The sequence below is a fragment of the Salmo salar genome, chromosome 11 (genome assembly GCF_965601325.2).
Source record: "Salmo salar chromosome 11, fSalSal1, whole genome shotgun sequence".
Taxonomy (NCBI): domain Eukaryota; kingdom Metazoa; phylum Chordata; class Actinopteri; order Salmoniformes; family Salmonidae; genus Salmo; species Salmo salar.
In genome coordinates, this window is record NC_138301.1 from 34,972,831 (window position 1) to 35,117,009 (window position 144,179).

General features: G+C 42.5%; 4 protein-coding genes, 2 long non-coding RNA genes and 1 other non-coding gene across 14 annotated transcripts; 3 read left to right on the top strand and 4 right to left on the bottom strand.

Annotated features, from left to right (window-relative positions):
* The first annotated feature begins 300 nt into the window (after positions 1–300).
* LOC106562526 (lactadherin) lies at positions 301–25,578 on the top strand. Of its 2 annotated transcripts, none has more exons than XM_014127457.3 (10): positions 301–464; positions 7,239–7,364; positions 8,526–8,657; positions 16,024–16,137; positions 16,321–16,502; positions 17,065–17,220; positions 17,492–17,636; positions 19,713–19,915; positions 21,608–21,763; positions 23,073–25,578. In XM_014127457.3, exons 1-10 carry the CDS (start codon positions 386–388, stop codon positions 23,214–23,216), a joined length of 1,437 nt encoding a protein of 478 aa, XP_013982932.1. In that variant the 5' UTR covers positions 301–385; the 3' UTR covers positions 23,217–25,578. The 2 variants fall into 2 exon arrangements, with proteins under 2 accessions (XP_013982932.1, XP_013982933.1); XM_014127458.3 differs by having other exon boundaries at positions 19,731–19,915.
* A 2,520-nt stretch (positions 25,579–28,098) lies between these two features.
* Positions 28,099–45,898, top strand: LOC106562426 (hyaluronan and proteoglycan link protein 3). Of its 3 annotated transcripts, none has more exons than XM_045689396.2 (8): positions 28,099–28,445; positions 31,954–32,091; positions 32,383–32,605; positions 33,690–33,835; positions 34,234–34,536; positions 39,147–39,425; positions 44,026–44,328; positions 44,677–45,898. In XM_045689396.2, coding segments are annotated over exons 1-8 (1,683 nt in total). In that variant the 5' UTR covers positions 28,099–28,444; the 3' UTR covers positions 44,967–45,898. The 3 variants fall into 3 exon arrangements, with proteins under 3 accessions (XP_045545352.1, XP_045545353.1, XP_045545354.1); XM_045689397.2 differs by having other exon boundaries at positions 28,099–28,441; XM_045689398.2 differs by lacking the exon at positions 28,099–28,445 and adding an exon at positions 29,737–30,174.
* A 4,881-nt stretch (positions 45,899–50,779) lies between these two features.
* LOC106562525 (aggrecan core protein) lies at positions 50,780–85,098 on the bottom strand. Of its 3 annotated transcripts, none has more exons than XM_045689393.2 (20): positions 84,846–85,098; positions 74,724–74,833; positions 74,445–74,536; positions 71,418–71,709; positions 70,875–71,049; positions 69,556–69,683; positions 68,984–69,277; positions 67,893–68,507; positions 67,336–67,510; positions 66,892–67,019; positions 65,358–65,651; positions 63,796–63,894; positions 61,702–63,615; positions 61,349–61,462; positions 59,875–59,988; positions 56,059–56,217; positions 55,833–55,915; positions 54,896–55,040; positions 54,439–54,621; positions 50,780–54,177 (listed from the first exon to the last, which is right to left on the bottom strand). In XM_045689393.2, exons 2-20 carry the CDS (start codon positions 74,824–74,826, stop codon positions 54,092–54,094), a joined length of 5,193 nt encoding a protein of 1,730 aa, XP_045545349.2. In that variant the 5' UTR covers positions 74,827–74,833; positions 84,846–85,098; the 3' UTR covers positions 50,780–54,091. The 3 variants fall into 3 exon arrangements, with proteins under 3 accessions (XP_045545349.2, XP_045545347.2, XP_045545351.2); XM_045689391.2 differs by having other exon boundaries at positions 50,780–54,180; positions 84,846–85,097; XM_045689395.2 differs by lacking the exon at positions 59,875–59,988 and having other exon boundaries at positions 50,780–54,180; positions 84,846–85,096.
* A 24,061-nt stretch (positions 85,099–109,159) lies between these two features.
* Positions 109,160–120,774, bottom strand: LOC106562427 (uncharacterized). 3 transcript variants are annotated; one of them, XM_014127312.3, is made up of 7 exons: positions 120,684–120,740; positions 119,071–119,122; positions 118,290–118,339; positions 115,744–116,043; positions 113,926–113,985; positions 113,560–113,616; positions 109,160–110,865 (listed from the first exon to the last, which is right to left on the bottom strand). In XM_014127312.3, exons 2-7 carry the CDS (start codon positions 119,082–119,084, stop codon positions 110,684–110,686), a joined length of 663 nt encoding a protein of 220 aa, XP_013982787.2. In that variant the 5' UTR covers positions 119,085–119,122; positions 120,684–120,740; the 3' UTR covers positions 109,160–110,683. The 3 variants fall into 3 exon arrangements, 1 of the variants encoding a protein (XP_013982787.2); XR_014379372.1 differs by lacking the exon at positions 119,071–119,122 and having other exon boundaries at positions 120,684–120,774; XR_014379373.1 differs by lacking the exons at positions 118,290–118,339; positions 119,071–119,122 and having other exon boundaries at positions 120,684–120,761.
* LOC123725291 (U2 spliceosomal RNA) lies at positions 112,728–112,909 on the bottom strand. The gene has a single exon (XR_014379508.1). It is a non-coding gene; the product is annotated as a U2 spliceosomal RNA (small nuclear RNA).
* A 398-nt stretch (positions 120,775–121,172) lies between the features above and the next one.
* On the bottom strand, positions 121,173–132,743 carry LOC145859119 (uncharacterized). The gene is made up of 3 exons (XR_014379375.1): positions 132,432–132,743; positions 127,738–128,088; positions 121,173–123,257 (listed from the first exon to the last, which is right to left on the bottom strand). It is a non-coding gene; the product is annotated as an uncharacterized LOC145859119 (long non-coding RNA).
* A 36-nt stretch (positions 132,744–132,779) lies between these two features.
* Positions 132,780–134,619, top strand: LOC145859118 (uncharacterized). The gene is made up of 3 exons (XR_014379374.1): positions 132,780–132,932; positions 133,054–133,401; positions 133,901–134,619. It is a non-coding gene; the product is annotated as an uncharacterized LOC145859118 (long non-coding RNA).
* The last annotated feature ends 9,560 nt before the right edge of the window (positions 134,620–144,179 follow it).

Below are 144,179 nucleotides of genomic sequence, written 5' to 3' on the forward strand. Positions count from 1 at the left end.
TCTGCAGAGAGAAGGGTAAAGGAACCCACTATAAAGGGTAAATTAGTTACTTATAGCGAAAAATGTTTGCCTACCATTGTTCTTATACTATAGCCAGACTTCACCAACATAGTAAGTTCTCTGAGTACATATGTCTATTCCAAAGTGTTTATAAAAAAAATATATAAAGTGAAACACAAATGTTAACACTAATTTTACAGTACAAGGTTTATGGATCTATTCCAGCCATAGATGCGCCCACCCGCGCATTAATCCATGGAATCAGCTAATTTAGAACCCGCCTACTTTCCTTGTCAATCTCAGCCGGGAAACTAGCGGTATCGCTGTACTAGGTTATGCATCTGGTCTACTCTCGGAAAGAGTGGGGAATTCTCGAGAAATCAACATGAAACGTCATGGGTTTTTGTGCCCTTTGACATTTATTTGCGCTTGTGTCCTTATCGCTGCCGTCTGCTCAGTGAAAGGTGAGTCCCGTTTATTTAGTTGGTTAACTCATCCAACCCTATCGCAAGAATCTACTGTTAAAACCTAATCCTTCAAAGGGACAATCCGGAGTTCAAACAATAACAAAGCTGCTGATCCGCTACTTGTTTTGGTACACAGCTGAAAGATGTGGCTTGAGAAATATAACCACTCTCAAATTCACAGATCGACTAACCATCCATGAGGACTGACCATCCATGACATCAAAATGATAGTTTTAACCATGTTTTGACGCTATAGATCTACAGTGTATATTTACATTGACTTTGTTTACAAACATTGGAGTAAAACAAGCTTATATTTTGGGTTCTGATGAAGTTCATGAAGCATTTATAAATGCTATTCTTTAATAATCAATGGCTATATGTCATTCATTTAACAGTCCAAAAATGGATGTAGCAACTCCAGATTGTCCCTTTAACATGCAAGGACCTTATGTGTTACATTCAGAGGTAGACTGGCTCTGACAGACAAAACAGCCAAAGACTCCATCTAAGGTTCTAGAAACATAAAGCCCTCTACTTTTATATCAGATACAAATTATTTCACAAATATAAAATATACACTTACTGTACAGTACACCGTTTCAACCAACAATATTTTTGTGTTACAACAAGTTTCTGGCATCCTTCTTCAGTAACACACATACTGGTTACTCACAGGTGTTCATATTTGTATCATTTACCTGTATTGATTTTATTCAGATGACTATTTTTCACTGTAAAAGAACTAAGCAAAGTATCTGTCTGTAGGACAACACATCATTAATGCCAGATATAACTGCTGATTTTGCCTGTCACTCTCATGTCCAACTCTTGTATTTACTGCTCTGGCCCATACCTCTTGCATCAGACACTTATAATGCAATGTCCCAACTTTTCACCTGTAGGTTTCAGTGAAAAGGTTAAATGTCACAGGAGATGGACATCCAAATGTGGGCTGGATGATCAAATCAAAAGCAAATTAAATTTATTTATATAGCCCGTCTTACATCAGCTGTACAGAAACCCAGCCTAAAACCCCAAACAGCAAGCAATGCAGGTGTAGATGCACAGTGGCTAGGAAAAACTCCCTAGAAAGGCCAAAACCTAAGAAGAAACCTAGAGGCTATGAGGGGTGGCCAGTCCTCTTCTGGCTGTGCCGGGTGGAGATTATAACAGAACATGGCCAAGATGTTCAAATGTTCATAAATGACCAGCATGGTCAAATAATAATAATCACAGTAGTTGTCGAGGGTGCAACAGGTCAGCACCTCAGGAGTAAATGTCAGTTGGCTTTTCATAGCCGATCATTGAGAGTATCTCTACTGCTCCTGCTATCTCTAGAGAGTTGAAAACAGCAGGTCTGGGACAGGTAGCACGTCTGGTGAACAGGTCAGGGTTCCATAGCCGCAGGCAGAACAGTTGAAACTGGAGCAGCAGCACGGCCAGGTGGACTGGGGACAGCAAGGAGTCATCACGCCAGGTAGTCCTGAGGCATGGTCCTAGGGCTCAGGTCCTCCGAGAGAGAGAATTAGAGAGAACATACTTAAATTCACACAGGACACCGGATAAGACAGGAGAAATACTCCAGATATAACAAACTGACCCTAGCCCCCGACACAAACTACTGCAGCATAAATACTGGAGGCTGAGACAGGAGGGGTCAGGAGACACTGTAGCCCCATCCGATGATACCCCCGGACAGGGCAAACGGGCAGGATTTAACCCCACCTACTTTGCCAAAGCACCGCCCCCAAACCACTAGAGGGATATCTTCAGCCACCAACTTACCATCCTGAGACTAGGCCGAGTATAGCCCACAAAGATCTCCACCACGGCACAACCCAAGGGGGGCGCCAACCCAGACAGGAACACCATGTCAGTGACTCAACACACTCAAGTGACGCACTCCTCCTAGGGGCGACATGGAAGAGCACCAGTAAGCCAGTGACTCAGCCCCTGTAATAGGTCTTAGAGGCAGAGAATCCCAGTGGAGAGAGGGGAACCGGCCAGGCAGAGACGGCAAGGGATAAACATAATGGGAGGAAAAAAGTTATTGGCACAATCTTTTTAATCAGGAAACAGTCATTTTCTTGTCATTACTTTTTTTGTGTAGTCAGGTCTGTAAAATGAAGGGATGTCAGTTTCTATGATCCATAATTAGTTTATCATTTAACTCTCATCGTTAATAAAATGTCCCTGCATTGCTTAGCTAAGAATTACATTTCAAGTGTGCTTTCAGTCAAGTGATTTTCTTTCTCACCTACTCAAACACACTTTTCAAGCTCTGCTTTCATTTCATTGTGTAAATCATATTTTAAACATTTATCACATATCACCACTGAAAATATTTTGTCTGTCTAATCTTAGCTAAAAAAATCACTAGAGCTTAGATAGTGAAGATTGCTGCTCTTTGCCTCAGACAATTCCTCGATCCAATCCAGAGGGCTGTACCTCTCTCAAATGGTCTAGGTGAGTGGAGTTGTTCACACCATGGTTCTAGTGATGACAACCCCCATAAACCTAAAAGATCATCAAAGTTGGCGCTTCAAAAGTGTGAAGGGTATTATTTCAGTCCTGTCTGCTACTTTTACAGTCAATATATGTAATTGAATGCCTGACTCAGACATATTGTTGCCATGTGATTTTTGATGATAGACTGTCAAGCCTGTACTTAAATGTTAAGATATGGTTAGCAGCACAGTCTTTTTGTATTGACTACAATCACAACTAGTGATTCTTGTAAGAGGCATGTTGTTTACTCTAAATCATTGTAGGTTGAAAAGGAAGAAGAGGAACAACACTTAATGTCTATTTTGTTTTTGGAGAACAGAAATGTATTTTTGTTACTCAACCCACCCCAATGCACACAGAAGGGTTGGAAGCACAGGGTCAGCCACTGTGCAGCACCCCTGGAGCAGATGGCAGCTAGGATATTCAATTCTCACCAGATTTTTACTGTCGGGCCTGTGATTCTACCCGGCAACCCTCCGCTTGCTGGCCTGTTTCTCTAACTCTTTAGGCTACCTGCCACCCCCTAACAGGATCTGTTCTCTACTAGTCCTAATGTACACACAGTATACTGTATTTCCATAAGATATGCTTCACAGAAAGTGTGCCACAGAAAGTGTATAAGAAGCTGTACCGATGGAATAGGAATCATCCGTATCCTGTTCCCACTAAAGCAGCATTATCTGCCTACAAAGCTGCTATCTACAACCTAAAAGGGTCCCCATAGAACTGTTTAAAGAACCCTTTTTGGTTCCAGGTAGAACCCATTTGGTTCCAGGTGAACCCATTTGAGTTCCATGTAGAACACTTTACACAAAGGATTCTACATGGATCCCAAAAGAGTTCTAGAAAATAAAGGAAAGCCGCACACTCTAAGAGCTCAGATGCAAAAATTTAATAACCAACGTTTCGACAGCGAAGCTGTCTTCATCAGGGTATCATCACAAACACTGCGAGATGAGTCATTTATGTAGTGTCAAGAGACACACAGGTGTTTGTAATCATGGCCAAGTATGGCCTAATATCATTGGTTAACTCAAATATTTAAAAAAAATGGCATACAAAGAACATACAAAAAGACAAACAAATGGATAGCATACAATCATAGCATTTGTAGTCCAAAATGCATCCAACAAACAATTACAATAGCAAAATCACAATAATCACAAGAATGGCTTCAGATCAAAGTCTATGTTGAGACCGAAGGGAGCAAGGGTCTTTAAATTAAAGATCCAGGCAGCCTCTCGTTTTAACAATATATTATCAAGGTCACCCCCTCTCCTCGGGAGGGTGACATGTTCGATGCCAATATAACGCAGAGACGAAATCGAATGGTTTGCTTCCAAAAAGTGGGCCGCAACTGGGTAAGTCAAGTTTTTGCACCTAATGGTGCTACGGTGCTCTGAGATACGTACTTTTAATTCACGCTTTGTTTTACCCACATCATTTTTACCACAAGGACAAGTTATAAGATAAATAACTGCCTTAGTGGAACACGTGATAACACCTTTAATTGGGATCGATTTCCCTGTTTGGGGATGTTTGAAGGATCTACATTTATAAGTGCCATTGCATTGAGCACAGCCATTACACTTGTAATTTCCATCCAGTATGGGCCCAAAAGAGTTCTACCTGGAACCAAAAAGGGTTCTCTTATGGGGACAGACGAATAACCCTTTTTCTAAGAGTGTACAGGTGTATGACTGTAATGAAAGGTCTACCTGTAAGCTTAGGCAACAATGTGCTCAATTATAGCCGCATCACTATACAACAAAACATATGTTTCTTTGCAACATCTCTTGGAATACTTGTAATGCAGAGATTTTCAGATCATCTTTAGAGCATTTAGAGAATCAGTTTCTCTCTGGTGATAGAATGAGCTCTGTATAGTCACTCTTATTTGTGTGCTAGGAATGTTTACCTCAACCACCTGTCCATGTTGTGTGTTCATCGGTTCAGGTGGTATACCTGGCTCAAGCCCCCTGACCCTCGACACACCTAGGTCGCATTCCACTGCTTAGACGTTGTCCGATCTTACAACGCCTGTATAGGTAAGTTACCTATCAGATAACCACATCAATCTGTCAGTCGATGACACAGTCAATGAAGTGGCTGGCACGCAGCAACCATTGGTTGATGCATGCAACGTCTGAGCAGTGGAACGCGACCGTAGTGTTGTGTACAAGCATTTCGCTACATCCGCAATAACATCTGCTAAATATGTGTATGTGACCAATAAAATTTGATTTGATGTGATTTGTAAGTGTTGGTCATTCCTGAAATGAGGAAAATGGAATCCACTTCGAGGTACAGTATATCCCTGGTCTGTTTATAATGTTGGGAATCCTGCATTCTTTTAGTCTGGCAGACAAACACATTCTATTAGTGAAGTAAAGCACAGGGGGAGGTGAGAATGAAATGCACAGTCCATTTAACATGTCAGTGTGTCTGTCTGGACCCAGAGCAATAATCTTTGGCTAGTTCTAATGGCAGACTGTTAACATACTGTAGCTGACCAGCCTGCACGCAAGTTTAGGTTCTGGGTTCCGAGATTAAACTTTCGCTGTGTTTAAATGTGTTTCTTCGTATCCAAGCAGCAGGAAAAGCAGAACATAAGTTATTTTGCACCCACGCACTTCATTGTTATTGCAGGTGTAGCGAAATGCTTGTACACAATACGAGGGTCATGTTCCACTTGAATAGCTGACAATTGGTGAAAGAAGCTGAAACAGGTTGATACCATTGATGATTTATTGTCATGAACCACAAACTCAAAGACAGGTGTCACTTCTGTTCCCCTTTCCATCCCCTCCCTTTCCTGAGTGTAATCAGCAGAGGAATTTTTGGGTTCCAGGTAGAACCCTTTTTGCTTTTTGGGTTCCAGGTAGAACCCTCTGTGCAAAGGGTTCTACATTGAACCCAAAAGGTTTCTACCTGGATCCAAATGGGTTCTACATGGAACCCAAAAGGTTTCGACCTGGAACCAAATGGGTTCTACCTGGAACTAAAAATGGTTCTCCTATGGGGTCAGTCAAAGAACCCTATAAGGTTCTAGATAGCACCTTTTTTTCTAAGAGTATAGGAATCTCCACAAAATCATGAAATGCCTTTAACTTGAAATGCCTCGTACACTTTCAACACAACACTTTCTCTCACCCCTATGTCAGCTCCTCAAAGGAAGTGTTTTAACGCTGGTGTTCAAGCTGTAACGTGTCTGTTGTTGGTTGGTATAAAGCCAGTATGCTCACTACAAAAGGTTGACCGAGGCTGTAAAACCCACTGATGAATAGAACAGCCCAGGTGAATGGTGAGAGGAGTGCACCATGCAGCCCTCTACATTACATAGACCTGGGTATCTAAAACACTTAGTAATTACATTGTACCAAGAGGGTAACTACATCAAGTAATCCTGTAACTATATAATAAGCTACTTAGCAATACTTGACAGGGAGCACACCAACTATTTTTGTCAGGCAGGGAGCTTGTTCATGATTGTCAACTCTAATGACCATTCTCAGCTCACCTCTTCAAACTCCTGTATGTCATTGAACCTACCCACTGTAAAGCAACTATGATTCTGTTTTAGTATGCTGGTATATCATGTCATGTCATGGAGGACTGTAAGGTCACTCTTGGCTTAGTGGAACCATAAAACCACCTTTCTCCCTCTTGATGTTTCTGTCCTCTCCTTCCTGTGCTCTGTGAGTCAGGACTTAGGCCCTCTATGACCTCCCAGCTAACATGGGCCCTCAACATCACCACATCTCCTTTGTGTTCATGGAGGGAAACGACACTCGTTAGAGTGCCAGTGCCTGTATTCACAAAGTGTCTCAAAGTAGGAGTGCTGACCTCGTATCAGGTCCTCCCTGCCCGTGTCATCTTATTCATTATGATCTAAAAGAATATACTGACCCTAGAGCAGCACTCCTACTGTGAGATGCTTTGTGAATACAGGGCCAGGAGTCCAGGGACGTCCCTTATCAAGCCTCCAACTCTTCATGCTGTGATGTAAGATATGTTTGATCACATGTAATGGAGAGGCCATTGGGGTGAGGTGTGACTGCCTTTTGACACAGAGATTGTCAAACTGTTTAAAACATGGCAGGTGCATGGAGGATCCATATCGTGCCTTTATGAGGCCACCCTGTGACACTCCTCTCTCTCACCTCATTTTATTTCCTCCCCCCCCCCCCCCTCTCTTTACCACTGTCTCTTCCCCCTCTCCCCCGTTTCCCTCTCTCTCTCTCGCTCCCCCTCTTCCAGGTGACTACTGTGAAGTGAATCTCTGCCATAACGGAGGGACGTGTGTGACCGGGGTGGGGGAGGACCCATTCATCTGTATCTGTGCTGATGCTTTTACTGGAGACACCTGCCACCTCAATGAGACTGGTAAGGAGGAGTAGAGCTAGCCAAATATGGTCAGGGCAGGTCAATGAGACTGGTAAGGAGGAGTAGCGCTAGCCAAATATGGTCAGGGCAGGTCAATGAGACTGGTAAGGAGGAGTAGAGCTAGCCAAATATGGTCAAGGCAGGTCAATGAGACTGGTAAGGAGGAGTAGAGCTAGCCAAATATGGTCAAGGCAGGTCAATGAGACTGGTAAGGAGGAGTAGAGCTAGCCAAATATGGTCAAGGCAGGTCAATGAGACTGGTAAGGAGGAGTAGAGCTAGCCAAATATGGTCAAAGCAGGTCAATGAGACTGGTAAGGAGGAGTAGAGCTAGCCAAATATGGTCAAGGCAGGTCAATGAGACTGGTAAGGAGGAGTAGAGCTAGCCAAATATGGTCAAGGCAGGTCAATGAGACTGGTAAGGAGGAGTAGAGCTAGCCAAATATGGTCAAGGCAGGTCAATGAGACTGGTAAGGAGGAGTAGAGCTAGCCAAATATGGTCAAGGCAGGTCAATGAGACTGGTAAGGAGGAGTAGAGCTAGCCAAATATGGTCAAGGCAGGTCAATGAGACTGGTAAGGAGGAGTAGAGCTTGCCAAATATGGTCAAGGCAGGTCAATGAGACTGGTAAGGAGGAGTAGAGCTAGCCAAATATGGTCAAGGCAGGTCAATGAGACTGGTAAGGAGGAGTAGAGCTAGCCAAATATGGTCAAGGCAGGTCAATGAGACTGGTAAGGAGGAGTAGAGCTAGCCAAATATGGTCAAGGCAGGTCAATGAGACTGGTAAGGAGGAGTAGAGCTAGCCAAATATGGTCAAGGCAGGTCAATGAGACTGGTAAGGAGGAGTAGAGCTAGCCAAATATGGTCAAGACAGGTCAATGAGACTGGTAAGGAGGAGTAGAGCTAGCCAAATATGGTCAAGGCAGGCGGACGTATTTACAAAGCTTTGAGTTTCAAATGGGACAATTCAATATACTCAGTATACTGAGATTTTGGTCTTGTCACTTCATTTTTAGAAGCAAAGCTAATTTCTTGGACTGGCACCCAGGCGCTGGCTTCCATTTCTGTTCGTTAAACCTGACTGTTTTTCATTAAATGAAAGCATATTCTTGATTTTTTTCCTTGAGTGTGTCCCGTCTTTATAATTGGTCAATCCTACCTTAGGTCCCTGCATTCCCAACCCCTGCAGGAATGATGGGTCGTGTGAGGTCATCACTCCGACCAGACGAGGAGACGTGTTCAGCGAGTACGTGTGTAAATGCCAGCCTGGCTTCGAGGGCGTGCACTGCCAAATCAGTAAGTTCCTTACTTGTGACTGTACCTGTCCTGGCCTAATTCGCCCTGCCGACCCGGGCTTTCCTTCCTTCAAGTAATCCCAGATCTGAATTGGTTGGTTGGATTGGTGAAAGTAATAGGGAAGTAGTTGAACATGGCCAACATGTCTGTGCTACTCAGCGTTTCCCCTAGATTGTTGTCTTAAGATACATTTTTAAATCGAAAACAATGAATGCCAAATTGTTTTAGGTGAGGAGAACCAGAGCTTGGCTTGGGTAGGGTCCACTACCCCAATCCTAACTTCCACCATTCTGGTCAAAACAACAAACTGACAGACTGAATGGTGTGTCATGGCAGGTGGTGTTGAGGTATTATTAACATTAATGGGTGTAAAAGTTGGAAAAGCCTGAGACATTTTCCACTCTGTGAATGAGTGTAAGAAAGCATTGTGGTGAGCTCATGATTCATGAGACTTTCATTCAGCTCATTGGAGAGCTATTAGCTAATGAGGAAATGGCAACCCACCTAAGCCTCTTAGAGTGAAAAAGCGCTTTTCAGCCATTTTGACTAAATGCAGCATGACTGGGTGAATCGTGGATATGAATCTCCTTTCAATCTCCTGCTTGGAAGGCATAAGATGTTCAATGTGATCTCAGCTTTTGAAGAAATTGTGATTTAGCTCTTTAACCTTCAATGGGGGTCCAATCTGGTCCTTACTTTTTAAAATTAATGCTAAATATGTGAGTAGTACAGAAAAGACATGATACGAAATGTCCCTTTGGCTTCACACTATGACGTAACATGACATTAAAGGGGCAATCTGTGTTAAATACATCCATCTTTAGACTTTTAAAATGAATTATACATGCCCATTTCTCATGGGTTTAGATCAACTGTCGTACCCTATTAGAACCCCAAATATAAACTTGTTTTACTCCTTTGTTTGTAAACAATGTAATTGCAGTCGAAAACTGTATAGCCTAAAAACATGGTTAAAACTATCATTTTGAGATCATGTATGGACAGTCCTTGTATCCATAGCTCTGTCCATGAATTAGAAATATGTTGATTTCTCCAACCCCTTCCGTCAGCTGTTAACCAAAACAGCAGCTGGGTGGCTTTGTTATTGTATTGAAACTGCAGATTGCCCCTTTAAAAACAGTGACGTCATTATGATGACATTTACAACATTTATTTGGATAACAAAAACCTAAGAATGAGTGTTCTAAACCCTTCTATGGTGAGGAGAGGTAACTCTGCCTGCAGTGCAGCCCAGGGACACACCCAGGATGTGGTGAAGCGTGGGTTGCTGATGGATGGGCTTGAGAGAGAGAGAGAGAGAGAGAGAGAGAGAGAGAGAGAGAGAGAGAGAGAGAGAGAGAGAGAGAGAGAGAGAGAGAGAGAGAGAGAGAGAGAGAGAGAGAGAGAGAGAGAGAGAGAGAGAGAGAGAGAGAGAGAGAGAGAGAGAGAGAGAGAGAGAGAGAGAGAGAGAGAGAGAGAGAGAGAGAGAGAGAGAGAGAGAGAGAGAGAGAGAGAGAGAGAGAGAGAGAGAGAGAGAGAGAGAGAGAGAGAGAGGAGAGAGAGAGAGAGAGAGAGAGAGAGAGAGAGAGAGAGAGAGAGAGAGGAGAGAGAGAGAGAGAGAGAGAGAGAGAGAGAGAGAATATTCTGAAAGTATTGGATCCTGTTTGAATAGTTTCCATCCTTCCTCAGAGGAATCACTGATCCAACCAAATTGGATACGTAACAGGCAACAGCATAGGTTCCACCACATACCTTTCACCTATCGACACTAAAAACATTCAAGAAATCCATGTACAGTGGGGGGAAAAAGTATTTGATCCCCTGCTGATTTTGTACGTTTGCCCACTTACAAAGAAATGATCAGCCTATAATTTTAATGGTAGGTTTATTTGAACAGTGAGAGACAGAAGAACAACAAAATAATCCAGAAAAACGCATGTCAAAAATGTTATCAAATGATTTGCATTTTAATGAGGGAAATAAGTATTTGACCCCTCTGCAAAACATGACTTAGTACTTGGTGGCAAAACCCTTGTTGGCAATCACAGAGGTCAGACGTTTCTTATAGTTGGCCACCAGGTTTGCACACATCTCAGGAGGGATTTTGTCCCACTCCTCTTTGCAGATCTTCTCCAAGTCATGAAGGTTTCGAGGCTGACGTTTGGCAACTTGAACCTTCAGCTCCCTCCAGATTTTCTATGGGATTAAGGTCTGGAGACTGGCTTGGCCACTCCAGGACCTTAATGTGCTTCTTCTTGAGCCACTCCTTTGTTGCCTTGGCCGTGTGTTTTTGGGTCATTGTCATGCTGGAATACCCATCCACGACCCATTTTCAATGCCATGGCTGAGGGAAGGATGTTCTCACCCAAGATTTGATGGTTCATGGCCCCGTCCATCGTCCCTTTGATGCGGTGAAGTTGTCCTGTCCCCTTAGCAGAAAAACACCCCCAAAGCATAATGTTTCCACCTCCATGTTTGACGGTGGAGATGGTGTTCTTGGGGTCATAGGCAGCATTCCTCCTCCTCCAAACACGGCGAGTTGAGTTGATGCCAAAGAGCTCCATTTTGGTCTCATCTGACCACAACACTTTCACCAGTTGTCCTCTGAATCATTCAGATGTTCATTGGCAAACTTCAGACGGGCATGTATATGTATTCTTGAGCAGGGGGACCTTGCGGGCGCTGCAGGATTTCAGTCCTTCACGGCGTAGTGTGTTACCAATTGTTTTCTTGGTGACTATGGTCCCAGCTGCCTTGAGATCATTGACAAGATCCTCCCATGTAGTTCTGGGCTGATTCCTCACCGTTCTCATGATCATTGCAACCCCACGAGGTGAGATCTTGCATGGAGCCCCAGGCCGAGGGATATAGACAGTTCTTTTGTGTTTCTTCCATTTGCGAATAATCGCACCAACTGTTGTCACCTTCTCACCAAGCTGCTTGGCGATGGTCTTGTAGCCCATTCCAGCCTTGTGTAGGTCTACAATCTTGTCCCTGACATCCTTGAAGAGCTCTTTGGTCTTGGCCATGGTAGAGAGTTTGGAATCTGATTGATTGCTTCTGTGGACAGGTGTCTTTTTTACAGGTAACAAGCTGCAGTTAGGATTACTCCCTTTAAGAGTGTGCTCCTAATCTCAGCTCGTTACCTGTATAAAAGACACCTGGGAGCCAGAAATCTTTCTGATTGAGAGGGGGTCAAATACTTATTTCCCTCATTAAAATGCAAATCAATTTATAACATTTTTGACATGTGTTTTTCTGGATATTTTTGTTGTTATTCTGTCTCTCACTGTTCAAATAAACCTACCATTAAAATTATAGACTGATCCTTTCTTTATCAGTGGGCAAACATACAAAATCAGCAGGGGATTAAATACTTTTTCCCCCCACTGTAGCTTAAATATCCAAATTGGCTGGACTTGAAATGTGGAAATTGTTGAGCTGACATGGAATAGTCTACTAACCTAATCATTTCTGCTCAGTGTGAGTTGAATTTGAAAAACAACTTACCTATTTGTGTTACGAATTAAAACCTTCATATTTGAGTAGTAATGCGTCATATTTCAGCCTCTACTTTTTTGTTTACGACATGATTCCATATGTGTTATTTCATAGTTTTGATGTCTTCACTAATATTCTATAACGTAGAAAATAGTAAAAATAAAGAAAAACCCTTGAATGAGTAGGTGTGTCCAAACTTTTGACTGGTACTGTATGTAATAATGATAAACTAGTCCCTGACAAAAAATTTAATAAAGTCAAATGGAACTTGCAAAGGCAAAAAAATGTACTCACGTTGAGCATAAATCATTGGGTTAATGGGGTATACCATGTCAGCTCAACAATTTCCCAATTTTAAGCCATCTTGGATATTTATGTTCACTTGACTTTTACTATTGTCTACGTTGTAGAATAATAGTGAAGACAGCATAAATATGAAATAACACATCATATATATATATATATATATTATATTATATTATATTTTATTTTATTTTAGGTTCTTCGAAGTAGTCACCCTTTGCCTTGATGACAGCTTTGCACACTCTTGGTATTCTCTCAACCAGCTTCACCTGGAATGCTTTTTCAACAGTCTTGAAGGAGTTCCCATATACAGTACGCTGAGCACATGTTGGCTGCTTTTCCTTCACTCTGCAGTCCAACTAATCCCAAACCATCTCAATTGGGTTGAGGTCGGGTGATTGTGGAGAACAGGTCAACTGATGCAGCACTCCATCACTCTCCTTCTTGGTCAAATAGCCATTCACAGCCAGGAGGTGTGTTTTGGGTCATTATCCTGTTGAAAAACAAATTATAGTCCCACTAAGTGAAAACCAAATGGGATGGTGTATCGCTGTGGAATTGACTTTTTCTAAGTTGCATGTTTTGTGTGTACAGGCTTCTACCAGGTTTTCTGTAATACCCTCCTAGCCAGCCAGGAACTCTCCCTCTGAGGCACCTTTATAGCAATTAGCCATGGTCCACTCTAATCTCAGAAGGCTTTAGCAGAGCAAGGAGAGCGCTGCCAGTCCTGCTCTCTACACAGTAGGCCTAGCTATTGAGAGCCTCAGTGCTAGTTGGGTCAGTAGTTGCCATCTCATTAAAACAAACTGATATTCATGCATGGACTGGTACAAGACTTTTTACATTCCAGATTAGGATCTAGGAGGCTAATGCCACTATAACCCTTGTCCTTTCCATTCATTTCCTTGGTTTGTCCAAGTTTTCCATTGAAAGTCCAGAATCTGATTGAAAAACCAGGCACGCTGATGCGACTACAAAACTGTAGATGATTCATAGCATATTTATAACCTCTAACTGCTAGTCTGACCACCTATTGCAGTGTTATTGCTGTCTGGTTGTCACCACCCACATTTGTTCTTGTGTAGAACGTCATAGATTTTATAGGCCTGTAGGTAGGGTGGATCCCAGTACTGTCTTGTTAGTCCATCGTTTGACATCAACATGGCTGGAATTCTCCTGCTTGGGTAGTGGTTGGATATATTGCTGTTTGTTATGGACCCCATTATTCTAGAATCTTCTGCCCTTCCTTCTAAGAATGGATTAAACCACTCTTGACCTTCTGTCAGTGTCCCTGTCTGTCGTTGACACAGACGTAGACACATACACACATGCAGGCGCACGAACACACACAGTCTAAAGACACACCTACGGCATTTAATCTACCTAATCAAGGTCAGAGATGTTATTTACTGAATAGATTCTCAGAATGACTGGAGGGTGTGTGTGTTTTCTGTGTATGTGTCACCTCCTGACCCTAGTAAGATGTCATTTTCTATAGTAGAGTAGGGCAGGGCGTGACAGGGAGTGTTTTTGGGTTGTTCTATGTTTTCTATTTCTATGTTTAAGTTCTAGATTGTCTATTTATATGTTGGGGTTGTTTGGGGTTGATCTCTAATTGGAGGCAGCTGATCCTCATTGCCTCTGATTAGAGATCATATTTAAGTAGGGTTTTTTTCTCATTATTGTTTGTGGGTTATTGTCTTTTGAGTAGTGTGTTGTTCTCTCTGCGTCACGGTTTGTTGTTTTGTATTTCAGTATATTGCATTCAGTTTCACTTTTAATAAATATGTGGAACTACGAAAACGCTGCATCTTGGTCCGCTCCTTCGAACAGCCGTGACAGTATGTGGATGCACGTGGGTGTGTGTGCTTGTATTTCTCAGTGTGGGGGTGTGTGTGTTGTCACGCCGTTGAGCGGAATGGGTTTTAGAGTTGGGACCAATCCTCTTAGAGTTAACGGGAACAGCAGCTAAACAGAAGATGTAGTGTTAGTGCTGTCTGCCCCGTAGATTACAACCTGGAAGTGGCTCCCAGGGACACTTAGACTGCTATAAACACAGTTTTCAACCACTGTGTTTACTGTTTATGGCCTATTTTTAAATTCCCGGGATGAGTAATTACAATATCAAGATGTTCTATCTCTATGGTTACCTAATGTTTCTGTCCGATGACCCACCAAACCATTTTGGAATTTTCCTGTGACCCACGGGCACTGAATGAACGAACAAAGCAGATTTTTTTGAAGGTCCACACCCTAGAACGAATCAGTAATGACTCACTAACGGGTACCGACCCACCATTTGAGACATACGGTTTTATCAGACAAAAATAATCACTTATACAATTCCCCTGACGTCAATGACTCTGTTGAATCATTTTTGTTGTTGTTGTTCACTAAGAACCAAACAGAAGCAAACAGAGGGACCTACCAATGTTTTCTGTTGCAAAACATTTTGCTATGGTTTGCTATGGTGTGGACTAATGAATACAGCCCAGTTATAAGTCCATGCTATTTATAATACAACTGAGCCCCCTGGTGGGGACTAGAAAGAGCTGCAGCAGTGGACAGACTACCATAGACTTCACCCAGATCACCTCACCCTGCAGGCACAACATAGAACACACCCAAAACCACAACCCTGCCCTTCACCTGTGGTAATTAATGATGCCTGGCCCCAACGTTGCCCCCAGCTGTGCCCCTGTCATCACCCCTGTGTCTTAGAGAACACACATGCAGAGAGGCATTATGGAGGCACGCTGGTGGTATTGTGGTGCTTCAAGGTTCACCCACCTGGCTGATTAGCCTACATGCCAGGTAGTCTTACTACTGGGCTATATCTGACCTACCGTTGGGGTACAAGTGTACTGCATTTAGCCATCAGGGACTGTGTTCTCTCCTGCTCAGGTCCAGGGAGGGTTTTAGATGTCAGATCCAGTGGGCACAACTGGTTCATTCTGATGTATTTTCATTCTTTATGGTCCGGTTGTATAGAGCAAATCTAGTTATATGACCAGATAAGGACAACAATGTTTAGTCTTTCTTGATGTCTTCCTGAAAAAAATCCATCCAGAAAAGCATTATGTGACATAATGAAGTCCCATGTCAGATTCCTATGTTAGGACAAGGTTTATTATGTGACATAATGAAGTCCCTTGTCAGATTCCTATGTTAGGACAAGGTTTATTATGTGACATAATGAAGTCCCTTGTCAGATTCCTATGTTAGGACAAGGTTTATTATGTGACATAATGAAGTCCCTTGTCAGATTCCTATGTTAGGACAAGGTTTATTATGTGACATAATGAAGTCCCTTGTCAGATTCCTATGTTAGGACAAGGTTTATTATGTGACATAATGAAGTCCCTTGTCAGATTCCTATGTTAGGACAAGGTTTATTATGTGACATAATGAAGTCCCTTGTCAGATTCCTATGTTAGGACAAGGTTTATTATGTGACATTATGAAGTCCCATGTCAGATTCCTATGTTAGGACAAGGTTTATTATAATGACATACCCAACTTCTATATAACTGTGTCTTTCTCTTGCGCTTGTCCTGTCTAGATGTGAATGACTGTGAGAAGCAGCCATGTAAGAACGGTGGGATGTGTCGAGATCTGGATGGTGACTACACCTGCCTGTGCCCTTCACCCTACGTTGGAAAGCAATGCCAGCTCCGTAAGTATAGGGCAGGGGAATCACTGCGTAGTAGAGACTGAAACATGTCTATAACTCTGTGTATTACACGTTATGAATTGTCTCTCTTTGTACTTTGTCACAACCAGTATGTTCATATTAGAGATTATAACCTGTTTATGTCTCTATATAAGATGTTATAACATGTGTATGTGTTTGTTCCAGGTTGTATCTCTCTGATGGGGATGGAGGGAGGAGAAATCGTAGAGTCTCAGATCTCGGCCTCCTCTGTACACTATGGCATTATGGGTCTTCAGCGCTGGGGTCCAGAACTGGCCCGGCTCAACAACCAGGGCATGGTCAACGCCTGGACCGCAGCCAACCATGACAAGAACCCCTGGATGGAGGTTAGAGAACCAAGTCAGTTTAGTAAATAATCAGTTGTTGTGGTAATCGTGTTCTCAAATGGTGGGTCATAACCCACTGGTGGACCGTGGCCAGCTCCTCATGGGTCCACACTAAACTTTGGCTTGAAACATGCTTTTCTACTTGATGAAGTCACTCAATCTGGCCTCTCTATGGACATTGTCATGGATAAGAATTGAAACACTTTTTCGATTTGTCTGAACGATGCCACACAGCTCTAGTAAAGTCTAAGCAGGCAGTACACATATAAACAGCCATACACTGTACACTCTCAGAAAAAAAGGTGCCATCTAGAACATAAAAGGGTTATTTGGTTGTCCCCATAGGAGAACCCTTTGAAGAACCCTTTTTGGTTCCAGGAATAACCCTTTTGGGTTCTATGTAGAATCCTTTCTAGCTGGAACAAAAAAGTTGTTCCAATGGGGACAACTGTAGAACCCTTTTGGAACCATTTTTTTCTAAGAGTGTATCATCTAAATCCCAGTGGGGAGGATGATTAGTGGTTTGACCCCTGTCTGACCTCTCTCTGACCTCTGACTCTAGATCAACATGCAAAAGAAGATGCGCCTAACTGGCATCATCACCCAGGGTGCCAGTCGAATGGGCATAGCTGAGTACATTAAGGTCTTTAAAGTGTCTTCCAGCTTTGACGGTAAGACCTACACCCCCTACAGACCAGCGGGACAGAGGAAGGACAAGGTGACTTTACAATATGAGTTTACCATAGTAATATTCATTTATAGTTAGTGACCCAGTGTAAGTTCATTTAAACAGTTGTCCCATTTCCTACAGTCTACAATAACTTATAAAGGGTCAGATAGGTTTCATCCTCTTAATGGTTAAGGTCAGAATTGTGGGAGGTTTAAGCTGTTCCTAGATCTGTTCCTACTGGCGTGTTTTACTTGGAGCTGTACAGTTGCTCCCACATGAATGCCTGTAACAACTTGGTGACCTCACTTCTGTGCCACAGGTGTTTGTGGGTAACATTGATAATGACAGCACCAAGACCAACCTGTTTGACCCTCCCATCGTGGCCCAGTTCATCCGCATCATTCCTGTGGTGTGTCGCAAGGCCTGCACCCTGCGTATGGAGCTGGTGGGCTGTGAGCTCAATGGTAAACAGACACCTCTACCCGGGAAAATAGAGAGGAAAGACGACTAGACTGCATCTCAATAGTTTTAATTGGCTTCCTTTCCTCCTCGTCTCCGTCTGCATCGATCTGGAAACTCAGGACAGGTGATAGAAATATGGTCTGGCTATTTGCTGTCTTGTTTTTTACATCAGATGAGAATAAGGAGATAAAGAGAGGAAGCCACTCCAGACTGTTGAGATGCAGCTGTAAATAAACCCCCATTCAAAACCCCATTCAAAACCCCAGGGACATTCAGAGTTCTCTGCCTGAACCACAAATAGACCTTGAGAAAACTTACAAGCCCACCAAGTAAAAGGCATTAAGTTGGGTACATGCGGTCTCCTTGTGTTGACACTGTGGCTCTTCTGTTCAGCTTGCTGACAGTAAGAGGGGTTTGTTTAGATGGCCTAACACTAGTCTAGATTTAGTTATGGTTAGACCACATATTGTAGGGAATGGTTTGGACAGCATTCAGAGGGAGACCCATGCCGTGCAACAATGGAGATGGAAATCCTGACAAAAGCACCACCCATACACTCACACACACCATGTCCATATGTGTTTCCAGCCCCACCCTATTACTCAGTGTGTATAGAGCTACAGTTCAAATTGACTTGCTGCTAGTAAGGCTATTGGGATTCCCTCACTTTTCCTATTCCCCATTATTTTCCTATTCCCTGCCTCGCCTTTCCTATTTATTTCAATGCCTCCTTTATACAAATGTTTTTTGTTTATTGTCAATATCTGTCTGGTACTTTTCATTCCCTGCTTTGATCTGTCCTTCACTGTTTATGTCATGCTATCTGTCCTTCACTGTTTATGTCATGCTATCTGTCCTTCACTGTTTATGTCATGCTATCTGTCCTTCGCTGTTTATGTCATGCTGTCTGTCCTTTGCTGTTTATGTCATGCTGTCTGTCCTTCACTGTTTATGTCATGCTATCTGTCCTTTGCTGTTTATGTCATGCTATCTGTCCTTCACTGTTTATGTCATGCTGTCTGTCCTTCACTGTTTATGTCATGCTGTCTGTCCTTTGCTGTTTATGTCATGCTGTCTGTCCTTTGCTGTTTATGTCATGCTGTCTGTCCTACACTGTTTATGTCATGCTGTCTGTCCTTCACTGTTTATGTCATGCTGTCTGTCCTTTGCTGTTTATGTCATGCTGTCTGTCCTTTGCTGTTTATGTCATGCTGTCTGTCCTACACTGTTTATGTCATGCTGTCTGTCCTTTGCTGTTTATGTCATGCTGTCTGTCCTTTGCTGTTTATGTCATGCTGTCTGTCCTTCGCTGTTTATGTCATGCTGTCTGTCCTTTGCTGTTTATGTCATGCTGTCTGTCCTACACTGTTTATGTCATGCTGTCTGTCCTTTGCTGTTTATGTCATGCTGTCTGTCCTTTGCTGTTTATGTCATGCTGTCTGTCCTACACTGTTTATGTCATGCTGTCTGTCCTTTGCTGTTTATGTCATGCTGTCTGTCCTTTGCTGTTTATGTCATGCTGTCTGTCCTTCGCTGTTTATGTCATGCTGTCTGTCCTTCACTGTTTATGTCATGCTGTCTGTCCTTTGCTGTTTATGTCATGCTGTCTGTCCTTTGCTGTTTATGTCATGCTGTCTGTCCTTTGCTGTTTATGTCATGCTGTCTGTCCTTTGCTGTTTATGTCATGCTGTCTGTCCTTCGCTGTTTATGTCATGCTGTCTGTCCTTTGCTGTTTATGTCATGCTATCTGTCCTTTGCTGTTTATGTCATGCTATCTGTCCTTCGCTGTTTATGTCATGCTATCTGTCCTTCGCTGTTTATGTCATGCTGTCTTTCCTTCACTGTTTATGTTATGCTGTCAAATCAATCGATCAATCAGTAAGTGGCTAATCTGCATGCCTTGAGCTGCAGTGGTGGATGGTGGAGGGAGAAATTAGGAGGATGGGCTCCTTGTAATGTACCCCACTGAGTGGGTGGGTCTTCACTTGGGTGTGATCATTGGTTTCTCTATTGGTTTTCTGTCTTTCACCTCCACTCCTTTCCTGTCCATCATTGTCTCTCTGCTGTTACGTTTGCAGTATATTCCAACACGACAGGTTGCTCTGAGCCAATGGGCATGAAGTCCCGCCTTGTCTCTGATGGACAGCTCTCGGCGTCCAGTGCCTTCCGCACCTGGGGCATTGATGCCTTCACATGGCACCCACAGTTCGCCCGGCTAGACAAACAGGGCAAGACCAACGCCTGGTCCCCCGCCACAAACAACCGCTCAGAGTGGCTACAGGTGAGACTGACTCCACCAGCCCTAATATAAGGATGAGATCTACTCTTTTAAAGGGGCAATCTGGAACAAACCTCTTGTTTTGGTAAACAGCTGAGGGGTGGGGCCTGGAGAAATTTAACCACACTCAAATTCATAGACAGAGCTATGGATGCAAGGACTGAACATCCATGAGCTCAAAAGCATAGTTTTAACCATGTTTTGAAGTTAGTGTTTGTTTAAAATTACATTGTTTACAAACAATGGAGTAAAACAGTATTTTTGGTTCTGATGGAGTAAAGCAGCTAAACGTCTATTCTTTAAGAACCAATAGCTAGCTATATACACTACCATTCAAAAGTCTGGGGTCACTTAGAAATGGCCTTGTTTTTGAAGGCTACTCCATGCGAGAAATCACCAAGAAACTGAAGATCTGGTACAACGCTGTGTACTTTCTACTCCCTTCACAGAACAGCACAGACTGGCTCTAACCAGAATAGAAAGAGGAGGGGGAGGCCCACAACTGAGCAAGAGCACAAGTACATTAGTGTCTATTTTGAGAAACAGACGCCTCACAAATCCTCAACTGGCAGCTTCATTAAATACTACCCGCAATCTCTTCAGATTACCTCAACAAATTGACAACTACAATGCCAAAGGTCTGCAAGGCTGTAATTGCTGCAAATGGAGGATTCTTTGACAAAAGCAAAGTTTGAAGGACACAATTATTATTTAAATTAAAAATCATTATTTATAACCTTGTCAACATCTTGACTATATTTCCTATTCATTTTGCAACTCATTTCATGTATGTTTTCATGGAAAACAAGGACATTTCTAAATGACCCCAAACCTTTGAACAGTAGTGTAAGTAAAATACATGTACGTACCAATCCCACATGACCATTTTAAACTGTCTTCTTTAACAAAGGATTTCAGGTAGCACTTTATTTTACGCTTTAGAAATGACATGGTAATGACTTGGAAGTTACTTGGTAAAATGGTATTCATACAGTAATAACCTATGAGTTACTTGTTTGTGTCTTTAGGATGGGAACTTTTAGTTACCAGGTAGTTCCCAGTTGTGTTGAATTAGTTGTAGTACGTGGCAGAGTGTACAGATTGTTACCACATCATTTCTTAGTAAATACCATCTAAATATCAATGGAAACAGTGCTTAGAGGAAGGGTCACTTTCTCTTCCTAATATGATTTGTAACACAAGTAATGGATCATTTTTATCATCCCTGTGGGATTCTGACATCTGTTCTTGCTTCATACTATTTTATATGATGAAACAGCTATTCAATATTGGGCAGAAATAGTGTGGTAAAACAGACCCCAGGGATAGGAGACTGACATATGTTGACGTAGTATCTTTGTTTATAAACTTCACCCCGCTTCTTATTCTGAAAAGTGAAGACATTCCTGTGAGGGGAGTCTACCTTTTACTAGTTGTAGGTTTTCATGACACTGATGAAGGTCAGATGGACGAAACGTTTTCCTTTTTTCACCTGAAATCAATGTGTGAACTATCCTTCTCTTTTCTACGATGGTTTTTCTACAGTAGACAAGACACGTTTTGTGATTTTATTTGACCTTGGGAAAAGAGCTACTTTGTAAATACCAAAATACAGGGTTCATTGAATTGAAGGTATTATCTCATCATTAATCTGGTCTATATGCTACTGTCTTGTCCTCCATGATCCTGTCCCAGGTGGACCTGGAGAAGACCAAGCATCTGACAGGCATCATCACCCAGGGGGCAAAGGACTTTGGGGTGGTGCAGTTTGTGTCCGCCTTCAAAGTGGCCTACAGCGACGACGGACAGACCTGGAACCTGGTGAAGGATGAGAACACCAACACAGAGAAGGTCTGTGAACCATTGCTCACAACTTATTCTCATTATGACAGTCTCATATATTGGGGCTCCCCAACAAAATAAGTATTTTTCAGCCTCATAGTTCTGATACGCTTAACTAGCTTCCTTTCCTTGTCTCCTCTCCTTCATCGCCACTGATCTATCTGTTAGATGATTAATGTCTACCCAGCCATTTCAATGTTCGTAAAGGAGAGGAAGCCATTTAAAAGCAAAGGGACACAGACATACTAGAATCTTTTTTACCCTGACTATTTGATTTCGACAGTAGGGATAAGGGGTTTTGCAAACCTCTGCACAGTTTGTTGACATGAGTTGGGACCTGACTGTGTTTTCCGTGCCAATTTACGGACCTCCCTCTCCAGACCCCCACCCTGTGTGTGGAGTGTATCCCCTGGTCCTCTGTGTGTATGATCTCTTTACTTCCTGTTTTGTCCCTGGCTGGAACAGTGCTAGTGACGCTTAGCCCTGTAGCCCCCCTCTCTGTGTGGGATAGTGGAATAGGAGAGGCCAATCTTCACCCCCATGGGAGGGCTGCAAGCAAGGGGCTGTTTAAATTTGCATTGCTATGCTGAATAATTCAATGACCTTCAGTGATGTATAAACAACCAATCTTTTCATTTAGTGTAGACCCTTGACATTATATGACGTAGCCAGGGGCTTCCTCAGAGGGACTGGGAGGGGAGTTGTGTTTGGGTCGTAAGGCTGTCATGAATGAGGTCATAGTTCAGACCAATTTACAACCCTTGATGGGAGGGCTCAGACATTTACCTTTGACCTTTACATATTGGTTCATATTAGATCTGTCCTCCCATTCAGTAGTACCATTAAAAATGACTGTTTCAATGAATATGGTGAATATTGAAGTTTATCTGAACAATAACTGTTACACACATGAAGTAATGTCTTAACACAGTTGGGTAGGAGATTGAAAAACTGAAGTGAACCTTGAGAAGGACTCCCGCACACTGTGAATAATGCAAAAAAAGACATTTGATGAGTCCCTTTCAACATGCATATTTAAATATAGACATATTTGTTCAGATGTAGAATTATTCACACCATACAACAGATTTGGTAGTTAACCGTTGACCATTGATGTGTGTGTTCCCTGACAGATATGGTAGTTAACCATTGGTGTGTGTGTGTGTGTGTGTGTGTGTGTGTGTGTGTGTGTGTGTGTGTGTGTGTGTGTGTGTGTGTGTGTGTGTGTGTGTGTGTGTGTGTGTGTGTGTGTGTGTGTGTGTTCCCTGACATATTTGGTAGTTAACCATTGACCATTGATGTGTGTGTTCCCTGACAGATTTTCCAAGGCAACATTGACAACAACATGCATAAGAAGAACCTGTTTGAGCCTCCATTCTACGCCCGCTACCTGCGCGTTGTGCCCTGGGAGTGGCACGAGCGCATCACCCTGCGCATGGAGCTGCTGGGCTGTGACTTCTAGAACTGCATTACCCATAATCCACCAGTGCTCCACTCAGCCCTCCACCCAGTCTCCATACCGTACCTGTCCACACTGGAATCAGTCACACCTTCCTCTGCACCAGGACATAGAAATCTAATGTTTAGAATGTACATTGGGAAAATGTGTCAGGTTCTAACGTTCCAGGATTTTGCATCAATAGAATATGCTCCAGATTAAGTCTGCTCTACAGCTTGTATTTCTACAAATATTTTTCTGATTTTTTTTTTTGTTTTATTCTCCAGCTAAAACTGATCAATTCCAATTGGTTTTCGATCCTTTCCACAGTGACTGTGGCACAGTGTCAATTCTAAATATATGGGCTCTCACATTCTCTTTGTAGAATTAGGGTATGTCTGAAATGACAGCCTATTCCCTATGTAGTGCACAATTGTTGACCTATTGGCAGTACATGTGCTGTGGTCAAAAGTAGCACAGTATAGGGAACATGTTGGACAAACCCTTCCCCCAGCGCTGCCAGTTCCAACACGTTCTAAACACTCACAGTTCTGTGTGATGTCACTTTGCCAGCCGACCTAGCAGCTGTTTGTCCCGCCGTGCTCTCTGACATTATGTATCCAGGGTGAAAGCCTTCTATTTACAGCAGTGGTATTCAGAGTCAGGGTCGCCAAATAAAAATAACATCCTATCCCAGTCGGCGTGGACTTATCCTAGTTGGTGGCGACCTAAAAAAGGAAGAGTAGCCAACAGATTATTGTATGGGACAATTTACATTTTTGAGAAAGATTGGTTCTCTTCATTTTTATAAGAGAGATGAAAAGACAATGAATTGAAGGTTATTTGTTGATGTAAAAATCTAAACTTAGAGATTTGAAGGTTGTGTTTTTAGATTTGGGTTGGGGTCACCAGAAATTCTGCCGAAAAAATGGGGTCCCTGCTGAAAAAGTTTGAATACCACTGATTTAACACAGGAGGTCGGTGCCACCTTAATTGGGGAGGACGGGCTCGTAGTAATGGCTGTCGCAGAATTAATGGAATGGTATCAAACACATGGTTTCTATGTGTTTGATTCCATTCGCTTCATTCCAGCCATTATTATGAGCTGTCTTCCCCTCAGCAGCCTCCACTGTGATTTACAGTAAACAAAAGGCTCTGTCGAGGACCACAAAAAAGCAGCTTGCAGTCCTGATGTGGACCCCAGACCTGGAGTTAAAGACCCCTGGTCTACCATAATACAGATGGGAGTGTATCGAAGGGAGAGTAGACACATCAGCTGGTCGATATGAGCACTTAGTAGTATATTGAAGCAGGGCCTGTGTGCAATATACTTTTGGGGAAATAGCTGGACATAATAAATTAACAAATTTGTTAAATGACAATGGAATTATTGTACTGTATTTTACCTATACTGTATATTAATTAAAGGAAGGACATTGGTTTTTAAAGTGAAACTAAAAGCTGCAAAGGATTGTTCAGTATGATGGTGTACCTTTCACACTTGATCCATGCAAAGGATTGTTCAGTATGATGGTGTACCTTTCACACTTGATCCATGCAAAGGATTGTTCAGTATGATGGTGTACCTTTCACACTTGATCCATGACTTAAGTTTTTTTTCCAATTTAGCAGATTTGTTTATGTTCTAATAATAATCTTGCATTCCAAGTGGGCCTATAACAGTTTTTTTCCATAATTTATTAGCAGAAATGAAATCATACAGACAAGAGACGACTAGAAATGATTGAGTGAGTAGAAATTATTAGACAATATGTTGTGGTTTTTAATTCTTTTTTTAAAGAAATCAATTATGTTGGTCTTCAACAGACATCATTAATTTAAAAAAAGCTGAAAAACATTGTGTTAAACATTTTGATTGAAAATAATGTTCATTACATAAGACATTGCACGGGTAGACATTGATGTCAGTCAACTTAGAAGTATAAAAAGAAGTGTCCCTTTGTAATTTCACCCTTCTGCCTAACTCTCAGTGACAGGCAGATTCTCTCTCTCTCTCTCTCATTTCTCTTTGTCCCTCTACTACTTCCTACTACTTCCCCCCTTCTCATTTTCTCTCCCTCCCACTGTTTCTTCCTCTTCAATTTGTGTCCATGCCGCTGCCAGGACGTTACAGAGCAGAACTTTGTGTTCCCCCTAGTTCTGCAGTGGAGCCCCATTCTCCTGCCTGACCTGTCTGATCATACTGTCAGGACGGGCGTGTCGTGTATAGCAGAACAGAAAAAAGTTGTGGGACCTGAATATTAAGTGACATCATGGGGGCTTGTTTATGGGGCTGTGTGTGTTAGTGCATACAATCTGAATTGCTTTTATAAAATAAACAGATACTCTTAAACTTCATAGTTGCAATAAACGTGTTTACAGCCAACGTCAGTATAAACTACAGTAATTTAGTTGACTCTTTGGGCGTGATGACTGTCCAGAAATAATGTTCTGTTCCCGACTGTACAATAGCAGAATAATTCATAAAACACTGTCATTAAGGCTAGACTAAATCATCTCAACCTTTTTGAATGAAATTCAATGTCCATTTTGGTGTCCCATACATGTTGGGACTAGGAAGTAGTCTGGCCAGTCCAGTGTGAACCACAGAAGACAACCCATGGGTTTGTCCTAAATGGCACCCTAATACCTTTTGACCAGAGACCTATGGGTCCCTGGTCAAAAGTAGTGCACTAAATGGGGAATAGGGTGCTTTTTGGGATACAAGCCATTGATGACCACTCTACCGCTCTGTTGTAACACTGTCCGACCACTGAGGGATTTCCATTGTGGGTCAGACCGGTCAGACCATAGTCCTGTCTGTGTCTCTCCCATCCAAACATTCCCTGGCTGTGTCCCAAATGGCACCCATCTAAATATGGTACCTTTGACCAGGGCACATAGGGCTCTCTATGACCCAATACAGGACTCTCCTGGCTGGGCAATAGACTGGTGTTTATAGTAGTAATCAGACCCTCTTAGCTCCTCATCTCCCTGATATTAACACAGGCTGGTATGTCTAGCCCCTGGCCAAGGCTTTCAACTACACTCTGACTATATGTTAGCACTGTGTGTGTGTGTGGTTTTACTATCCTTCTCACAAAATGTTACATATAAATAAGATGTTTGGTGCAGTATTTCTCAATTGTAAAAATGTGCATGAAAACGAGTCATCTATAATTGAATGACAACAAACACTTAATTGGAGAATCCCTACTGTTGACCAATGACCGACGAAGGGCCGTAGGCTCCGAACATCGTCTTTCCTTGAAAAAAAGCTATGTGCACGAACGGCCCTAAAAACCCTTGCCGAAGAACAAAACGAACAAAAACATCACAAAATGTAATAATATATAGTGCCCTCAAAGTATTAATCAATACAGAAATATCTAATTACATAAGTATTCACAACCCTGAGTCAATATTTTGTAGAAGCACCTTTGGTCCGATTACAGCTTTGAGTCATCTTGGGTATGTCAGTATCAGCTTTGCACATCTGGATTTGGGGATTTTTTCCCATTCCTCCTTGCAGATTTCCTGAAGCTCTGTTAAATTAGATGTGGAGTGGCTATGAACAGCAATCTTCAAGTCTTTCCACAGATTTGGCTGGGCCACTCAAGGACTTTCACATTCTTCTTCTGAAGAAATTCCAGCATTGCTTTGGCTGTATGCTTGGGGTCATTTTCCTATTGGAATGTAAATCTTCACCCCTGGTCTAAGGTCTTTTGCACTCTAAAGCAGGTTCTCATCAAGGATTTGCCTGAATTTTGCTCCATTCATTGTTCCCTTTATCCTTACCAGTCTCCCAGTCCCTGCCGCTGAAACGCTTCCACCACCATGCTTCATGGTAGGGATGATGTTAGACGGGTGATGAGCTGTGCCTGGTTTTCTCCAGACATAACACTTTCCATTCAGGGCAAAAGGTTACATTTTGTCTCATCAGACCACTGAATCTTTTGCTTATGCTCTGTCTTACAGGTGCCTTTTTGCAAACTCCAGGTGTGCTGTCATGTGCATTTTTCTCAGGAGTGGCTTCTGTCTGGCCACTCTCCCATAAAGCCCAGATTGGAGAAGGGCTGTAGAGACTGTTGTCCTTCTGGCAGGTTCTCCCATCTCAGCCAAGGAACTCTGTAGTTCTGTCAGAGTGGTCATTTGGTTCTTGATCACCTCACTGACCAAGGTCCTTCTTGCACGGTTGCTCAGGTTGGTCGGACGCCCAGCTCTAGGCAGAGTCTGGGTAGTTCCATACTTTTTTCAATTTCCCCATGATAGAGACCACTGTGCTCTTGTAAACTTTCAACATTCTAGAAATTGTTTTATACCCTTCCCCAGATATATGCCTCATCACTCATCTCGCAGATCTACGGACAGTTCCTTGGACTTCATGGTATAATTTCTGCTCTGACTGTCAACTGTGGGACCTTATTTAATCATGACCAAACAATTGAATTGGCCACAGGTGGACTCCAATCAAGTTGTAGTGACGTCTCAAGGATAATCAAAGGAAATTGGATGCACCTGAGCTCAATTTGGAGTGTCATAGGGGTGTGAATACTAATGTAAATGAGATATTTCTGTATTTAATTTTCAATAAATTTGCTAACATTTCTATAAACATGTTTTCACTGTCATAATGGGGTATTGTTTGTAGATCGGTGATAAAAATTCAGGCTGTAACACAACAAAATGTGGAATAAGTCATGAATACTTTCTGAAGGCACTGTATGCACAAATAGTTTCCAACTGTTTCAGATGGGGAGCAAGCGGATGCACACACACACACATTTTGAATGGGAATCAACTGTTTGGTCCACACAAGGATTTTAAAACAAGTGTGTGTGTGTGTGTGTGTGTGTGTGTGTGTGTTTGGCAAGAGGAGAGACAGAGAGTGTGTGTGTGCCTGCGTGTGTATGTGTGCCCATGTCTGTGTATGTGCACGAACACGTGTATGTGGACACAGTGCAAGTGCACCGTAAAAGCAAAGGTTGCACACAGAAACAACAGTTGCCAGCTGGAGTGCTCCATGCATCTGGGATGAATAACATCTGCTTTACAGTGTGTTTAGGATAGATGGATCAGAAGAGTGTAACCCTCTCTGTTCTCTCTCTGCAGGCTGCAAACCAACCCTCTACTCCCCCAACAGCTGGCCAAGATGAGCTCATTTGTTATGGTTGGGGTTGTGATAGAAGATAGGGATTCTGTAATGAGAGGGGCCCCATAACTACACAGCAGGCAGAAGTCAACAGAAAGTGAGTAAGTAAAACAAGCTTACATTTTCATTTTGGGTTCTGATGGGGGTGCAATAGTTGAACTAAACTCAGGAGGCATTTCTAAGTTATATTCTTCAGTAGTCAATAGGTACAGTGTTGGGACTGTGACACATTTTTTGTTGTTTTGGCTCTGGACTATGAGGTTAAAATGCAGACTGTCAACTTTAAGGGTATTTTCATCCCTATCAGGTGAACCATTAAAAAAATTACAGCACTTTTTGTACATAGTCCCCCCATTTTAGGAGACCAACATTTACTTTTGTGTGCTAAAGTAGTAAAAAGTTAAGTATTTGGTCTCATATTCATAGCACACAATGACTACATTAAGATTGTGACTTCACAAATTAGTTGGATGCATTTGCTGTGTGTTTTGCTTGTGTTTACGATTATTTTGTGCCTAATAGAAATGAATGGTAAATAATGTATTGTGTCATTTTGTAGTCACTTGTATTGTAAATAAGAATAGAATATGTTTCTAAACACTTTTACATTAATGTGGATGTTACCATGATTACGGATAATCCTGAATGGTGAATAATGATGAGTGAGAAAGTTACAGATGCACAAATATGATATCCCCAAGACTTGCTAATCTCTCATCATTACAATAACAGGCGAGGTTAGCATTTGGGGGGAGGTGGGGGGGTGATATTTGTGCATGCACTAATATTTATTCACAATTCATTCAGGATTATCTGTAATCATTGTAGCATCCACATTAATGTAGAAGTGTTTAGAAACATATTCTATTCTTGTTTACAATGAAAGTGACTCCAAAATGATGCAATATGTTATTTACCATTACTTTCTATTGGACACAAAATAATCGTAAACACAACCAAAACAAACAGCAAATGCGTCCAACAAATTTCTAAAGTCACAAGCTTGATGTAGTCATTACGTGCTAGGAATATGGGACCAAATACTACACTTTTGACAAATGTAATCCACATATACTGTAAATGAATTTGTCAAAATGCTTTTGATCCCCTAAAATGGGGGACTATGTCGAAAACGTGCTGTTATTTATAAACGGTTCACCCGATATGGATGGAAATACCCTCAAATTAAAGCTGACCGTCTGTACTTTAACCTCATAGTCATTGTATCATCGAAAATCCAAAGTTCTGCAGTACATAGCCAAAACAACAAAAAGGTGTCACTGTCCTAATACTTTTGGAGCTCACTCTATATATCATTATTTAAAAGTCAACAAATAAATGTATGTAGCAATCGCAGATTGCCCCTTTAAAGTTTTAGAGACTCTGGGGAAAGTGACTCAATTCATGCAGTGTATTAGAGCATGTCAGTCATTATTTCTGCTGACCTGGCAATTATGCATTGGATCCGTTTATAATGAAAACAAATGGTCAGATGGATCGGCTTTGCTTTGTTTCTAATACATTCACACAACCGAAAATTACTTAAGGTTTTTGTGAAAACTTGTAGATATTTTCATATATTCTTTTGAAGCCAAGTACTTGGATATGGTTTTTGTGTCATCATTGCGGTCAGAATCCATAGTGCCACTATAGCCACAGGCGGGTACCTTTTTTGAGGACGGTCCAAGAACTCCGCATACTTACCATTTTTTTCTGCTTAACATCCATAAGAAGCTGCATCTCTCCCTTTTCTTTTATATAATATTTTGGGGTTTAATAAAACTCGAAGAAGAAAAGTCACGCGGCATTGTACCAGCTAGTTGTAAAACTGTAAGTAAATAATAATCACCACATGAAGAATATCATAAAACAGATGATACATTAACGGTGTCAGGTTGAAAAAGATTATTCTGATTCAGGTTGATAAATTGTATTACTCGTATCGTCGCTACGTAGTTTGATAAGTTGTTTTACTGGAATCGTCCCTATGTGTAAGTAATGTCAGGTGTGCAGAACAGGAGGCAGTATCATATTCCTTACCGACTTTCTGGGAAATTGACTATTACGGTGCATATAGCCTCTATAGGTTTCTATGTTATAATCAAAGACTATTAAGATCCACAAGTCTAATTGAGATGTTGAATCAAAACACATGTATTGTTGCCTATTGAATATTTTGAGTACAGTTTTTTTTGTAACCAAATGTAATTATTTATTTTTTTTAAACACTGTAAAACACAAAACACATTGAAATGTAATAACCTACAAACACAACAACCCCTACCCTCCACCCCATGGCAAACCTCTGAGAAATTAACAGGAAAAAAGACTATAGACATTAAATTGAATTGCCTTTCAGATCTAGTATTCAGGGAAAAGAACTGCAGTCAAATGTTTTAGATGGATTTAATTGTATTATGCATTTAGTTCCCGTATTCACCCTCATTAACTAGACTGTATTTGGGTCAGAAGCACAGACATCTGGAGCAAGAGCACAGACAAATTATTGCTAAATTAAGATGTTGTTTTCACATCAGCTTTTCACTAGGAGCCAAAGTTTACTACGTAGTAAATAAACCAAAACCAAAATGTTAATCTACAACCATTGCAATGCTCATGTGTGTATTCTGATCTTCAATCTGAATATGCTTCCTAAGGCATCCCTTCCCTCATTTTAGAGATACAAGGAATAAACCAGTATATATTGTTAATAGGCAGATTTAATTAAAATAAAAAATTAAAATAATAAAAAATAAATAAAAAAAAAAACATTGCAATGCTCAAACAGTGACATAAACTTCTAATTTTTTCTTAAATCTTTTGTGAGTTGCAGATTTGCCATACAAAACATATGATACTGCCACCTATTGGCAGTATATAGATACGACTACTGTTAATATGCAAGTGGAACGTAACAGTATTAGGGCTAGGGAGATAGGCCAACAGCAGGGGAGAGAGAGGCTAGTGCTAACTGGGATCCTTGAAGTTTAAATGTTAAATGGTTAAGATAAGGTTAGGGTTATCGTTAGGTAAGGTTTATGTTTATGGTTAGGGTAAGGGCTACGTTTAGGGTTAGGGTTTAGGGTAGGGAGATCCCAAGGATCCCGGATAGCACTAGCTGTGGAGAAAGGTCAGGGGGCTGAGATTGGGGTCAGTCAAAGTCAGTGGTTCCCACACCCTTTACAGCTCTTAACATTTTTTTCTTAGACCCACCACATAATCTAAATCAATGTGTCTGAACAGGCCCCAGTCTTTAGCCGCGACCCAGAGGGAATTATCTGTGACCCTCCTCTGGGTCCCGTCTCACCATATGGGAACCACTGGGAAGGGGGTCCAGTCAAGACACCATCCCAACTCTATTTGTGTACCTTCTCCCTGCATTGTGCACCTTCTCCCTGCATTGTGCACTGGTTCGTTCCCACTCAAGGATTTAAAATAATTGAAATGGTGGTTGAATTGGCTGGACAGTAATCAGTCCAGTCCTTTTATATCCATGAGGGGAGTGAACAAGTGCACACTTCGGGGAGAAGGGAGAGTATTATAATTAGGCTAAAGACACTATACTCGTACCCCAGAGCCTTATATTTGCTTGTATCCTCTGTGGTTCAGTGACAAGGATGATGGTGGCTCACCCTCTCCCACTGTTGGCGATATTGCTGCAGCTGCTCCTCTCCTGCTTGCCCGCCCTCGGATACTCCAACAGATTCTTCTACCAAGAAATTCTCAACGGAAACGGCAATGGAGAGAGTAGGAGCATACACTTATGTTTTATGAATGAAGAGTTGAACATGAGTACATGCCTTAGGTAGGGGCAATGCATCCACCTTCCATGTAACATACACATAAATGTTTTGCAACTGAAAACGATAGTGAGCCTTTCTTATTGAACAAGTCCAGGTAGTTCCTCCCTCTTTCAGGCCCTTGGTGCCTAATGAACACGACCCATAAATGGCTTATCAATTCAAACTCTCTGAGGAGGTTGCACAGACCCAAATGAAGTCTGACTAACTGGTGTTTTATGTGTATTTTCCTTTGTAGTCCACTTTAACGGTGTAAAGCTCCATGTGGACTCCTCCCAGCCCTCTCTGTTCGCTTTGCGGGGGAGTAACGCAACCCTATCCTGCCGATACTGGTACGAGCCAGAGTTGAGCTCCCCCAGGAGGGTGCGGGTGAAGTGGTCCTGGCTGCCCGTCATGGGGGGCCATGAGACAGACGTTCTAGTGGCCATCGGGCCCCGCATTCACAGCTTTGGGGATTTCAGGTACTCTAGCTATTCTTGATGCAGTCCCGTTCATTCTAAAACCATTATGATAATTTGTGTATAGTGAGTGTTTTTATTTCTATACTGTAGTTCTTAAGCTCCCGCCTTTGATTTTTATAGTTCATTTTTTTAAATGTTGTATTCCTTTAATTTCTATACTATCATTCTTTCATTGTTATAATTGTGTCACAAATTCCTTATTATGTACCTTGCATTTCTTTTCCTGCATTTTTGTGAATTCAGGGCTTCCTCGCAAAGAGACATCTGTCGAAATGGGACTTCACTGTATAAATAAAGGTTAAATAAAAAAAGGCTTAATTCACACTCGGCAGAGGTGGAAAAAGTACCCAATTGTCATACTTGAGTAAAAGTAAAGCTATCTTAAAACTTTTTCAGGATTGGTGGGTCCCCTGCAGGACGTTTGAGCTAACGTAGGTTAATGTGATTAGCATGAGGTTGTAAATGACTCAAGAAAAAAATGTAAGCCACCCAGTAAAAGTCCAAAAGTATCTGGTCTTAAATATACATAAGTATCAAAAGTCAATGTGAATGCGTTAAATTCAATTCCTTATATTAAGCAAACCAGACTGTCAGATTCTTGATTTAAAGATTTAAAGACAGCCAGGGGCACACTCCAAAACTCAGACACAATTGGCCAACGCAACATGAGTTTAGTCCAGCAGAGCAGACATGGGGGTGATTGTGTGTTAAATTGATAAGTGTGTGAATTGGACACTTTTTGCTGTCCTGCCTGAGCATTTCAATGTAACAAGCACTTTGGGGTGTCAGGAAAAATGTATGGGACTAAAAAGTGTATTTTCTTTAGGAATGAAGTGAAGTTAAAGTTGACAAACATGAATATTCAACTAAAGTGCAGATACCCCAAAAACTACGTAGGTAGTACTTCAAAGTATTTTTATTTTGTTACTTTACACCACTGACACTCTGGGCTGTATAGATGAGGAAAAATGCATTTCACACAACTGTTGTGATACAATGGATAATTTTGAGTTTGCCTGTACAAAAATGTTTATACATCTGTTGAACACATTGATGATAACAAAGTCCTCTATTTATCTCTCAGGGACCGGGTGCATCTTAGACAGGACTCACCAGGAGATGCTTCGCTGGTCATGACTGAACTCCAGCTCAATGACACGGGTCGTTACCGCTGTGAGGTCATCGACGGGCTGGAGGACAAGAGCGCCACTGTCGACCTCGAGCTACGAGGTAGACTATATTATAGTGCCGTATAACAACCTCATTTGTGAGTGCCATCCAGCCCCTCCCATCACTACTGTACTCACACACATTAAAGGTGCAATCTGCAATATTTACAGCTATTATGTGGTCATTTAAAATAATTAAATATTATTAAATATTTGATTCTTAAAAAATATAATGTATGTGCTTAGTACTGTTCATCTGCCTTACCCCATCTTATTGATGTCATGTACTGTCATGCACTACATCTAAAGTTCCCTCTATGGGTTGAAGTGTTACATTGGTCCAGCCCCATCTCTCAGCTTCAACTAAGTTAGGCTAACCAAGTAAGGCTGCTGTTTGGCTGAGAAACTAATGAAGGATTATGCCTTTAAAGTCATTACATATCTCTTGCTCCCCTCCAGGTGTGGTATTTCCCTACCAGCCTCCTCACGGCCGTTACAACCTGACCTACCATGATGCTCAGCAAGTCTGCCAGGAGCAGGACTCCACTCTGGCCACCTTCGAGCAGTTGTTCCAGGCCTGGGAGGAGGGGCTGGACTGGTGCAATGCATGTTGGCTGGCTGACGGGACAGTGCAGTACCCAATCACCAAGCCCCGGAGCCCCTGTGGGGGGCTGGGCCTTGCCCCTGGGGTTAGGAGCTACGGTAGACGCCACCGCCACCTCCACCGATACGACGTCTTCTGTTTCTCCTCCTCCCTCCGAGGTGAGACACACACACACACACACACACACACACACACACACACACACACACACACACACACACACACACACACACACACACACACACACTATACAGGTACACACACTATACAGGTACACACACTATACAGGTACACACCATACATGTACACACTATACAGGTACACACACTATACAGGTACATACACTATACAGGTACACACACTATACAGGTACGCACACTATACAGGTACACACACTATACAGTTACACACCATACATGTACACACTATACAGGTACACACACTATACAGGTACACACACTATACAGGTACACACCATACTAGAGGTCGACCGATTAATTGGAATGGCCGATTAATTTGGGCCGATTTCAAGTTTTCATAACAATCGGAAATCGGTATTTTTGGGACGTTTTTTTAATTACACCTTTATTTAACTAGGCAAGTCAGTTAAGAACACATTCTTATTTTCAATGACGGCCTAGGAACGGTGGGTTTGCTGCCTTGTTCAGGGGCAGAACGACAGATTTTTACCTTGTCAGCTCGGGGATTCAATCTTGCAACCTTACGGTTAACTAGACCAACGCACAAACCACCTGCTTTACATTGCACTCCACGAGGAGCCTGCCTGTTACGCGAATGCAATAAGAAGCCAAGGTAAGTTGCTAGCTAGCATTAAACTTATCTTATAAAAAACAATCAATCAATCATAATCATTAGTTAACTACACATGGTTGATGATATTACTAGTTTATCTAGCCTGTCCTGCGTTGCATATAATCGCTTAGGTACACGTTGCTCCAACGTGTACCTAACCATAAACATCAATGCCTTTCTTAAAATCAATACACAAGTATATATTTTTAAACCTGCATATTTAGTTAATATTGCCTGCTAACATGAATTTCTTTCAACTAGGGAAAATGTGTCACTTCTCTTGTAACAGAGTCAGGGTATATGCAGCAGTTTGGGCCACCTGGCTCGTTGCGAACTGTGAAGACTATTTCTTCCTAACAAAGACAGCTGACTTCGCCAAACGGGGGATGATTTAACAAAAGCACATTTGCGAAAAAAGCACAATCGTTGCACGACTGTACCTAACCATAAACATCAATGCCTTTCTTAAAATCAATACACAGAAGTATATATTTTTAAACCTGCATATTTAGCTAAAAGAAATCCAGGTTAGCAGGCAATATTAACCAGGTGAAGTTGTGTCATTTCTCTTGCGTTCATTGCACGCAGAGTCAGGGTATATGCAACAGTTTGGGCCGCCTGGCTCGTTGCGAACTAATTTGCCAGAATTTTACGTAATAATGACATAACATTGAAGGTTGTTCAATGTAACAGGAATATTTAGACTTAGGGATGCCACCCGTTAGATAAAATACGGAACGGTTCCGTATTTCACTGAAAGGAAAAACGTTTTGTTTTCGAGATGATAGTTTCCGGATTCGACCATATTAATGACCTAAGGCTCGTATTTCTGTGTGTTTATTATATTATTATTAAGTCTATGATTTACATTACATTACATTTAAGTCATTTAGCAGACGCTCTTATCCAGAGCGACTTACAAATTGGTGCATTCACCTTATGATATCCAGTGGAACAACCACTTTACAATAGTGCATCTAAATCTTTTAAGGGGGGGGGGGTTAGAAGGATTACTTTATCCTATCCTAGGTATTCCTTAAAGAGGTGGGGTTTCAGGTGTCTCCGGAAGGTGGTGATTGACTCCGCTGTCCTGGCGTCGTGAGGGAGCTTGTTCCACCATTGGGGTGCCAGAGCATCGAACAGTTTTGACTGGGCTGAGCGGGAACTGTGCTTCCTCAGAGGTAGGGGGGCCAGCAGGCCAGAGGTGGATGAACGCAGTGCCCTTGTTTGGGTGTAGGGCCTGATCAGAGCCTGAAGGTATGGAGGTGCCGTTCCCTTCACAGCTCCGTAGGCAATCACCATGGTCTTGTAGCGGATGCGAGCTTCAACTGGAAGCCAGTGGAGAGAGCAGAGGAGCGGGGTGATGTGAGAGAACTTGGGAAGGTTGAACACCAGACGGGCTGCGGCGTTCTGGATGAGTTGTAGGGGTTTAATGGCACAGGCAGGGAGCCCAGCCAACAGCGAGTTGCAGTAATCCAGACGGGAGATGACAAGTGCCTGGATTAGGACCTGCGCCGCTTCCTGTGTGAGGCAGGGTCGTACTCTGCGAATGTTGTAGAGCATGAACCTACAGGATCGGGTCACCGCCTTGATGTTAGTGGAGAACGACAGGGTGTTGTCCAGGATCACGCCAAGGTTCTTAGCACTCTGGGAGGAGGACACAAGGGAGTTGTCAACCGTGATGGCGAGATCATGGAACTGGCAGTCCTTCCCCGGGAGGAAGAGCAGCTCCGTCTTGCCGAGGTTCAGCTTGAGGTGGTGATCCGTCATCCACACTGATATGTCTGACAGACATGCAGAGATGCGATTCGCCGCCTGGTTATCAGAAGGGGGAAAGGAGAAGATTAATTGTGTGTCGTCTGCATAGCAATGATAGGAGAGACCATGTGAGGATATGACAGAGCCAAGTGACTTGGTGTATAGCGAGAATAGGAGAGGGCCTAGAACAGAGCCCTGGGGGACACCAGTGGTGAGAGCGCATGGTGCGGAGACAGATTCTCGCCACGCCACCTGGTAGGAGCGACCTGTCAGGTAGGACGCAATCCAAGCGTGGGCCGCGCCGGAGATGCCCAACTCAGAGAGGGTGGAGAGGAGGATCTGATGGTTCACAATATCAAAGGCAGCAGATAGGTCTAGAAGGATGAGAGCAGAGGAGAGAGAGTTAGCTTTAGCAGTGCGGAGAGCCTCCGTGACACAGAGAAGAGCAGTCTCAGTTGAATGCCCAGTCTTGAAACCTGACTGATTAGGATCAAGAAGGTCATTCTGAGAGAGATAGCAGGAGAGCTGGCCAAGGACGGCACGTTCAAGAGTTTTGGAGAGAAAAGAAAGAAGGGATACTGGTCTGTAGTTGTTGACATCGGAGGGATCAAGTGTAGGTTTTTTCAGAAGGGGTGCAACTCTCGCTCTCTTGAAGACGGAAGGGACGTAGCCAGCGGTCAAGGATGAGTTGATGAGCGAGGTGAGGTAGGGGAGAAGGTCTCCGGAAATGGTCTGGAGAAGAGAGGAGGGGATAGGGTCAAGTGGGTAGGTTGTTGGGCGGCCGGCCGTCACAAGACGCGAGATTTCATCTGGAGAGAGAGGGGAGAAAGAGGTCAAAGCACAGGGTAAGGCAGTGTGAGCAGGACCAGCGGTGTCGTTTGACTTAGCAAACGAGGATCGGATATCGTCATGATTTGATGGAGCAGTCTGACTGAGCGGTGGTAGGCAGCAGCAGGCTCGTAAGCATTCATTCAAACAGCACCTTCGTGTGTTTTGCCAGCAGCTCTTCGCTGTGCTTCAAGCATTGCGCTGTTTATGACTTCAAGCCTATCAACTCCCAAGATTAGGCTGATGTAACCGATGTGAAATGGCTAGCTAGTTAGCGGGTGCGCGCTAATAGCGTTTCAAACGTCACTCGCTCAGAGACTTGGAGTAGTTTTTCCCCTTGCTCTGCATGGGTAATGCTGCTTCGAGGGTGGCTGTTGTCGATGTGTTCCTGGTTCGAGCCCAGGTAGGAGCGAGGAGAGGGACGGAAGCTATACTGTTACACTGGCAGTACTAAAGTGCCTATAAGAACATCCAATAGTCAAAGGTATATGAAATACAAATCGTATAGAGAGAAATAGTCCTATAATTCCTATAATAACTACAACCTAAAACTTCTTACCTGGAAATATTGAAGACTCATGTTAAAAGGAACCACCAGCTTTCATATGTTCTCATGTTCTGAGCAAGGAACTTAAACGTTAGCTTTCTTACATGGCACATATTGCACTTTTACTTTCTTCTCCAACACTTTGTTTTTGCATTATTTAAACCAAATTAAACATGTTTCATTATTTATTTGAGGCTAAATTGATTTTATTGATGTATTATATTAAGTTAAAATAAGTGTTCATTCAGTATTGTTGTAATTGTCTTTATTACAAATACATAAAAAAAACGGCCGATTAATCGGTAGCGGCTTTTTTGGTCCTCCAATAATCGGCATCGGTATCGGCGTTGAAAAATCATAATCAGTCGACCTCTACACCATACAGGTACACACTATACAGGTACACACCATACAGGTACACACTATACAGGTACAAACACTATACAGGTACACACCATACAGGTACACACACTATACAGGTACACACACCATACAGGTACACACCATACAGGTACACACACTATACAGGTACACACACTATACAGGTACACACACTATACTGGTACACACCATACAGGTACACACACTATGCAGGTACATACACTATACAGGTGCAGATATAGAGATAATTCACCCTACAACTAGAGTCAAGCACAGTCCATCTATTGTGTAACATTATGTTATATGCATTTGAAGAAATCTGCAATTGACTCTTACTGTAACTTTCATTTTGTGGTGAACCTTCATTGAGCTCCTTTAGATGCATAACTTTGAATTGATCACCTTATACACCTCCAGTCTCTGCCATGTCCTCTTCTCCAGGTAAGGTCTACTACCTCCAGCACCCCCAGAAGCTCAACCTCACTGAGGCCCAGCAGGCGTGCCTCAACGACGGGGCCCAGATAGCCAAGGTGGGCCAGCTCTACGCCGCCTGGAAGTTCATGGGCCTGGACCGCTGTGACGCCGGATGGCTTGCTGACGGGAGCCTGCGCTACCCCATCACCAACCCCCGCCGCAACTGTGGCCCCCTGGAACCAGGGGTGCGCAGCTTTGGGTTTGCCCCACCGCACCACAAGCACGGAGTGTACTGCTACAGTGCAGGTACGCGGTAAATCTGATATACGTGATAAAAGTACATACCACCCTTAGGTCATACCATTTACATCTCTCGTAGTAGGTAGGGGAACAAAACGAAATCCACATGAATGAATGTTGACATGCATAGAAATTCAAGATGCTATGGTGAGAGGGCTGTGTTATGATGTAACGTTATGGTATGGTGTGTGAGGGCCTCTACTGTGGTGAAGGCTAGACAAAAAATAATAATACTGGGATATGATGGCCTGGTGGTTGTGTTTCAGGGTTATAGTCCTCGCTAGTCTGTCAGCCTCCCTTGTGATTTAGACAAGCAGGTTAGCACCATGGTGAACAACATGCATGTTCCACACAGGGTTAGCCACTCACTGTAACAAAAGGAACATTTTGTTCAATGACTTCTCCCTGGATTGGGATAGAAGTTTTACCTCATATTCATTATATCTAGGACAATACCAGTCTACATATAGAAATGGAGCGTTTCAATGTTTTGTAGTCAAAAAGATGGAAGAAAGGGTTGTAACCAAATTACTCCCAGTGATGTTGTCTGTCATTTTCAAATAAAAACAAAGACTTTCATACAATGACTTTCCAGTCTTCAAAAATCCTTGTTTTAATTTGAAAATGGCTCCCGGTGACATCACGGGGCGTAATTTTCTCAGAAACTTTTCTTCTACCTTGGGTGCATTCGTAAATTCACTCTGGCTATCAACTCCGATTTCAGAGCACTCTCATCTGAGTGTGCCAGAGCGCAGAATAACTGATGAATTTGTGAACTCTCAACACCTGTTGATTTTGGCCGGTGTCAGTAAACGTCGGCAATAAAGCATAATTAAATTGTTGCCAGCAGCACAGTTACAGTCACCAACACTCTGGATAACATGGTCAGAGGGAAGTGTTCTCTCATTTATGTCTGGAAGTAGCTAGCAAGCTAGCTAACTTTAGCCAGTTAGCTTGGGTGCTTGACTGCTGTTGTGAGGCCAGAACGCTCAGAACAACCCTACTCCTCAGCCAGAGCATCCAGTGTTCGCTCTGAATGCTCCGAGAGCGAAACACTCTGAATTTACGAATGGACAATCTGACAACTCTCTGAATTTACGAACGCCCAGAGCACACTCTGAGCGCTCTCTAGCACTCCAGAGTGAATTGACGAGCGCACCCCTTGTTGACTACAAAACCATTTCACATATGCAGACACTGGTATGGTGCTGGATGTAACAAATATGAGGTTAATCTGTGAAGTGTTCTTGAATTAATCTATGACTGATCCTCTAATGTCACGTATGAATAGTATTCTTAATAATAATAATATTATAATATTAATATGTTTTACCAATAATTCTGGACACACCTAAATCTTGCTGTAGGCTATAATGTGATCCATCACTAAGTATGAATGAATCTGTATTTAAACTCTGACCTCAGCTTCAATTGCAATATTATGCATTTTTTTATTTATACTTCATGTATTGTATTTATCTGCTGTACTCTCTTTGTAAACATATTTGTGTGTGACATAGGAGCTGAACTCAGAATTAATAAGTAATTAATTAATTATCAAGAATAACCAGTTCTGTGATGATTTATTAGCTGTTATTATGTTTATCTCAAAAACCAGGACTTATCTTTTATACTGTATGACCTGTACCTCACTTGGTTGGTTGGTTTGATTATGTAGGTGGTGGGTTTTAATAACATGGTTTTAGATGATGATGGACACGTATACTAACTTATTTTTGTAAAATAAATAGTCAACATTTCGATTCATGTGTTAATGATTTTGCGTACTTTGGAGGCATACTTGGTTTGTTTGTGTTTTAATAACGTTCAGTTCAATTCAAACATTAAATCCTTGCACATGTACAAGGCTTAGCAGTGTTGCTTCCTCGCTCACAACATACTTACCAGTACTTGATCTTGCGCCCTCTGCCTCGCCAACACAGGTGACTACCCTGCTTGACAACGTACTAACCAGTTGCGCCACAAAAAAAAAGATCCAATTCAATGGCACTATTGGCAACATTTCAAGCTGCGGAGTGAGCTAACAGCACGATCTTATCACCGAGCTAACAGCACGATCTTATCTCCGAGCTAACAGCATGATCTTATCACCGAGCTAACAGCACGATCTTATCTCCGAGCTAACAGCACGATCTTATCTCCGAGCTAACAGCACGATCTTATCACCGAGCTAACAGCACGATCTTATCTCCGAGCTAACAGCATGATCTTATCTCCGAGCTAACAGCACGATCTTATCACCGAGCTGACAGCACGATCTTATCTCCGAGCTAACAGCACGATCTTATCTCCGAGCTAACAGCACGATCTTATCTCCGAGCTAACAGCACGATCTTATCACCGAGCTAACAGCACGATCTTATCTCCGAGCTAACAGCACGATCTTATCTCCGAGCTAACAGCACGATCTTATCACCGAGCTAACAGCACGATCTTATCTCCGAGCTAACAGCACGATCTTATCTCCGAGCTAACAGCACGATCTTATCTCCGAGCTAACAGCACGATCTTATCTCCGAGCTAACAGCACGATCTTATCTCCGAGCTAACAGCACGATCTTATCCCCGAGCTAACAACACCATCTTATCACCAAGCTAACAGCACGATCTTATCTCCGTTACACTTACACCAGAGGAAGCTGGTGGGAGGAGCTATAGGAGGACAGGCTCATTGTAATGACTGTAATGGAATGAATGGAACAGAGTCAAACGTCGTTTCCATATGTTTGATGTGTTTTATACAGTTCCATTTATTCCATTCAGCCAATTGCAATGAGACCATCCTCCTATAGCTCCTCCCATCCGCCTCCTCTGACTCACACACAACCCAGCTAACAATTCCTATGTCTGAAACCTTTGTGGAATGTTATGTTTTAATGTTCTAATGTGAAAGTGACCAGTTCTTTGGGAGTTTTGGCAATGTTTCATTTACGTCAATGAGCACATCACAAGATTATAATTAGCATGTTTTGCCATGAAGTTTTTAACATGTTCAGAAAAACGTTAAGGTCGGGATCCAATGCATTTGCGGGTTATAGTTATTGAGGCTTTTAAAGGCAATGTTCCCGCGTTTGCGAAGATCCCATTCATGATAAACACTGTAAATGTTGGCTCAATCGTAAATTGCCTTTAAAAAGTGCAATGCCTATAACCCAGGATGGGATTGAATCCTGGTCTAACACTTTGTGTCCTGCTCTACCTCAGCATCCATCTGTTCAAGCATTGCAACACTGCTATTAACAACTTTAATACATGATTACACTGCTATTAACAACTTTAATACATGATTACACTGCTATTAACAACTTTAATACATGATTACACTGCTATTAACAACTTTAATACATGATTTTATTTATTTATTTCACCAGGTAAAATAGTTGAGAACAAGTTCTCATTTACAACTGCGACCTGGCCAAGATAAAGCAAAGCAGTGTGACACAAACAACAACACAGAGTTACACATGGAATAAACAAGCGTACAGTCAATAACACAATAGAAAAAAAGAAAGTCTATATACAGTGTGTGCAAATGACATGAGGAGGTAAGGCAATAAATAGGCCATAGTAGCGAAGTAATTACAATTTAGCAAATTAACACTGGAGTGATAGATGAGCAGATGGTGATGTGCAAGTAGAAATACTGGTGTGCAAAAGAGCAGAAAAGTAAATAAAAACAATATGGGGATGAGGTAGGTAGATTGGGTGGGCTATTTACAGATGGGCTGTGTACAGCTGCAGCGATCTGTTAGCTGTTCAGATAGCTGATGTTTAAAGTTAGTGAGGGAAATATAAGGTTTGTAACACAGTGTCCAAAGAAGGGCCAGATGTATACAGAATGGTGTCGTCTGCATAGAGGTGGATCAGGGAATCACCCGCAGCAAGAGCGACATTGTTGATATATACATAGAAAAGAGTCGGCCCGAGAATTGAACCCTGTGGTACCCCCATAGAGACTGCCAGAGGTCCGGACAACAGGCCCTCTGATTTGACACATTGAACTTTGTCTGAGAAGTAGTTGGTGAACCAGGCGAGGCAGTCATTTGAGAAACCAAGGCTGTTGAGTCTGCCGATAAGAACACGGTGATTGACAGAGTCGAAAGCCTTGGCCAATTAGTGAGGGAGAGCCTCAAATAACCCCTTAATTTGTATATATCCACTGTGTACATTAATTGCGGCAAAGTTGGTCAACATGTAAGCGCAAGTCTCACAATTTTTATCCCCATAATGCAACACACTTGGAAAGGTGGTGACCAACAATGGTCAACGACTTTATAAAACAGAGTCACTCGTGCACACGTAATTCCTAATGAGCCATGTACAACTGCCTTACCCCATCACAAACCCAAAATATGTTGTTTTACTCCATTGTTTGTAAACATTGTCTTTGTAAACAAACAATGTATCGCTTCAAAACATGGTTAAAACTATCATTTAGATCTCATGGACTGTCTGCCTTTGCACCTGTGGTTACATTGCTCCAGTCCTATCCCTCAGCTTTATTGCAATTCCAGTGGCAGGGCTGTTGTTTGGCTGAAAAATCGAATTACATTACAGTGATTACATATCTCTTGCTCCCCTCCAGTTGTGGTGTTTCCCTACCAGCCTCCTCACGGCCGCTACAGTCTGACCTACCATGATGCTCAGCAAGTCTGCCAGGAGCAGGACTCCACTCTGGCCACCTTCGAGCAGCTGTTCCAGGCCTGGAAGGAGGGTCTGAACTGGTGCAACGCAGGCTGGCTGGCTGACGGGACAGTGCAGTACCCCATCACCAAGCCCCGAAGGCCCTGTGGGGGACTCGGCCTCGCCCCCGGGGTTAGGAGTTACGGTAGTCGCCACCGCCACCTCCACCGCTATGACGTCTTTTGCTCTTCCTCCCCCCTCCGAGGTGAGAGATTTTTTTACTTCTGTACATCCCATAGAGAAAGATCAACACTGTAACTGGATGTGTGTACACTCTTAGGAAAAAAAGGTTCCAAAAGGGTTCTTCGGCTGTCCCAATAGGAGAACCCTTTTAGGTTCCAGGTAGAACCCTTTTGGGTTTCATGTAGAATCCTCTGTGGTAAGGGTTCTACATTGATCCCAAAAGGGTTTTTCAAAGGGTTCTCCTATGGGGACAGCCGAAGAACAATTTTTAGGTTCTAGATAACACCTTTTTTCAAAGAGTGTAACTCTTTGATAAGCTAAGCTTGGATTTGGATGGGTAGACAATACAGTTTCCCTTTCTCTTCTCCAGGTAAGGTCTACTACCTCCAGCACCCCCAGAAGCTCAACCTCACTGAGGCCCAGCAGGCGTGCTTCAACAACGGAGCCCAGATAGCCAAGGTGGGCCAGCTCTACGTCGCCTGGAGGTTTATGGGCCTGAACCGCTGTGATGCCGGATGGCTCGCCGACGGGAGCCTGCGCTACCCCGTCACCAACCCCAGCCGCAACTGTGGCCCCCTGGAACCAGGGGTGCGCAGCTTTGGGTTCCCCCCTCCATACCAGAAGCATGGGGTGTACTGCTACAGTGCAGGTATGCAGTAAATCTCATAGATGTGATAAATGTACATATCTCACATCTCTTCTAGTATGGTAACAGATCACAATCCACAAGTGAATAGGTGTATCTCATGAATATACATTCTATACTTACTATATTGGGGTGTGAAGGTTGTGTTATGGTGTGAAGTTGTGGCATTGTGTGAGGATTTCTAATGTAGCTGGGGCCTGCTAAAACAACTGGGAGAATTATCTGTCTGTACTTAGTGGCTGTACATGTTTACTATGGTCCTCCTTGTGAGCAGCCTCCCTTGTTATTTACACCAGCAGGTTAGCAGCACCATGGTGAACATGCATTTCTCACACAGGATCAAACACTCACTGCATCTAGCCTGTGGTCAATGAGATCAGGAACATTTGTCATAGTCCACCGTTCAAGGACTTGAGATTTCCTTGCTCTGTTTTTTTGGCTGTATTTGACAGGGACAGATATAATCTAGAGATTGAATGAACAGTCAGATGCAATGCACCATCATACCTGAGCTTATTTCCAGTGGTTGTCCTCAGATTATCATTGAAGTACACTAGTTAGTATTAAAACATCTACACAGTTGTTCTGTCATGAGCCAGATCTTTACAGTATGCATATCTATGACTGTTGATAGATGTGTCACAGTGTTATATTGTAATATAATGTATGAATACTATTCTTACATTTTGGACCAATAATGGTCAACAACTTTAGTACATTATGGACCCACCTAAATCTTGCTGTAGCCTATAATGTGATCCCTCACTATGTGTGAATGAACCTGTAGTTAAACCCAGACCTCAGCTTCAACTGTAATATTATGCGTATTGTTAGTTAAACTTCATGTATTGTATGCATTTACACTTCTCTCTTTGTAAACATTTTCCTGTACGACATAGGAGCTGATCTCAGCTGATATTTTTGTTAAATAAATTGTCTACCTTAAGAGGCTTTTGTTTGTGTTTTTAAAACCATTCAATTCAATCCAAAAATGTAATCCTTCACACACAATACGCAAAGCAGAAGACAGAAAGGAATAGTAACATCCGTGTTTGGGAAACAATGTCTAATATTGTAGTATAGAAAACGACTAGAAACAACTTATTTCTTTATATCCCTGCCTTGTTTTCCAACCATATAGACGGATAGAGGACACACTTGCTAGTTTTTGCAAAGCCTGTTTTTGCATGGGCAGCGCCAGGGATTAAAGAGGCAATCTGCAGTTGCTACATTCATTTTTAGACTTTTTAATGAATTATAATTACCCATTGATTCATGAAAAATATAATTTATACAGTAGATTAACTTAGTTTAACTGTCGCACCCCATCAGAACCCAAAATGTAAGATTGTTTTACTCCATTGTTTGTAAACAATGTACATGTAAACAAACGCTTTGCAGCCTCAAAACATAGTTAAAACTATCATTTTGATATAATGGATGGTCAGTCTTTGTAATCCTTAGCTCTGTCCATGAGTTTGCGAGTGGTTACATTTCTCCAGCTCCATCTCTCAGCTGTATACTAAATCAGTGGTGGGGTAAACGCTTTGTTATTGTTCAAACTGCAGATTGCCCCTATAAGGTTTTCACTATTTTATAGAAGTAAACTGCATGGGACTTCCCAAGGGTTAATGAGGGATCACATAATTCCATTTAGGTACGCAGGAAGGAAAAGACAATGAATTATAGTCCTGAGCAAACATTCCAGCACTGCAGATGGAAGTAAATGACCAACCTTGGCTTTATGCCTGTTCACACACTCCAACACAGTAGCTGATGGTATGCACGTTTTCAGTTTATTGATGAAACCACCAATAAACTCATAGAATAAAGTAGAAGAAATACTTTAAAATGGAAGTATTTTCTCTGGCGCCGGGGAGGGCTGCCGTCTTATTGGCTCTTAACCAACCATGCTATTTTGTTTGTTTTTTTGCGTTGTTTGTAACTTGTTTTGGTCATAATGTTGCTGCTACCATCTCTTATGACCAAAAAGAGCTTCTGGACATCAGCACTGGGATTACTCACCTCAAATTGGACGAGGAGTTCTTCTTCAATGAGTCGGACATGAGGGATATACTACAGACACCAGACCAGGCCCAGATCCCCGTGATTCGCTGGAAAAGGAAATGTAGGTTTCGTGGAAAGACATTGGGATGCCTTGTGAGGATCAGGTGACGAGTGGCTAATTTGCCCTTGCCTTCCATTCTGCTAGCTAACGTTCAATCGCTGGAAAATAAATGGGACGAACTGAAAGCACATATATCCTACCAACGGGACATTAAACACTGTAATATCTTATGTTTCACCGAGTCGTGGCTGAACGATGATATTAAGAACATACAGCTGGCGGGTTATACAATCTATCGGCAGGACAGAACAGCAGCCTCTGGTAAGACACGGGGTGGGGGCCTATGCATATTTGTAAACAATAGCTGATGCACAATATCTAAGGATGTCTCAAGGTATCTCATGATAAGCTGTCGACCACACTATCTACCTAGAGAGTTTTCATCTGTATTTTTTTTGTAGCTGTCTACATACCATCACAGACCGAGGCTGGCCCTAAAACCGGACTCAATGAGTTGTATTCCACCATAAGCAAACAGGAAAACACTCACCCAGAGGCAGCGCTCCTAGTGGCCCGGGGACTTGAATGCAGGGAAACTTAAATCAGTTTTACCTAATATTTATCAGCATGTTAAATGTGCATCCAGTGGGAAAAGAATTCCAGACCACCTTTACTCCACACACAGAGACGCGTACAAAGCTCTCCCTTGTCCTCCATAGGATAACTCTATCCTCCTGCTTCCTGCTTACAAGCAAAAATTAAAGCAGGAAGCACCAGTGACTCGGTCTATAAAAAAGTGGTCAGATGAAGCAGATTCTAAACTACAGGACTGTTTTGCTATCACAGACTGGAACATGTTCCGGGATTCTTCCGATGGCATTGAGGAGTACACCACATCAGTCACTGGCTTCATCAATAAGTGCATCGAGGACGTCGTCCCCACAGTGACTGTATGTACTGTACATACCCCAACCAGAAGCCATGCATTACAGGCAACATTCGCACTGATCTAAAGGGTAGAGCTTCCGCTTTCAAGGAGCGGGACTCTAACCCAGAAGCTTATAAAAAATCCCGCTATGCCCTCCGACGAACCATCAAACAGGCAAAGCATCAATACAGGACTAAGATCGAATCGTACTACACCAGCTCCGACACTCGTCGGATGTGGCAGGGCTTGCAAACTATTACAGGCTACAAAGGGAAGCACAGCCGAGAGCTGCCCAGTGACACAAGCTCACCAGACGAGCTAAATTACTTCTATGCTCGCTTCGAGGCAAGCAACACTGAAACATGCATGAGAGCATCAGCTGTTCCGGACGACTGTGCGATCACGCTCTCCACAGCCAATGTGGGTAAGACCTTTAAACAGGTAAACATCCACAAGGCCGCTGGGCCAGACGGATTACCAGCACATGTACTCCGAACACGCGCTGACCAACTGGCAGGTATCTTCACTAACATTTTCAACCTCTCCCTGTCTGATTCTGTAATACCAACATGTTTCAAGCAGACCACCATAGTCCCTGTGCCCAAGAACACTAAGGTAACCTGACCTAAATGACTACCGACCCGTAGCACTCACGTCTGTAGCCATGAAATGCTTTGAAAGGCTGGTGGCTCACATCAACACCCTTATCCCAGAAACCCTAGACTCACCCTAATTTGCATACCACACCAACAGATCCACAGAAGATGCCATCTCTATTGCACTCCACACTGCCCTTTCCCACCTGGACAAAAGGAACACCTATGTGAGAATGCTATTCATTAACTACAGCTCAGCGTTCAACACCATAGTGCCCTCAACGCTCATCACTAAGCTAAGGACCCTGGGACTAAACACCTCCCTCTGCAACTGGATCCTGGACTTCCTGACGGGCCGCCCCCAGGTGGTAAGGGCGGGTAACATCACATCTGCCACGCTAATCCTCAACATGGGGTGCGTGCTCAGTCCCCTCCTGTACTCCCTGTTCACTCATGACTGCACAGCCAGGCACGACTCCAACACCAACAGAGACCTGACCATGTGGTGCAAGGACAACAACTTCTCCCTCAATGTGATCAAGACAAAGGAGATGATTGTGGACTACAGGAAAAGAAGGACCGAACACGCCCACATTCTCATCAACGGGGCTATAGTGGAGCAGGTTGAGAGCTTCAAGTTCCTTGGTGTCCACATCACCAACAAACTAACATGGTCCAAGCACACCAAGACAGTCGTGAAGAGGGCACGACAAAACCTATTCCACCTCAGGAGACTAAAAAGATTTGGTATCGGTCCTCAGATCCTCAAAAGGTTTTACAGCTGCACCATCGAGAGCATCCTGATGGGTTGCATCACTGCCTAGTATGGCAACTGCTCGGCCTCCAACCGCAAGGCACTACAGAGGGTAGTGCGAACGGCCCAGAACATCACCGGGGCCAAGCTTCCTGCCATCCAGGACCTCTATACCAGGCGGTGTCAGAGGAAGGCCCATAAAATTGTCAAAGACTCCAGCCACCCTAGTCATAGACTTTTCTCTCTGCTACCACACGGCAAGCGGTACCGGAGCGCCAAGTCTAGGTCCAAGAGGCTTCTAAACACCTTCTACCCCCAAGCCAAAAGACTCCTGAACAGCTAATCAAATGGCTACCCCTGACTATTTGCATTGCCCCCCCCCCCCCCCCCCCCATGCTGCTGCTACTCTCTGTTATTATCTATGCATAGCCACTTTAAAACTCTACCTGCATGTACATAATTAGCTCAATTACTTTGACACCTGTGCCCCCACACATTGACCCATTGATTCTGTACCGGTAACCCCTGTATATAGCCCCGCTATTGTTATTTACTGCTGCTCTTTAATTATTTATTATTCTTGTCTTTTTTTCGGTATTTTCTGAAAACTGCATTGTGGTTAAGGGCTTGTAAGTAAGCATTACACTGTAAGGTCTACACCTGTTGTATTCGGCGCATGTGACAAATAAAAATTTATTTTATTTGGAAAAGCCTTCATTGGCGTTGCCTATGCTTTCAATAATGGGCTCTGTTTCTATCTCAATATTTCCAACCGATCAGCTTCATGGAACAACCAACAGAGGGTGCAACAGGCAAGAGAGAGATTGTCAGATAGTGATAGAGAGGAAGGGAAGAGAGAGAGTGTGTTGGAGAGAGAGTATGGGAGAGAAGGTGTGGACAGAGTGACTGTGAGTGATTGGTGAGAGAGTGAGAGAGACAAACAGAAAGAGAGAGAGATGGGAGAGAGAAAGAGCACACAGCCAGGAGTTCTGGGCCAGGGAGGTGAACCGGTGTGGCCAGACAGAGAGACAGTCAGTCTGGGGGAGGGAGGGAGGGAAGGAGGTAAAGAGGGAAGGAGGGAGTAGGCAAGGCAGAGAGGGGACCACAAACAGGCCTCTATTCAGTCACACTCACAGGGCTAAACTGACGGCAACCCACCCTGTTGGCAAATAGAAATGTACCATAATTTGATTATTTCTCATGACTCTAAGTCATATCCTGTTTATACTGAACCAGCTGCCTCAGAAACAGTGAGTCGACTGAGACTGACGGGAGGTGAAAGAAGGCTTTTGTTGCCTCTACCTAGAATGTTTGGGAGACCCTCCCAGAATTAGAGGGGTGTGATTGATCTTTGTTGTGTGTCAATCCTGTTAAACACTCTGACCTAAAAGACCATGCCAATAAACTATCCATTTGAACATGAATTTTTCACTGCTGAACATGCTCCGCACACAGAAAGTGAATGAAATCAAGAGAAAGTATCAAGTAAAGTATCTTTATTTGGCATCTGATGATATGTTTTGGAGCAAATGTTGAATACAGACATTGGAAGACAAACAGTTGATTTCAGGCACATTTGGGTACATTCTGTAGAGCTCCATAAGACTAGAGCCTCTACACCTCTTGCTACTCATGATGTTCTCAGTGTGTGGTTTATTGGGCCTGTTCATGCACAGGGTCAGTCGCTCTCACACAACCCACTGGACACAGACGTCAGTTCAACATCTAGTTTTGACTGTCAACTAACGTGAACTCAAAGTAAAATGAACAAACATGCTAACCATCTCATTGGATTTAGGAAAAAAGTTAGGTGAAAAAAAGACAATTATACCCGAAATCCTTTACGTTAAATCACTATTTGCAAACCCAATCAGTTTTCCACGTTGATTCAATGTCATCACATAGATCTTTGCTGTTAAAATGACATGGAAACAACGTTGATTCAATCAGTTAGTGCCTAGTGGGAAACAGAAGAAAACAGGAGAAGTGTTCAGTTAACTGATCCCGTGCTCCATTTCAGAACATTTTGCTCCTGTTTTGTGCCTACAGTACACAACCCTAAACAGATGGCAGGGTCGGGGGAGTTGCAGGAGTGCTCTACACCAGTGTTTCTCAACCTCTGGTCCGTGGACCGGCACCTTTCCCTGGGACGTTGCTGACAGGTCCCTCAGGAAGTTAGTTGTCAAGGGTGTCGTAGTTTGCCAATCACTGGTAGTAAAAGGTTGCTAAACACTGCTCTACACCCCTTTGTCAAGTTGCTTCAGCTGCTTTGGAGACAATCATCCCTCAGCAATGACAGGAGGCATTTAAGTTCATTTGATTTTATACACTAGACCTGGCATTGTGTTATTATCTTCTAAAAGCTCTTAATACTTTCAGCCCTGTAGGGGTACAGTAAAAAGCAATGGTGTGTGTAACTTTAAATTACACTCTTCTGTCATCAGAAGTTCCAGGTAGAGAATTGCTTTAAGCCTGTTCTTTGTGGAACCTCTCAGTCATCTCTTTGATTGGTATATGGTTTATGATTGCAGGTGAAGCTTTTGGCCAGCAAGACATATGACGGTGTGTTGAAGGAGGAGGCACAGCCTCCTGTAAACATAAACAATGAATGAAGCATCTATATCTTCATCAGATATAACAGCAGGTTATGCATACAATACAAAACTGAAGGACTACAAGAGATTAAAATGCCGATGGATCTGGAGTTTAAATAAATGTGTCCGCTGAGGTTTTTTTGTGAAACAAAACAGACAATGAAGAGAAACATTTGATCTGAAAGCTACTGCAGTTGTTAAAACTGGTCCCAAGGAGTTGCTATGCACTGCACAGCCTTGTGTGAGACAACGAAAGTGTCAAACCGACCAATGACATTCATCCGTTTGGTCCTGCTTAGGCCAACAATATTGTTGACAAACCAAGGGGTCGATTCCGATTCAATTCCAATCCCCTCAGGAAATAAATACAGTGAATTTCAATGAATTCAATGAATTAACTGACTGAAATTGAAATGGAATTGACCCCAACCCTGTTGTTTTTTTATTCTACCGTGTCACTACTGAACCTGAGAGAGAAGTTGAGTCCTCTCTCTTATTTTAGGACAGCCTCAGTAGATTGCATGATGTTGCCTCTCCAGTGTGGCAGGCAGAGATTCTAGCATTGCTGTGTATTATTCACATCAGGCACTCTGTCTCCCTTCTGCTCTAAACAACTGGTGTAGGTTTGAAATACAGACGAACACAGTAGCCTGCTGTGTCGGCTTCGCTAGCTTTCTCTTTATGACTTAGAGATTAAATAAATAATATCTCCCTTAGTATCCCCTCCCGTAGCCCTTTCCTGCAGTCAAATGACCTAGTGGCCTCATGGCTGGAATGTTATTCATATTTTTCATAATTTCATAATTAATAAGCATTATTTTGAACAAATCAGTTTTTTCTATGTCAAACGGTTTTGTTATATTTCAGTTTTCTGTGATGTATATAAAGTGTAATATTGGGATGCAAACTCAACATTTAATACATTTCAACTGTATACCTGACATGGTACAGGTGTCTTCTTTCTTTATCCCATAACCATGTGTGTGAGGTGTATACTTTAGTTTCAAAGTAGATTTATGTGACCCTGATTTAGCCCACTGCAGTAAAAGGTGAAAGCGATCGTTCACCCCAAAATCAAAACTCGCCAGACATTTTTATTCCTCAAAAGTGTTGATATTTGCAATTGAAGCGTAAAAGATTTCTCGGTTTGACACAACACCACTTTTGATGTATGAAGACATCTGACAAATATAGATATTGTTTTCCCCTTTAGCATCTACAATTTTCAAGATAGGTGACAATTTGGTGACTCATAAATGCCTGTTTGGTGGATACATGCACAAGATCTCATCCCCTTTACTTCATCTTGCTCATCATTGCTACAACCGGACATGGCTAGGCTAACATTGCTAGGCTAACAGCGCTAGGCTAACAGCGCTAGGCTAACAGCGCACAAAGTAACTCAATAGACTTTTTCTATCAAATTCACAGTCCTTCATGGATTATTAGACCTATATCCATCTCCCATAGTGAGTGTATATTACGTAGGCACCTCCAGAATACACACATACTTCTGATTGTCTAGTATCTCCTCATGGGTGAATTTCACCAAGCCTCTGCTTGGCTCATAGCAACATGCCAAACCCCCACTAAATACCGGCTGGTCCAGATTGGGTGTTTACCTCTGGGTGGTACAGTCTAACACACACTGTCTGTGAGTACATGCTCCGGGGTGAAGTTTCCCCTAGGTACAGAGTTAGGATCAGCTTCCCCTCCACCAACCCTAATCTTAACCATTAGTGGAGGAAAAGCAAAACTGACCCAAGATCAGTGTCTAGCAGAAACTTCACCCTACACCGTGTCTCTATAATCCAGTCTAGTTGGCGACATGGACAAAGGATTTTAGCAACAACTCACACCTTATCGACAGCATCCCAATCCACCAAAACAAAAAATTATATTAATAATAATAATAACAATAAAACTCCAAACAATAAACAACTCTTATATATAATGAAAACATGTCGTTATTCTGGGACAAGAATGACAAGAACATACAATTACATAAAGGCTTAATTTAAACTTTTTAAAAATAGTCAGAGAGTGACAAACTGAAAAGACAATGTTACTGCTCGAAGTTGATTTGGTCTTATGTACAAGGTGGGTACTTCAAACATTCAAACCTCTTTAGTAAGTTAGAAAATGCCTTCTGTGTTCTGTAAATGTTCTTATAAAATAATTATCTTCAAGAGATCTCCCTTAATCTTCCCTGCTTAGTGATGTTTGCTGCTGGTTGATTCTCCTTCTGATCGATCTGCGCTGTATTCTGTTACTGGGGGAGGGCCCTGCTGTTGGCAAAAGAAACAAACATTACCTTCAAAGATTCCAAAGTCATTTCATAGCATCAGACAAAATGTCAATAATGCAAAGCTTCACTGAAAAATACAGTGACATTTTCGTCAACCTACAAGGAACCTCGATTTCCACCTTTCTAACGATCATTTCAATAGCAGAGTTCTTAACGAGAATTGGAAGTGTGTCAATGTGGGACTAACCTACAGGTATGTTTATAGTGTTGAAAGAGCAAAAGAGCGTGCACTACTCACCGCCCATGCATTCCACCTGTGGCTTCTCCCACTGTCCGTCTGCCATGCAGCGCACCACAGGCAGGTGGCGCTGTAGGAGGCCTGGGTTACACTGGTAGCGGATGATGGACCCAACAGTATACTGCTCCCGCCTGCTGCCAAACATCTTGGCATTCTCCACCTTTGGCGGTGCGCCACAGTAGACTGGGGAACAATGATCAGTAAATCAGTCAATCAACAAATCAATCAATCAACAAATTACAACTGATGATATTTATTGGTAGCAATTTATTTTGAAGGGTACCTGCCTAATGAGTTTATAAAACATGAATGAGTTGTAACACCAACACAGGTATAAGATAACCACACATAATGATGGCGAAGGTACAGTAAAAGGAGTTTTTAAGAAAACAATTACCAGTGCCCATCCAGACTCTAGAACACAATTCTTGAACCCTGACCCCTGACCCATATGTACCTGGGCCAGTCTTGCAGGTGAAGGGCAGGTGGTAGTTGCAGGGAACGTCGTTCCATTGGCCGTTCTCGTGCCAGATCATCACCACACAGTCTTCTCCAGAGTTAAAGTAGTTATCCGGCTGGTTCGGCCGCCAGTTCTCAAATTGCTGAGGGGTGAGGAGAGCAACATTGGTAGGAAGTTACAAAGACCACTTATGTTTCTGTTGGTTTCTTGTTTTCAATGTAGAAAACCCAGAAATCAGGAGAGTAAGTAAGAAGGCTATAGCATGCAGATCAGAATCTACACGTACAGTATGAACAGTGTATGAATCTACAGGTACAGTATGACCAGTGTATGAATATTCAGGTACAGTATGAACAGTGTATTAATGTACAGGTACAGTATGAACAGTGTATGAATGCGGTAGGCTACAGTATGAACAGTGTATTAATGTACAGGTACAGTATGAACAGTGTATTAATGTACAGGTACAGTATGAACAGTGTATGAATGCGGTAGGCTACAGTATGAACAGTGTATTAATGTACAGGTACAGTATGAACAGTGTATTAATGTACAGGTACAGTATGAACAGTGTATGAATGTGGTAAGCTACAGTATGAATAGTGTATTATTGTACAGGTACAGTATGAACAGTGTATTAATGTACAGGTACAGTATGAACAGTGTATGAATGTGGTAAGCTACAGTATGAACAGTGTATTAATGTACAGGTACAGTATGAACAGTGTATGAATGTGGTAAGCTACAGTATGAACAGTGTATGAATGTGGTAAGCTACAGTATGAACAGTGTATGAATGCGGTAGGCTACAGTAGGTGATCTGGTGGTCCCGGGAAAGGAAATGTTGGGAACCACTGGGGGAGAGCACTCTGAGTGGGGACTATGTTCTGAGCTAACCCACTTTCTCTGTACTGTGTCTGTCTGCCTGACTCACCAGTGGTGTGCCGTCTATCCAGCGGAAGTCATTCTCCACTGTCTTGTCATTGAGCCCAATCCACTGGTAGTCCTGGCCGTTGGCTGGAGGGGGGGAAAGAGTGAAGGGATATTCTCTCTCTCACATCACACACACACACACACACACACACACACACACACACACACACACACACACACACACACACACACACACACACACACACACACACAGGCCTTTTACTCACAGTTGACAAAGTGCTGTTCCTCTGGGGTGATGATGCTGACCAGGTGAGCGCTGAGGTCTCGGCAGCGCTGCTCGGCGTCCAGCCAGGTCTCTCTCTCGGGGAAGTGCAGGTAACAGTTGCCCTGGAACTTAGTCCACCCCTCCTCACAATCCTGCTCGTCTGTGTCGTCAACAGCAGGGGGCGATAATGAGACAGAGGCTACCACACCCCGGAGAAGCTCGGGTTTATTACAGATACTCAAATACATTTACATTAGATAGGAGGGAATACTGATCAACACCACATATGACACCATAGAGGTTTTATGGAGGCTGTGTTTGTTCTAGAACTGCTGCCATTTGTCTATGCTCCATTATTAGTCCAACTAAAATCATTGATTTCTTTCAGTCCAACCTATGGTGTGATAAATATTACTGCACATTGGTGAAAATACTGCATTTTCCTGGACCTATTAACTATCAACTTGATTCACTGTTTGAGAACACTGGCAACACACATTTACTTTGGGCCACTTTGAGGTGTATGACATTTTTTGGAATGGGTGAAACATCCATTTAACCCTCAACTACAGGGTTTGGTGACCAAAACATTCTGCTTTAGCCAACGTGTTGTTGTTCTGCAAAACAAGCCAAAAATGTACAGTTGTTAATGCAGAAAATGGTTCTTTCTATAATGCATTTGTGTTTTAAAAACTAAAGCACAAACAAAAAACACCTGGGAAATTAGCACACGGGGTCTCTTGGGTAGTCTTTAACTAAATAATAATTGGTTGTGATACTTTAAATATACAACAAATCATTTAAATAGTCAGCCTAGTGAGTATCTCCCAACAGTTAATGAGAGTTTCTGTAGTATCTCTCAACAGTTAATGAGAGTTTCTGTAGTGAGTATCTCTCAACAGTTAATGAGAGTTTCTGTAGTGAGTATCTCCCAACAGTTAATGAGAGTTTCTGTAGTGAGTATCTCCCAACAGTTAATGAGAGTTTCTGTAGTATCTCTCAACAGTTAATGAGAGTTTCTGTAGTGAGTATCTCTCAACAGTTAATGAGAGTTTCTGTAGTGAGTATCTCCCAACAGTTAATGAGAGTTTCTGTAGTATCTCCCAACAGTTAATGAGAGTTTCTGTAGTATCTCCCAACAGTTAATGAGAGTTTCTGTAGTATCTCCCAACAGTTAATGAGAGTTTCTGTAGTATCTCCCAACAGTTAATGAGAGTTTCTGTAGTATCTCCCAACAGTTAATGAGAGTTTCTGTAGTATCTCTCAACAGTTAATGAGAGTTTCTGTAGTGAGTATCTCCCAACAGTTAATGAGAGTTTCTGTAGTGAGTCTCTCAACAGTTAATGAGAGTTTCTGTAGTATCTCCCAACAGTTAATGAGAGTTTCTGTAGTATCTCCCAACAGTTAATGAGAGTTTCTGTAGTATCTCCCAACAGTTAATGAGAGTTTCTGTAGTGAGTATCTCTCAACAGTTAATGAGAGTTTCTGTAGTATCTCTCAACAGTTAATGAGAGTTTCTGTAGTGAGTATCTCTCAACAGTTAATGAGAGTTTCTGTAGTGAGTATCTCTCAACAGTTAATGACAGTTTCTGTAGTATCTCCCAACAGTTAATGAGAGTTTCTGTAGTGAGTATCTCTCAACAGTTAATGAGAGTTTCTGTAGTATCTCCCAACAGTTAATGAGAGTTTCTGTAGTGAGTATCTCCCAACAGTTAATGAGAGTTTCTGTAGTATCTCCCAACAGTTAATGAGAGTTTCTGTAGTGAGTATCTCCCAACAGTTAATGAGAGTTTCTGTAGTATCTCCCAACAGTTAATGAGAGTTTCTGTAGTGAGTATCTCCCAACAGTTAATGAGAGTTTCTGTAGTATCTCCCAACAGTTAATGAGAGTTGCTGTAGGGAAATTTACTCTGTATACTTGTTTACAGAACATGGTGAATACCTTTTTCCCTTCACTGTAACGTTCAAGGTTTCATTCATTCCTTCACCACACCCACATGACTAAACAATTTCACAAAATGGCTACTTCAGCTACTTCCGTACACCTGCTTGCTAGGACCAGCAACAGAACTACACACTAAGAAAAGAAGGTTCCTCAAGGGTTCTTTGGGAAGGGTGATGGTTCTATGTGGAACCATAATGACTCAAAGAACCATTTGAGGCCTTCAATGGTTCTTTGCAGTTTTGTGATAATTAAAATGTTGGGGCGTGGCTTGCGCATAGCTTTCTGTTCAACTGTGAGTGAGTGTCATTCCAGTTGATCTAATCTGTTGTGTTATGCTGTTACATGTTAAATATGACTGTGGCCAGTGACAGTGTCTTGTAAAAGACTCATGTATGACCTCGTGTCAGTTGAGAACATTTGCCTACTTACTAAATCAGTGGTTGTCAATTCTCTCCGTAGTGACTCCCAGAGCTAGCACACCTAACTCAACGTGTCAACTAAAACAATAATAACGCAGAAGGAATTCCAACAATATAATAAAACAACATGTATGGTTCCTCAAAAGGATCTACAAAGAACCTTTTACACTAACAAAGGTTCTTTATAGAACTATTCTCCATCAAGGTCCTATAAAGAACCATAAAAATGGGGTTCTATGTGGCACCAAAAAGGCTTTTAACCATAGCGGAACCCTTTATTGGTGCTATATAGATCCTTCATAGAACCTTAGGAAAATGTTTTTTTTATAGCACCATAAAGGTTCTATTTAGAACCTTATGAGCATGGTTCTTTATAGAACCTTCAAAAAAAGGTTATATATAGCACCAAAAAGGGATCCACTGTGGTTACAAGCCAAAGAACCCTTATTTGGCATTATACAGAACCTATTGTTTTGTGTGTAGACCTGGCTGAGAAAATCCACCCACCAGATATAAGCACAGTCCTGAGTAAAGGACAGGGAGCAGTATGATGACATTGCCCCTAGACTACGGATGGCCCATACCCCTTTAGACCCGTGGATCAGTCAGGGTCTTAACTTACTGTTGACACTTAGAATACACAAGATGCACTTCCCGGGTGGCGCAGTGGTCTAAGGCACTGCATTGCAGTGCTAGCTGTGCCACCAGAGATTCTGGGTTCGACCCCAGGCTCTGTCGCGACCGAGAGGCCCATGGGGCTTTGCACATTTGATCCAGCGTCATCCGGGCTAGGGAGGGCTTGGCTGGCAGGCGCACTAGCGACTCCTATAGCGGGCCGGGTGCAGTGTCAAGATACAATGCACATCCAAACCGGAAGCCAGCCGCACCAATGTGTCGGAGGAAACACCATACTCCTGGCGAAAGGCGCAGAATTTCAGCAAACTTGCTTTAAAACTACAACATTTTTTATACACCCCATAGCAAAATGTGTAGAATTGCAGGAAATGAATTGTAGATTTTTTTTTTTATGATCTCCTCTGTCAAGAGGAGGGCCGCTAAAATGTTTTGCTCACAAGGATCTAATGTCAGTTTTGCGTTTTTACCCTTAATGGTAAGGATTTGGCAAAAGGAACGCTGATCCTAGATCTGTCCCTACAATCAACTTATTCTGGGGCAGACAGAAGAATTCACTGCCACACCTGGGTCACGTTCAGCATGCACAAAACAGGAGAAAACGTTTTTGAAATAGAGGAAGTATACCCAAACTTGGCCGATGATAACCCTAATTGGGGTTTTCCATTTAAAAATGTTTTCGGCCATTTGTCATCCTGAACGCAGCCCTGCTATGATGCAAGCTGCCAGCGATAACAGTTTCCTTTGCATCCTTATGACTCCTGTTGTTTTTGAGAGGTTGTTGTTTGTTAGTAAACATTAGCTGAAGCCGACCTCGTACCAATCTCGCAGAGGTCCCCTCCGTAGCTGGGCAGGCATAAGCATTTGTAAGAGTCTGCATTTTCCACACAGGTGGCTCCATTGGCACAAGGGTTGGAATGGCACACATCAACCTCTGCAAAAAAGGGGGGGGGCGAGGTGAGACTGGTGCCTCAGGGGGTGAAGGGGTAGTTGCCTTGGCAGGGGGGGAGCTGGGAAACAACATCTTGGAAGTCATGGAATCAGAACACTCTGAGATGCTGCAACATGGTGATTCAGACTCCAGCCTTACTGTCAGGTCATCATTGAAAGGAAGATGAATTATCATCTCAATGATGTTCACTCCTGTACATGTTAACCTTTCTTCAGACCACAACATTTTACTACTTTTTTCATAAATGTTGAACTTCTGATTCATACAGTTTAGAAGACAGATACTTTATCATATCAATGTATTCAGATCTGAAGTAACTTTAAGTCTGGATCAGCTACTTGTTGGGTGGCATACCCATAGAAATAGAATGACTAGATGAGAGTAATTCTAATTCTTTGGGAAGTCTTGTGTTCAGATTCATATAGGCAGAAGTTCCAGGTATGTACACAGCATGTACCCAGTATGCACCAGGATGTTGGTAGGTGTACCAGGGGTTAGCAGCCATGCAGTAGGAAAGAGAATAGAACCAGCAGGAAAATCTGTCTGAAATGGCATCATAATGACGTCCAACCAGTTTTGCCAGTTGGGTAAGCTTACTGTAGCCTAGGCAACAGCAGAACAAAAACAACACAGGATGGAGTGACTCATGATAAAGGAGTATGGTGGAGAGATCCTGAGACATCGAGGCAAGGAGACGATACACACATACACGCCAAAGACCCCGCGACTGTCTGACAAACACGAATGAGAGACCCAAAACCAGGTGCAGGCAAAACAGGACAAAACATCACACTACAACACAAAGCATACAGTACATCAAGACAGGAAAAAGTGGGAACAAAATGCATTGTTAGTGTTAGTGAATCACATATAAAAATATAAAAAATACAGCCTACGGAATATTGCTAAATGTCTGAATATGTACAGTATCAAATAGTAGCATCGGGACAGAGGGTTGCAAAATTCCAGGAACTTTCAATAAATTCCCTGGTTTCCCAGAAATCCTGGTCGGAGGATTCCGGATTTCCTGCTTATACCCTTCTGATTCTGGGAAACCTCCAAACAGGATTTCAGAAAAACCATTCCCTGAATTACGCAACCCTAATCATGACAGAGCGACCGATGTCCAGGCATACAGTAGAGAGATGAGAAAAGCATTGTTAGAAACTTTCTTTACTAAGGTGTGTTACTTTCCAGTAAAAGATTTACAACACTTCTGAGGACGTCAGAATGGATCAGAAAGAGAGATGTGCAGAGAGTTAGGAATGAAGACCTTGCTAGGAAAGGAAGGAATCTTATGAGAGATAATGAGAGCTAATGATACCCCTGCATCAGGACTCACCATACTGGCACCCTTCTCCCACTTTCCCGGGCGGACACTGGCACAGCCCAACACCATCCTCCACTGAGCATGACCCAGCACCACACGGGTTAGGGTCACATGGGTTAGGGATACCTAAGCATGAATACAATTAGGATGAATACAATACAGTGTGTACCTTAGCACCAAAATGGCACCATACTCCCTATTTAGTGTACTATATAGGGAATAGGGTGACATTTCTGATTGGCCCGTTCAATAAAAACACCATGCCACTTTACATAATTTAAATAAGTCTGTTGGCTCTACAGCTTAACAGCCAAACAAACGTTCTTTTAACTGTCCATAAGTCGACTGAAAGTGTGCTGACTCACCCTCCTCTGAGGATGGCTCCTCCATGACGTCAGGGGTCTGCAAGGAGATGGCTGGGGCAGCCAATCCGGCGGGAGCAAGGTTGGGGGCAAAGGTCACGTAAAACTCGCTGGTGGTCTCCCCCAGCTCAGCCCCGCCAGCCATGGCCTCCTCTGGCCCCTCTGTGCCCTCCATAAGCTCCCTATTGCTGGGCGGAGAGGACAGCACCACAGGGAGCAGATCTCCAGAGTGTGCCCCAGATGAGACACCGCTGGCCTGGTTTGGGTGGTCAGCACCACTCCCTGTGTGGGACCCGCTTCCCTGCCCACTGAACTGCACTGGCCCAGCCCCCAGCTCCATGGAAACCGTGGTTGCCTTGGAAACCTCTGTCATGAAGTCATTAGTCAGGAAGGTGACAGCGCTGTCCTCCTCATCGCTGGTGGAGGATCTGGAGATTCCAGACATGTCTCCGGATGGGAGGCCCGACGTTCCGAACCCTGATGTGTATCCGCCTCTTCCCGCTCCGGAGTCGTAGTGGAGAGTCCCCGAGGCCTCCTGTTCCCCTGAGGCTGACCCCGTGAGGTCAGTAAACCCTGACCCCAAGAAGGTCACACCCGGGAAGAACCCTGAGCCGCTGCTGCCCGAGGCCGAACCGCTGATATCACCACTTCCGGAGCCGTAGTGGAGAGACCCCGAGGCCTCCTGTTCCCCTGAGGCTGACCCCGTGAGGTCGGTAAACCCTGACCCCAAGAAGGTCACACTCGGGAAGAACCCTGAGCCGCTGCTGCCCGAGGCCGAACCGCTGATATCACCGCTTCCAGAGCCGTAGTGGAGAGACCCCGAGGCCTCCTGTTCCCCTGAGGCTGACCCCGTGAGGTCGGTAAACCCTGACCCCAAGAAGGTCACACCCGGGAAGTACCCTGAGCCGCTGCTTCCCGAGGCCGAACCGCTGATATCACCGCTTCCGGAGCCGTAGTGGAGAGACCCCGAGGCCTCCTGTTCCCCTGAGGCTGACCCCGTGAGGTCAGTAAACCCTGACCCCAAGAAGGTCACACCCGGGAAGAACCCTGAGCCGCTGCTTCCCGAGGCCGAACCGCTGATATCACCGCTTCCGGAGCCGTAGTGGAGAGACCCCGAGGCCTCCTGTTCCCCTGAGGCTGACCCCGTGAGGTCGGTAAACCCTGACCCCAAGAAGGTCACATCCGGGAAGAACCCTGAGCCGCTGCTGCCAGATCCGGAGCCGCTGAATTCCAGGCCCCCTCCACCCAGCTCCTTCTCTTTGTGTGTGTGAGAGGTGGAAACCTCCATCAGTTTCCCATCGATCAGCAGGACCTGAGTGTCTCCGGTTCCCGACTCCTCTCCCGAATGACCACTGGAGCCTCCTGAGGGAAAGAATCCTGAGGGAAATCCGGAAAACTCCTCACTGGAACTAGAGCTGGAGCCGGACGACATTCCAGACAAATCCCCACTTTCACCAGAGCTGCTGGAGCTGTCAGACGAAGAGCCGCTCTCCTCAGAACTGACACCGGAGCCACTTCCCGAACCCGACAGGAACCCACTGCCACTGAACATTCCCAATCCCATTTCTGAGGGGAAGGTGAGGATCCCAGTGATTCCCTCTCCAGCCTCCTGAGGACCCCCAGAGCCCAAACCAGATAAAACGTTGCTACTCCCTGAAGAGAAGGTGACCGTTATTCCCGATCCGTCTCCACTCAGCCCCGAGCCGGACGCATCTTCACTACTCAGACCAGACGATCCGCTGGGAATCTCTGTGCTTCCACTGCCTGAAAGATCACCTGACCCGGACAGATCCCCGGAATGAGGCAGATCACCAGAGTGATCACCAGAGAGATCTCCGGAGGATCCACTCGCGCCAGAGGCCCCGGAACCAGAGCCTGAGGACTCCACAGAGATGGGAGGAGTGATGGAAGGCAGGACTGTGGAGAGAGAGTGAGAGTCAGAGAGAGAAAGAGGGAGAGAGAGACAGAGAGCGAGATATAGAAAGAAAGAAAAGTGATTTACATATTTCAGTAATGTATATACAGTGTATTTATATATTTATAGTGTAGAATTCCATAAAATGCTTATTAAAGGCAAGTGAAGACTATGGCTCTTACCAGGCCTCAGCAAATCAGTGATGGATGTGAGGTTAACCAAAGCCTCTTCTATCTCTGTGATGTTCAATCCAGTTTCATTGGCGAGAAGCAAGATGTCCACTACAGGAAACAAAAAATATTTGAGTGAGTGAGTGAGTGAGTGAGTGAGTGAGTGAGTGGGTGAATGACTGAGTGAGTGAGTGAGTGAGTGAGTGAGTGAGTGAGTGAGTGAGTGAGTGAGTGAGTGAGTGAGTGAGTGAGTGAGTGAGTGAGTGAGTGGGTGAATGACTGAGTGGGTGAGTGACTGAGTGGGTGAGTGAGTGAGTGAGTGAGTGAGTGAGTGAGTGAGTGAGTGAGTGAGTGAGTGAGTGAGTGAGTGAAGGTGAGTGAGTGACCATGCAAGCGAACAAGTGAGTGAGATTGAATGATAATGCGAGCGAGTGAAGACTCAGTGAGAGGGTGAGAGGGAGAGTGAGTGAGAGAGTGGGTGAGTGGGTTGGTGGGTGAGTGAGAGAGTGGGTGAGTGGGTGAGTAGGTGGGTGGGTGGGTGGGTGGGTGAGTGGGTGGGTGATTGAGAGAGTGGGTGAGTGGGTGGGTGAGTGGGTGGGTGGGTGAGTAGGTAGGTGGGTGATTGAGAGAGTGGGTGAGTAGGTGGGTGAGTAGGTGGGTGAGTGGGTGAGTAGGTGGGTGGGTGAGTGAGTAGGTGGGTGATTGAGAGGGTGGGTGGGTGGGTGAGTAGGTGGGTGGGTGATTGAGAGAGTGGGTGAGTAGGTGGGTGAGTGGGTGAGTAGGTGGGTGAGTAGGTGGGTGGGTGAGTGAGTAGGTGGGTGATTGAGAGGGTGGGTGGGTGGGTGGGTGGGTGAGTGGGTGAGTAGGTGGGTGATTGAGAGGGTGGGTGGGTGGGTGAGTGAGTGGGTGAGTAGGTGGGTGATTGAGAGGGTGGGTGGGTGGGTGAGTGAGTGGGTGAGTGGGTGAGTAGGTGGGTGATTGAGAGGGTGGGTGAGTGAGTGAGTGAGTAGGTGGGTGATTGAGAGGGTGGGTGGGTGGGTGAGTGAGTGGGTGAGTAGGTGGGTGATTGAGAGGGTGGATGGGTGGGTGAGTGAGTGGGTGAGTGGGTGAGTAGGTGGGTGATTGAGAGGGTGGGTGAGTGAGTGAGTGAGTAGGTGGGTGATTGAGAGGGTGGGTGGGTGGGTGAGTGAGTGGGTGAGTAGGTGGGTGATTGAGAGGGTGGATGGGTGGGTGAGTGAGTGGGTGAGTAGGTGGGTGGGTGAGTGAGTGAGTAGGTGGGTGATTGAGAGGGTGGGTGGGTGGGTGAGTGAGTGGGTGAGTAGGTGGGTGATTGAGAGGGTGGGTGGGTGGGTGAGTGAGTGGGTGAGTAGGTGGGTGATTGAGAGGGTGGGTGGGTGGGTGAGTGAGTGGGTGAGTAGGTGGGTGATTGAGAGATGACACATTATTCTATTTCATTCCTGTGTCTATCCAAGACCAACGTCCAGATTTGATTGCGTTTTAGCCTGAATATTTTTTTGATGTTGAAATAAAGTGGAAACAACATGACTTATGATTCAACACATTTCAGTCCAAACCTTTGAAGCAGTAGGCGTCATATCTGGAATACAGGTCTGGGTATCCTGTCTGGTTGTTGTGGGTGTATACTGTGTACACCCCTGCCTTCCCTGCACCACACGCCGCACGGGGGTTGGTGATGGGGTACCGGACACTCCGGTCGATTAGCCAACCTGCGCGGCACTTATCCAGGCCTTGTCTCCAGGCGGTGTAGAGCTGCCCAGTAGAGGCCAGGGTAGCGTTCAGCTCCTGACAGTGAGCCAGAGCACCGTCATAGGTGAAGCCCTCACTGGAGCCAGCATGGAACACATCACCTAGAGAAGAGAGGACAGTCAGGTTAACGGATCAGAAGATGGTGAGAAGATAAGAGAAGAGGACAGTCAGGTTAAGCGATGAGAGGATGGTGAGAAGAGAAGAGGACCGTCAGGTTAACGGATCAGAGGATGGTGAGAAGAGAAGAGAAGAGGACAGTCAGGTTAAGCGATGAGAGGATGGTGAGAAGAGAAGAGAAGATAAGAGAAGAGGACAGTCAGTTTAAGGGATGAGAGGATGGTGAGAAGAGGACAGTCAGGTTAAGGGATGAGAGGATGGTGAGAAGAGGACAGTCAGGTTAAGGGATGAGAGGATGGTGAGAAGAGGACAGTCAGGTTAAGGGATGAGAGGATGGTGAGAAGAGGACAGTCAGGTTAAGGGATGAGAGGATGGTGAGAAGAGGACAGTCAGGTTAAGGGATGAGAGGATGGTGAGAAGAGGACAGTCAGGTTAAGGGATGAGAGGATGGTGAGAAGAGGACAGTCAGGTTAAGGGATGAGAGGATGGTGAGAAGAGGACAGTCAGGTTAAGGGATGAGAGGATGGTGAGAAGAGGACAGTCAGGTTAAGGGATGAGAGGATGGTGAGAAGAGGACAGTCAGGTTAAGGGATGAGAGGATGGTGAGAAGAGGACAGTCAGGTTAAGGGATGAGAGGATGGTGACAAGAGGACAGTCAGGTTAAGGGATGAGAGGATGGTGAGAAGAGGACAGTCAGGTTAAGGGATGAGAGGATGGTGAGAAGAGGACAGTCAGGTTAAGGGATGAGAGGATGGTGAGAAGAGGACAGTCAGTTTAAGGGATGAGAGGATGGTGAGAAGAGGACAGTCAGGTTAAGGGATGAGAGGATGGTGAGAAGAGGACAGTCAGGTTAAGGGATGAGAGGATGGTGAGAAGAGGACAGTCAGGTTAAGGGATGAGAGGATGGTGAGAAGAGGACAGTCAGGTTAAGGGATGAGAGGATGGTGAGAAGAGAAGAGAAGAGAGGACATGGACAGTCAGTGCTCAAAACAACTCCCACAGCGATGTGGTCTGTGATAAGCCAAACCTCTTTTTCAATTGCCATTCATTTCCCACATAGTTAAGACAGTGTATATATAATAAACTAGCCCAACCTCTTGACTTATCTTTAAAGACTACTACTGCAATAAACAGACAAGAAATAGACAAGGTATGACAACATCTCTGGGTTACAAAGTGATTCAAGAGCAATTTGAGTGAACAAAACCTAGTGTGTTTTCTCACCCCTGAGTCTGTCCACGTAGCAGTACACATCGTAGTGTTCGTCAGCGGGCCTCAGTCCATAGGACCTCACTCCTGGTAAAGTCTCCAGATCCCCAGAGCACTTTTCCAGAGGAGACACGATGGGATACCTGGGCATGAAAACAACCTTTATTCACGGCCACGAATGGGAGTATAATGAAGAAGAAGACGGTTGTACTGATGGTAAGGAACAGTGACAAGGACTTGAAACAAGTACAGTATCTCTCTGTGTGTGTGTGTGTGTGTGTGTGTGTGTGTGTGTGTGTGTGTGTGTGTGTGTGTGTGTGTGTGTGTGTGTGTGTGTGTGTGTGTGTGTGTGTGTGTGTGTGTGTGTGTATACATGTATTAATCTGTCTGTAGTTGTGTCTTTAAATATGTTTGTGTGCCCATGTATACAGACAAGTGTGTGTGTGTCTTCCCTCCTACCTGACGGTCTGATCCAGAAGCCAGCCTGCATCACACTGGTGGTAGCCGGCCTCGTAGGCAGCCTGGAGCTGCTCTGGGGTGGCGATGGAGGCTCCAACACTCTGACAGGCCAGCTGGGCCTCCACGAAGGTGAAGGCGTAGCGGCTAGGCCCAGCACGGTAGTGGAACACCACACCTACAGATGGAGGGGTAATGATGCTGATATAATGTGGTTGATCTCATGCACCAAACACATTAATCACCCAACTGTGTTTTTATTCACAGTTTGTAATCATTCAGATTTTTTTAACAATTATTTGGTGTCTTTTTCAGAGTGTGCTGTAAAAACGACATTGGAAATATCCTCTCACAGTCCACCAATAAAGCTGGCAAGTCTCCTCAGCAATGACTGTAATTCTTCTCTTTCCATTTCAACACGCAAACTCTCAGTAGTATTGAAAGTAGGGCTTGTACACTCAGTTGTTCCAGAAACAACTTTTCCAACTTTTCCATAGTCCCATGAAAAGTGACTATGTATACTATTTACAGTGAAACCCAGCAGATATCCAGTCACTGACCTGTAGCAGAAAATAAATATTCTGATGCGCTCACTTCGCTGATCTCACTCCCCACATCCGGCCTGGCCGTTACTCTCCCCACCACATCCACAACCAACTCTGTCACACTGGGCGGCTGTGGGAGTGGAAGCTCGGTGACACTGGGCGGCTGTGGGAGTGGAAGCTCGGTGACACTGGGCGGCTGTGGGAGTGGAAGCTCGGTGACACTGGGCGGCTGTGGGAGTGGAAGCTCGGTGACACTGGGCGGCTGTGGGAGTGGAAGCTCGGTGACACTGGGCGGCTGTGGGAGTGGAAGCTCGGTGACACTGGGCGGCTGTGGGAGTGGAAGCTCGGTGACACTGGGCGGCTGTGGGAGTGGAAGCTCGGTGACACTGGGTGGCTGTGGTAAGGGCAGCTCAGTGACACTGGGCGGCTGTGGCAGGGGCAACTCAATGCCGAAGGTGAAGTCCACGCTAGTGGGTTTCTGGGTGGCCAGGTCCTCGCCCAGCGCCTCGCTCTCTGTGGTCATCTTCCCGAAGAACACCTCGGGAGGACCCTGGGTCACCGTGGCAATGCTCAGGACGCTGCTGCCCGCCTCGGTGGGCACCGCCATGCCTGAACCCTCCTCGTCCGTTTCTAGAGGAGACCGAAGAAAGGGTTCATGCTCGTGATCGCTAAACTGTTGGGAACGGTTTCCAAACGGAAACATGTGGTGAGAATGGTTGTTTACTGTTTCACTTAACACTGTTGTGATCCTGAACAAATTCAGCCATTTGACAAATTTGAAATAATAAAACGCTTAAAAATATGACTCAAATATGACACTAAAACACACACACACACACTTAGAAATATGACACTAAAACGCACACACACACACACTTAGAAATATAACACTAAAACGCACACACACACGCTTACAAATATGACACTAAAACGCTTACCAATATGAAACATTAAAATAATCTTGTGTCGGTAGGTTCATTCCAATGACAACACATTCCAGTCTATGGCTGATTCACAGTGTAACCTAGCCTGGCTATATAGCCAACTCATATAGGAGTTGCCAAGACGACACAGACAGATCTGGGACCAGGCTAAATGCAACCTACCTGTGTAGCAGTAGGCATCATAGCGGGATTCGGGGAGGGGGTACCCCGTCTGGTTGACGTGGAGGTACACGGTTCGTACCCCCAGCAGACCCCCTCCGCACTGCGGCCTCCGGACGTTGATGGGGTAGCGGACGCTCCTGTCTCCCAGCCAGCCTGCATTGCACACATCCAGACCAGCCTGCCAGGCCAGGTACAGCTGTCCTGTGGTGGCCAACAGGGCCCCCTGCTTACTACACTGTTCCTCAGCCTCAGAGTAGGTGAACTTAGCCACAGAGCCAGAGTAGAACACACTGCCTGGGAGAGGAGACAACAGGGGAGGATGGACGTGAGATAGTGACATGTTCAGTGTAACTTGAGGTTGATAGTTGTGAAGTTAAGAATATTTGAGTCAATGTAACTCATTTATTTCATTAAGGCAATGCACATTAATCACAATTAAAATGTTCACCATTTTCACATCAGAGAGAAAAAGGCGTCTGTGAAAACGTTCTGTATTCTCCAAAGTGAACATGTCCTGATGTCATCCTGTCACTCACTTATGAAAAAAAGATCAAGGATGTATCCTTGGTTACCTGTCATCTTCTCGGCAAAACAGTACACGTCGTAAGTCTCGTTGACATCTCTCACTCCGTAGGTTCGCACCCCGGGGAACTCGTCTTTGTCGCCATAGCAATTCTCACGTGGATCATGGATTGGGTACCTTTCACAGAAAACAGAGATGAGTGTAAAATCCATACCAGTGCAGAGTGATAGGCCTACCTTGCAGAGAGATAATTTAAAGTGGTATCCTTTGGGATCTGATGTATATCTCGTATATGTTTTGACCCAAATAAATTCAATTCAATCAGTGTGTTGGTTTAATACAGTTAAACACCTCCATTACAACATCAACATTCTGAGTGAATCAGTTGAGGCAGAGACGTGTTAGTTTATTGATTCAATTGGAGCCTTTGTCTTCCTTCCTGGGTAACATATTATTTCAAACATATTATTTTTATGTTTAAAAAGCTTTAAAAAGCTTCTTAGTCCAATACTAGGCTTAATCTGTGTCCGGGAAACCGGTCCACAATGTTTCTTCTAAACCTTGTAGTATTTCTGAGAAATAAACTAGAGGAGGTATATGGAATGAGGGTTTTCATTCTGAGGTGTTGAAAAAAACATACAGGTGTGATCAGAGAAAGGTAAACACAATCCTCTAGATTTTTGCCAGGGATGGAAGAAGGGATGGATGGAGGACAAGAGAGGCTGTGTGTCGAGAGGAAGTGACATGTTCAGAGGCTCAGCTGTCAAACAGTCAACAGGAAGTTCGCATGGCAGACGTCTGTGTTTAGACGGAGGATCAAACCAAATACTGACGTGAAAATGGAAACATTACATAAATGGACAATGTTGAAATACAAACCGACAAGTATATCTCTATTTATAATTCCTATATAAAGTAAATGATCTCAAGACCTCATGATGCTTAGAGAACTGTATGCACAGTCATTATAAACTATGTGTAATAAAATCTTTTAACTTATGTTCAAACATTGGATAGATTGCAGATCTGGGTTCAAAATTATAAGTATTTGGTCAATTTTTTTAGATCATTGTTTTCTTTCAAAGCATTTGATTGAGCCTAGTTGGAGTGCCAGACAGGCGGAACTTGCACTTTTGGGATTATTCCATTGGCTCCATTGCGTCAGGCAAGCTCACTCAAGCTCACTTAGTGTTTGTTTCTTTAAAATATTATTTGAAGACAAGTCTTATAGACTCCCTCCTTCACTTTGTTCTGAAATCAGCTCAGTTATTTCCAGTCACTTCATTCACTTCACTGCTTTTGGCACTGATTTGAAAACAGCAACTGATTTCAGATCAGTGCAGATGAAGGAGAGGGATATAGGCTGACCTGACAGTCTGGTCAGAGAGCCAGCCGGCGTCACACTGGTGGAAGCCGTCATCGTACGCGGCCTGGAGCTGCTCTGGGGTCGCGATCACAGCACTGTTCTGGATACAGGCTGCCTTGGCCTTCTCAAAGGTCAGAGTGTAGCGTGTCGTGATGGCCCGGTAGTGAAACACGATACCTGGAGAGAGACAAGAGTGTAACAGCGCCAGAGCAGCCAATAATGCCTCCATAAAATAATTAGATCACTGTCTATCTGTGTGGCTTAAATATACATGATTTATTTTGCTTCAAAGTTGTCTGTATGGTTCATATACAGTACATACAGCAAATTTTAGAATATAAAAAAATTATTACTCATGAATCCATACAAATCCTTAGTTTTAGGCAAATAATAACATTTTTAATGTCCTAAAATCAAAAGACAGAAACACACGTGTGTACAGGGGTAGCTTTAAGCACCAACTTTGTTTACAAAGAGAGCAATATCAAAAGATGAATTCCTTGGCAGCAAGCAGCCGTCACACTCCCACTACCCTCTGTCCCTACCTTGAACCAGGACGTCCACAGTGTCATGGTTGTCCTCGATGCCGTGCTGGACCTCACATCGGTAGGTGCCGGTGTCGTTGGACCTCAACTCTGTGATCTTGATGCTGGCGTCAGTGGGGGTCTGGGGGTAGCCCACCAGGTGGACCCGGTCCAGATAGTCCTCCTCCACCTTGACCTCTCCGTCCATGGCCACCAGGATGACAGAGACACGCTCCTTGGTGATGCGGCTCCATTTGATGCGGTGGGACAGGGGGGCAATGGTGGGGGCGCCGGGATCGTGGACGGTGTGGTCCTGGAAGTAGGGTTAAAGTTCAAGTTTATTAGAAAAACATCATTACATTACAATATAATATTAAATACTATTTTTATGTTGATGACCACTCTGAAATAAAACACATCAAGTCACATAATGGTGGAACTACAATGGGGTTTCTTATCATGGAACTTTGTATCACTCTAACTCATCATTGGTCAATTGAACTGCAGTCCTTTTTCTCCTCACCAGGAATCAAATATGTGAAAAGAGTTGATACATAAAACAGTATTATGAGAAACATGAAAACAAGTCAAAACAAAGTGGAGGGAGTTAAAACAGTGAAGGGAGTTGAAACAGTGGAGAGAGTTAAAACAGTGGAGGGAGTTAAAACAGTGAAGGGAGTTAAAACAGTGGAGGGAGTTAAAACAGTGGAGGGAGTTAAAACAGTGAAGGGAGTTGAAACAGTGGAGAGAGTTAAAACAGTGGAGGGAGTTGAAACAGTGGAGAGAGTTAAAACAGTGAAGGGAGTTAAAACAGTGAAGGGAGTTAAAACAGTGGAGGGAGTTAAAACAGTGGAGGGAGTTAAAACAGTGGAGGGAGTTAAAACAGTGAAGGGAGTTGAAACAGTGGAGAGAGTTAAAACAGTGGAGGGAGTTAAAACAGTGGAGAGAGTTAAAACAGTGGAGGGAGTTAAAACAGTGAAGGGAGTTAAAACAGTGAAGGGAGTTGAAACAGTGGAGAGAGTTAAAACAGTGGAGGGAGTTAAAACAGTGGAGAGAGTTAAAACAGTGGAGGGAGTTAAAACAGTGAAGGGAGTTGAAACAGTGGAGGGAGTTAAAACAGTGGAGGGAGTTAAAACCGTGAAGGGAGTTAAAACAGTGAAGGGAGTTAAAACAGTGAAGGGAGTTGAAACAGTGGAGAGAGTTAAAACAGTAGACAGAGTTAAAACAGTGGAGGGAGTTAAAACAGTTGAGAGAGTTAAAACAGTGGAGGGAGGTAAAACAGTGGAGGGAGTTAAAACAGTGGAGAGAGTTAAAACAGTGGAGGGAGTTAAAACAGTGGAGAGAGTTAAAACAGTGGAGGGAGTTAAAACAGTGGAGGGAGTTAAAACAATGGAGAGAGTTAAAACAGTGAAGGGAGTTGAAACAGTGGAGAGAGTTAAAACAGTGGAGGGAGTTGAAACAGTGGAGAGAGTTAAAACAGTGAAGGGAGTTAAAACAGTGAAGGGAGTTAAAACAGTGGAGGGAGTTAAAACAGTGGAGGGAGTTAAAACAGTGGAGGGAGTTAAAACAGTGAAGGGAGTTGAAACAGTGGAGAGAGTTAAAACAGTGGAGGGAGTTAAAACAGTGGAGAGAGTTAAAACAGTGGAGGGAGTTAAAACAGTGAAGGGAGTTAAAACAGTGAAGGGAGTTGAAACAGTGGAGAGAGTTAAAACAGTGGAGGGAGTTAAAACAGTGGAGAGAGTTAAAACAGTGGAGGGAGTTAAAACAGTGAAGGGAGTTGAAACAGTGGAGGGAGTTAAAACAGTGGAGGGAGTTAAAACCGTGAAGGGAGTTAAAACAGTGAAGGGAGTTAAAACAGTGAAGGGAGTTGAAACAGTGGAGAGAGTTAAAACAGTAGACAGAGTTAAAACAGTGGAGGGAGTTAAAACAGTTGAGAGAGTTAAAACAGTGGAGGGAGGTAAAACAGTGGAGGGAGTTAAAACAGTGGAGAGAGTTAAAACAGTGGAGGGAGTTAAAACAGTGGAGAGAGTTAAAACAGTGGAGGGAGTTAAAACAGTGGAGGGAGTTAAAACAGTGGAGAGAGTTAAAACAGTGGAGAGAGTTAAAACAGTGGAGGGAGTTAAAACAGTGGAGGGAGTTAAAACAGTGGAGGGAGTTAAAACAGTGAAGGGAGTTAAAACAGTGGAGGGAGTTAAAACAGTGGAGGGAGTTAAAACAGTGAAGGGAGTTGAAACAGTGGAGAGAGTTAAAACAGTGGAGGGAGTTGAAACAGTGGAGAGAGTTAAAACAGTGAAGGGAGTTAAAACAGTGAAGGGAGTTAAAACAGTGGAGGGAGTTAAAACAGTGGAGGGAGTTAAAACAGTGGAGGGAGTTAAAACAGTGAAGGGAGTTGAAACAGTGGAGAGAGTTAAAACAGTGGAGGGAGTTAAAACAGTGGAGGGAGTTAAAACAGTGAAGGGAGTTAAAACAGTGAAGGGAGTTGAAACAGTGGAGAGAGTTAAAACAGTGGAGGGAGTTAAAACAGTGGAGAGAGTTAAAACAGTGGAGGGAGTTAAAACAGTGAAGGGAGTTGAAACAGTGGAGGGAGTTAAAACAGTGGAGGGAGTTAAAACTGTGAAGGGAGTTAAAACAGTGAAGGGAGTTAAAACAGTGAAGGGAGTTGAAACAGTGGAGAGAGTTAAAACAGTAGACAGAGTTAAAACAGTGGAGGGAGTTAAAACAGTGGAGGGAGTTAAAACAATGGAGAGAGTTAAAACAGTGAAGGGAGTTGAAACAGTGGAGAGAGTTAAAACAGTGGAGGGAGTTGAAACAGTGGAGAGAGTTAAAACAGTGAAGGGAGTTAAAACAGTGAAGGGAGTTAAAACAGTGGAGGGAGTTAAAACAGTGGAGAGAGTTAAAACAGTGGAGGGAGGGTCCCTGAAACAGGAGGTAGTAATCTTGTTTATTTTTAAATAAATAAATAAAAAATAATATGATATGTTTTGCTAAATCCAACATCCTTATTTCTCATAACTGTGTGGTATTGACAGTGGTGCCAGGCCGACCCACCTGGAAGTAACAGGGTAGTACCAAGGTGCTGCCCAGTAGAGGGCGCTGTGGCAGCTCCAGTGGGACGATCACACTCAGTGTGTCCTCAGGGTCTGGAGGGGAAGAGGGCAGAGAGATGGACACACGCACACGCACACACACACACAATCACACAATGATTAACAAACAGACACAGGTAAAGACAGTGACACACGCACACACAAAAAGCCATGAAACCAGACACAGATAAATATGTCATTTCATATGCACTGTATAGTGGGGAGTAATATGTCCACATACCCAGAAAGGAGTGCTCCTCATAGCTGCTGATTTGCTGATCGTGGTTGAATGTTGCCGAGGTGACGGACAGACAAACACAAAGTAATACAATCCACCTGGTCATAGTTTACCTGAAATCAAAAGAAGAAACGCTGACATTGCACCCTAAGTAGTGTTCTGTTACATTGTAGTTTAAGGTTAATGTTATACAAAGACATTGATTGGCCTTAATTCATTCAAATTCATTAAAAGACCGTAAAATCAAAGACAGACCAGTTCTGTCTAAGAATGATGACCATTAAGGATCACTTCCACACAAACCCTCTGTACCTCTCCTGGCCTCTGACTTCTACTAGAATGTCTTGTCAATGTAACTAGAGGCACTCAGGTTCTGGCTGCCTCAGGTTCTGGCTGCCTCAGGCTCTGGCCCCAGTCCAGTCCACTGACTGCATCTATAATAGATCATCATAATACAATAGTAATACAGTGCATTCATAACGTATTCAGACCCCTTCACTTTTTACACATTTTGTTACGTTACAGCCTTATTCTAAAATTGATTAAATTGTATTTTTACGTCATCAATCTCCACACAATACCCCATAATGACAAAGCAAAAACATGTTTTTTTGACATTTTTGCAAATGTATATATTTTTTTTACATAAGTATTCAGACCCTTTACTAAGTACTTTGTTGAAGCACCTTTGGCAGCGATTACAGCATCGAGTCTTCTTGGGTATGACACTACAAGCTTGACACACCTGTATTTGGGGAGTTTCTCCCATTCTTCTCTGCAGATCCTCTAATACTCTGTCAGGTTGGATGGGGAGTGTCGCTGCACAGCTATTTTAAGGTCACTCCAGAGATGTTCGATCGGGTTGAAGTGCGGGTTCTGGCTGGGCCACTCAAGGACATTCATAGACTCTCTGTACTTTGCTGCGTTCATATTTCCCTCGATCCTGACTAGTCTCCCAGTCCCTGCCAGTAAAAAATATCCCCACAGCATGATGCTGCCACCCCCATGCTTCACCGTAGAGATGGTGCCAGGTTTCCTCCAGACGTGACGCTTAGCATTCAGGCCAAAGAGTTCAATCTTGGTTTCATCAGACCAGAGAATCTTGTTTCTCATGGTCTGAGAGTCTTTAGGTGCCTTTTGTAAAACTCAAAGGGGACTGTCATGTGCCATTTAATGAGGAGTGGCTTCCATCTGGCCACTCTACCATAAAGTCCTGATTGGTGGTTAGCTGCAGAGATGGTTGTCCTTCTGGAAGGTTCTCCAATCTCCACAGAGGAACTCTGGAGCTCCATCGGGTTCTTGGTCACATCCCTGACCAATGCACTTCTCCCCCGATTGTTCAGTTTGGCCGGGCAGCCAGCTCTAGGAAGAGTCTTGGTGGTTCCAAACTTCTTCCATTTAGGAATGATGGAGGCCACTGTGTTGTTGGGGACATTCGATGCTGCAGATATTTTTTGGTACCCTTCCCCAGATCTGTGCCTCGACACAATCCTGTCTCGAAGCTCTACAGACAATTCATTCAAACTCATGGCTTGGTTTTTGCTCTGACATACACTCTCAACTGTGGGACCTTATATAGACAGGTGTGTGCCTTTCCAAATCATGTCCAATCAATTTAATTTACCACAGTTGGACTCCAATCAAGTTGTAGAAACATCTCAAGGATGATAAATGGAAACAGGATGCACCTGAGCTCAATTTCAAGTCAAAGGGTCTGAATACTTATGTAAATAAGGTATTTCTGTTTTTTTGCTTTGTCATTATGGGGTATTGTGTGTAGATTGATGAGGATATTTTTTTTTAATCCATTTTAGAATAAGATTGTAACGTAAAATTTTTGGGGAAAAGTCAAGGTGTCTGAACACTTTCCAAATGCACTGTTTATGCCATTTAACAGACACTTTTATCAAAAGCTACTTACAGTTAGTTATGCGTGCATACATTTTACGTACGGATGGTATTGAATCCACTATCCTAGCGTTGTAAGTGCCATGCTCTACCAACTGAGCTACAGAGGCCCACACATTTGTGAACTACTTTCCCAACTCCTCCCAAACAAACCCATTACCTCAGAGGTGCCTGTGTGGAAGGCATGTACTGTACAACATTATACCTGCAGTAAATCCAGTCCTGTTTTTTAAAATCCATTTTTAGACCAGTTCAATCTGGGCATTAATGACATCAGAATGAATGAAGCACACTGAAACGCCGTCCTCTACTACTAGCTTCACTGAGATAAACAGTTTCATTATGTCGGTTTTATCAAAACTACAGAATTAATCAGGATTGAATTGGAAGCACAAAGGGCTATATTGTTAGAGTTAATGCATGGCTATGTACACAAAGTTACAGTGGCCTATTCCTTCCAGCCAACTTTAAACAAGGGCTGGATGGATGACGCCCCCCCCTCCCTGCATGCAGCTCAGTTCCCCCCCATAAATGAACTCTCCCCAGTTTTCATAGAAATAAAATAAGCATATAAGTCATCATTGTATGAAATTCAACCAAATGAATATACTGAAAAAAAGCAAAAAGCAAATAGTATTTGTGACAGTATAAAGTTAGAAGGTGAATTGGATAGGCAAAGGCATTGTAACATCAGTACTGATACTGCTACACGTAAGGGCTAATAATACCATGATAATATCAACGTCCTGTAATTCTGCATGTAGTTGAAAGAGTTTGATATGTGGTAAGTGTTATATGTGTTAGTGTATTGCCACTCCAAGCTCATGAAATAAAGCATTACAAATGTCCCTCCTCATCTCACACAGCAGTCCGTTCTGTTGTTAACACCTCGACCACACCGACAGCATCATTGTACAAAACAGTACGCAGCATCATCTGATATATGTGAAACAGAAGTTCAACATTCAGCATACAGTTTAATGCATACATTCAATAAATCCAACATCTGCACCACACAGAACGCACTGCAACTGCCTCTGCAACGCAATGCTGCAAGGCAAACGCAGCGGTCCACTGGAAATGAATGTACTTCTGGTGTACCAAAACGCAATAACGCTGTCAGTGTGGTGGAGGCGTAAAACACAAACCTCTAAACCGGACGGAGGGGGTGGCCAGGGACGAAAGCAGTCAACAGAAATGCTTAGTAACATCCTCAGATATATAGACATGTACTCACACTCATACACAACCTCCCTGTTATCCCACCATTAACAAAGAGCTACTCAGTTTTTTCAGAAGTAAATGTTCAGGTTTTGTGTTATTGCATTGGAGCTCGATTCGGTTATTTCTGAGTAACAGCCTCTCCCTCCTCTTTAAGTAAAGACTACAACTTTTCTGAAGAGAGAGAGGGGAGGAGGCTTCTTGCTCAAAACTTCCAATAGCCGACCAGGGTGAATTTCTCAGAGAAGGATCAATGTATTAGCCACGTATAGTAAACTTGAAACAGGCATCTGACTGCAGATCAATGGAGGCTGTTGGAAGGAGGGAGAAATGGGGAGTGGGGAGGACAGGCTCATCATAATGGCTGGAAAGTAATGAATGCAACGGTAGCAAACACATGGACCAATAAAATCTGAGTTTGGTAAACCCAGAGCAGTCAGTTTGGTCTTTCATGATTTGGTCAGTACATAAGTCTGACTAGAATAGCAGTGTGTGGGGGTTTGTGTGTGTGTGTGGGTTTGTGTGTGTGCGTGGTTGCGTGTGTGTGTGCATGTGTTTGCGTGTGTGTGTGCATGTGCGTGCTTGCGTGTGTGTGTGTGTGCGTGCTTGCGTGTGTGTGTGTGTGTGTGTGTGTGTGTGTGTGTGTGTGTGTGTGTGTGTGTGTGTGTGTGTGTGTGTGTGTGCGTGTGTGCGTGCATATGTGTGTGTGCATGCATGTCTCACCGAGGTTCAGTCCCTCACTGATCTAAGTATATAATGAAGTATTTTCAATTTATATTTTTTATTCAGAATATGGTACCTGGCTTAGGACCATTTGGACCAGGTCACTTTTGCTAAATAGATTTTATCTCAACAATAGAAACCTGAATATAAAGGTTAAATAACTCAATATAAACCAAATCTAGTGGCAAGCTATGGTGATCTAATCTCTCATGACATCTTTAACAGTAGTTTATTTGGTTCTGGCTGCCGAGATTAATGGTAATGAAATAATCACCATTGTTCTCTTGATGGGACGTGACCAGTAAATGAGCCATGACAGTAAGTCTTCATCCCAAATGATACCCTATCCCCTTTATAGTGCACTACTTTTGACCAGGTCCCATAGGGCTCTTGTCAAAATAAATGTACTATATAGGGAATAGGGTGCCATTTGGGATGCAACCTAAGACTCTAACGTAACACTGGGGTCACCATGAGCACCATGCTATTACCAGACCATGCCGGATGGTTACACCCACTAACACAGCATGTTTCCCGCACTTATCCTAACATAAGAAGACAGGGTACTGATTCTATCTATAGCGTGTTACAATCAGGGGGCTATATTAGATTTGGGACAATAAACTGAAAATGATCGACACCGACCAGACAGATCACTAATCGCAGGCATTTTGCTGATATCCTTCATTACCATAAGTAGCCTATACTAGAGAAATGTGAAGTTTTAAATTAAATAAGTTTGCTAATATGTGTGATTGTTAATGGGACAATTGATGGATACAACCATCAAACTAGTAGTAAAAAACGATGGTGTACATTAATGTTATAAACGTATATTTCTATTTATCGTTATCACATCAATTCAGGCAATTTATCACCATATGGATTGCTGTCCATATCGCCCAGCTCTAGGCTATATTGTCACGCCAGAATAAAGTCATTTTCTGAGCAAAAAGCAAATGCAATTTCCTTACTGTTCATCTTTTCTGAGTACCTAACTGTGTTTACCCCTTGTGTGAAGATACTCATAACAGCAGGAAGCCATTTCAGATCTTGTGTGAAGATACTCATAACAGCAGGAAGCCATTTCAGATCTTGTGTGAAGATACTCATAACAGCATGAAGCCATTTCAGATCTTGTATGAAGATACTCATAACAGCATGAAGCCATTTCAGATCTTGTGTGAAGATACTCATAACAGCATGAAGCCATTTCAGATTTTGTGTGAAGATAGCCATAACAGCATGAAGCCATTTCAGATCTTGTGTGAAGATACTCATAACAGCATGAAGCCATTTCAGATTTTGTGTGAAGATAGCCATAACAGCATGAAGCCATTTCAGATCTTGTGTGAAGATACTCATAACAGCATGAAGCCATTTCAGATCTTGTGTGAAGCTACTCATAACAGCATGAAGCCATTTCAGATTTTGTGTGAAGATAGCCATAACATAACAGCATGAAGCCATTTCAGATTTTGTGTGAAGATAGCCATAACATAACAGCATGAAGCCATTTCAGCTCTTGTGTGAAGATAGCCATAACATAACAGCATGAAGCCATTTCAGATCTTGTGTGAAGATAGCCATAACATAACAGCATGAAGCCATTTCAGATCTTGTGTGAAGATAGCCATAACATAACAGCATGAAGCCATTTCAGATCTTGTGTGAAGATAGTGATAACATAACAGCATGAAGCCATTTCAGATCTTGCGTGAAGTTAGTGATAACATAACAGCATGAAGCCATTTCAGATCTAGTGTGAAGATAGCCATAACATAACAGCATGAAGCCATTTCAGATCTTGTGTGAGCTTACGTTCATGTTATTTCATCCTTGATCTCCAGTTACAACATTGTACATATACATAGTTAATATTGTGCACTGAAATATCCAGTATGACTGTTGGGGAGTCAGCATAGACACAGAATGGAAAGCGTAGACACAGTATACAATTATTCAGTTATTCCCGTATAGTTACATAGGTATAAATCAACGTAAAGCGTCAAGTCAGCTGTCACACTGCCCTAAACAACAAACATCAGATCAATAACTCTCCCTTCAACACCCAAGCCTGATTAAGTAATAATACATTAGACCTGAGCAGGACAGGAATAATCCCAGTACTGGACCACTGTCCTGGGATAACCTCTCAGTAGGAAAGGAATAATCCAGGTACTGGACCACTGTCCTGGGATAACCTCTCAGTAGGAAAGGAATAATCCCAGTACTGGACCAGTGTCCTGGGATAACCTCTCAGTAGGAAAGGAATAATCCAGGTACTGGACCACTGTCCTGGGATAACCTCTCAGTAGGAAAGGAATAATCCCAGTACTGGACCAGTGTCCTGGGATAACCTCTCAGTAGGAAAGGAATAATCCAAGTACTGGACCAGTGTCCTGGGATAACCTCTCAGTAGGACAGGAAGAATCCCAGTACTGGACCAGTGTCCTGGGATAACCTCTCAGCAGGACAGGAAGAATCTCAGTACTGGACCAGTGTCCTGGGATAACCTCTCAGCAGGACAGGAATAATCCCAGTACTGGACCACTGTCCTGGGATAACCTCTCAGCAGGACAGGAAAAATCCCAGTATTGGACCAGTGTCCTGGGATAACCTCTCAGCAGGACAGGAAGAATCCCAATATTGGACCAGTGTCCTGGGATAACCTCTCAGCAGGACAGGAAGAATCCCAATATTGGACCAGTGTCCTGGGATAACCTCTCAGCAGGACAGAAGAATCCCAGTACTGGCCCAGTGTCCTGGGATAACCTCTCAGCAGGACAGGAAGAATCCCAATATTGGACCAGTGTCCTGGGATAACCTCTCAGCAGGACAGGAAAAATCCCAGTATTGGACCAGTGTCCTGGGATAACCTCTCAGCAGGACAGGAAGAATCCCAGTATTGGACCAGTGTCCTGGGATAACCTCTCAGCAGGACAGGAAAAATCCCAGTACTGGACCAGTGTCCTGGGATAACCTCTCAGCAGGATAGGAAGAATCCCAGTACTGGCCCACTGTCCTGGGATAACCTCTCAGCAGGACAGGAAGAATCCCAATATTGGACCAGTGTCCTGGGATAACCTCTCAGCAGGACAGAAGAATCCCAGTACTGGCCCAGTGTCCTGGGATAACCTCTCAGCAGGACAGGAAGAATCCCAATATTGGACCAGTGTCCTGGGATAACCTCTCAGCAGGACAGGAAAAATCCCAGTATTGGACCAGTGTCCTGGGATAACCTCTCAGCAGGACAGGAAGAATCCCAGTATTGGACCAGTGTCCTGGGATAACCTCTCAGCAGGACAGGAAAAATCCCAGTACTGGACCAGTGTCCTGGGATAACCTCTCAGCAGGATAGGAAGAATCCCAGTACTGGCCCACTGTCCTGGGATAACCTCTCAGGAGGACAGCCAAGATTTGTCCAGTCAGGTAGAGAGGGATCCCACTCTGGCAGAGCCCATGGATTCTGCACATCCCTGCAAACTCTACTGTGACATGATGATACATGTGGTGCGGAGGAGTTCTAAGAGACACTATGGGACAGTAGTACAGGAGGCTGATCTAGCGGTATTACTGACACCTCCAAAACACATACGGCCCCTGGAGATGAGGGTTCAATCCAGTAGTCCACCTCAACCTTTCAGCCTTCTCAACTATCTCCCTGTCTCAAACCCTGTCTAACACCCCCCCCCCCCCCCCCCCCTTAAGTTAGGTAACTACTGTCTCTATTCTGCCTCTATGATCTAATACAGTACGTGCAAAAAGAGGCAAGGTCATCATATAAGCTCCATCATTCTAGAAAAACTTGAGCTGCATAACAATGAAATCATTGTTTAACATATTGCTGGCTTCTTTGAATCAGTGTCGGAGGGTCAATATGAAGAGAATGTCTGTTCTCAATACTGTCAAACCCCATAAACCTCAGAATCAGACATCTAAAAACCTACCACTAGCAAAGAGTTAACAACTGGTACGTGCATCGAAAGACATAGCCAACCCTGGAATCAAGGTTCAAAGCTGGCAGCGCCAGGGCTTTTCAGGCGAACATGGACTAAAAACGTCTTGCTTGGAGAAAAAAAGTGACAGTTCATTAGCCGCCAGGTTATTTGAGCGCCGTGCTAACAGCTAACCCCCACAGTGTTTCCATTGAGCTGGTGTGGTACGGTCTATTCCCGGTGAGGCTGGGGCCCATAAGACCCGGTCTGTTCCCCCTGAAGCTGGTATTATAGGAGCTCTGACAACATTTTGCCCAATGTAAACACTTGGAGGCCCTTTCCATTCCACTGAGAGACCAGTGGCAGGGTAACACTGCTCACATTCAGGTAGAGGTTAGCTAGCAGTGTAAGACATGATGGCAGCAGTTAGGGTCCATAGCTAATGGATGTGATGGCTACTGCTGACTAACACACTGATTGGATCAGAGCTCTCATAGTGAATATAGGATTTTGAAAGTGAGAGGGACACATCTTTTGCAAATTAGCATCGAACAGAAACCACATTAGAGAGCATTTTGTCAATTAATTTGGTGTTTGTGTCGATGATGACTGCTTGGACATTGACGAGCATTGGCACAGCAGTGTCCATCATTGGTAAAACTCATGACAGTGTTCAAGCTTTGGCATTATGGAGGCAAATCTGCAGGTACCAGGCAAGGTTAGCTTATACTCATCCCATTATAGGCTCTTTTGCACTGTTACCTGTTTCACACCTTCATGGAGACTTGAACCGTACTGTGCTGGCTCATTTTCACATTGTTCTGCCAAGCACGGTCCCAGCAACTATGATGGATGTTTAACCAGGATAGCACAGTCTGGTTTGGCTCAGCACGGTTCAGCTCAGTAGTGTGGAACGGGAACAAGGCATAGACACTATCAGCATGGTATTATGACAGCATTGAATGACATTAGGGTATGGTTGTATTGTTCAAGGATTCTTTTTATTTTTCTCCTTTTGTGGTGACAAAATTCAGTATGTTCATATCACATATAATACAATTTTCATTCAAACTGTGTCACACAGACACATTTATTGACAAATCTGGTTAGGGTTATCAATACTGTCAGTCCAACACCTTAATCATTATGCCAAGAGGTCTGAACGCCTGGAACAAAGTCACTCATTAGTCATCCAGAAGAGGACTGGACAGTGGACACCCCTCGAAGCCTGGTTCCTCTCTAGGTTTCTTCCTAGGTTACTGCCTTCTAGGGAGTTTTTTCCTAGCCACTGTGCTTCTGCCTCTGCATTGCTTGCTCATTGGGGTTTTAGGCTGGGTATCTGTAAAGCACTTTGTGATTGTGATAACTGCTGATGTAAAAAGGATAGGTGTTGTACTAGGTCAATACCGCTTCACTCTTGTAAGTCCCTTGTGTCCAAACTGATGGGACATGCTTTGGATGGCTGCACCGATGGCTGCACCACTTCTGACACCAACGTGGTGAATAGCCCTGACTGGGACTCATCTACAGGTCCCTCTGACTGTCAGTCGTAACACTTTAAAAGTTACACTAAGAGGTCCAAACCTCTTGACGAGGTCACTAGCTTGGCTAACTGTTAGGTGGGGCTGAGGTGAGCGAAGTGGACTGGATTCATTTATCTATCACATTTAGGGGTGGCTAGTAATCTCGAGGTTAGCATGTTGGGCCACTAACCAAAAGGTTGCTGGTTGAAATACCAGAGCTGACAAGGTGAAAAATATATAAATCTGTTGCTGTGCCCTTGAGCAAGGCACTTAGCCTTAATTGCTCCAGGGGTACTGTACAATGGCATCCCTGGCTGTGACCCCACTCCCTGTGGGGGTGTTGGGATATGCAAAAAAATCACATTTCCATTACACATTTGTGTGTAACAGGATAAATAACACTATTATGTTATAATAGTACTTTCCGCACAATCCCGAAAATCTCCCCCCTGCCAGAAACCTTCAAATTTCCTTAATTTTGTGGCTAGAGTCAAATAGTTTCTGTGGCACACATCAGAGTCAAATACTTTCTATAGAACAAACTTCACGTCAGGATAGGCAACCAAAATGAATAATGACTGTATGTGTGTTATATTAAACATAGAGGAGGGAGTATAGCGGCATCTTTACAGATAGCTAATGTGTAGATTAGTCTAGGTAAGGAGGTTGCATTATCGGAACGCACGACTTGCGCGTCATTTTAGGTAGTGTGAAGATTATGAATTATGTGCGCTCGTGGACAATACACTACCGCACAAGGCTAAAGTTTGCAATTTGATAAGCCCCGAACCAAATAATTACGTTTTGTTCACCTGTAGAAATGCAGACTCTCTCCGCGATCCGTCAGCTCAAAGATAAAAACTGCACCTGCAGAAAAGGTAAATTATTCTGGTATTCTTATTTCTTCGAGGGACGTTTATTCTCAGCGAGTTTTCTGTCGTAAATGTTACTTGTCCCGTTGATGGTCGCGTGTACCAGTTTAAAATCCCAGTGACAGCCCACGAGCGGTGGAGGACGACGGTCCGCGCGAGTGTCAAGAGCGAAAAGAAACCACTTTCACACGGGGAGCAGGTTTAGCTGTAACAAACCTGGAAGGGGGGGTGATGTAGTGAGTGAAGGGGAGGATGGAGAAAACATATTCAAACTTGCTACCTCATGACACCAAACTCTTGTGCCCAGTGAAATTAGGTAACGTTTTACGTTTACACATCAAAGCACAGCCTGCCTGCGGTGGTGGGAGCTCAGACCAATATGGCAGACACAAGTCAAATGATCCAGATAAGTGACATAAGTTACATTTCTGTGATTTATTCATACAGACCTAGTCATATTTCCATAGCATTTGTTTTGGCCATAGCATTTCACATTTCAAAGACTTGAAGGTATCAACTTCAGAGGCAATTCAGAGGCAACCACCTGAATTAGCCTAGTTTAGAGGGCACCAACCCACTGATGATATTTTGGTCAACTGACTCCTGATGGGGAATTGTCACTATAGTAGGCCTATTCATATTTGTTCTCAGTAAACCATCTGGGTTTAGAAAATGGAAAGAAACGATGTCATCACTTGGGTGCATGGAAAAGGGCACTGCTTGGAATGGTTGGATGATGTTTCTGGGAACCCAATTCATTTTGGCAGCTACAGAAGACAATGATGGATTATGTATGTGGTGTACTGTACATAGTGCTACAGTTATAGCTCTGTTGCCTCTTATGTATAGCAGAAACATGTATCTCGTGTCCCCTTCTATCTATTATGTCATTCCTCTCAGCATAAATGAGGTGAAAGGTCAAACTCTGGCCTAATGTTGCTAAATCACCCATTTCCTTTTTTCTCAATACTCACCTCTTGTTTCCCAGGGGTTTCCCAGGGGTCAGAGACCCTTTCAGGTCCACCACTGAATGCTCACTGGGGCAGGAAATAGCAACACATGCAATTACAAAAAATGACACGTTCTGGAATTTTGTTTAAGTGGAAATTTATCCACCCAAGCATTCTGTCTGGTCTTAATTGTTATGTTGATAATAGATTGCATTCAATAATGGACTTGACTTATTGACCAGGCAACCTGTGAAAGGAGTGCATTTACATTCTTATTTCTTGTGTGCAAAAGTTACACATTTTATTATGTGGCAGCTTCATCCTTTGTCCTCCATCCATTCTGTTACTGTCTTTTACTCTCATTAAGTCTCTTAACCTTCATAGTTGCCGGCAAGTCTAACACAGAGGACCCTGTCCTATTAGGTTTCTGACTCCAAAGGAAACAGCCTCTACATTGCCAGCCCTCCCAACAACCCACAGGGTGTGTCATGTTCATGTATGATATCACTGAGGCCGTGTAAGGGAAAAGCGTTTCCTGCCCCACCTACTTACATGCTCTTTCCTCCTGCTTCCCTTTCTGTAAGAAAGCATCACAGAAGAGAAGGTGAAGGGAGTCAAGGGATGCAGGAATGGGGGGAATGTTGAATGTGACTTGAGGTTTGGAGAGGGGTGGTGTTTGGCCGATCTGTCTCACATGTGTTTAAGCTGAACAGTGTAACTGAAGTGCCTGGAGACAACTTCGTAAGGGGCGGTTCTGGTATCCCACAGCGGGCCTGTATATCTGCACTGTGTCACCAATCCAAGGGACAGACTTAGCCACCAATAGGAATGCCAGATTTACTACGGATTTTCTCCAATACAATGTTCACACCAGAACATAAAAGGAAGAGCTGAATGCACAAATAAAAGGAATAATAGGGGAAAAGACAATACCTGCATTTACAATAATTCCATGAGATTTAGTTTTCTGTGTCCTCCGCTCTGATTATGTGTTAGCAACACAGTTCACTGTGGTTCAAATGCTTAATGTGACCCCTTACTCCTACAGTTATTTTACTGGACAGTGTAGCAGATGGGGATGTGTGAAACTCAGTGTGCCATTGAAGAAGACCTTTTATAGTCGGAATGCTTCATGAGGGCGGTTACGTGTGTTCGCAAGCCAGAGGTCCTGAGTTTGACTCTCGCTATGAGCCGATCAGGGGAGGTCATACTTGCTAAGCATGCAGACAGACATCCTTTACAAAAGCAAACCGCCAAGGGACTAGCTCTAACCGTAACCGGTCATACTGTAACGGCTGTCTTCTGAAATGAACCAAGGCGCAACAGGTATGTGAATACTCACTTTTTAATTACCCAACAAAGGGAGTAAAGCATCCACAGGAAACAATAAACATGACATCAGCAACAGTTTGCAGGCAAAAAAAACGCAGTGCAAAACAACCACCCACAACCCCAAAGAAAAACACACACACCTATATAGGACTTCCAATCAAAGGCAACTCAACACACCTGCCTTCAATTGGAAGTCCCAATCAACAATACAAACATACCCAACACAAACATGCCACGTCCTGACCAAAACTAAAACACTAGCTCCATCTGCTGGTCAGGACGTGACACATACTGAAAGTAGGCATTACGCATCACCGGGGGCAAACTACCTGTCCTCCAGGACACCTACACCACCCGATGTCACAGGAAGGCCAAAAAGATCATCAAGGACTACAACCACCCGAGCCACTGCCTGTTCACCCCTCTAACATCCAGAAGGCGAGGTCAGTACAGGTGCATCAAAGCAGGGACCGAGAGACTGAAAAACACCTTCTATCTCAAGGCCATCAGACTGTTAAACAGCCATCACTAACATTGAGTGGCTTCTGCCAACATACTGACTCATCTCTAGCCACTTTAATAATGAAAAATTGATGTAATAAATGTATCACTAGCCACTTTAAACAATGCCACATTATATAATGTTTACATACCCTACATTGCTCATCTCATATGTATATACTGTACTCTATACCATCTACTGCATCTTGCCTATGCTGTTCGGCCATCGCTCATTCATATGCGTCATTTGAGTGGGTTGAGTCACTGACGTGGTCTTCCTGTCTGGGTTGGCGCCCCCCCCCCTTGGGTTGTGCCATGGCGGAGATCGTTGTGGGCTATACTCGGCCTTGTCTTAGGATGGTAAGTTGGTGGTTGGAGACATCCCTCTAGTGGTGTGGGGGCTGTGCTTTGGCAAAGTGGGTGGGGTTATATCCTGCCTGTTTGGCCCTGTCCGGGGGTATCATCGGATGGGGCCACAGTGTCTTCTGATCCCTCCTGTCTCAGCCTCCAGTATTTATGCTGCAGTAGTTTATGTGTCGGGGGGCTAGGGTCAGTCTGTTACATCTGGAGTATTTCTCTTGTCTTATCTGGTGTCCTGTGTGAATTTAAATATGCTCTCTCTAATTCTCTCTTTCTCTCTTTCTCTCTTTCTCTCGGAGGACCTGAGCCCTAGGACCATGCCTCAGGACTACCTGGTATGATGACTCCTTGCTGTCCCCAGTCCACCTGGCCGTGCTGCTGCTCCAGTTTCAACTGTTCTGCCTGCGGCTATGGAACCCTGACCTGTTCACCGGACGTGCTTGTTGCACCCTCGACAACTACCATGATTATTATTATTTGACCATGCTGGTCATTTATGAACATTTTTACATCTTGACCATGTTCTGTTATAATATCCACCCTGCACAGCCAGAAGAGGACTGGCCACCCCTCATAGCCTGGTTCCTCTCTAGGTTTCTTCCTAGGTTTTTGGCCTTTCTAGGGAGTTTTTCCTAGGGAGTTTTTCCTAGCCACCGTGCTTCTTTCACATGCTTTGCTTGCTGTTTGGGGTTTTAGGCTGGGTTTCTGTACAGCACTTTGAGATATCAGCTGATGTACAAAGGGCTATATAAATAAATTTGATTTGATTTGATATATTTTATTCATTCTTTTACACTTGTGTGTATAAGGTAGTTGTTGTGAAATTGTTAGGTTAGATTACTTGTTAGTGTCACGTCCGGACCAGTATAGAGGATTATTTGTTATTGTAGTTTGGTCAGTACGTGGCAGAGGGTAGTTAGTTTATGTATTCCGGGGTTTTGGGTTTCTTTTCTATGTTTTTGTTTCTATGGGTTTTCTATCTGTTCTGTTTCTATGTTAGTTAATTGGGGTATGGACTCTCAATTGAAGGCAGGTGTTTTCTAGTTGCCTTTGACTGGGTGTCCTATATATTAGGGTGTGTTTGGTCTTGTTGTTTGTGGGTAGTTGTTTTAGCACTGTTATACGTGTGTAGCCTGCTATACTGTTCCTGGCGGTCATTGTGTTTGTTTGTGGTGTTCACATTATAATAAATTATGATGAGCACGCAATCCGCTGCATATTGGTCCACTTTTTCCAACAGCGATTTCAACTTATCTTCTGACGAAGAGGATCGTGACAGTTAGATAATACTGCATGGTCGGAACTAGAAGCACCAGCATTTCGCTACACTCGCATTTAACTTCTGCTAACCATGTGTATGTGACAAATAAAATTGATTTGATTTGAAATGATAAACCGGGTGGTTTGATCCCTGAATGCTGATTGGCTGACAGCCATGGTATATCAGACTGTATACCACGGGTATGCCAAAACAATTATTTTTATTGCTCTAATTACATTGGCAACTAGTTTATAATAGCAATAAGGCACCTCGGGGGTTTGTGGTATATGGCCAATATACCATAGCAAAGGCCTGTATCCAGGCACTCCACGTTGCATTGTGCTTAAGAACAACCCTTAGCCGTGGTATATTGGCCATATACCACACCCCCTTGGGCCTTATTTCTTAAATACACCCTCTACGGTGACATATTACTCTTCTTAACAGTTTGTTGCGAACTGCTCTGACTTCAATCGCTCACTTCTGTGCAAAGTTTGTGTTTTACACTTAGAACAAATCAGGCAACCTTTCTGTCCAAACAGTACCGTAAACTATGTATGCTAAAAGGTTGTAAGGAGGCGATTATTTAACTGGAGTTTAGTAAATTGAACAATACATAAATAAACATCTATTTATATGGCACATTGTTGAAGTAACGTTTCAAAATTAAATCATGCTGCCAGATTTTTATTTGGTTTAGGCCTATGGTAATTTTTGCACTTTGCAAAATGCTTTTCCACTATAAAAATGTTGCCCATCAGCTGTTATTGTTCGGGCTGGGGGCTCAATTATTTCAGGTCTCAGGAACTGTGCCGTCACTGCTCGAGCTTAAGCTAGGTACGACTAACTGACCTTAGCTACAGTTGCATTATTCACATTTTCCATGTGCTGTAAATGGACCAGTCATATGTACATTTATATCATGTTGTAATTGGAATATTAGTCAGAGTTGTGGGCAAACCGGCACTTTAGGAAAAGTGAGGTGGAAATACAAATCAAATAAAATGTATTTGTCACATACACATGGTTAGCAGGTGTTAATGCAAGTGTAGCGAAATGCTTGTGCTTCTAGTTCCGACCATGCAGTAATATCTAACAAGTAATCTACCAATTCCACAACAACTACCTTGTACACACAAGTGTAAAGGAATGAATACGAATATGTACAATTTCGTATTCGGTTATGGGCGGAGCAACTGCCATATCAGGCGGTGATACAGCACGACAGGATGCTCTCGATTGTGCATCTGTAAAAGTTTGTGAGTGTTTTTGGTGACAAGCCGAATTTCTTCAGCCTCCTGGGTTGAAGAGGCGCTGCTGCGCCTTCTTCACCACACTGTCTGTGTGGGTGGACCATTTCAGTTTGTCCGTGATGTGTACGCCGAGGAACTTAAAACTCTCCACCCTCTCCACTACTGTCCCGTCAATGTAGATAGGGGGCTGCTCCCTCTGCTGTTTCCTGAAGTCCACGACCATCTCTTTTGTTTTGTTGACATTGAGTGTGAGGTTATTTTCCTGACACCACACTCCGAGGGCCTTCACCTCCTCCCTGTAGGCCGTCTCGTCATTGTTGGTAATCAAGCCTACCACTGTAGTGTTGTCTGCAAACTTGATGATTGAGTTGGATGTGTGCATGGCCACGCAGTCGTGGGTGAACAGGGAGTACAGAAGAGGGCTGAGAACGCACCCTTGTGAGGACCCAGTGTTGAGGATCAGCGGGGTGGAGATGTTGTTACCTACCCTCACCACCTGGGGGCGGCCCGTCAGGAAGTCCAGGACCCAGTTGCACAGGGCGGGGTCGAGACCCAGGGTCTCGAGCTTAATGACGAGTTTGGAGGGTACTATGGTGTTAAATGCTGAGCTGTAATCGATGAACAGCATTCTTACATAGGTATTCCTCTTGTCCAGATGGGTTAGGGCAGTGTGCAGTGTGATGGCGATTGCGTTGTCTGTGGACCTATTGTGTCGGTAAGCAAATTGGAGTGGGTCGAGGGTGTCAGGTAGGGTGGAGGTGATATGGTCCTTGACTAGTCTCTCAAAGCACTTCATGATGACGGAAGTGAGTGCTACAGGGCGGTAGTCATTTAGCTCAGTTACCTTAGCTTTCTTGTGAACAGGAACAATGGTGGCCCTCTTGAAGCATGTGGGGACAGTAGACTGGGATAAGGATTGATTGAATATGTCTGTAAACACACCAGCCAGCTGGTCTGCACATGCTCTGAGGACGCGGCCGGGGATGCCGTCTGGGCCAGCAGCCTTGCGAGGGTTAACACGTTTAAATGTCTTACTCACGTTGGCTGCAGTGAAGGAGAGCCCGCAGGTTTTGGTAGCGGGCGTGTTAGTGGCACTGTATTGTCCTCAAAGCGAGCAAAAAAGTTGTTTAGTCTGTCTGGGAGCAAGGCATCGTGATCCGCGACGGGGATGGTTTTTCTTTTGTAGTCCGTGATTGACTGTAGACCCTGCCACATGCCTGTCGTGTCTGAGCCGTTGAATTGCGACTCCAGTTTGTCTCTGTACTGACGCTTAGCTTGTTTCATTGCCTTGCGGAGAGAATAGCTACACTGTTTATATTCGGTCATGTTTCCGATCACTTTGCCCTGATTAAAAACATTGGTTCGCGCCTTCAGCTTTGCGCGAATGCTGCCATCAATCCATGGTTTCTGGTTGGGGAATGTTTTAATAGACGCTGTTGGTACGACATCACCGATGCACTTGTTAATGAACTCGCACACCGAGTCAGCATATTCGTCAATGTTGTTGTTTGCAGCAATGCGGAACATATCCCAGTCCACGTGATCGAAGCAATCTTGAAGCGTGGAATCCGATTGGTCCCACCAGCGTTGAACACACCTGAGGGCGGGAGCTTCCTGTTTTAGTTTCTGTCTATAGGCTGGGAGCAACAAAATGGAGTCATGGTCAGCTTTTCCAAAGGGGGGGCGGGGGAGGGCCTTATATGCGTCGCGGAAGTTAGAATAACAGTGGTCTAGGGTTTAGCCCGCCCTGGTAGCACAACCGATATGCTGATAGAATTTGGGGAGCCTTGTTTTCAGATTAGCCTTGTTAAAATCCCCGGCTACAATAAATGCAGCCTCAGGATATGTGGTTTCCAGTTTACATAGAGTCCAATGAAGTTCTTTCAGGGCCGTCGATGTGTCTGCTTGGGGGGGGATATACACGGCTGTGATTATAATCGCTAAATACACAGCTGAGGACAGGTGATGCTTAGAACCAGCTGACTCAGATGGAGGAATAATATGCTCATCTCTTAAAAGCAGTGCTACACCTGAAATCCACACCTTCGTGAATACAAATAAGTCCTCACACACTGTTTTATAACTGTTGTCAATGGGTATAATATAAACTGTGAGGTCATACCAAAGGTTTGTGATGACCATGAACTTAAAAGGCTACAACGAGACCCCTTCCTCTAGACTGTAGATGAAGTTACAGTAACCGCCATTACTTTCCTTTCCATTACTGACATATACTGCACTGGGATTAACTAAGTTTTAATAACATAATTAGTCCAGAGTGTAGAGGCATAGCCACGTAACACACTGTTTTTACATCATGTGTTCCACATGTAAACCTGTTTTAGGAACTGTTGAGAGAAACACATTGCATAGAGGCAAATCAGGTCAATGTCCTACACTCTTAGAACAAAAGGTGCTATCTTGAACCTAAAAGGGTTCTTCGGCTGTCCCCATAGGATAACCCTTTGAAGAACCCGTTTTGGTTCCAGGTAGAAGCTTTTTGGGTTCTACATGGAACCCAAAAGGGATTTACCTGGAACTAAAAAGGGTTCTACCTGGAATCAAATGGTGCTTTTATGGGGACAGCCGAAGAACCCTATGGAACCCTTTTTCTAACTGTATACCCCATACTATAGTAGTGGAAGAAAATCCTAAAGATTATATTTACCCCAGGCCCTGACAGAACAGTCTCCTATCTGTTACTATCAGCAGAATCAGCCATAGAATCAGTCACTGATCATAGACGGATGGAGGAGTTGGTGTAACAGAGTTGACACAGGGTTTGTTGACGTAGCAGCTTCAGATGAAACCCTTTGGGATCAGTGGACATTTCCCCTCATTCAGAAGCTCTTTTCTCTGCAAAATACCACATTCTTCAGAGCCACCAGGCAGCCTTGCTGAGCAGGAGAGAAGAACACACAAAGCTCCCTCACAAGCCCCTCTGGTACAGTGAGTACAGTAAATCAGACCAGTTTGTCATTCTCCCCCCTCCCCTCCCCTCCTCTGTCTCTCTGTTTCCCCCTTACTCTCTCTCACCTTCTCTCTATTTTTTCTCTCATACCTACTGCCCCTCTCTCCTGTGCTGTTTGCTTTACTGTCTGGAAAGCAAGGTTGGAGAGGAAACGAACTCAACTGAAATATTATGGAATTATGTTAATGGGTTAAACAACAACAGTCACACCTTTCAGTTTAATTAAGGCTCAGCAGGCACTCCTCGTGTGGACTTTGGTTTTGTTAAGTGACAGCTTCTTGGGAGAAGCTATACGTTTTAGTGGTAGACAGAACATATTGACAGTGATTCAAACCACAGTAGGTACAGTAACTTGTTGTCAATACTGCACTGTTTATGAACAAGTAGATCTATCTGCTGTCGTTGAGTATGTAGTCTTCTACCACTAATATCATTGGAATAGGCCAGATGTTCCTTCCCTGGGGCCTCCAGTGGTCCATCCATGATTTGTATGTAGTACATTAGACTAGTCCAATCCAAGTTCAGGGCTGGTGACCCACACTGGTGTGATTAGTAAACTGGCCTCATCCTGGCGTATAGGAGACACAGGCTCAAACCCAGTCAGTCACATTGGTACTTTGACCCAGAGGCAAAAGGAGGAGGTCAAAGGGGGCTATTACAGCTGTTACAACCCCTGTTATTGGCTGAGTGTGTCCCATTTCCCTTCCACACTGGTGCACTGAGACAGCCTCTTACAGCTAGGGCTTCTACTGCAGCATCAGAGGGGAGAATAGGGTGTTTTACACTCGCAATGAAATGAATGGGCTTATTATGACTGGAGCCAAGGCCTCTGAGCTATGTCTGCTGCAAAGCTGGATGTAGAACCACTGTAACTAGCTTTGTAGTATAATGATGTTTTGATGATTTTCCCCCTCCTTTTGATAGTGAATGTTTCCATCTACAGTGTAACTGGTGTCGAGAAGACACTCAGTACAGTTGATCACTTGTATGCTTTTTACAATTGGGCCCACATTTTCCATTGACCACAAGTTATTATACCCTCTATTGGAGGGTATTGCATTAGCCATCATACCAGGTAGTCCAGGGGGAAATCAAAGCAGATCTAATCTGTTAGGGGTTAAACACTGTGAAGTATGCTGGAGTGGGAAGCTAACTCCCAAAGAAAAGCTCTGTTATAAAACCTTCAGTGCTTCTTTTGTTGAAAGCCCTGTGAATTTATTTTGATTCCAGTTGAATGGTGAACACTGTGTGCACACGTCTCGCTAGGTTCCAGGGTAGAATGAGGGCTCCTGGTGTTAGCTGCCTCTCAATGGTTTCCATTTACTGTAGCAGGACTGTTCACTCAGCTCATTAGCTGTTAGTAGTGTTGTTGTAAGACTCAGGTCCAGGACTCAGACAGAACTATGACTTAGACTGGAGTTCTGGGGCCGTATTTAAGAAGCGTATAAGGCTGCGTTTACACAGGCAGCCCAATTCTGATACTTTTTCTAATAATTGGTATTTTGACCAATCAGATCAGCTCTGAAAAATATTGGATGTGAAAAGATTTGATGTAATTGGTGAAAAGGCCAATTATTGGAAAGAATATCAGAATTGGGCTGCCTGTGTAAACGCAGCCTATGAGTAGGAGTGCTGATTAAGGATCAGCTTTGCCTTTTATATCATAATGATGAGTTTACATAGGCAGGTGGTACCTGATCCTAGATCAGCACTCCAATTCTGAGACACTTGATACATACTGCTCCTGGTCACTTGGTCATGGACTATAGGGCTGCCAACCCACCCTGTTTGGCCGAGTCTCCCGGGAGATTTTTGAATACATGATGAAATTGATAAAGAGCTAATTAAGGATGTTGAAGGATCTTTATGGTTTGCCAGAATAAGATTGGCCTGATTGGACAAAACTCACTTCCACTGTTGTATATGGAAACGTGAGACTCGAAGCGGACTCAATGTTTGCGCCAAATGATCCAACTTAAATAATACTTGAATCAAGTGATACAGAACAAAAACCATCAAACAGTGAGAACTAATGAGTTGTAATGTTCCCTAAGTCTCTGGGGTGTTTGTGTTGTGGGGCTCAGACATGACTATGCCTAAGTCTATACTGTTTAATGTTGGAGAGCAGAGACCTCTGGCTGGAGACTTCAGGGTTAGGGGATACAGAGGTTTCATGAGATCAGGGGAAAAAGGAAAAGCAAATAATTGTATGAAGTGCCACTTTCAGGGAGTTGATTTTGGACTGCACTTGTATTTATAGGAGGAACATGCCGGAAGGTTGGGAATGTTTTATAGTAACACTATGCAAACTTTAAGTAATGATCATTGTTCATGATGGGTCAGTCAGTGTACCATGACGTGCCAATCAGGTTGGTGTGTGTGTGTGTATTTTTGTTTAACTATCCTTGTGGGTACCAGAAGTCCTCACAAGGATAGTCAAGCAAGGAAAATTTGGACAAGTGGTGACATTTTGCCGGGCCCCACGAGGAAAAATGCTATTTTAGGCTTAGGGGTTAGGTTTAGGGTTACAATTAGGGTTAGGGTTACAATTAGGGATAGAGGTTACGGTTAGATTTAAGGTTAGGAGTTAGGAGTTAGGTATAGTTTTAGGGTTAGAGCTTTGGAGTTAAGGTCAGGTTATGGTTAGGTTATGGTTAGGTTAGGGTTAGATTTAGGGTTAGGGGTTAGGGAAAATAGGATGTTGGATGGGAATCAATTATTTTGTCCCCACAAGGATAGCAATACAAAACCGTGTGTGTGTGTGACGTGTGTGTGACGTGTGCATGTGTATGATGCATGCCATTGAGATAAAATGGCACATGAGTACGTCAGTACATGTGTGCAGGATTACTTGTGTTTGCCTACCTGTGTTCTTTACGAAGTTGCTCAGAGAGGCGTTCGTTGACGGAACACTGTTTCCTTATGCCGGAGCACAGACCTGACTTTCTTCTCTCAGAGCAGCTGATAAAGGCCCATGTCCACCTACCGACCAGACCACCTCCAGCCCACCTTTACAAGACCCCTGGAGTCGTTAACCACAGCATTTCTCACATACCTGCATGGGTGGTGCTGCAATGCACATGTGCACTCCTCCTCTGAAAGAAGCCTTGTGACTGAAAGAAGCCTTGTGAGTTTATTTTCTATGTGCTCCAACACCAAAACACATTCAATCAGGTCCAATGGTGCATGTTCACTCAGTGTTAAACAACTTAAGAACTGAGTTCTCTCCTAAAATACCTTTGCACCTGAGGACACTTCAAGGAGGTGCATATTAAAACTCATATATGCATGAACCCCAGAACCCCTCCCTTCCACTCCATATCTTCCTCTCCTTATTCAGGGTTGCCATGTGACTGCACCTGATGAGCAACAAAGGGATCCATTGAAACAGAAAGGAACTCTTCACACCAAGCCCCAGTATTGGCCGGTCGGCCCCCCTAAACTTGACTATGGCCTGGGGATCTGTAATGGTATATTACACTTCCTGCTGCTTTGCTTCCAATGGGGATGATTGGCTATGATGGATGGAACCCCATAACCATCGCAGGCCCTTTCCTCCATCTTAAGAGGTCTGTGTTGGAAACTTCAGAAGCTCAGACTGCCTCTGCACAGGAACTGCAGTGGTCTCGATGACATGAAGCCTTCCTCTGGGCTCCAGGGCCAAAGAATCAAAACACAGGCCTGTCAGCCCCATCTCTCTGTGTAGCCAGAGAAGATTAGTAAGGATTACCAATGCCTCATTGTTCCTCGTTCTATAGGTACCATGCCGAGAAAACTCATAAAAACTATAACAAGTGGTTGAATTGGGGTATTGTGAGTGACGGATGTATCCCTTAAAGGTTTCTTGCCTTTGTCATGACAATGTTAACAGAAATCACTCCCACAACACATTTCCTTGCACTATGGTGGTGGAACAATAGAACAAAAATTCATGAAATAGAACTCAATCTAGTTCTATGGGTGTAAAACCCAACTCCCTCCGATCTAACCCCTGACTATGACAATACGGGTTAATCTATTACTAATCTTCACTTTTTTGACAGAAACAAACATTTGACTGGTCCCATGAAAGTTGAGAGGGAAGAATAAAAAGCACGTTTGGCTGTCTTATCTGTTGGTGGTTGTCTGTTACTCACGAAGTTTGTTCCTGCTTTTCAAGCATTGAACGTCACTTCCACCACCCCTGAGATACCCACTGGATAAGGTAAGGGGTGTAGTCTACGGCTAGTGTCTGCATTCATCAACTGGACAGCTCAGATGGCATCTGGTGGGAACACACACACTCTTAAGATCTGTTGTATTCTCCAACTACCACAGTGAGATGTAAACAGTAGATAGCAGAAATACAGCCAGTACCAGTCTTTGAAATCCAATGGTGGGCACCATCTCTGCCAGTTAGCTGACTGATTAATATAACTCACTGATAGGTTTCCATAGAGAACACAGTAAGTACACCAGTGTTACCCAGGGACTATGCAGAGGCTGGAGCAATCAACCAACCAATCAGAGACAGGGAGGGGAGCGTGGCGATGGAAACTGCATCTTTAATGAGCTTCCTTGTCCAGGCCTCACCCACTGTGTCAGATAGTGTAACATCCCTGGCCTGACCCACTGTGTCAGAGTGTGTAACACCCCTGGCCTGGTCCACTGTGTCACAGAGTGTAACATCCCTGGCCTGACCCACTGTGTCAGAGAGTGTAACATCCCTGGCCTGGCCCACTGTGTCGGAAAATGTAACATCCCTGGCCTGGTCCACTGTGACAGAGAGTGTTACATCCCTGGCCTGGTCCACTGTGTCAGAGTGTGTAACATCCCTGGCCTGGTCCACTGTGTCAGAAAATGTAACATCCCTGGCCTGGTCCACTGTGACAGAGAGTGTTACATCCCTGGCCTGGTCCACTGTGTCACAGAAAATGTAACATCCCTGGCCTGACCCACTGTGTCAGAGAATGTAGCATCCCTGGCCTGACCCACTGTGTCAGAGAGTGTAACATCCCTGGCCTGGCCCACTGTGTCAGAGAGCGTAACATCCCTGGCCTGACCCACTGTGTCAGAGAGTGTAACATCCCTGGCCTGACCCACTGTGTCAGAGAGTGTAACATCCCTGGCCTGGCCCACTGTGTCAGAGAGTGTAACATCCCTGGCCTGACCCACTGTGTCAGAGAGTGTAACATCCCTGGCCTGACCCACTGTGTCAGAGAGTGTAACATCCCTGGCCTGACCCACTGTGTCAGAGAGTGTAACATCCCTGGCCTGGCCCACTGTGTCAGAGAGTGTAACATCCCTGGCCTGGCCCACTGTGTCAGAGAGTGTAACATCCCTGGCCTGGCCCACTGTGTCAGAGAGTGTAACATCCCTGGTCCACTGTGTCACAGAGTGTAACTTCCCTGGCCTGGTCCACTGTGTCAGAGAGTGTAACATCCCTGGCCTGACCCACTGTGTCAGAGTGTGTAACATCCCTGGCCTGACCCACTGTGTCAGAGAGTGTAACATCCCTGGTCCACTGTGTCACAGAGTGTAACATCCCTGGCCTGGTCCACTGTGTCAGAGAGTGTAACATCCCTGGCCTGACCCACTGTGTCAGAGTGTGTAACATCCCTGGTCCACTGTGTCACAGAGTGTAACTTCCCTGGCCTGGTCCACTGTGTCAGAGAGTGTAACATCCCTTGCCTGGCCCACTGTGTCAGAGTGTGTAACATCCCTGGCCTGACCCACTGTGTCAGAGTGTGTAACATCCCTGGCCTGACCCACTGTGTCAGAGAGTGTAACATCCCTGGTCCACTGTGTCACAGAGTGTAACATCCCTGGCCTGGTCCACTGTGTCAGAGAGTGTAACATCCCTGGCCTGACCCACTGTGTCAGAGAGTGTAACATCCCTGGTCCACTGTGTCAGAGAGTGTAACATCCCTGGCCTGGCCCACTGTGTCAGAGAGTGTAACATCCCTGGCCTGGCCCACTGTGTCAGAGTGTGTAACATCCCTGGCCTGACCCACTGTGTCAGAGAGTGTAACATCCCTGGCCTGGTCCACTGTGTCAGAGAGTGTAACATCCCTGGTCCACTGTGTCACAGAGTGTAACATCCCTGGCCTGGTCCACTGTGTCAGAGAGTGTAACATCCCTGGCCTGGCCCACTGTGTCAGAGAGTGTAACATCCCTGGCCTGACCCACTGTGTCAGAGAGTGTAACATCCCTGGCCTGGCCCACTGTGTCAGAGAGCGTAACATCCCTGGCCTGGACCACTGTGTCAGAGAGTGTAACATCCCTGGCCTGACCCACTGTGTCAGAGAGTGTAACATCCCTGGTCCACTGTGTCACAGAGTGTAACATCCCTGGCCTGGTCCACTGTGTCAGAGAGTGTAACATCCCTGGCCTGGCCCACTGTGTCAGAGAGTGTAACATCCCTGGCCTGGACCACTGTGTCAGAGTGTGTAACATCCCTGGCCTGACCCACTGTGTCAGAGAGTGTAACATCCCTGGCCTGGACCACTGTGTCAGAGTGTGTAACATCCCTGGTCTGGACCACTGTGCAGGGGCGGAAATCCCGGGGGGGACGGGGGGGACACGACCCCCCCATCCTGGGAAAAATATGATTTGTCCCCCCCAATATATCACTGAAACATAACTATGTAATTTAAATAATATTAATAATATGCAATGAAAGCAATTGTGCTGATTATAGACACTTAATAGCGCGTTTTTAAGTTTCAAAAGATTGCGACCCCCCCCCACCCTTTGCCTCACAATGGTTTGATCCACTGCCAGTTCCTTAGTTGGCAAGATAACAGAGGGGTCGTATCTACTGTCTGAAAGGCACTCAACGAACGTAACTGACGTGAGGTTAATCCAGTCAATCGCGCACACACTAGCTGAATATGCAGAGCTAGCGCGCAAATATTAACTATTAAGCTAGCTAGTACCTATTCCATTTATGTGGCCTCGTCAAAGATGGAATCTTTGCTATCGTCAATTTATTCCAAGATCAGCATGCAGATGATGTAAGTTAGTGCTTCAAAGTCCCTGTGATAAGGTTAGCGATAAACTGAAGTCCAAACTGAACAGAACTATACTCTCTTCTACCATTGTCTTAAATATATTTAATGGTCTCGTTGCAAAAGCTAAATTGTCGCAAGGGAACTTTTATTTATTTATTTTATTTAACCCGGGTAGCAAAGATTATAGCAAACACCACTGAAACGGAATTGGTGCTCACTAGCTTTGCAAATTCAGCTATTGTTGGAAGCCAGCCAATATGAAACAAACTATTAAAATTACAAAAGGTTGCAGCATATGTTGTGTAAATGGTGAACTCATACAGCTGTCAACTCTTGTCATTTTAATCTGTTTCACATTTGCTAGCTACCTTTTAGATCAAAGCCCAAATAGAATGATAAAAGATAAGATGATAGAAGCCCATCTCCTACAGTAAATAACCTACACACTGTGTGTGTGTGTAGCCAGCCAGCCAGCCAGCCAGCCAGGTAGAAAAATGGCAGAAAAATAAAAGACGGACATCAGAGTATTTTTCAGTACACCAAAACGCAAAGTAAAAACCCTAGTAGCCTAATATCTCAAAGACTAGTTGATAAAATGTTCATAAGAAAGAAATGAAATTCTAATGGAAATGTTTCACAATGATGTCATTGGGCAGAGCAGGCAACAGATGGCACACAGACAGCAGAGTTGGGGACAGATATGCAGGGACAGACTGGCAGAGACAGGGAGTCTCAGGTAAGTTTGTTGAGTCTTTGTTTGGCAACATTATGAAAGGTTCTCAATTTTTTTGACTTGTAAAATAGGAACATAATTGGAAAATGCCATGGATACCCCCACTCTCAACTTAAACTGGTGACTGAACTAAGATTTGTTAAAGGCAATGGTACTGCTGTTGTGATTAGTTGTGTAGTTTTGGGTACCGGTAGTTAGGAGTACGGCAAACACCTTATTTCTTTGGTTCCTCAATATACATTTACCATATTACAATGTAGGCTATGTGTTACAGCACTACTTTTGGTGTCCCCCTCAGGAATTGCTCTTGAGAAAATTTAATGTAATTGTCCCCTCCAAAGTTGATATCAGATTTTCGCCCCTGCCACTGTGTGAGAGTGTTTAACATCCCTGGCCTGGCCCACTGTGTCAGAGAGTGTAACATCCCTGGCCTGGACCACTGTGTCAGAGTGTGTAACATCCCTGGCCTGGACCACTGTGTGAGAGTGTTTAACATCCCTGGCGAGGGCAATAGAAAACATATGTGTTGGGCCACGGTGGACTGCTGAAGGGGCTGATAACAGAGGCTCTCTGTGAATAGAGGGTTGGAGGTGGTGAGAAGTGCTAGGGAGTGTGAGTTATACGTACCGGGGCCTGGCAACAAATAAACCTCTGCCTCTCCTTTCTATCATGGAGTCCATCTATCTATAGCACCAGTTTACAAATCATATTTGCGTTAGCCATGTTTTTGATCAAGTCACTGTTGTCCAGATCTAGCATAGTAGTGGGGCATTTATTTGACATTTCAGACTAACACTCGTAGCTTAATCGAAAACCTTTTCAGACTTTGTTAAGAGTCCGGAAAAGAGTGAGTGGAGATGTTCATTGCGTACCACTGGTGTTTTAGCAAGAGGGTGTGCTCTCTCTCTCTCTGCATCTTCGGCTCGGTCAAAGAGGAACCTTGTTAGCATAAGTTGTTGACCTTGCTGTTTATAAAATGCCCTTTTCATAAGCATCATAGAGGTCCACTGTGACCCCACATAGCCCATACTAGCAACAGGCTGTGTGGGCAGCTAGCAGGCCAGTTTGCCATTGAGGGACTGGCATAGCTGTACACACCCAGACGAGTCTGGTCCCACAGGAAAGGCTCAGAGACAGAGTCCCACCTCTGACATCAGCCCAGCCACTGGGCCTTAGATGAGGAGCAGGCCAGAGCAGACCACAGTCAGTTCAGTGTCCTGACTCTCCTGTCCTGAACAAGGGAGGTCTCACAGATCACACATGCTGAACCAGTGAGGGGCAGGGCTGAAGTTTGAACCAAATGCTGTATCTGTACATGTGTACACCGTGTTACCTGGTAAACATTAGAGCATTGATTTGGTGATGTTATGTAAGCCAATCATATCTCTCCCTGGAACAGAGATAAAGTGTTTTCAGTCAGACCTGGGTTCAGATCATAGACAGATGGTTCTTTCAAATACTTTGAGTGTTTGATTAAGCCGGCCTGGAGTGCCAGGTGGGAGGGGTTTGCACTGTTTGGTCTTTTCTATTGGTTCCATGGCAATAGGCAAGCTCAATCAAGCACTGATAAAGTATTTGAAATTATTTCCATTAGTATTTGAATCGAGGTGTGTTTTCAGTTGGTGCCATTAATCAAAAACAAAGCAGATGTTTGATCTGCTAACCCGTGTTAGCTGTCTAGCTTGTATCTTCAACTTCCAGCTTTCTCACATTCGTTAGAAAAGGGGGGAGAGTACTTTGAAAATGTTTATTTCCAAACTCTTCTAACCCCCAATCGACTACTTTGTGTAGGTGAGGTTGATAATAGAGGCAGGTACATTGACTTCCATTGGTTTTGGTTAGAAATTCAAACGCTAAAGTTAGCGGTTGGTGACAGAGAAACAAACCCAAAGTGTGTATCACAGTCTCTCTTTGTGCATAGACTGTTTCAGGGTGAGGAAACAAATGAGTAATTTTGTAATTTGGGTGAACTATCCCTTTAATTCTTAATTACAAATACATACAGTATTTCTACATATTTTGTCTATTTCTGTCAGATAATATAACCATATTTTGCTAGTAACAGTTTATTGAGCAATACAACCATCATTCAATATGTGAATAAGTGTCATTGAATAAGTGTATTGCTTCAGTTGTTGTAATGAAGACAATTAATGCTTTTAAATGTTGCTTTCATGTCCACTTTAAATGTGATCATTCATTACATAATTTACATTTACGTCATTTAGCAGACACTCTTATCCAGAGCGACTTACAGTAGTGAATGCATACATTTCAATTCATTTCATACATTTTTATTTTTTTTTCCCCGTGCTGGCCCCCCGTGGGAATCGAACCCACAACCCTGGTGTTGCAAACACCATGCTCTACCAACTGAGCCACAGGGAGGCCATCATTCATTCATTCTTCTTCGAACCCACAACCCTGGTGTTGCAAACACCATGCTCTACCAACTGAGCCACAGGGAGGCCATCAGGCATTCTTCCTAACTCAGTTGCTGGAGAGGAAGGAAACCACTCAGAGATTTCACCATGAGGCCAATAGTGACTTTAATTAATAACTTCTTATGGATGGTGGCAGTATTGAGTAGCTTGGATGATTGACGTGCCCAGAGTAAACTGCCTGCTACTCACGCCCAGAAGCTAAGATATGCATATTATTAGTAGATTTGGATAGAAAACACACTGAAGTTTCTAAAACGGTTTGAATGATGTCTGTGAGTATAACAGAACTCATATGGCAGGCAAAAACCTGAGAAAAAATCCAAACAGGAAGTGGTTGTTGTTTTTTAAGTGATTGCCTATCCAAACTACAGTGTCTGTGGGGTCGTTTTGCACTTCCTACGGCTTCCACTAGATGTCAACAGTCTTTAGAACCTTGTTTGAGGCTTCTACTGTGAAGTGGGGGAGAATAAGAGCTCATTGAGTGAGAGGACTGCCAGCAGGGCATGAGCCTTTGCCATGCGCGCTCACATGAGAGGTAGCTCAGTTCCATTGCATTTCTGAAGACAAAGGATTTCTCCAGTTGAAACTTTATTGCAGATTTATGATAAAAACATCCTAAAGATTGATTCTACACATCGTTTGACATGTTTCTACGAACTGTAATGGAATGTTTTGAGTTTTCGTCTGACCTGCGCGTCGTGAATTTGGATTTGTGAACTGAAGGCGCGAACAAAAAGGAGGTATTTGGACATAAAGGATGGACTTTATCGAACAAAACAAACATTTATTGTGGAACTGGGATTTCTGGGAGTGCATTCTGATGAAGATCATCAAAGGTAAGTGAATATTTATAATGCTATTTCTGACTATTGTTGACTTCAACAAGGCGTATATATTGTATGGCATGTTTTTGTGTCTGAGTGCCATACTCAGATTATTGCATGGTGTGCTTTTTCGGTAAAGCTTTTTTGAAATCTGACACAGCGGTTGCATTAAGGAGAAGTTTATCTAAAGTTCCATGCATAACACTTGTATTTTCATCAAAATTTATGATGAGTATTTCTGTAAATTGATGTGGCTCTATGCAAAATCACCAGTTGTTTTGGAGGCAAAACATTACTGAACATAACGCGCCAATGTAAACTGAGATTTTTGGATATAAATATGAACTTTATCAAACAAAACATACATGTATTGTGTAACATGAAGTCCTAGGAGTGTCATCTGATGAAGATCATCAAAGGTTAGTGATTCATTTTATCTCTATTTCTGCTTTTTGTGACTCCTCTCTTTGGCTGGAAAATGGCTGTGTTTTTTTGTGTATAGGCACTGACCTAACATAACCATATGGTTTGCTTTCGCCGTAAAGCCTTTTTGAAATCAGACACTGTGGCTGGATTAACAAGAAGTAAAGCTTTAAAATGGTGTATAATACTTGTATGTTTGAGGAATTTTAATTATGAGATTTTAGTTGTTTTGTATTTGGCGCCCTGCACTTTCACTGGCTGTTGTCATATCGATCCCGCTAATGGGATTCCAGCCATAAGAAGTTTTAAAACAGTTACAGAGTTTAATGGCTGTGATAGGAGAAAACTGAGGATGGATCAACAACATTGTAGTTACTTCACAATATTAACCTGATTGACCGAGTGAAAAGAAAAGAAGGAAGACTGTACAGAATAAAAATATTCCAAAACACACATCTTGTTCGCAACAAGTTACTAAAGTAATACTGCAAAAAATGTGGCAAAGCAATTAACTTTTTGTCCTGAATACAAAGTGTTAAGTTTGGGGCAAATCCTATACAACACATTACTGAGTGCCACTCTTCATATTTTCAAGTATAATGGTGGCTGCATCATGTTATGAGTATGCTTGTAATCTTTAAGGATTGGAGAGTTATTCAGGATAAAAAATAAACAGAATGGAGCTAAGCACAGGAAAAATCCTAGAGAAAAACCTGGTTCAGTCTTTCAACCAGACACTGGGAGATTAATTCACCGATCAGCAGGACAATAACCTAAAACACAAGGCCACATCTACATGGGAGTTTCGTACCAAGAAGACAGTGAATGTTCTTGAAGTGCCAAATTACTGTTTTGACTTAAATCTACTTGAAAATCTATGGCAAGACCTGAAAATGTTTGTCTAGCAATAAAATAATAATGGGCAAATGCTGCACAATCCAGGTGTGGAAAGCTCGTAGAGACTTACCCAGAAAGACCACATAATTTTCCTTCCTCATGATGCAATCTATTTTGTGAAGTGCACCAGCAGCAGCAAAGCATCCCCACAACATGATGCTGCCACCCCTGTGCTTCACAGTTGGGATGGTGCTCTTCGGCTTGCAAGGCTCCCTCTTTTTCCTCCAAACATAACAATGGTCATTATGGCCAAACAGTTCCATTTTTGTTTCATCAAACTAGAGGACATTTCTCCAAAAAGTACAATCTTTGTCCCCATGTGCAGTTGCTAACCGTAGTCTGGCTTTTTTCCCGGCGGTTTTGGAGCAGTGGCTTCTTCCTTGCTGAGCGGCCTTTCAGGTTATGTTGATTTTGGACTTGTTTTACTGTGGATATAGATACCTCCAATTGACTCAAATGATGTCATTTAGCCTATCAGAAGCATCTAAAGCCATTACATAATTTTCTGGAATTTTCCAAGCTGTTTAAAGGCACAGTCAACTTAGTGTATGTAAACTTCAGACCCACTGGAATTGTGATACAGTGGAATTGTGATAAAGTGAAATAATCTGTCTGTAAACAATTGTTGGAAAAATGACTTGTGTCATGCACAAAGTAGATTTCCTAACCGACTTGACAAAACTATAGTTTGTTAACAAGAAATTTGTAGAGTGGTTGAAAAACGAGTTTTAATGACTGTCATTAAAACTCGTTTTTCAACCACTCCACAAATTTCTTGTTAACAAACTATACTCATTACACTCAGTACACTGTACTTAGGGTAGGTTACTGCTGCAAGTAAATGTAAGTACAGTGTAACAATGAGAAATGACAATGCTTGTTAATCTGCACATGCAGGTATAATTACACAGTAATAAGGGCACTGTAATGTAAAGTATCACCAATTTTTACAAATGGTGGAACTAAATACATAAAGTGCTTTTATTCTATATGGTTAAAAAATGTACAAACAAACTTTGTCTCATATATTTATTATTTGATTTTCATAGAAAACACTCACTTTTTATTATGATAATCATCACAGTCCTCATCATGCGTTGTAACAGGAACAGCCTCCCAGTCCTCACTTACAGAAAACTTAAAATGGAAGTGTTGGGGGTGGTGGTGGAGCACAATAACCATTTCCTAAAATGTTTACCCCCAGACATGTCAGCCAATCGGAAAAGCACATTTAAAACATATTTCTCAGAACAGGACTTAGATTTACTGTTTTGACTCCAATTCTAATTATAGTTGGTCAAACTTTCACTGTCACAGTGTACTTGCAATTTTTTTTAAAGAAGAACATGGTGTTTTATTCCACAGTGTTAAGAGGTCCCTGACCTCTGCACTGCATGGGGCTGTTAATTCCCAGTATCTATTCAATAGAATTGTGCTATTGGCTGTTCTTTGTGCAAATACAGAAAATAAGATGGAGGAAACTTGCAAACTTTAGAGCTGTTCAAAAAAAAGCTTCTGGTACAGTTCAAAACTTTGAATGACTTTGATTGACGGGCTCTTGGCGTCCCTGTTTCCTGTACCTGTGGTAGGTGGAGTTGTTACCCACAGAAAAAATTACTTGTTAATGCATTCACATCCTATGCACTGTTCTTTCAGTAGCTGACAGGAAACAATGAAGAAGAGAATAGCTTAAACAATTCTATGCTGTGAGTATTTTATTCACTTGGAAGATACATGATTTATATATCATTAGGTTTAAGTACTCTCTGTTAATGTGGTTAAAAAAATGTAAATATTATAGGAACATTTTATTTAAATAGCCTTAGTCAATAATATGGTCTATGTTTTTATGAAAGGTTCCATGCTCTGGGAAGCTTTTGGAGCGGGTCAAAATGAGATTCTAGTGAAACCAGGGGACACAGTCACCCTTGGCTGTGACATTACCCTGGAGTACGAGATCATGTGTTTTTTTCTTCGTCCTGACACCACTCTTTCAGTGGCCATCACTATAAAGACGAATATACCCCTAAGCCTCAAAAGGTTTGATGGCCGTTTCGAGTCAGTGTATGACACAGCCCTGTACAGAAGCAATCTGAGCATACTGAACATTGCAGAGAGCGATGTAGGTCTGTACTACTGTGCTGAGCAGAGGGCTAACATATTTGAAATCGGAAGAGGGACCAAGCTCTCCCTTATCAGTGGTGGTGAGTAAACTCTGCATTATCACTGCATAACTGTGGTTTTGCATTGGGAGTGTTCTAAAAATATCCACCTGGTTCAATAAAGTTTAATCTCAGTCAATTCAGGATATGGATTTCAATTATAAATCTATACCAAAACACAGTTGGATGAAACAAATGTAACATATGTATTTGTCACAAGCTGCTATATGCACTATATACATTTCTTAGTTGTTTTCAATACAGAATGTTTAAGATTGTTTTTTTGATTGTGATACATTTGATCAAATCTGATAATCTTTATATTCACACACCAAGAAGGCTGTAAATAACAGCTGAACTGTTATGAATGTTCTGTCATTTCAGATCAGCTCTCTACTACTGTTGTTGGGATGAAGTTGTCATGGTTTATCATCTTGATCATAGCCCCCATGTTCTCCGTACTGGGGTCCGCTGTCTGCGTCTTCTGCCTGTTCCCCAGACCTGCTGAGAAATCATTTGCACCCAATAATTCTAACATTTTCACATAATCAGCATTTTTAAATGTCTTAATATTTACATAATGCACCTCTGTCATCCAGCTGTTCTTTATTTTCCCATCTATGAGGATGGATAAAAAAAAAACATATGTCCTGTTATAGATCCTGACAAATGAGGATTCTGGAACAACTTGGTTGAAGCCTGCCATCTAGCGGACCAATATCCAGAAAAACAGAAAAGCGTATAAATTAGGGTAGAGGACCAAACATAATAAAATTGAAAGATTACAAAAATAACATTTCTGGTGTTTGAGGTGTCCCGTGATACACTGGGCCAAACTTCTGTCACTCCTGACATCTAAGTAGGTGGCCGATGGGACTACAGATGTTTACACATTTGTTGCACACCTTATGTGTCTGACTCCAGTGTTGATTGCATGAGCAAAATGTTCAGGGCGTTTGAGATAGAAATGTATTGAATAGAACAATATTATTTTAGACATATGATCTTAAAAATCATGTGCCACACATCTACCAATCCATCCAAGGACCAATTGTCAAAACAGCAGTGGCTTAAACATAAATCTAACTATAAATTGTTAAATTATCTGAACAACCTGCTATGTTATGCTGTATATAACACTCTTCAACCAATTCAGATTATAGGAACATTTTATTCAAAAGGTTAGAGATAGAAAATGTATAAGTCACATCACAAGTGGTTGAAAATATAAAATAGGATTTAAAAAACACAATGTGGCTCACAGAGCTGAGACAGTAATAGTCAAACATTGCACAGTATTTCCTTTGCCGTCCTCTATAATATATTAAATCTAAATATTATTGCTATCAGTTATCTATACACATATGCAGAAACAAGAACAAAGTACAGTAGATAAGATAATTCAGGCACTTTTAAAGGTCTCAGATGGAGGAGGAAATACATTTACATTATTGTTACCTGATCAAATGTAGCATTTCATTATAGCTGAACAGTTGGCAAGAGAGGTCATCCCTAACGTCCTTGTATAACCCACAGTAAAACAAGGCATGAGCTTCTGTTTGAGTGGAACCATCGTTACAAAAAGAAGACGCGTCTATCTAAGGTAGTGTTTGTATATCGACCAGTCTGAATAGCAAGAGGGGCCACTTCACATCTACATTCTGAAAAAGAGCATCGATATTGATTAGATAAAACTGAACTACCTAACGTTCTGTCTCAAAAGAACATCGATATTGATTAGATAAAACTGAACTACGTAAAGTTGTCTCAAAAGAGCATTTTAAAAAGGCAGTATGTGTGCAATTTGTTAACTTTCAAATGAGATTCATTTAAAAAAAAGTGTTGATCTATGATAAATTATTTGTACAGCGGATATCAAAATGTTTTACAGCTGGTAGTCTTTCTGAAGATCAATGAGTGTGGGATATTACCTGGGGTGAGTAACAGTTTCATAGTTGAACACCTCTTAACTTACTTTCTACAAAGGCTACTGACCTTGAGATACTGAAGGTGAGGATTGTCTAGTTGTTTAAAAACTCATTTGGGAGGTTATACAAAATAAAGCTTAACACACTGTCCTGAAACAGGTCACTGGAACAAATCAGGTTCAACATTATATATGTCAGTATTTCATTATACAAAGCATTTTAACTTGCCAATCCCATTATCATAAGTGGTGTAATCATACAATAGAACAAAATGGTTCTGGTATCAGACATGGGATACAGTATAATGGCAGTACAGTAAATTGTGCACATCTGTATAAATGTCTCCCTGAATAGGGAACACAATGTAATGCTGACAATGATCAACCATTATAAAGGTTGAAGAAAATCATAAGTACAGTAGTTGTACAGTAAGGCCGAGGGTTTAAAGGGAAAGTTTATGAATTGACACAACTTATTGCTAGGTTTTTCACTCTGCCAGTAGTCTTTGGGCCAGGAGAAACAGTAATGCATGGTTCAGTTCCCTTTAAACAGCCACCACTAGCTAATGCTCAATAAAAGTGAATGGGACATTGCATTTAGAAAGCACTTTCAAAAAGATTCCACCGGAGCAGACCAGCAAAAAACATTCCCGAGTTTGATTTGATTGATAAGAAATGCTCATGGCAAGCCCACAGACAGGGCAAAAATCATAGTGTCTAGCCAGCCTTAGTAACAAAGATATCACTTTCATTGTTCTGCTGTGTCCATTGATTTGTTTTGATTAAGAACTTGGAGCTCGGCCAAGGGAGGTTCTTCATTCAACTTTTTGTTTTTACATTTCCTGATGCATACTACTACCACCCCCCCTACTACTACTACCACCACCACCACTACTACTACCAGCACAGCAAGATGGCCCACATGTAGACCTGCAGAGACACAAAAAAAGAACTGTTATAGTACTAGATTATTTCCTGGTTCTAATACTAACATATAAATGAACACAAATTGCCATACAAGTAAACCCATGTTATGTAATGATTTCTCATTACAGAAAATCTGTGGAGGGAGCTGAAGGTTCGAGTTGCCAAACGTCAGCCTCGAACCCTTAATGACTTGGAGAAGATCTGCAAAGAGGAGTGGGACAAAATCCCTCCTGAGATGTGTGCAAACCTGAAGGCCAACTACAAGAAACGTCTGACCTCTGTGATTGCCATCAAGGGTTTTGCCACCAAGTACTAAGTCATGTTTTGCAGAGGGGTCAAATACTTATTTCCCTCATTAAAATGCAAATCATTTTATAACATTTTTGACATGCGTTTTTCTGGATTTTTGTTGTTGTTGTTCTTCTGTCTCTCACTGTTCAAATAAACCTACTATTAAAATTATAGACTGATCATTTCTTTGTCAGTGGGCAAACGTACAAAGTCAGCAGGGGATCAAATACTTTCCCCCCCCTCACTGTAATTTGAGTTGGTGGCTGAAGTGTGAGAGGAATGAGACATAGTGGAACCCAGTAGAGCTAAGGCAGAGGGCTCGTAGAGTGGACGACTGGCTACTATTCTGAACTTAGTGTGGTAAAATTTCTGGCGCTCAGAGCTGCTGAGGCAGCACCCATGTGGGTGCTACAGAGTGGAAGAGGAGAAGTCCAGTGGCTATACGACTCAGGCTGGTTCCCAGACGTGCCCTCTACAAGATCATCAGCAGACAGATGACGATGATGGAGTCTGCTAACATCCTCTGTCTAGCTCCCATCGCTCAAGCCACGAACTGACCCTCCATCTTCGGAGGATGCAGCTTTGAAAGACTTGACCTTTGCTTGTTTGTTATTTTGCTCTTTAAGCGCTTTGAAATTCTATAGAAAGCGTTAATGTAATAAATGATTATTAATTAATACATAGTTAACTAGCGAGTTAACTTTGGATCTATCTAGCTAGGCTACTAGATAGGCCTAATGTTCAGAATTTGACATCCAACCACTAATTTATAGTCTATCAACATTTAATACTATTCTGCTGCACTGAGCCTGCTTCAGCACTTAACGGTCTATCAGAGTATCAAACGTGTACGCATAGCATGGTTCTAAAATACTGGAGCATTGGGATCGAATTCAAGCAATTTCTATAACGGTCTAAACATTCAAATAAATAGAGGACGCATACTGGGAGATGCGTTGTTGGGAATTGTGGGGAGGTTCGCGGTCGGACTGTGCGTCGCCCGAAGATCGTTCTCAGAAACTGCGTAGCTATGTCACAATGGGACGCAGGACTATGTCTCAGCGTCTGGACTATGATTACGCTGTACTCTCCCGCTCCGGTCAGCCACACTTGAACAGAAACGCACATGATACAAACGTTGACCAACACCAAAGAGACACAAACAGAACTCATGGTACAGTCACTGAAAGGATATTTCCCACTGATTTGTATAAAAAATGTCAAGCGTTGAGAGACGTTTGCTAGAACCAGTACAGGACAATCTTCATATTGGATTTATTTTATTATTATGGTATTGTGCACTACTACCAGGGGGAAAAGCAATATACATGCAACCCTACCCTGCAATCCAATGGAAATTTGACCACTTTAACCCAACCCCTCCAAAAGACACATATACATATACAGGTTGGACAGGTAGGAGCCTGTCACACTGGTGCCCAAGGAGCAGTTGTGTGTGTGTTACATGCCTTGCTCAAGGGCATGCAGGCAATTCTCGAGCAAGACTCTGGATTCAAACTGGCAACCTTCTTGTTGTTGGCTCGCCTCTCTAACCACTAGGCTACCTGCAGCCAGAGAGGTGCACCCTTCCTGGAGATACTGCATTACTAGGTCGATGCATGCAGAGGAGAGAGCAAGCCCCTATCCCATCTCGCCGTTCCAAAATACAATTTCATATATGGTCCCCAGATAGGAGACGTATCAGATATTAACAGATTATTAACAGATTTTTAAACAAATATACTACAAAAGGTAGAGAAGGCAAAAAAGTTTAAGTATCTGGACTGTCAAACTAAATATGTCCAGAGGAGCCACATACACATTCCAAAACATATTGGCACATACACCAGATCTGACCCACTTCTACATTTACATTTTTACATTTTAGTCATTTAGCAGACGCTCTTATCCAGAGCGACTTACAGTAGTGAATGCATACATTTCATACAATTTCATACATTTTTTTTGCTGGCCCCCCGTGGGAATCGAACCCACAACCCTGGCGTTGCAAACACCATGCTCTATCAACTGAGCTACAGGGAAGGCTAGCTCCTGATCGTCGAGATTGCTAAATAAATTACATTGAGTTTTGCACAACTTTACTTTCTAGTTCTACGCGACAGAGCCCCAAAAATTACTTGGAATGTATTTTATTTCAAATACAAACAGAGCTTCCATTATTTAGAATGTTGCTGTGTGCCAGTTCACAGAACAGCTTTCTTTGTGATGTTAAAATGTGGCCTTTCAATGATTGGCAGGGTTTTCACTTTTGGTACAATTCTGTTGGTTCTACTGCGACAAACAAGCTCATTAAGTGCTTGGTAGATTGTTTATCCTATTTGAACCCACGTCTGCACTACACAGCTCATAATCTACTTCAACTTAAAGATCAGAAGACGATTATACCTGTATCGGCTGTAGATGGTTGGGGGGCTGCTGTGGTGGTTGAACTCTCAATACTCCCTGAAAATACATTATAAGCAAAATACACTGTTGTCATGCTTGAATAACATTTCTGCACAACAAAAACAGTTCTTTATCTCAGTGTTTCCCAAACTTGGTCCTGGGGACCCCAACGGGTGCACATTTAGTTTTTTGCCTTAGCACGACACAGCTGATTCAAATAATCAAAGATTGATGAGTTCATTATTTTAATCAGCTGTGTAGTGCTGGGGGGGGGGGGGGGGAAATGAACAAATGGGGACCCTAGGTTTGAGTTTGAAAAACCCTGCATGATCTACTTCCAGGTTAAAGATCAGATGTCAATAATACCTCCTGGTGTGGTTGAAGATTGTTGCGGGGCTGCTATGGTGGTTGAACTCTCAGTGCTACCTGGAAATATATCATAAGCAAAATATGTTTTATCCCTTCAGTACAGCTAAGCAACAGTGGAACTTCAGAAACCGTAACATATACAGTTGAAGTTGGAAGTTTACATACACCTTAGCCAAATACATTTAAACTCAGTTTCACAATTCCTGACATTTAATCCTAGTAAAAATTCCCTGTCTTAGGTCAGTTAGGATCACCACTTTATTTTAAGAACGTGAAATGTCAGAATAATAGTAGAGAATGATTTATTTATTTCAGCTTTTTATTTCTTTCATCACATTCCCAGTGGGTCAGAAGTTTACATATGCTCAATTAGTATTTGGTAGCATTGCCTTTAAATTGTTTAACTTGGGTCAAACGTTTTGGGTAGCCTTCTACAAGCTTCCCACAATAAGTTGGGTGGATTTTGGCCCATTCCTCCTGACAGAGCTGGTGTAACAGTCAGGTTTGTAGGCCTCCTTGCTCACACACGCTTTTTTTAGTTCTGTCCACAAATTTTCTATAGGGTTGAGGCCAGGGCTTTGTGATGGCCACTCCAATACCTTGACTTTGTTTTCCTTAAGCTATTTTGCCACAACTTTGGAAGTATGCTTGGGGTCATTGTCCATTTGGAAGACCCATTTGCGACCAAGCTTTAACTTCCTGACTGGTGTCTTGAGATGTTGCTTCAATATATCCACATAATTTCCTGCCTCATGATGCCACCTATTTTGTGAAGTGCACCAGTCCCTCCTGCAGCAAATCACCCCAACAACATGATGCTGCCACCCCTGTGCTTCACAGTTGGGATGGTGTTCTTCGGCTTGCAAGCCTCCCCCTTTTTCCTCCAAACATAACGATGGTCATTATGGCCAAACAGTTATATTTTTGTTTCATCAAACGGGAGGACATTTCTCCAAAAAGTACGATCTTTGTCCCCATGTGCAGTTGCAAACCGTAGTCTGCTTTTTATGGCGGTTTTGGAGCAGTGGCTTCTTCCTTTGGTGAACAGCCTTTCAGGTTGTCAACATAGGACTCGTTTTACTGTGGATATAGATACTTTTGTACCCGTTTCCTCCAGCATCTGGGATTGATTTGCACTTTTCGCACCAAAGTACATTCATCTCTAGGAGACAGAACGCGTCTCCTTCCTGAGCGGTATGTGGGCTGCGTGGTCCCATGGTGTTTATACTTGCGTACTATTGTTTGTACAGATGAACGTGGTACCTTCATGCATTTGGAAATTGCTCCCAAGGATGAACCAGACTTGTGGAGGTCTACAATTTTTCTTCTGAGGTCTTGGCTGATTTGTTTTGATTTTTCCATGATGTCAAGCAAAGAGGCACTGAGTTTGAGGCCTTGAAATACATCCACATGTACACCTCCAATTGACTCAAATGATGTCAATTAGCCTATCAGAAGCGTCTAAAAGACATTACATAATTTTCTGGAATTTTCCAAGCTGTTTAAATGCACAGTCAATTTAGTGTATGTAAACTTTTGACCAACTGGAATTGTGATACGGAGAATTATAAGTGAAATAATCGGTCAGTAAACAATTGTTGGAAAAATGACTTGTGTAAAGCACAAAGTAAATGTCCTAACCGACTTGCCAAAACTATAGTTTGTTAACAAGAAATTTGTGGAGTGGTTGAAAAACGAATTAATGACTCCAACTTAAGTGTAAACTTCCGACTTCAACTGTACTTCCACTCATATTTTTTATGCAAAAAAAAATGTTAAATACATTTTTTTTTAAATGGACAGTAGGCTTCTTACTTGTCATTTTAAGTGCAATTCTCGGTTGACCTGGAAGAACACCGTCTGGATAATAAACTGTCTCTGTATCTTCTTTGGTTACATCGCTAATTACAACAGCACAGCCGTTGGAGTTGTTCAGCCTGATCCTGCCCAGATAATTTAGCCCCTCAGTGGGCACGTTGTTCTCATACGTGACCACTGGGCCTTTTCTCTCTGTGTTTAATCCGAAGTCCGACTCAGGACACTGGCCATCAGTTATTGGTATAGCTACGGACCCCCCTTTGGTTACACTAAGATAACGTATACCCGAGTGTGGCGCTGTAAAAATGAGAGAAAGACACCATTAGCATATTCTTTTTACAACCACAGCAAAAATTATTTAACATTATAATGTTGCTCCCAAGGCTCACTTTCAAGATGCTAGTGCTATTTACATACACTCTCCCTAAGCCAACAAGACGAGTAATTACATAACAGTAAAGCGGTATTATTATGAATTGTCTAATAAAAGGTGTGAGTGTCTGACAGGATTCTTTTGAATAATTCATTTTTAAAAATACAAAAAACATGCTCAGGATACTGTCAAAAATGTAGTCTAAACAACCAATAAAATTGGACAATGGCAGATTTTCTTCAATCGTGTCAGTCATGTTAACTGACTCAAATTTATGCTGATGGAACCTCTGTTGTAGAGCAGCAATGTTACATGTTGTAGAAGAGCCATTGATATAACAGCTGACCATGCAACAGCTGACCATGCAATAGCTGACCATTGTAACCAGGGCATGAAATGTACCTTTTGGTGAACCAGCCAGTGTCTGGTGGGTTAAAACATTTCACCAGTTACTCAGACGTTTTACTAGCTCTCAAGAACTCGAGGGGCCATACAGTTCTCATTCGAACCATTGTACACATTTTCTGCTCTGTTGTCAACACCTGGACGCTCTGTCTAACTGTTAATAATTATTGTGTGCAATACACAAAACTCTACTTCCATATCACCCCATTTTAACACAGATTCCCACAGAGGGGAATCCAAAGCCAATAAAAACTCTGGATGGTGTTCAATAAAAAACATCAGTGGAAATGTGGTAAAACAGCTAACAGTAAGTGCATCTGTAAAGTTATTTTGCATGATAATTAAGTTACATTTTAGTCATTTAGCAGACGCTCTTATCCAGAGCGACTTACAGTAGTGAATGCATACATTGTTTTTTTCTGTGCTGGCCCCCCTTGGGAATGGAACCCACAACACCATGCGTTGCAAACACCATGCTCTACCAACTGAGCTATCAACCAATGAATAGAGAATGTCACAGATCTGCTTTAGTGTTCAGTATAGACAGGTTTTACCTGATTTCCCTGGGGGTGATTTTTCAAGTAAAAACAGTGGTTTAATGCTGTATAGAGGTAGTTGTGTTCTATACTAGCAAACTCACCTGCTGATGTTAGTCATACATACGTCTATCACATAATACACCACCATCTCAAAGACCTTACTTAAACTAAACCGCAGCGACCGGCAAGAATGATTTAAAACAAGTATGATTAAAACTAGATATTTGAAAAATTATCGATTCAGAACATTTCATGAAAAAAAAAAATGGCTGGTCTACGTTCCAGTATAAGTCCTCCGTTGATGTATCGACTTAAACACTGTTTCTTATGTGCCACTGATACCCTGTGGATGGGATTTGTCAAGACACTGTCTTGCAATACCTATGGTCCTCCATAATCCTATGAATTGAGTGGTTTAATATTATTCACTACAGACATTTACCATTCACCTAGGACATAATCCCTCATTAACAAATTATATTTATATCTACAAAGAACTAGGATAAGTTTTAGCAATACTTTACCTTCTGATACGCTGGGTTGAATTTTCAACATATTGCTTAAAACCTATCCAATAATTTTAGATGTGCAGGAGGGCTAGGTAGAAGGTAGTCGATTTAGGCATCATCACACTAATCTCTTCTGTCCTTGTGTTCAAGATTTCCAAACCCGTATTGCAATCAAGGATCCATTGTTTTTAGTGTTTCATGCTTTCATCAATTTCCCTCAACTAATCAAAAGGAAGTTTCAGAAGGGCAAACTTTAAACAATACAATATATATTTTTTTTTAATTAATATTTTCTAACCCTAACATTTCAGTCATTATATTACTTAATTTGTATTTGATTACTTATTTTTTCCATTCCTTAAAGTCATTATCTCATCTCTGCTCAGGCAGTAACAGCCAAACATTATCTCTGTACTCCCCATACTGTTCTGTCTTTAGTCATCTTATTAATATTGAATAAGAATGGCAACACAACATGTAGTGTTGGTCCATGTTTCATGAGCTAACATAAAATATCCCAGAAATGTTCCATATGCACAAAAAGCTTATTCCTCTCAAAAAGGTACACACATTTGTTAACATCCCCGTTAGTGAGCATTTCTCATGGGTCTACTGTTTTGCACTCAGTCATTTCGACTATTTTTTGGGTGTTGTAGTACATTTTCATGCATGTTATAATAACGCTAAATGCCAATGGTATAATTCATTAAAACTAACCTGCTTTCAGCTGGCTGGACAATAACCAGATTACAACAACACGCAGACACCTAAAGAGAAATTGACAATTTGTAAACCCATTTGCAATTGAGGTAAGCAATAATCACACTTTCATAGTAACTTTATAACCAAGTGCCCATTAGGAGAATGAAAAAAAGGTGTAATGTAACCTTTATTTAACTAGCCAAGTCTGTTAAGAACAAATTCTTATTTTCAATGACGTCCTAGGAACAGTGGGTTAACTGACTTGTTCAGGGGCAGAACGACAGATTTGTACCTTGTCAGCTCGGGGATTCGATCTAGCCATCTTTTTAGTTGCTGGCCCATCACTCTAACCACTAGGCTACCTGCCGCCCCGTATAAGCTGATATCCTTAGCTAAGAATTTAACTCCTATGATGTTGTCGTCAATCTTATCAAACTGATCATGTGTTCCGAATCGATGTAACGTGAATTGACGAATCACTAGATATAAGTACAAGGCAATAACTTGTTTGAAACATACGTAACCTAGCTAACCCATTTACTCCCGGACTTAATTTAGCTAGAATTTAGCCAGAACTTTTATACCAGACGCCGGTCAATGAAAACAATTATCTAAATGTTAGACGTCGTAAGCTTGCCAAGTTTAGCTAACTTTCTAGCCGAGAAGCCAAGGTAGCTAACGTTATTTAGCATGGACTTTTCTAAAATAGCTTGCCTGAGATAGCTTATAACTTGTAAAACAATATGTGACTTGGCTACTGAACCAAGCTAACACGACGAACTAGCAGATGACTCACCAGCGAAAATCCATCTTGATTAACTAGCAAGTTACCCGCTAGCTACAGTGGGCTGTTATGAGAACAGTGTGAGAAATGGTGTTAGTTAGCTTGGTAAAGGATTGTTCACACGAGTACATCCGCTTTTCTAGCCAATGGAGCTACACACCCAGTGCCTACTCCTGGCAGGTTTTAGCAGATAAAAGTCGAAACCTTTATGTATAATGTTAAGATCTCCAGAGGTAAACTCATTCATATTATTTGTAATAATACACCCGACCTGGCTAAATAAACTGAGGCATCGCGATGAAACAAAGCAAACTCTTTGTATAATAAACCTAATAGTATTAACATAAATGTATATATTCGCATTTTTTATTACTGTTTAGCCTACTGATCATTAGCTAAGAATTGAACTGCCACGTTGTTGACAATCAACATTGAAGTTAAATTCTTAGCCAACTGATCATCGTGTTCCATGATGTGCATTTTTCTACTTCTGATAACTCAATTAGCCAATTCAAAATAAAAATGCGACAGTCCTTACGGTTTACAGATGTTAAATCATTGGCCTCAGTTTACACAGACGTTAATGGAGTAATGTCTCAACTATATGGTAATCACACCAGTTTAAAACATAGCTAACGTTAGCTAGCTGGCTAGCCCATTTGTCCCTGCCTTCGAATTTATCTACGTCAATCGGTAAGTAAAGTTAGCCTAAAGGTATCATCAACCTAGACGTTACACAGATCAGTGTGTCTTTAGCGTTGTAGTTACTAGCAACTATATTATACCATACACCCGTCAATAAAAAGTGGGACGTAAAATAAGCTTATTTTAACTAACTAGTTAGCTACAAGCCGAAAGGGTAACTAGTTTGCATTGAAGCTTGCCTGATATAGCCATACTTTTTTAAATAGCCAACGTTAACTAGTAAGCTTGAAACTATATAGCTTGAACTATATACTTGGTGAATTCGGCGACCAAAAATCGTAGGATCTTTGCAATGACGTTTAGAATCTGTCAGCAATCCACATGTCACCAGTGGCACTTCCGTTAATTTTAATGTTCGCGCTAAAGTTGCCATTTGCTCACGGGAAAACAGAGACTAGTCAGCCCATCATTTTTCCACCACTAGCGAAGCAGCGCTGATCAATGTAGGCGGGTCCATATCAACATTGCATTCATTTACTATACATCTACAGCCGAAGCAAAGAAACTGTTGTGGCCGAACGCTTAAAGAGTTTGAGTTTCTAGCCATCTTACATTTTAATTATAGCAAACACTAACTAGCGGTTGGTTAAAACACTGGTACAGTATTCATTAGGTCTAACATAAGTGTTTCTACCGCGCGGGAAAATTCCTGTTTACATGAGCACACCCACTCTCCATTCTAGCCCAAACAGATACAAATCTCAGTATAGCATAGCAGGTTTTAGCCATATAAAATAGGAAGCGTTAATCTAGCTATCTATAACGTTAACGTCCAGAAAGGGGTAAACTCGTTCACATTATTTGTAATACCTATAATGGCTCAGCACACTAAAGCATCGTGATGTAACAAAGCAAACTCTTTAAAGAAACATGGTATGATTAACATTTTTTGCTTAGTGAAAGTAAGACTAGCTACTTACCACCACACTTCTTTACCGTTTCTGAACTGGCGTATGTTGTGCACAAAAAAGTTTTGGGGCGGGAAACTGTCAGTAGTTGTCCAGTGGTAGGCGGAGTTAAAGACAGCATTCGTTTTGTGCCCCGGTTCACAAATCAGCGCACCCATTCCAACAGTGATTGCATTCGTTTAGTAACTAAACATTACTTTGAACATTCGAACATGTTTTTTCTGGAAGACATTTGGTTGAATGTTTTTGAACTATCCATCATGTTGCCTTGACGACAATGACCTGGGGGTGGTGAAGTTAACCGTTCGATTTGAGCATGGCCAGGTTGGCGCTCCACCTTCACCGGTTTTGTTGACTGTGCACCCCGGTTCAGTCTAATCGAACCTAGAGTTTTATTGCGTAATACAACTATAATTGAAAACAACATTGCATATTTTTATAAAAATGTAATGCTTACGTTGTTGTAATGAAGACAAGTACTTATTTTAAATGTTGCGTTCATGTCCACTTTAATCGTGATTGTTTCATTACCAGTCAATCATTCAACTTTACAAAGGAGTTCAATTGAAGTCACCCCATTATTTGACTAAGTTCACGTTTTTTTTAACAGGTATGCTACAATTACAGTTGTTCTGCTTTTTATGACAAGAAACGTGCACTTATGAGAAACCAATGGATGTGTTCGAGAGGGTCAAAACTGCAATGTATCATTGGTAAATTGTAACTGACTGATCTACAATTTAATAATTAATGACTCGTTATTATGATGCAAGGTGATTTGTAGGTCACTCAGTCGGCAGTCGCCTGCAGTCGTTTTGTTGCTCTCAAACATGGACAAAATGTGGTAGGCCTACAGAATGTCACAAGAAGCAACAAAAACAGGTATCACTCCAGCCTCTGTCACCACACATTTATGTCCACTAGGTGGTAGGCAGATATCAGTTAAAAGTCAGGTAGGTAGACTGATGCATACAGTGCCTTCAGAAAGTATTCATACCACTTGACTTTTTTTCACATTTTATTCTCTTACAGCCTGAATTGAACATGTATAAAAATGTATATTTTTGGGGTTACTGGCCTACACATAATACCCCATGTGGAGTTGTTTTTTTGACATTTTTACAAATTAATAAAAAATGAAAAGCTTTAATGTCTTGAGTCAATAAGTATTCAACCCCATTGTTATGGCAAACCTAAATAAGTTCAGGAATAAATATGTGCTTAAAAGACCAAATAAGTTGCATGGAATCAATGTGTGAGTTTTTTTTTTTTTTTGGGGGGGGGGGGGGGCATGGTGAAGATATACTGTCACACAGAAGGAGTACTAGCAAAGCATCACTGACAACCAAAACAAAACAGGTGAGGTTTAAGGAGAGATTCTGAAAGACACTCATGGGAGTGTCCACTGAACATTACCTAGCAACAGCAACTGGAACTTAAAGACAGGACAAAAAACAAAATCAGACAAAGAAATATTTGTCTATAACTCAAATAGGACACACCAATTATAGGTGTTGACCCTTCACATCTCTGAAAACAACTGCAGCACTGGGCCAGCCACTCTTAAATAGCACCTGGGTCAGCACAGGTGAAACACCTTCCCACTAATGAGACAGCAACCAGCACAGGTGAAACACATACTGACTAACGAGATGACACCCTACATGCTAATGAGCTATACGTTCTAATGTCCAACTTCAAAAGATTAATGGAAAAACCAAAACCTGTAACACAATGATCAAAAACCAATTTGACAGAGCTTTTAGAATTTAGAAAATATTAATGGGAAACGATTGTACAATCCAGGTGTGGAAAGCTCTTAGAGACTTACCGAGAAAGACTCACAGTTGTAATCGCTGCCAAAGATGATTTGAACATGTATTGACGCAGCGGTGTGAATACTCATGTAAATGAGATATTTCTGTATTTCATTTTTAATAAATCTGCAAAAATATCAAAAAATATGTTTTCACTTTGTCATTATGGGGTATTGTGTGTAGATGGGTGAAAAAACAAATACATTTAATGCATTTTGAATTCAGGCTTTAAAACAAAACATTTTTGAATAAATCAAGGGGTATAAATACTTTCTGAAGGAACAGTATCTGGGGATTCTGATCAAAAGGGCCTGGCAAATGACAAAGTGAAAGTCTCTGTCTCCAGCCAATAGAAGTGCATTTGTTTGACAGGTAAAGTACATAATAAAGTAAAGGAGAGTAGCGCATACCACCTACCACAGATTTGAGTCAGATTCACACCTTTTACATGTGTCTTAGTCTTTACACCACTTGAATGAGCTGAATTATTTGGAAACAGAGAGGTGGACTACACAGAGACTGACTACTAAACCACAGTGTTTTTCCACTGAAGGTAAAAGAGCACAGGCTTTGGTAAACTGAACCAATTCTGGAGAAAAAAATTAAACAGAAGGTAGGTGGGTGGGAAAACATACAGATGGACAGTTTATCAGCTGCCTTTAAAGCATGTATCGGATACAGAGAGAGGATCCAAACACTGCGATTATGGGAGTGAAGATCAGAGTGATGAGCCATGGTAGATCTACACCAACCACAGTAGAACCCTGATCTGAAAACACAAACCACGTAGGAGACAGAGTCAGTTAGTGGACCAGAACATCTAGGTCCTTACCAGCTGTGGATGACAACATGGACAAAATAAATCACTAAATCATGGGAACTCTTATCAGATCACACTAAAACAACAGTAAGTGGACCACAACATCTACAGTGCCTTCAGAAAGTATTCACACCCCTTGAATTTTCCCATAATTTTATTGAGTTACAGCTGAATTTAAAATGGATTAATTCAAGTTTTTTGTCACTGGCCTACACACAATACCCCATAATGTCAAAGTAGAATTATGTTTTTTGAAATTTTTACCAAATAACTAAAAATGAAAAGCTGAAATGTCACGAGTCAATAAGTATGTATCTCCTTTGTTATGGAAAGCCTAAATAAGTTCAGGAGTAAAAATGTGCTGAACAAGTCACATAATAAATTGCAGGGACTCACTCTGGACTCACTGGGGTGGCAGGTAGCCTAGTGGTTAGAGCTTTGGACCAGTAACTAAACAGTTGCCAGATTGAATCCCTGAGCTGACAAGGTAAAACCCTGACGTTCTGCCCCTGAACAAGGCAGTTAACCCACTGTTCCTAGGCTGTCATTGAAAATAAGAATTTGTTCTTAACTGACTTGCCTAGTTAGATAAAACTTTGTGTGCAATAATACACTCTTATAAAGAAAGGTGCTATCTAGAACCTAAAAGGGTTCTTCGGCTGTCCCCGTAGGAGAACCCTTTTTGGTTCCAGGTAGAACCCTTTTGAGTTCCACATAGAACCCTTTCCACAGAGGGTTCTACATGCGACCAAATAGAGTTCTACCTGGAACCAAAAAGGATTCTCCTATGGGGACAGCTGAATAACCCTTTTGGAACCTTTTTTTCTAAAAGTGTTTAATATGATTATTGAATGATTACTTCATCTCTGTACCCACACATACAATTATTTGTAAGGTCCCTCAGTCGAGCAGTGAATTTCAAACACAGATTCAACCATTAAGACCAGTGAGGTTTTCCAATGCTTCACAAAGAAGGACACCTATTGGTAGGTGGGTAAAAAAAAAGCAGACATTAAATATCGCTTTGAGCAAGGTGAAGTTATTAATTACACTTTGGATGGTGTATCAGTACACCCAGTCACTACAAAGATACAGGAGTTCTTCCTAAATCAGTTGCTGGAGAGGAAGGAAACCTCTCAGAGATTTCACCGTGGGGCCAATAGTGACTTTAAAACAGTTACAGAGTTTAATGGCTGTGATAGGAGAAAACTGAGGATGGATCAACAACGTTGTAGTTACTTCACAATACTAACCTAAATGATAGAATGAAAAGAAGAAAGCCTGTACAGAATATAAATATTCAAATAAAAGTCACTAGTGACTCGGTCTATAAAAAAGTGGTCAGATGAAGCAGATGCTATACTACAGGACTGCTTTGCTAGCACAGACTGGAATATGTTCCGGGATTCTTCCCGATGGCATTGAGGAGTACACCACATCAGTCACTGACTTTATCAATAAGTGCATCGTGGATGTCATCCCCACAATGACTGTACGTACATACCCCAACCAAAAGCCATGGATTACAGGCAACATTCACACTAGAGGTCGACCGATTAATCGGATGGCCGATTAATTAGGGCCGATTTCAAGTTTTCATAACAATCGGTAATCGGTATTTTTGGCCACCGATTTGCCGATTTTTGAATTTTTTTTATATTTTTATTTAAAAGAAGAAGAAAAAAAAAATATCTATATTTTTTTACACCTTTATTTAACTAGGCAAGTCAGATTAAGAACACATTCTTATTTTCAATGACGGCCTAGGAACGGGGGTTAACTGCCTTGTTCAGGGGGGATTCGGGGATTCGTTTTTGCAACCTTCCGGTTACTAGTCCAACGCTCTAACCACCTGCCTTACATTGCACTCCACGAGGAGCCTGCATGGCAGGCTGACTACCTGTTATGCGAGGGCAGCAAGAAGCCAAGGTAAGTTGCTAGCTAGCATTAAACTTATCTTATAAAAAACGATCAATCTTAACCTTATTCACTAGTTAACTACACATGGTTGATGATATTACTAGTTTATCTAACGTGTCCTGCGTTGCATATAATCGATGCGGTGCCTGTTAATTTCTCATCAAATCACAGCCTACTTCGACAAACGGATGATGATTTAACAAGCGCATTTGCGAAAAAAGCACTGTCGCTGCACCAATGTACCTAACCATAAACATCAATGCCTTTCTTTAAAATCAATACACAAGTATATATTTTTAAACCTGCAAATGTAGTTAATATTGCCTGCTAACATGAATTTGTGTCACTTCTCTTGCGTTCAGTTCAAGCAGTCAGGGTATATACAGCAGTTTGGGCCGCCTGGCTCATTGCGAACTGTGTGAAGTCCATTTATTCCTAACAAAGGCCGTAATTAATTTGCCAGAATTTTACGTAATGATGACATAACATTGAAGGTTGTGCAATGTAACAGGAATATTTAGACTTAGGGATGCCACCCGTTAGATGAAATACAGAACGGTTCCGTATTTCACTGAAATAATAAACGTTTCGTTTTCGAAATGATAGTTTCCGGATTCGACCATATTAATGACCAAAGGCTCATATTTCTGTGTGTTATTATGTTATAATTAAGTCTATGATTTGATATTTGATAGAGCAGTCTGACTGAGCGATGGTAGGCAGCAGCAGGCTCGTAAGCATTCATTCAAACAGCACCTTCGTGCGTTTGCCAGCAGCTCTTCGCAATTCTTCAAGCATTGCGCTGTTTATGACTTCAAGCCTATCAACCCCCGAGATTAGGCTGGTGTAACCGATGTGAAATGGCTAGCTAGTTAGCGGGTGCGCGCTAATAGCGTTTCAAACGTCACTCGCTCTGAGACTTGGGAGTGGTTGTTCCCCTTGCTCTACATGGGTAACGCTGCTTCGAGGGTGGCTGTTGTCGATGTGTTCCTGGTTTGAGCCCAGGTTGGAGCGAGGAGAGGGACGGAAGCTATACTGTTACACTGGCAATACTAAAGTGCCTATAAGAACATCCAATAGTCAAAGGTATAGAGAGAAATAGCCCTATAATTTCTATAATTACTACAACCTAAAACTTCGTACCTGGGAATATTGAAGACTCATGTTAAAAGGAACCACCAGCTTTCATATGTTCTCATGTTCTGAGCAAGGAACTTAAAGGTAAGCTTTTTTACATGGCACATATTGCACTTTTACTTTCTTCTCCAACACTTTGTTTTTGCATTATTTAAACCAAATTGAACATGTTTCATTATTTATTTGAGGCGAAATTGATAGTATTTATGTATTATATTAAGTTAAAATATGTGTTCATTCAGTATTGTTGTAATTGTCATTAATACAAATAAATACATAAAAAAACTGGCCGATTAATTGGTTTCGGCGGGTTTTTGGTCCTCCAATAATCGGCATCGGTATCGGCGTTGAAAAATCATAATCGGTCGACCTCTAATTCACACTGAGCTAAAGGGTAGGGCTGCAGCTTTCAAGGAGCGGGACTCTAACCCGGAAGCTAATAAAACATCCCGCTATGCCCTCCAACGAACCATCAAACACGCAAAGCTTCAATACAGGACTAAGATCGAATAGTACTACACCGGTTCCGACGCTCGTCGGATGTGGCAGGGCTTGCAAACTATTACAGACTACAAAGGGAAGCACAGCCGAGAGCTGCCCAGTGACACGAGCCTACCAGACGAGCTAAATAACTTCTTTGCTCGCTTCGAGGCAAGTAACACTGAAACATGCATGAGAGCTTCATCTGTTCCGGATGACTGTGTGATCGCACTCTCCGCAGCCGATGTGAGACCTTCAAACAGGTCAACATTCAGATGGATTACCAGGACCAGTATTCCAAGCATGCGCTGACCAACTGGCAAGTGTCTTCACTGACATTTTCAACCTCTCCCTGTCTGAGTCTGCAAGTTACAGTTTTGACTTAAATCTACTTGAAAATCTGTTAAGATCTGATAATGTTTGAAACAACCAATTTGAAAGAGCTTAAAGAATTTTGAAAAGAATTATAGGCAAACGTTGCACAATCCAGGTGTGGAAATCTCTTAGAGACTTAGCCAGAAAGACTAACAGCTGTAATCGCTTCCAAAGTGGATTCTACATGTATTGACTCGTAAATTAGATATTTCTTTCACTTTTATGTTCACTTTGTCATTATGGGGTATTGTGTGTAGATGGGTGAGAAAAAAAAATATTTAATAAATGTTGAATTCAGGCTGGAACACAACAAAATGTGGAATAAGTCTTGGGAGATGAATCCTTTCTGAAGGCACTGTAGGTCCTTACCAGCTCCCTACTGTGAATCACAACGTTGGGCAAAAGAAATCACATAATCATGGGAACTCTTATCAGATCACACTAAAACAAACACTATTCTAACATTTCATACATTTTACATGGTAAAGAACCAGATAGTGATGTGGAAACTACTCACCTGTAAAGGTGAGCTGAGTCCCATTCCCAGTCTCAAAGACATTATCTCTCCACATGCCACAGTAATACAGGCCCAGGTCACTGTCTGTTAGGCTCCATATGGTCAGGTCAACAGTTGGCACAGCTTTGTTATATACAGGCACAAAGCGGCTGCCAAATTGGGATATGGATTTTAGACTCTTATCCTGTTTTACAAAGGTAACGGTGGCCTGCAACAGTGTGGTATTGGGACGCAGAACAAACCATTTGATGTTGTATTTCACCTTGATATCACATTCTAGATTGATGGTGCCCCCAAGTGTCACCTGTTTGACAGTCACACCAGCTGTGACCAGCACCCAGAGCAAAGCACCTGGAAAAGGAAGAGCATGTGTTAGCATGGGGCGTGTGTCTGCTTTATAGGGAATGTTATTACATAATTGACTAAACACTGAAAAGAAAAATCATGTGGCTCAATACCCCAGCTATTTGGATTTGAGTGATGAAAACATACATCCATTGTCACGTCCTGACCAGTAAAAGGGGTTATTTGTTATTGTAGTTTGGTCAGGACGTGGCAGGGGGTGTTTGTTTTATGTGTTTCGGGGTTTTTGGTTAATGTTCTATGTTAGTATATTTCTATGTTCGTCCTAGTCTTTCTATTTCTATGTTTGGTTTATTGGGTTGACCTTCAATTAGAGGCAGCTGTTCCTCGTTGCCTCTAATTGAAGGTCCTATTTAGTAGGGGTGTTTTTTCATGGGTTTTTGTGGGTAGTTGTTCCTGGTATAGTGTTGTGCCTTACAGGACTGTTAGCGTCTTCGTCATTGTTTGTTATTTTGTTTTTCGGCGTTCACGTTTACTTCTCAATAAATAATAAGATGAGTTTACACATTCCCGCTGCGCCTTGGTCCCATCTTTACGACGAGCATGACATCCATATATATATATATACTGCTCAAAAAAATAAAGGGAACACTTAAACAACACAATGTAACTCCAAGTCAATCACACTTGTGTGAAATAAAACTGTCCACTTAGGAAGCAACACTGATTGACAATAAATTTCACATGCTGTTGTGCAAATGGAATAGACAACAGGTGGAAATTATAGGCAATTAGCAAGACACCCCCAATAAAGGAGTGGTTCTGCAGGTGGTAACCACAGACCACTTCTAGGTTCCTATGCTTCCTGGCTGATGTTTTGGTCACTTTTGAATGCTGGCGGTGCTTTCACTCTAGTGGTAGCAAAAATAAATAAAGGGAACACTAAAATAACACATCCTAGATCTGAATGAATGAAATAATCTTATTAAATACTTTTTTCTTTACATAGTTGAATGTGCTGACAACAAAATCACACAAAAATAATCAATGGAAATCCAATTTATCAACCCATGGAGGTCTGGATTTGGAGTCACACTCAAAATTAAAGTGGAAAACCACACTACAGGCTGATCCAACTTTGATGTAATGTCCTTAAAACAAGTCAAAATGAGGCTCAGTAGTGTGTGTGGCCTCCACGTGCCTGTATGACCTCCCTACAACGCCTGGGCATGCACCTGATGAGGTGGCGGATGGTCTCCTGAGGGATCTCCTCCCAGACCTGGACTAAAGCATCCGCCAACTCCTGGACAGTCTGTGGTGCAACGTGGCGTTGGTGGATGGAGCAAGACATGATGTCCCAGATGTGCTCAATTGGATTCAGGTCTGGGGAACGGGCGGGCCAGTCCATAGCATCAATGCCTTCCTCTTGCAGGAACTACTGACACACTCCAGCCACATGAGGTCTAGCATTGTCTTGCATTAGGAGGAACCCAGGGCCAACCGCACCAGCATATGGTCTCACAAGGGGTCTGGGGATCTCATCTCGGTACCTAATGGCAGTCAGGCTACCTCTGGCGAGCACATGGAGGGCTGTGCGGCCCCCCAAAGAAATGCCACCCCACACCATGACTGACCCACCGCCAAACCGGTCATGCTGGAGGATGTTGCAGGCAGCAGAACGTTCTCCACGGCGTCTCCAGACTCTGTCACGTCTGTCACGTGCTCAGTGTGAACCTGCTTTCATCTGTGAAGAGCACAGGGCGCCAGTGGCGAATTTGCCAATCTTGGTGTTCTCTGGAAAATGCCAAACGTCCTGCACGGTGTTGGGCTGTAAACACAACCCCCACCTGTGGACGTCGGGCCCTCATACCACCCTCATGGAGTCTGTTTCTGACCGTTTGAGCAGACACATGCACATTTGTGGCCTGCTGGAGGTCATTTTGCAGGGCTCTGGCAGTGCTCCTCCTGCTCCTCCTTGCACAAAGGCGGAGGTAGCGGTCCTGCTGCTGGGTTGTTGCCATCCTACGGCCTCCTCCACGTCTCCTGATGTACTGGCCTGTCTCCTGGTAGCGCCTCCATGCTCTGGACACTACGCTGACAGACACAGCAAACCTTCTTGCCACAGCTCGCATTGATGTGTCATCCTGGATGAGCTGCACTACCTGAGCCACTTGTGTGGGTTGTAGACTCCGTCTCATGCTACCACTAGAGTGAAAGCACTGCCAGCATTCAAAAGTGACCAAAACATCAGCCAGGAAGCATAGGAACTGAGAAGTGATCTGTGGTCCCCACCTGCAGAACCACTCCTTTATTGGGGGTGTCTTGCTAATTGCCTATAATTTCCACCTGTTGTCTATTCCATTTGTACAACAGCATGTGAAATTTATTGGCAATCAGTGTTGCTTCCTAAGTGGACAGTTTGATTTCACAGAAGTGTGATTGACTTGGAGTTACATTGTGTTGTTTAAGTGTTCCCTTTATTCCCAAAAAATGTACGTTACAGCCTTATTCTAAAATTGACACACAATACCCAATAATGACAAAGCAAAAACAGGTTTTTCAATATATATATTTTTTAATATATTTTTTAAACTACTGAAATATTACATTTACATAAGTATTCAGACCCTTTACTCAGTACTTTGTTGAAGCACCTTTGGCAGCAATTACAGCCTTGAGTCTTCTTGGGTATGATGCTACACATTTGGCACACCTGTATTTGGAGAGTTTATCCCATTCTTCTCTGCAGATCCTCTTAAGCTCTGTCAGGTTGGATGGGGGGCATTGCTGCACAGCTATTTTCAGGTCTCTCCAGAGATGTTCGATCATGTTCAAGTCCGGGCTCTGACTGGGCCATTCAAGGACATTCAGAGACTCCTGCGTTGTCTTGTCTGTGTGCTTATGGTCGTTGTCCTGTTGGATGGTGAACCTTCACCCCGGTCTGAGGTCCTGAGAACTCTGGAGCAGGTTTTCATCAAGGATCTCTCTGTACTTTGCTCCGTTCATCTTTGACTCAATCTTGACTAGTCTCCCAGTCCCTGACGCTGAAAAACATCCCCACAGCATGATGCTGCCACCACCATGCTTCACCGTAGGGATGGTGCCAGATTTCCTCCAGACGTGACACTTGGCATTCAGGCCAAAAAGTTCGATCTTGGTTTCATCAGACCAGAGAATCTTGTTTCTCATGGTCTGAGAGTCTTTAGGTGCCTTTTGGCAAGCGCCAAGCGGGCTGTCGTGCTTTTATTGAGAAGTGGCTTCCGTCTGCCCACTCTACCATAAAGGCCTGATTGGTGGAGTGCTGCAGAGATGGTTGTCCGTCTGGAAGATTCTCCCATCTCCACAGAGAAACTCTAGAGCTCTGTCAGAGTGACCGTCGGGTTCTTGGTCACCTCCCCTTCTCCCCCGATTGCTCAGTTTGGCAGTGGGCCAACTCACAAAGAGTCTTGGTGGTTCCAAACTTCTTCCATTTATGAATGAATGGGGTCACTGTGTTCCTGGTGGACCTTCAATGGTGGACCCTTCCCCAGATCTGTACCTCGACACAATCCTGTCTTGGATCTCTATGGACAATTCCTTCGACCTCATGGCTTGGTTTTTGCTCTGACATGCACTGTCAACGGTGGGACCTTATATAGACAGCTGTGTGCCTTTCCAAATCATGTCCAATCAATTGAATTTACCACAGGTGGACTCCAATTAAGTTGTAGAAACATCTCAAGGATGATCAATGGAAACAGGATGAAGCTGAGTTCAATTTTGAGTCTCATAGCAAAGGGTCTGAATACTTATTTAAATAAGGTATTTCTGTTTTTTATTTTTAATACATTTGCAAACATTTCTAAAAACCTGTTTTCACTTTGTCATTATGGGGTATTGTGTGTAGATTGCTGAGGATTTTTTTTATTTAATCCATTTTAGAATAGTGCTGTAATGTAACAAAATGTGGAAAAAGTAAAGCGGTCTGAATACTTTTCGAAGGCACTAATGAGAGAGAGAGAGAGAGAGAGAAGAGTTTTTACCATCATATTCCACCATGTTGGGCTAGCTTCCTCTCTGTACTGCTGTATGTAGGTCTTTGTTAACAAATAATTTTTTGATAACACTTTACAGTGCTCTTATTATTGTGTAATTAGTCCTGTAAGTACAATTTAAGCATTGCAACTACTCATTACACTCATTACACTGTACTTAGGGTAGGTTACTGCTGTAAATTAGTGTAAGTACAGTGTAACAATGAGAAATGACAATACTTGTTAATCTGCACGTACAGGTATAATTACACAGTAGTAAGGGCATTGTAATGTAAAGTACATAAAGTGCTTTAATTCTAAATGGTCAAACTATTTGTCTCACATCTTTATTATTTGATTTTCATAGAAAACACTCACTTTTGATGATGAGAATCATCATGGTCCTCATCATGCGTTGTAACAGGAACAGCCTCCCAGTCCTCACTTACAGAAAAGCTTCTAGTCTGACTTAAATTTCCTAAAATGTTTACCCCCAGACATGTCAGCCAATCAGAAAAGCACATTTAGAATGTATTTCTCAGAACAGGACTTAGATTTACTGTTCCAACACATGTTTTGACTCAAATTTAAATGATAGTTAGTTAAACCTTCACTATCACAGTATACTTGCAAAAAAATAACATTTAATGGAGTAATCTTGCCAACTTGAGAGCAGTTTAAAAAAAACATTCTGATATAGTTCAAACCTTTGCTTGACTGGCTCTCGGTGGCCCTCTCTGTTTCCTGTACCTGTGGTAGGTGGACTTGCTACCCGCAGAACAAAAAATAACTTGTTATTGCATTCACATCCTACGCATTGTTCTTTCAGTAACTGACAGGAAACAATGAAGAGGAGAATAGCTCTAACAATTCTATGCTGTGAGTATTTTATTCACTTGGAAGATACATTATTTATATATCATTAGGTTTAAGTACTCTCTGTTAATTTGGTTTATTTAAATAGCCTTAGTCAATAATATGGTCTATGTTTTTATGAAAGGTTCCATGCTCTGGGAAGCTTTTGGAGCGGGTCAAAATGAGATTCTAGTGAAACCAGGGGACACAGTCACCCTTGGCTGTGACATTACCCTGGAGTACGAGATCATGTGTTTTTTTCTTCGTCCTGACACCACTCTTTCAGTGGCCATCACTATAAAGACGAATATACCCCTAAGCCTCAAAAGGTTTGATGGCCATTTCGAGTCAGTGTATGACACAGCCCTGTACAGAAGCAATCTGAGCATACTGAACATTGCAGAGAGCGATGTAGGTCTGTACTACTGTGCTGAGCAGAGGGCTAACATATTTGAAATCGGAAGAGGGACCAAGCTCTCCCTTATCAGTGGTGGTGAGTAAACTCTGCATTATGACTGCATAACTGTGGTTTTGCATTGGGAGCATTCTAAAAATGTCCACCTGGTCAATAAAGTTATTTAAATGATTATTTATACCAAAACAGTCTGAAAGAAACAAATGGTAGAAAAATATGAAGTCATTATACACATATTTATATTCATAATCATTATACAAAATGTAATCAAAGAGAATGTATGGCATGTTCAATGGAAACAAAGATCAGGTAGTACAAAGATGTCTACCAAAACCTACTATTGTGTACCTTAGCAGCGCTTCCATTCCTTATTTTTTTCTACAAAATGTAATATGGATGTATTTGTCATAAACTGTTACATGCATTTGCTTAATTTCTTGATTGTTTTCAATACAGCATGTTTAAGATTGTTTTATTGGTTCTGATAAATGTATGTGATCAAATTAAATATTTATATTCACACACCAAGAAGACTGTAAATAACAGCTGAACTGTTATGAATGTTCTGTCATTTCAGATCAGCTCTCTACTACTGTTGTTGGGATGAAGTTGTCATGGTTTATCATCTTGATCATAGCCCCCATGTTCTCCGTACTGGGGTCCGCTGTCTGCGTCTTCTGCCTGTTCCCCAGACCTGCTGAGAAATCCTTTGCACCAGAATAATTCTCAATTTCACATACAATCAACTTTCTGAAATGTATTTGTTTAATACTTATGTGGTGCAACTCACCGTTTGTCAAAGAGCTATTGGTGTTAATTCTGCATTTCTTGATGATAATAAAACAAAAAGGTACTCATAGATCCAGCCAAAATGAGAATAGTGGACCTGTCACCCTCTGACCTAGGAGAGCTGTTTTTTTCTCTGTTTAGTTAGGTCAGGGTGTGATAGGGGGTGGGCATTCTATGTGTTTTGGTTCTATGTTTTGGCCGGGTATGGTTTCCAATCAGAGGCAGCTGTCTATCGTTGTCTCTGATTGGAAGCCATACTTAGGTAGCCTTTTTCCCACTTGGTTTTCGTGGGTAGTTGTTTTCTGTTTCGTTTGTGTAAGCTGACAGAACTGTTGGCTGTCGTTTTGTTTATTTGTCTAAGTGTTAGATTTAATTAAAATACAATATGAGCACTCAACACGCTGCGCCTTGGTCCCCTCTATACGACGCCCGTTACAGGACTAAAGGAGAGCATATATTATTGAGGAGGACCAACAGGAATAAAATGTGAATATACTGACAGTAAAAGTACAATTTCTGGTGTTTTATAAAGTCTCCTGCAATACACTGGGCCAAACTTGTGCCTCCCTCCATACATTTTAGCCATATGATATGTACTACACATATTTACCATTCTATCCAAGGACCAACTGTCAAAACAGCAGTGGCTTAACCATAAATCTGTAACCATAAATCTGTAACCATAAATCTGTAACCATAAATCTTAATTTCAAAAATGTAACACAACCTACTATGTTATACTGTATATAATAACACAGAGACTCTGGAACCAAATCAGAAAATAGCAAGAATTTATAAAAATTACCTTCAATAAAACGTATAAATAAACATTTGATCACATCTATGTTAAAATGTTAATATTTGATCTTAAGAAACGTGAAAACGTTCATTGAGTCATGAATAAATTATTTGTACAGTATATATCAAAATGTTTTACAGCTACAAGTCTATTAGAAGATCAAGGAGGGTGAGATATTACCAGGGGTGAGATACAATAGTACATACAGTAAGTAGTTGAACACCTCTTAACTGACATTCTACAAAGGCTACTGACTGAGATACTGAGGAAGGTGAGGATTGTCTAGTAGTCTAGGAATGTATTTGGGAGATCATACAAAATATTGCAGTAACATTTTATTTGGTTAGTCCATCTGTAGATGCTCTACTACAGACTATTAGTGACATTTCAACTAATGAGCTACTAACCCTAACCTTAAAGCGTCAATCTGCAGTAGAAACAATAACAAAGCGGTTTCCCGCCCCTGGTTCGGTAAAAATCTGAAGGATATCGGGCTGGAGAAATGTAACCATTCAAAGTCATAGAGCTACGTATGCAAGGACTGACCATCCATGATATCAACATTATAGTTTTAACCATGTTTTGAGGCTATATAGTGTTTGTTTACATTTGTTGTTTACAAACATTGAATAAAAAAAGCTTATATTTTGGATTCAGGCAGTTGAACAAAGCTCATTAAGTATTTATATCTGGACTATCCAAATAGTGTGACGAATATTGCTTAAAACCTCTCTAGGGTATGTGGGACGAAATCGTCCCACCTAGTCAACAGCCAGTGGAATCGAGTGGCGCGATATTCAAATACCTTAGAAATGCTATTACTTCAATTTCTCAAACATATGACTATTTTACACCATTTTAAAGACAAGACTCTCGTTAATCTAACCACATTGTCCGATTTCAAAAAGGCTTTACAACGAAAGCAAAACATTAGATTATGTCAGGAGAGTACCCAGCCAGAAATAATCGCACACCCATTTTTCAAGCTAGCATATAATGTCACAAAAACCAAAACCACAGCTAAATGCAGCACTAACCTTTGATGATTTTCATCAGATGACACTCCTAGGACATTATGTTATACAATACATGCATGTTTTGTTCAATCAAGTTCATATTTATATCAAAAACCAGCTTTTTACATTAGCATGTGACGTTCAGAACTAGCAAACATACCGAAAACTTCCGGTGAATTTACTAAATTACTCACGATAAACGTTCACAAAAAACATAACAATTATTTTCAGAATTATAGATAGAGAACTCCTTTATGCAATCGCGGTGTCAGATTTTAAAATAGTTTTTCGGCAAAAGCACATTTTGCAATATTCTGAGTAGATAGCTCACCATCACGGGCTAGCTAATTTGACACCCACCAAGTTTGGCACTCACCAAACTCAGATTTACTATAAGAAAAATTGGATTACCTTTGCTGTTCTTCGTCAGAATGCACTCCCAGGACTTCTACTTCATCCACAAATGTTGTTTTAGTTCAAAATAATCCATAGTTATGTTCAAATATCCTCTGTTTTGTTCTTGCGTTCAAGACACTATCCGAATGGTGACGCGCGGATGCGTATCGTGACAAAAAAATTCAAAATATTCCATTACCGTACTTCGAAGCATGTCAAACGCTGTTTAAAATCAATTTTTATGCGATTTTTCTCGTAAAATAGCGATAATATTCCGACCGGGAGAAGTCTTTTTCATTCAAAGACTGAAAATGTAAAATGGCCTCTTCACGTGCACGCGCACACCCGTCTCATTGTTCACAGATCGACCACTATCCAAATGCGCTACTGTTTTTCAGGCAGGGGCTGCAAAGTCATCATTCAACGTTCTGGCGCCTTCTGAGAGCCCATGGGAGCCTTAGAAAGTGTCACGTTACAGCAGAGATCCTCTGTTTTCATTAAAGAGAGTATAGAAGGCCAAGAAATGGTCAGAGAGGGCACTTCCTGTTCAGAATCTTCTCAGGTTTTGGCCTGCCATATGAGTTCTGTTATACTCACAGACACCATTCAAACAGTTTTAGAAACTTTAGGGTGTTTTCTATCCAAATCAAACAATTATATGCCTATTCTAGTTTCTGGGCAGTAGTAATAACCAGATTAAATCAGGTAAGTTTTTTATCCGGATGTGAAAATACTGCCCCCTACCCTAGAGAGGTTAAAACTCTGTCCTGAAACAGGTCCCTGGAATAATAAGGTGAAAAATCTGAATTTAAATGTAAACAATCAAAAATTGATTAGCCCTCCAAGATCTCCCCCACAGTTCCTCAAGAGCTGCCCCTCAACCATCCGAGACCCCCAGAGAAAAATGTTAATAAAACAATAAAGCCCCCCCATGCACCAACAACCAACAAAATGAACAAAAGAGAAAAAAGAGAAAGAAAACAACGCAAAAAACAAAAGACATCAAGGACAACAAAAATCACAACAGCAAGGCCAACTGAATATGTTTAAGTGCATGTATGGCACTATTTACATGTGTGTCCCCAAGTACATGATGTCTATGTGTGCATTTGAATAAGAGTGTGTGTATATGCATGTGTACAAACACCTGCACGGCGTCAGCCTCAGACAAACCAGCATTAGCTGTAATGACAGCTGTAGTGTCATTCAGACTTACTTTTTGTTATGTTTTATTTTGAATTGAGATATTTTTACTTTTATCTTTGACCATCATTCTACCAGCAACTCCACTCCCACTTGTCTCCAATTCCACATTCCAACCCTCAGCTTCCATCAGACCAGCCCACCTATTTCTGCTGTCCACCCTCTTCGGATTTCTACGCACCATATATCTTTCAACTATGCTGTGATGTTTAACATAACATTTCAATCTATCTAATCGAATCCACAGATTGCGAGTTGAAGATAAATACTTTTACTAAGAGTATTAGTAATTGACTGACCCGGTCTCTCCTGATCTCCCAACAGTACCATTTCTAGGGTCAATTTTAGATCATGCATTTTCAGCCATTCCTGAACCTGAGACCAGAAACAGGCTACCTGAGGGCAATACCAAAATAAATGGTCTATTGATTCTGTATCCTCACAATCTCTGCAGAATCTGCAGGGCTTTGATGATTGTACGCCCCAAATATTCAACATTTTGTTGGTGGCAAGAATTATATATAATATTTGTAGCTGAAAAGCACAAAGTCTTGAATCTTGCATCATTTTATATATCAACTCATACAACCTGTACCATGGAATCGGTACATCAAAAATCTCTTCCCAACTATTTTGCAATCTGTGTGGCACAGCTGTCAACATCCTGGTCCTCAAATGAAACTGGTATACTTTCCTATTTATATTTTTATTACTGCGCCAGGTTTGATCCTTTATATTGGGCAGACAGACCAGTTCCCTACCTCCTCCCGCTGCCACCTGCCTCCTCTATTTTTGGGGTAACGCCGTAATCAATTGGTTGTAATCTTGGATTGAGCAGACCCCTTCCCGTACAATTCTGATAACTCCCTGAAAGACATATCTCTACCATTCCAATTTACAATATAATTTAAAAACAAAATACCCTTTTCAAACATCTTTCCCATAAATACAGGTATTTTTATCAACCAGCACATTTCAGTTCAGCCATAATATCTGTTGCAATATTTGTTCTATCTTTTCAGGGCGATGAAATTGAAATTGTAGCCAGCTCTGCAATGCTTGTTTGAAAAAGAGAGATACTTAGAAAAAAGTGTCATTTTCAATTAATCAAAAATGAGACATCGCAATCTGCACAAAGGCAAAAAGGCCATTTCTAAACAATGGATGAGCTTTTCTTAGTAATCTACTTGAGAACCATTTAGGGTTCAAGTAAAACATTTGAATAAGTGAAGCTTTTAGAGAGGTTAAGTTCTTTTATATTTAATAATCTCAACCCACCCAATTCATATTCATTATATAGATAGGCATGCTTTATCTTGTCTGGTTTAGCGTCCTAGATAGTGAAATATTTTTTGCTCATATGATTTGAAAAACAAATCATCAGGAGTAGGCAGCGAAATAAGTGAGTAAACAGATATGACTAAGGAGTTAATCAATGCAATTTTTCTGTTGAAATTCATTGTGGAAGCTCATTTATATATTTTGTGATATGAATACCAAGTACGTCTACTTCACTGTCAGCCCATTTTATAGGTAAACATAATATTCTACACTTATCATAATTAGGTTTTCGTCCAGAGAGTCCAGAAAAGTTATCTAGATCTTCAATGAGACATTGCAGGGATCTAGCTTGCAGACATAATATCAAACTTGAGTCATCGGCATACATGGACACCTTTGTTTTTAAACCTTGGATTTCTAATCCTCTTATGTTGTTATTTGATCTGATTTTAATAGCTAGCATTTCGACGGCCATAACGAATATATATGGTGACAGCGGACACCCTTGTTTAACTCCTCTTGACAATTCAAAACTCTCTGAGAAGTAGACACTATTTACTATTTTACACCTGGGGTTGCTATACATTACTTTAATCCATTTTATAAGAGAATCACCAAAAATGAAACAATCCAGGCATTTATAAATAAAATCCAGTCTTAATTTATCAAAGGCCTTTTCAAAATCTGCTATAAATACCAGGCCTGACTTCTGAGATGTTTCATGATGTTCTATTATTTCTAATAGTTTTCGTATATTATCTCCAATGTATCGTCCATGTAAAAAACCTGTCTGATCAGGATGAACAATACCTGATAAAACCTATTTAATTCTCAGTGCTATGCATTTTGCTAGTATTTTTGCATCACAACATTGAAGGGTAAGAGGCCTCCAGTTTTTAAGATAGACTGGACCTTTATATTTGCCATCTGGGTCTTGTTTTAATAATAGTGAAATCAGACCTTCCTGCTGAGTACCTGACAGACTACCATTTCTATAGGAGTAGTTAAAACATGCTAACAATTTAGCTTTGAGTATATCAAAAAAGGCTTGATATACCTCTACCGGTATGCCATCAAGCCCTGGGGTTTTTCCAGACTGAAAGGATTTAATTGCCTCAAAAAGTTATTCCTCTATAATTTGGCCTTCACACTGATCTTTCTGTATATTTGTTAATTTTCTATTTTTTTTTATTACTTGGAAAGAATTCCTTACAGTAATCGTCATTCAGTGGGTGAGCATGAGATGGAAAAGAAAATGTTGCTTAAAATATTTAGATTCCTCTTTCAAAATATCATTCGGCGAATCATAGATGACTCATTCTTCAGCAACGTGTTTCTGCAAATTATTTTTTTAAGCATTCCTGTGTTGGAGATTCAGGAAGTATTTGGGAAATTTTCTCCATATTCCATCCAGTTTGTTTTATTTTTGTAATAGATTACATTAGATAGCTCTTGAATAAGTTCCTCCCCCCAAAAAATTCTCTAACTTATTTTGTATCTCTGTAGTATCGTTTTTATTGCTATCTACCTGTACTATTAGTTCATTTATTTCCCTTGATAGTCTTGTCTCTTTAGCCAGAAACTGTTTTTATTATTTATGAATATTGAATTGAATGACCTCTGAAGGTACATTTAACGGTATCCCAAACAATAAGGGGATTTGCTGAACCTATATTGTACTGGGAAAATTCTGTTATAAATTATCCTCCGGTAAACTTTCATGCAATTTCCAATATCCCCGTGGAAATTCTATACGAGTTATAGGAAGGCCAATTAGATGATGATCCGATCGCATTCTGTCTCCTATTAAAACTTTTTTAACCTTTGATGCAAGAGCGAGAGACAAGAAAGTAGTCAAGACGACTAGCTTGATTAAGTCTCCTTCATGTAAACTCAGCAAAAAAAGAAACGTCCCTTTTGCAGGACCCTGTCTTTCAAAGATAATTCATAAAAATCAAAATAACTTCACAGATCTTCATTGTAAAGGGTTTACACAGATCAAAGATCTTCATTGTAAAGAGCGTTACACCGAGGCCTGTACTCTGGGGCGGGATCGATTTGGAGGTGGATGGTCTGTCATGGTCTGGGGCGGTGTGTCACAGCATCATCGGACTGAGCTTGTTGTCATTGCAGGCAATCTCAATGCTGTGCGTTACAGGGAAGACATCCTCCTCCCTCATGTGGTACCCTTCCTGCACTCTCATCCTGACATGCCACCAGCCATATTGCTTGTTCTGTGCGTGATTTCCTGCAAGACAGGAATGTCAGTGTCCTGCCATGGCCAGCGAAGAGCCCGGATCTCAATCCCATTGAACACGTCTGGGACCTGTTGGATCGGAGGGTGAGGGCTAGGGCCATTCCCCCCAGAAATGTCCGGGAACTTGCAGGTGCCTTGGTGGAAGAGTGGGGTAACATCTCACAGCAAGAACTGGCAAATCTGGTGCAGTCCATGAGGAGGAGATGCACTGCAGTACTTAATGCAGCTGGTGGCCACACCAGATACTGACTGTTACTTTTGACCCCCCCCCCCCCCTAATCTGCTAAACCATTACAATTATAACTGGCTATACTTATTTCACCCCTTACCATAACTAGATACTATTCTCAGTCTAAATTGATCATAATTAATGCTTGTAAAGTTACTGCCATAAGAGGTATCATGACAGTCAAAATTAAAGATTTCAAATGTCTGAAATTTAGAATTCAAGAAACAGGTTCAAGCAGTATTTGTTTTATTCCCTTGCCTGTTTGCCTGTGAGCCAATGATCCAGATGTTAGAAACTTGAGTCAAGATATGCATGTAGTAAATCTGAGTAGGTTGATGTGTATGATATTGGATGTGATTTAGTGAGATTGCGTATGATGTCTGGATAAGAGTAAGACTATAATGTGTGATGTCCAAATAAATAATAACCCAGCCAATTTGCATGGTTGAGTGTCTGTGTGTAAGATGAAGTCAGTATAGCCTTAATATTCAGGATGATCATTGTAATCCATATTGTATCACCATCATAGTTGCATCATAATTACCTTTAGCAATTTTTCATAGAAAAACACATCCCAGCATTTCCACAGCAATTGACGTTTCACATGATCAAGAAAGAGACCTTGGTATTACTATAGACAGCTTCACTACAGTACAAATGTATCCCGTACAATGTTATTCCCCAATGTCACTGTTCTGAAATCTCCCCCTTGCTTGTTGTAAACACAGATAAGCATGTAGACAAAGACATAAAATAGACAAACCAAAAACATTAAATTACAAAAAGTTCGACAATAGAGGGGAGAGAAGAGATCAAGTCCGTATGTGTAAGCGAGCATGTAATTGAGTGGCCATGTTCATATATGTAAAAAAAAAAAAGAAACGGATATCAGCTCCAAACCCATTATCATAATTGACATAATCACACAATAGAACAGAACGGTTCTGGTATCAGCCGTTTGATAGAGCACAATTAAAGTACAGTATGTGTCCCCAAATGGATGTAATGCTGACAATGATAGTTATAAAGGCTTTGCAAGGTTGAAAAATAAATTATATGTACAATAGTTGTACAGTAATGCTGAGGGTTTAAATGGGAAATTCAGGAATTTACAGTGTATTGTTAGATGGGTCCCTCACCCTGAAAGTAGTCTATGAGCCATCAGAAATTGTAATCCATTGTTCAGTTCTTTAAAACCACAAAAAAATGCATCTAATTTTAGAGCAGATGGTGTTCAACTAGCCTAACTGTGTTCCAAGTTCATATACATTTTGACAGATGGAACTTCCTTGACTCTCAACCTGCTTCATGAGGTAGTCACCTGGAATGCATTTCAATTAACAGGTGTGCCTTGTTCAAAGTGAATTTGTGGAATTTCTTTCCTTCTTAATGTGTTTGAGCCAATCAGTTGTGTTGTGACAAGGTAGGGGGATATACAGAAGATAACCCTATTTGGTAAAAGACCAAGTCCATATTATGACAAGAACAGCTCAAACAAGTAAAGAGAAACGACAGTCCATCATTACTTTAAGACATGAAGGTCAGTCAATCCGTAAAAGTTACTTCAAGTGCAGTCACAAAAACCATCAAGCGCTATGTTAAAACTGGCTCTCATGAGGACCACCACAGGAAAGGAAGACCCAGAGTTACCTCTGCCGCAGAGGATAAGTTCATTAGAGAAATCGGCAATTAACTGCACCTCAGATTGAAGCATTTATTTGGGCTGCAGAGTTCAAGTAACCTACACATCTCAACATCAACTGTTCAGAAGAGACTGTGTGAAATCAGGTCTTCATGGTTGAATTACTGCATAGAAACCACTATTAAAAGGACACTAATAAGAAGACACGAGCAATGGACATTAGACCGGTGGAAATCTGTCCTTTGGTCTGATGAGTCCAAATGTGAGATTTTTGGTTCCAACCGGCGTATCTTTGTGAGAAGCAGAGTAAGTGAACGGATGATCTCCACATGTGCGGTTCCCACCATGAAGCATGGAGGAGGTGTGATGGTGAGGGGCTGCTTTGCTGGTGACACTGATTTATTTAGAATTTAAGGCTACCACAGCATTCTGCTGCGATACGCCATCCCATCTGGTTTGCGCTTAGTGGGACAATTTGTTTTTCAACAGGACAATGACTCAAAACAAACCTCCAGGCTGTGTAAGGGCTATTTGACCAAGGAGAGTGATGGAGTGCTGCATCAGATGACCTGGCCTCCACAATCATCCGACCTCAACCCAATTGAGATGGTTTGGCATGAGTTGGACCGCAGAGTGAAGGAAAAGCATCCAACAAGTGCTAGGCATGTGGGAACTCCTTCAAGACTGTTGGAAAAGCATTCCAGGTGACTACCTCAAGAAACTGGTTGAGAGAATGCCAAGAGTGTGCAAAGCTGTCTTCAAGGCAAAGGGTGGCTACTTTGAAGAAACTCAAATATAAAATATATTTTGATTGGTTTAACACTTTTCTGGTTACTACATGATTCCATGTGTTATTTCATAGTTTTGATGTCTTCACTATTATTACTCAATGTTGAAAAAGTAAAAAGAAAAGAAAAACCCTGGACTGAGTAGGTGTCCAAACTTTTGACTGGTACTTTATGTATGAAGAAAAGTATGCGTAATGTGGTAGTGAAACTGAGAGGCTTTGCTCTGATCCCATATAGCATCTACTGTCGTCGTGAAGGCACATAACCCCCCCCCCCCCCCCCCACACACACACACAAAGTAGAATACCCATTAGGCAACGGTATAAAACACATGGTCAACTCTCAGCCAGGAGAGCTACTAGGTGTGCAAGCTTTTGCTCAAGCCCTGCTCAAAACACATCAGAGCCAGTTTATCAAGGTCCGGTTAAACAGCACATTTCTAAAATGTGGTTTGTT

Excerpts from the sequence above, each read along its gene's own strand:
- LOC106562426 (XM_045689396.2), top strand. Across the intron at positions 32,092-32,382 it reads CGGAAACGGCAATGGAGAGA|TCCACTTTAACGGTGTAAAG; the intron begins GTAGGAGCATAC and ends TTTCCTTTGTAG. Across the intron at positions 34,537-39,146 it reads TTTCTCCTCCTCCCTCCGAG|GTAAGGTCTACTACCTCCAG; the intron begins GTGAGACACACA and ends CCTCTTCTCCAG.
- LOC106562526 (XM_014127457.3), top strand. The coding sequence starts at position 386 with ATGAAACGTCATGGGTTTTTGTGCCCTTTGACATTTATTTGCGCTTGT. Across the intron at positions 16,138-16,320 it reads TGGAAAGCAATGCCAGCTCC|GTTGTATCTCTCTGATGGGG; the intron begins GTAAGTATAGGG and ends TGTTTGTTCCAG. Across the intron at positions 16,503-17,064 it reads ACAAGAACCCCTGGATGGAG|ATCAACATGCAAAAGAAGAT; the intron begins GTTAGAGAACCA and ends CTCTGACTCTAG.
- LOC106562427 (XM_014127312.3), bottom strand. Across the intron at positions 113,986-115,743 it reads AATTGCACTTAAAATGACAA|GTAGCACTGAGAGTTCAACC; the intron begins GTAAGAAGCCTA and ends ATATATTTCCAG. Across the intron at positions 113,617-113,925 it reads ATCTTCAACCACACCAGGAG|GGAGTATTGAGAGTTCAACC; the intron begins GTATTATTGACA and ends ATGTATTTTCAG.
- LOC106562525 (XM_045689391.2), bottom strand. The coding sequence starts at position 74,826 with ATGACCAGGTGGATTGTATTACTTTGTGTTTGTCTGTCCGTCACCTCG. Across the intron at positions 71,710-74,444 it reads TACTACCCTGTTACTTCCAG|GACCACACCGTCCACGATCC; the intron begins GTGGGTCGGCCT and ends CCCTACTTCCAG. Across the intron at positions 55,916-56,058 it reads GGAACAGCACTTTGTCAACT|CCAACGGCCAGGACTACCAG; the intron begins GTGAGTAAAAGG and ends CCCCCCCTCCAG.